The 131753-nt window shown below is 35.1% G+C and overlaps 2 protein-coding genes across 5 annotated transcripts; both read left to right on the top strand.

The window, feature by feature from the left end:
- Window positions 1-15455: 15455 nt before the first annotated feature.
- On the top strand, window positions 15456-115098 carry LOC110095690 (regulation of nuclear pre-mRNA domain-containing protein 1B). Of its 4 annotated transcripts, XM_020821326.2 has the most exons (9): window positions 15456-15742; window positions 22443-22561; window positions 42692-42939; window positions 85465-85629; window positions 85740-85896; window positions 99056-99195; window positions 99274-99309; window positions 113741-114638; window positions 114735-115098. In XM_020821326.2, exons 2-8 carry the CDS (start codon window positions 22486-22488, stop codon window positions 114620-114622), a joined length of 1704 nt encoding a protein of 567 aa, XP_020676985.1. In that variant the 5' UTR covers window positions 15456-15742; window positions 22443-22485; the 3' UTR covers window positions 114623-114638; window positions 114735-115098. The 4 variants fall into 4 exon arrangements, with proteins under 4 accessions (XP_020676985.1, XP_028548085.1, XP_028548084.1 ...); XM_028692251.1 differs by lacking the exon at window positions 15456-15742 and adding an exon at window positions 16090-16248 and having other exon boundaries at window positions 113741-115098; XM_028692252.1 differs by lacking the exon at window positions 22443-22561 and having other exon boundaries at window positions 15457-15742; window positions 113741-115098.
- A 9593-nt stretch (window positions 115099-124691) lies between these two features.
- On the top strand, window positions 124692-129916 carry LOC110095693 (cation/H(+) antiporter 2-like). The gene is made up of 4 exons (XM_028692247.1): window positions 124692-126356; window positions 126416-126564; window positions 126817-127362; window positions 128835-129916. The coding sequence occupies exons 1-4, from the start codon at window positions 125321-125323 to the stop codon at window positions 129549-129551; spliced, it is 2448 nt and encodes an 815-aa protein (XP_028548080.1). The 5' UTR covers window positions 124692-125320; the 3' UTR covers window positions 129552-129916.
- The last annotated feature ends 1837 nt before the right edge of the window (window positions 129917-131753 follow it).

The following is a 131753-nucleotide window of genomic DNA, read 5'->3' as shown; positions in this document are numbered from 1 at the left end:
CAATCGATCAATTTCGGGAAAATCAGAAATCGTACGAAAATCGGGCAGAGAAACGGCAGTCTGTCAAATTTACACAAAATCCTGCAAAAAGGCACAAATTCCAAATTTCTCCAAATTACAGTAGAATATCCACGACATCAATACAAGACTATTATTCTATAGAATTCAAATCAAATCACGTCCTGATATTTTTCTATTCGATTAAAATCACGTAGAATCAATTCCGCCGGTAAAATCGTCGCAGAAAATACTCAAATCGTGTACAATAGTCATGTCTATAACATACTAAAAGTTGTGCGGTGAAAGTTATGTCAAATCAAAATCATGTCCAAAATTCGACTACGAAAACACAAAATAATGCACAACTCAGTCAAAACTCAATATCTCTGAAAACAGAAATAGGATTCGGAGTCCTTACCACGAGATCTACACTTTTCCCAACAACGGTGTCGGACGAAAAGCGCTCCGCGGCCTCCGAAATCAAGCTTTTCCTCTTTTCCCTTTCTCTTTCTCTCTCCTCAAATCAGATATTTTGTTTTAAAATGATTTTCTCTCTCCTCAAAACGAGCTGATTTTCGTATATCATTAGGCTGATCGGCCCGGCCGATCGCAAGATCGTCCCAGGACGATCAGACCAAAATCATCGGCCTGGACGGTTCCCTGAACTATTTTCAGGACGGTATTTTGAACAGTACAGATCGTCCTGGACGATCTCACTATCGTCCCGGACGATCCTGGGAGGAAAATCCAAGTCAGAGAGGAACAGTAAGGGAGGTCTCACAATAGTGAAATAGATGGAGATATTATTAGCGAAAATCAAGTTGGATAGTTGAAGGGGAGGAATGCATCGAGTTTGTTGTATGATAGATAAGTCTCCCTCAAACTTAAGGGAAAATTTTATAAGATGTGGTGGAACTTGCAATGCTTTTATGGTGTTGAATGTTGTTTATTAAAAGTGAAGCATGATATTAAGTTAAGTGTTGCGAGATGAGGATGCTAAGGTGGATGAGTGACTTGACTCTTAGAGACAGAATAGAAAATGAGCATTTTCATGAAATGGTTAAAGTAGCTCCAGTGGAAGAGATAAGATTAGAGAGAGCCACCTTTGATAGTTGGTCACATATATGCTTATTTTTTATGGTTGAAGTGGAGGAATGCAACTTGCTTTTATGTGATAGAAAAGTTTCCCTCAAACTTAAGGGAAAATTCTATAAGAAGTGGTAAGACCTACACTGTTTTATGGGACAGAATGTTGGCCATTCAAAAAGTAGGATAATATTAAGTAAAGGGTTGTAGAGATGAGGATACTCAAGTGGATGTGTGGCTTTACTCTTAGAGGTAAGATACAAAATGAGCATATATATGAAATGGTTAGAGTAGCTCGAGTGGAAGATAAGATTAGAGAGAGTTTCCTTAGATAGTTTGGTCACATGTATGCTTATTTTTTGTGGTTGAAGTGAGGGAATGCATTGGGCTCATTATGTAATAGAAAAGTCTCCCACAAACTTAAGGGAAAATTGTATTGGATGGGGGTGAGGCCTGCAATGCTTTATAGTGCAAAATGTTGGGCATTAAAAGAGAAGCATAATATTATGTTAAGTATTATAGAGATGGGGATATTCATGCATGTGAAGTAACATTATTTATTTTTTAAAAATGAATACAAATCTTATTATTTGGTTGTACAATTCCTATAGTTATGGATATTTGAAACTATAGAAGTTGGATATATAACGGATTCTTACCTGGATGTAAGACGTTAACATATGAATTTTTGAATGGAGTGAATTGTTTTATTCTAGTCGGTTGTCAATTACCTTTCTTTTTATCAGAGGGAAGGGTTCATTGCCCATATTCTAAATATAAAAAATCATGCCTACCGCACACCAGATGATATTACAATTAATTTATATCGTAGAATATTGGTGCCAAAATATTGGTATTAGACTTCACATGGTGAGTATAAGCCTCATTTTGACTCTCATTGCGGTCCATCTGTAAGTTCTAGCATAATTGAGGAAGATAGAGTTAGGATGTTTGAGGGCTTAGTTTATGATGTAATTGGGCCACAATTTTAACAATATACAGAGGTGTCCCTGAATAAAAAGACACAAAACTTCTATGATTTGTTGCACGCTATGCAAAAACTAATTTGGAATGGATGCACTACTCAGTAAGAATTATATGTTAATGTGTAGATGTTAAGCATAAAGATAAAATATAATATACCAAAAAATGCTTTAATTAATTCATTTGCCTACTTTAGGAGACTAACTTGATAGATAATATAATTCTAATAGATTTATATCGAACTAAAAAATTAGTTTCTAAATCTAGTTTGGCAGCTATAAAAATAGATTACTATATTAAAGGGTGCATGTTATACTACGGGGATAATTTGTTAGAAATTGCATGTCATCATTATAATATTTCAAGATTCTGAGAAAAAAGAAGAAGGATATTCTCGTAAGTCGATTATTCTACTTACCCATCATCCATAGATTACAATATTTATATGCATCTATGAGCTCTACTACACATATGAGATGGCATAAGGAATACATCTCATAAGTATGAGTTCTAACACATCCATCAGAAGCAAAGATCAGGAAACACTTTGACCGTACACATCCTACCTTCACCTAGAACCAAGAAATGTAAGATTAGGTTTATGTGTAGATGATTTTACTCCATTTAGCCAATTTACTTCACCTTAGTCAAGCTGGCTCATATTACTAACTCCATATAATCTTCCACCATAGTTGTGTATGACTACATCCTACATGTTTCTGATACTTATCATTTCAGGCCCACATAATCCAAAGGCAAAGATAAATGTGTTTGTGACACCTTTAATCAATGACTTAAAATTATTGTGGTATGAAGGAGTTACTTCATATGATATCTTAACAAAATAAAATTTTATATTGAGGGTGGTGTTACTTTGGATAATTAGAAACTTCTCAATATATGGTATGCTTTCTAGTTGGATCACTACATGCAAGATAGCTTATCCATATTGCATAGAAAATAATAAATATTTTTGTTACAACTCGAGCTTCCAAATTTATGATTTTGGTGATAACAAATATTATTGATTATATCTTCATTTCTCCTAGTATTTATAGTACATATTTGTTTGTGTGTTGACTAAATTTTTTGGTACAACATACATTATACTTTGAAGATTCAAGGCTCAAGATTGGATAGAATAGGTTATATTTAAAGAGTGCAATTTTCACTTATTTATTTTAACTTTTTGAGTCAAATCCTATAAGGGTGTATGCTAGCCTGGTGATTGTACACACACACATGGGGAGGAGAAATAATTTTAAATATTTTAATTTTTTTATTAATTATACTATACGATCAATATTATACTAGATGATCTATTATTACATAAATTAATTAACATATTTTATTCATTTGGAAAAATATTTTTTGAAATATAACTAATTTTGCAGTACAAACAACACATCATACTAGACGATATGTTATAAATAGAAATTTCACCATTCTTTAAATTAGGTAAATTTTGACTTTAAAAAGTTGTTATATTCGTACTGTATGAACCTAATTGTATTATACAATAGTTAAAATATTATCTAATTTAATCCTATGAATAATCAATTGAATCTACTTAATTTTGATATGTTGATCGTACTGTATGAATTGGATCATACTGTATGATCAATATAGATGTTTTTTGTCGACCCATGTTTCATCCCAGATTAAGTGCATTTTGGTTGGACTAGTCATATCGTATGATCGGTCATTCATACTGATGATTGTACAAGACTAAAAGGTCAAATTTTGCACATCATATTAGATGATCCTAGGATCGTACTATAAAATCTTTGATGGCTGAATTGAATTTTTAAGGTTTTTCAAAGCCCTCTATTTAATCTTTCTCATAAGTCTTTATGAGAGTCTTTGGCATGCATTAAGTCTTCATTCTTCTAGTGAAAACTTGAAGAGAGAGCCTTAAAAGAGAGAGAGGAAAGGATAGAGTTTTAGAAAAAGAAGATCCTTTTGGGGTTCAAGGGAGTGTGAAGGGTGTTTCACATGGTTGCTCTAACAAGCTTGCATCTTACTACTATCGTATTCAAGATTTGTCTTGAGAGAAGTTTTGAGAAGAAGATCTCTTTTGTGTCAAAGGGCCCGACTACCACCTCACCAGGGAAGGTGAAAGTGATTCAAAATTCTCTATCTCACTAGGAGAGTGAAAAGGAGTCTAGGCTCTATGCCTCACTAGGAGGGTGAAAAAGAGTCAAGGTTCTTTACCCGTGAAAGGAGTACGGTCTTCTATCGCACCAGGTTGGTGAAAGAGAGTTTATAAAGGCTTCTCTACCTAGCTGTGCGGTAAAAAAGGAGAGACACTATAGTGATAGTGCAATACCTGAAGTGGGTGACTCTGGGGAGTGGACGTAAGTCATGGTTTGACAGAACCGCTATAAAATATGGTGTATTCTTTCTGATTTTATTTCCTGTATTTTATTTTTTCGCATTTTATTTTCTATTATAACTACTTGGTTGAAAATCTATAATTATATTATGTTAAGTTGATTAAATTATTATCAAAATCTTTATAACTTTTGATAAGTGTATTAGCTTTCACATCAAGTGATAGTATTGCTTATGTATTAGTATGCCTTAGGATCAATTTATTAACGTATAATGATCTTCATAAACATTTAAGTGGTATCAGAGGGGAATTCAAAAATAGAATTTTAGAAAACTTTTGATAAAATGATTAATGGCTAACTTTGGAAATTGTAACATTACATAAGGCTTTTCAATCAAGAGACCACCTTTATTTGAAAATATATATTTTTTTATTTTTAAAAAATTCACATGTTTTCTTTCTTATAATCAATTAATTATCGAATATAGCATATGATTCAAACTAGTTATTTTATACCATCACATGTTATTGATGGAGTCAAAACTGATATTTCTTTTTACTAAATGGAGTAGAATATAAGAAATTAATGCTCAATTGAATTTTAAATGCTTGAATTATTTTTTCTATGATTTGAATTCTAAAGATTGCATGAGAATCTCTATATTTACTATTGACAAGAAATTTTGAGATAAAATATGCATTACATATGAAGGTACAAGTGAAGTTCAGCAGTCCAAGTTAAATATTTTATTGCATGACTTTGAACTTTTTAGCATGAAATCTTATGAGACTATCTCATATATGTATGTTAGATTTACTCAGATAATAACATCTTTGCATGCCTTAAGTAAAGAAACTTCAAACTTTAAAAAAGGTTAACAAATTTTTACATTCTCTACTTGATAAATTTGATGTCAAATTCACGGCTATATATGAATCAAAATATTTGAATGCTTATTCTATTTACAATCTAATCGACTCACTCATTTCCTATGAGCAAAGTGTGAATTAAAGAGTTTTGGATGCAGGTTATGAGAAGACTATAGTGCTAAAAGTCAAATACATAGATGAATATGACTTAGTATATGATGAAAGTAAGGAGATAGTATTGATAACTAACAAATTCAAAAGTCTATTGAAGCAAAAGCATAAGCATCAACAAAAATAGTGCAAAGGTAAAAATGGTAAAAATGTTAAGGTTTCTTCTGATGTTATTTGCCATAGCAAGGAGCTGAGGGAGGATTTAGCATGTTCATTGTGTAAGAACAGTAGAAGGGAGTAGCATCTCCATTGGGCCTGGAGGTAGAAGAGGGGATATTATGTAAAGGTCATTCTCCACCTGGTAAGGGAGAAGGGTTTCTCTACTTGGGTAAGTGTCAAAGGAACATGAGTTAAGTGTAATATCTAAAGTGGACCATTAGGGAGTAGACGTATAACAATTTTATCAAACCATTATAATTTTGTTTTTGTATTCTTGCTTTCATGCACTTAGTCTCTTGCATTTACTTTCCTTCACTTTGAATTATTTAGTTAATCATTGGGAAAGTTGTGATTGAGAAAATTTTAATTGAATTCTTGGTTGAAAGATAAAAATAAAAGAAGGTTGATTATGTTTTAGGAGATTGAAAAAATTAAAATATATATTTCTTGTTTTTATTTTAAAAAATTTTCTTAAAGCTTTCACACATTTTTCTGCTTTGAATTTTAGTAAGAAAAGTTTTTAAAGTATCAACCCCCCCCCCCCCCCTCCACTTGGGTTTGTGATTCCCCACATGCAAAGAGTTGGTTGTAATCTTCAACTTCTATGAGTCATCCCCATGTGGGTGCTATCAAACTACATATCCTCCATGGTTTCATTTGTCTCAACTACATGAATAATTTCAAAACTTTTGTGGTAAGAATTTCTTCTTCTTCTTCTTTTTACTAAATTATCATTTCTCCATAATGTACTTGCCTCTATGTATGTAGAGGGTATCAAGGCCTATGAGTACCCCAAAAACATTATAGTCCGTAAAAGCATGATAGAATCCTTTGAGAGGATAAGCAAAAAGATGAAGTTGGGGCTTATTGAGGAGTTCACCAAGCCCACTAACAAGGAGAAGGGGCCACCTCCAAAGAAGGTGCACATTAGGAAGGGGGGGTCTACTCGGCTCATGAAGGCATCAGTCTCAAAGAGAGAGTTGAGGACCAAAAAGTTGTGACTACTACTCAAGAAGTAAAAATGAGGTGGCACTATGCCTCACAGCTAGGGATGTAATGATTAAAAAAGCAATGGAAAGGTCACGCTAGAGTCTAACCACTTGGCCCTCACCATAGTGATGCATAGCAATGAGAAGGAACCATAAGAGGAGAGGAGCAGCAATGATTCTACATTGGCTAGATGCAAATCTCAAGAGAACTTGGAGGACTTTGAGGAGGAGGTGGTGGAGGTTTATTGTGTCTCATGGTGCTATTTTGACTAGGGTTTCAATATCTTCAAACAGGCCATCAAAAACCACCTAGAGAGTTTTCCCATCAATGATTATGGGTTCTAAGTGATGAATGGAATGGGGTGAGCTTGGTAGTATTCATTTTTCTTAGCTTATCCCCATCCTCAGGCCTTTACAAAGGTTTATAGCTTGGAGAAACTTACTTAGAGTTCCAAATATTCCTAGAAGAAGAACACTCTATGAAGAACTTACAGCTAGATAAGATGAAGCAGATGGAGGACAAACTCGCTTGGACAAGGGAGGCTCTTTAGAGCAAGCTGGATAAGAAGAGGACTCTAAAGAACTCGACTATAGAGACAAAGAAAAAGGCTAAGGTGAAGACCACTGAGGCACTTATTGAGGTTAAATTTGTTGAGGATAAATGGACCTTCTTCATGATTGATGGGTAGTATGATGAAATCTTTATCAATCAATATAGAGCTAGAATCAAGTATTGTCTGAAGAAACTCACTTTGATGGGTGCACTCACCCCAATGTATCAAAATCTAGCTAAATTCTTTGAGCACTTCTCTATAGAAGAAGAAAGTAATAATACAGGTGCCACAAGTGATTGAGCCACACACGCCTATCTTTTTTAATAAAAAATAACCAAAGTGTGATTGTACATGTAATTCTTCAAAATTAAATTAAATTAAAATTTAATCTTAATATTCTCTTTATAATATACATGCATTGTTCAACATTTCTAAGTATAGGACTCGCTTATAAGCAATATGTGAATGCAATTACCATAATAATTACAGATTACTAAGGCATTCACTATTATATAATTATAGCCAAACAGTCAGGATGTATAAGGGTATTGGCCCGTGTAAGAAAATGACTTTCTAACAAATGCTCATAGGCCTTGAACTTGCCAATTTATATTTGTAATAACCAATTTAGGAAGTAAATTAAAAGATCTTTTGTAAAATAATAATAACTTATCAAACAAAGGCTCAATATTCATAAAATTCTAATAAAACTCATAAGTATTAAACCCGCCTTTTAGAGCATGCACACCTAGTGAGATTTCCTCATGCTTGAACTAAACATAAAAATAAAATCTAAATTTATAATAAGATAATGATTATGCCTGGGCTTGCCATAAGGGTAGCTATGTTAGGACTCAACGTGAGTTCCTATAGGACTTGAACTTGGCAATGTAGAAAAAGAATACCCTAAAGTGTTTGTTAGTGGGAATAAAATCATTTTTCTCAGCAAAGTGTGACCAATATTGTATGATTCCATTTTTTTGTTAATGAGTTTGCAAGATGACTATGACTCTTTATACAGCAACCTCATCGTTGGTATGTTGTATGTTATGTCTCCTTCAATGGGTCACGCCTTATGCTAGGATGTTAGCCTTTGTAAGGGTAACAACCTAAAGTCACCAGTTGTAGGGAATTCATAAGATACTCATTACAAATCTTATTATATAGAGGAGTTAGCTCATAGGGTTGATTGCTTAAATACTCACTATCTCCTTTAGTATGTAATCACTGAGACTCACCATCTATAGGGGACTTGCATGCTATTCATTGTGGAACTTATCACAAATGGGGGATTCATCCTATAGTAGATTTGCTATTTGTTGTAGAAACACGACAATTATATTTCAATTTTTTTGTGTACATGTTATGTATATTTGTGAGTTAGCTATTTTTTTTAGTTTTGATGTATGTTGGTTATTTTGTTTAAGTTATATAAATTTTTATGCCATCTTTCATTTTTTTTTCCTTTCTCTTTTTTTTTTTCTTACTGAGTTATCTTAAAAAAATAAGTGAGTAGGAATTTAAATATTAATAAGGAATGAATCTTGCATGAATGACAACTTTGCTTCCCATACGGGCTATGGCTCGCCTGCAAGTCCTTAAGCTCAGGAACCTCGACTCTCCTATAAGAAGTAATCAAATTTGTTTTTTAGCTTGAGTTTAGATGAGAACTTGGTTTGTTCCCATGTCAATCAGTCTCACTTGTTTATTACAAAGTCTAACATCTAATACTTGTGAGTTTTAATTCCCAGCTTATTGAGAGCTTGCCCATAGTTTGAATAGGTTGTCAAAGCACCTCAAGCAATTCTTGATTAATTAATTTACCATAGCAAGTTCCATGAGTGTTGAGCGACAATCCTATATGATAGAGTCCTTATTTTTTACCTGAGGGAAATGTGAGGTCTTATAGCATTTTTTTCATATTATGGCGAGTTTTCCATTTTTTTCTTTTTGGAAAACATGGAATTTAAGTTATTTACTTACATATATGCAATGGACTCACTCATAAACAATGTAAAAAGAAATATAAATGTATGAAATTTTACTCATTGTAAAATAAAAAAGTACAAATGAGACTTTCCTTATTTATAAAAGGTCTTCAAAACTATATGTCCTTGGAACCTTTTTTTCTAAAGCGATTTGTAATTGATAAGCATCTTAGATGGCTTGTACTTTGAAGATGTATGTTCCTTCCCATGAGGTCACCAACTTGCTTAAGATGGAGTAGTGAGTTTTAGCTTCATCTTCCTTCTTCAAGACTAGGTCATAAGGCTATAAGGTTTTCCCTTTGACATGCTAGTTATAATACTTTTTCATTCTTCTTTTAACCTCTTCTAATTTGCGGGCAACTTGTACTCATAGTTCCTTGTGGGCTTCTACTACAATTTTCAACTCTTCCAAATTAGCCACCTCACACTCATTGAATTTGCATTCTTTAAATGTTTCTTTGGCAATTACTCGGTGGCTATACTAGTTGAGTTCAACAGAAAGTAGCGTTTTAGCACCATGAGAAAGTAGGAATGGTGTTTGTTAGGTTGTTGAGGAAGGATTCATCCTTAGTGCCCACAATAATGAAGAAAGTGTCACCATCCATTTTCCCTTTACCCATTCTACCTTCTTCTTCAAAAGGTTAAGGATATACTTTTTAATAGCTTTAACTTTTCCATTGGTCTATGAGTGTTGTACTCAATCAAACTTCAGGTGAATGGCATAAAAGTGATAGATATCCTTTAATGTCTTATTTCACAAACTTTGACCCGTTATTTATGATAATGGTGAGAGGCACACCATATCTACAAATGATGTAAATCTATATGAAATTTCTCATAGTAATGGAGGTCATCCTAGAAAGTATTTTGGCTTTGATCCATTTGGTAAAATAGTCGACCATGACTAAAATAAAATTCCTCTACCTTATGAACTATGGGAATGGTCCTAATAAATCTATTCTCTATAGTATGAATAACTAAGGATTGTTGTTGGATGGAAACGTGTGAGAAGGCTACAACTATATGGGTTGACATGGGAACAAACCAAGTTCTCATCTAAACTCAAGCTAAAAAACAAATTTGATTACTTCTCATAGGAGAGTCGAGGTTCTTGAGCTTAAGGACTTGCGGGCGAGCCATAGCCTGTAAGGGAAGCAAAGTAGTCATTCATGCGAGGTTCATTCCTTATTAATACTTTTTCATTTAAATTCCTACTCACTTATTTTTTTAAGATAACTCATCAAGAAAAAAAAAAGAGAAAGGAAAAAAAAAATGGAAGATGACATACAAAATTATATAACTTAAATAAAATAACCAACATACATCAAAAAAAAAAAAAAGCTAACTCACAAATATACATAGCATGTACACCAAAAAATTAAAATATAATTGTCAAGTTTCTACAACAAATAACAAATCTACTATAGGATGAATCCCCCATTTGTGATAAGTTTCACAATGAGTAGCATGCAAGTCCCCTATAGATGGTGAGTCTTAGTGATTACATACTAAAGGAGATAGTGAGTATTTAAGCAATCAACCCTATGAGCTAAATCCTCTATACAATAAGATTTATAATGAGTAGCTAATGAATTCCCTACAACTGGTGACTTTAGGTTGTTACCCTTATAAAGGCTAACATCCTAGTATAAGGCGTGACCCATTGAAGGAGACATCGCATACAACATACCAACTATGAGGTTGCTGTATAAAGAGTCGTAGTCATCTTGCACACTCATTAACAAAAAAATGGAATCATAGAATATTGGTCACACTTTGCTGAGACAAATGATTTTATTCCCACTAACAAACACTTTAGGGTATCCTTTTTCTACATTGCCAAGTTCAAGTCCTATAGGAACTCACGTTGAGTCCTAACATTGCTACCCTTATGGAAAGCCCAGGCATAATCATTATCTTATTATAAATTTAGATTTTATTTTTATGTTTAGTTCAAGCATGAGGAAATCTCATTAGGTGTGCATGCTCTAAAAGGCGAGCTTAATACTTATGAGTTTTATTAGAATTTTACAAATATTGAGCCTATGTTTGATAAGTTATTATTATTTTACAAAAGATCTTTTAATTTACTTCCTGAATTGGTTATTAAAAATATAAATTGGCAAGTTCAAGGCCTATGAGCATTTGTTAGAAAGTCATTTTCTTACATGGACCAATACCCTTATACATCCTTACTGTTTGGCTATAATTATATACTAGTGAATGCCTTAGTAATTTATAATTATTATGGTAAGTGCATTCACATATTGCTTATAAGCGAGTCCTATACTTAGAAATTTTGAACGATGCTTGTATATTATAAAGAGAATATTAAGATTAAATTTTATTTTAATTTAATTTCATTTTGAAGAATTACATGTACAATCATACTTTGTGTTATTTTTTTATTAAAAAAGATAGGCATGTGTGGCTCAATCACTTCTGGCATCTGTATCATTACTCTCTTCTTCTATAAAGAAGTGCTCAAAGAATTTAGCTATATTTTGATACATTGGGGTGAGTGCACCCATCAAAGTGAGTTTCTTCAGACAATACTTGATTCTAGCTCTATATTTATTGGTAAAGATTTCATCATACTATCCATCAATCATGAAGAAGGTCCATATATTCTCAACAAATTTAACCTCAATAAGTGCCTCAGTGGCCTTCACCTCAGCCTTTTTCTTTGTCTCTACAGTCAAGTTCTTTAGAGTCCTCTTCTTATCCAACTTGCTCTAAGAGACTCCCTTGTCTGAGCGAGTTTGTCCTCCAGCTGCTTCATCCTATCTAACAGTAAGTCTTCTTAGAGTGTTCTTCTTCCAGGAATATTTGGAACTCTAAGTAAGTTACTCAAAGCTATGAACCTTTGTAAAGGCCCGATGATAGGGATAAGCTAGGAAAAATGAATCCTACCAAGCTCACCCCATTACATTGATCACTTAGAACCCATAATCATTGATGGGAAAACTCTCTAGGTGCTCTTTGATGTCTTGTTTAAAGCTATTTAAACCCTAATCAAAATAGCACCATGTGACACAATAAACCTCCACCACCTCCTCCTCAGAGTCCTCCAAGTTCTCTTAAGATTTGCATCTAGCCAATGTAGACTCATTGATGCTCCTCTCCTCTTATGGTTCCTTCCCATTGCTAGGCATCACTATGGTAAGGGCCAAGTGGTTAGGCTCTAGCGTGACCTTTCCCTTGATTTATTAATCATTACATCCCTAGTTGTGAGGAACAGTGCCACCTCATTTTTGCTTCTTGAGCAGTAGTCACAACTTTTTGGTCCTCAACTCTCTCTTTGAGACTGATGCCTTCATGAGCCGAGTAGACTCCCCCTTCCTAATGTGCACCTTCTTTGGAGGTGGCCCCTTCTTTTTATTGGTGGGCTTGGCGAACTCCTTAACAAGCCCCAACTTCATCTTCTCGCCTATCCTCAAAGGATTCTATAATGCTTTTGGAGTACTCATAGGCCTTGATGCCCTCTACATACATAGAGGAAACTATATCAAGGAGAATTGATAATTTAGTAAAAATAATAATAAGAAGAAATTCTTACCACAAAAGTTTTGAAATTATTCATGTAGTTGAGACAAATGAAACCATGGAGGATATGGAGTTTGAAAGCACCCACATGGGAATGACTCATAGAAGTTGAAGATTACAACCAACTCTTTGCATGTGGGGAATCACAAACCCAAGTGGAAGTGGTCGATGGGGATGCATAACTCAGCATCATATAATGTATTTAGGAGGTTGTCCTCATAACACTTGCATGTTGAAGTCACTGTGCATGAAGCAATAGCTGGAGTATGAGAGGTCAGTGTGCTCAATATTCACACATGACTCTGTGAAGTTGACGACTTGGGTGAATGTGGAACACAATTGTGTAGAGCAACCATGTGAGAAATAAGTGCACTCATAGGAGCAAAAACAAATATTAGGGAGAAAGATCATGAGATGAGGGATATGCCTTGGGTATTTATATACCTTTTACTATACATATATATTGAAGCACCCATATACATATTAAATTCACCAAATTTCATTTCCTCTCTTCATAAAATTTTAAGAGATTTGATGGTTATTTCTCACATGCTCAACAACTATCGCTAATTAAGTGTCTCACACACACTCGCCCATCATGTATTAAAATCTTATCTTCACAGCAACCATGGTGAATCATTCCTGTGTACATCAACTAACTCCTCATATGGCCTTACCCCCTTGCTCAACGTGATAAAATTCAAAGTCCAAAGTTGGTGCAGTTAATGTTCCAAATGTTACTTAACGATTGATCCTACTTTTCTTTGTAGGAGGGGTGGAAATAAGTATCTGAGCCACCTCTGTTAGCCAGACAATGCTATGCAAATCTCTAACCAATGAGATCCCAATCACCATGAACTCAACTCACCCTTGTTGAAATGCAACTTTCTTTGAGGCCTTCAAGCGAGGGCAAGGGATGTCTGCATGATTCATCTTCTTAGAACTCACAACTCACAAGATTTCAGGTCACACAAATAAAAGGGTAAATCTTCCTCAATATAAAATCTCAAATTATAGAAAATTGTGTGGAGTGTGTCAAATCATCATCATCAATGCGGCTCCACACAGTCATCAAGGCTAAAGTGAAAGCCTGGTAGTAAATTCTACATGTACTTTTTTATTTTATATATGGTAGTCACATTTAACACTTCATTCACTCATCCTTTTAACTGCTTGCCTTTCAAAGGGCTAAATGAATTGGGGAACTAAATGTATACTTGAATATGAATTTATAGGTATTTAATATGTAACTAGTAGGTTATGGAAAGAAACTTTCCCTTAAGAGGGCTTAGCATATGGAACTCATCAAACAAGATGCACTACTTGACTAAAATTCATAGAGGACTCACCTAGAGTAATCACTAGGCACAACTCACTTAGGCTTTCCAAAGGAGCTTGCCCTTTGTGAGGTGAACTGGGAATTTCTTATCAGGCTAATAACTTGCCACATACTTAGACCATTGCTTCAATTACTCACTTCTTTTTTGAGCGATCTCAAACAATAGCTTTCTTCTAGAGCAACCATCTTCTTCTTTCTCAACTATAGGAAATTGTCTACTCATAGAACCCTCAACCTACCTCTCCATGACCATCAAATTTACCATATCTGAAATTTCACTCACCCCTCTCTCGGGCAACCTGAGATCCCTCATATGATTTATTAGCAAGTCAACAAGTATGACAGTTACTGGTCCTCCTTTCATCAATACTTTCCATAGAACTCCCCCCTCTCTAGGGCAACTTGAGATCCCTCGTATGATTTATTAGCAAAGTCAACAAGTATGACAGTTACTAGTCCCCCTTTCATCAATACTTTCCATAGAACTCCCCCCATTCTCACTTGGCAATATTAAACTCACCCTTACACACTCAACATAACTAAGCTCACTAGAGATGAATCATAAATGCTTTATAACCCATGATCTCATTCAACTAATCAAGAGGAGACACATATTTAGGATAACATGTATTTTCTTACTTTTTTATACATTGTCTTTCCTATAGTCCTCATAACTTTATAAATATGGAGTGATGAGAATTTTTTGACTAATCTAGTGAACATTCTGCCAGGTTGAGACCTACAGCTTTTTGAGCATTCTGTAGCATTCTTCTCTACTCTTCACTCTTCATCCTCGCACGTCTCGGCTCACCAAATTGCCTTGCTATTAGAGTTGGATGTCATCCATGAATAAATTTGGATCCAACATTAAATCTTTATATGCTCATTAATCTTACTTTTTTGGAATGCCTCTGTTTTCCTAGTAATTGTGATGATTGGCTTTACTAAATATATAGTGTTTTAAGCCTTAACAAAAAAATAGTTACATCCGCTTAAGCCAAATAATTATGAACAAAAGGATTCCACCTTTATACTAATTCAATCGTAAGGGTTTATCTGGGTGTTAAAGTTGGGGAACAATTGGTCTCCTTATCACACTTGTAGTCCCAATTTTATATATTCTATTTGAAACAACTTATTTAAAATCTATTGTCTCAATCATAATTCGAGTTATGCACAAGAGTAAGAATTTTTAGGGCACAATTTTGAAATAATAATTTCAAAAACTAATTCTTATTAATTGTTTCGACTATCACAAAAATATTCATTAAACAACTTCAAAGAAAGTCTTATATTTTTTTATTTTATTATTAAAAGCTTTTTTTAAATTATATTTTTAAAAAATAATTAAGAAAAAAAGCCATTCAAACATACAAATGTTCTATTACCAAATAATAAAGAAGCTATAGCAAAGCAAGCCAGTATTACTTGGTGTCGGATCGACGAATTGTTCAAGTATTATTGGTTTGCCTTCTTTGAACGAACCGGTCCCTGGGACGATTGCAATTCGCAACCCTACTACCTCCAAGAGCTCGAGTAGAGGAGCAGACAGCGGGCGCTCTCCTCTCCGTATCTCTCCACCCTTGTGCCCAACTGCAGCGAGTTTCGGGGCATTTTCAACCCTCTTCTTCGCTTTGGAGAAGTTTTTAAACCTCCCCTCTGATCTGGATGCAAAGGAGTGAAACCCGGCGTTTTCACAGCAGGAGAAGCTTCGAAATCTGGTGCTGCTTTATCCCCCCTCCTAAAATATCTCTGCCGGTTTTCCTCTTCCCCACTCTTTATTTTTCATGCCATTGAAGGTAGGAGTTGTTCACCTCATATGGGGGAAAAAACTGTAGTGTATTCTCTTTCGTGCTTCTCGACCATGGGTTTCTCGCATGATATGTTCAGTTAGGTGAATGATAAGTGAGTCGGAAGGTGATGCTTTTCTTTGGTTTTCCTCTTTCTATGGTTCGAAGGGATCGATAGTTGCTGCAATGCTTGAGTTTCACGCTCCGAATTAAAGTTCTTGTAAAGGAATTACCTTACACTTCTTTTTTCAGATTTTAAATTAATGTGGTTAAAAGGCGTAATTCTGCTAGTGGGGTGCGAATCAGTTGTATCAATAGAACAATGCTGCGACATTACTCCACACTGAGTTTACTGCCTTCGTTTTGTTGGGCTGTTGCTGTTGGTAAAGCAGGTCATGAAGCTGCTTCTGGTAAAGTAGGTCATGAAGCTGTTTCGGGTAAAGTTCATTAGACGGTTACTGTGGGTGACCCACCTTGTGCTGGTTGATAAAATATGTGGTGTAGATGTACTCATGTTCTTTATAAAATATAAGAACATGTTTTTTTATGCTTGTGTTATTGCATGATAAATAGGGGTGTAATTGAGCCAATGGTTTCCTGAGACAGCTTGATCTCAGCTTGATTGGTGACTCATGAGCTGAGCTTGACAAGCCAAGGTAATGTTGAGATAGTCATGACTTGAATTGTCAGCTCATGAGTGAGCTCATTTTAAAATATTAGCCTAGAATTTACTTAAAAATATCCAATTCATGGGTAATTACAAAGTAATATAAAATCAAAAATTCTAGTTCTCTTTTGCTCTCCTAATATCTAATTAATTTCCGACCATTTCCTCTTTAGAGTCACATTCATCTTTGCTTGTTCATTAGAAGATGAGAAGAGTGGAACTCACATTGAGCTTGGTTGATTAGTGAAACCTCATGCTCAATTTTGGGGGCTTTCGAGCCCGACTTGATTGGCTAAACTTTTCAGGTTTAATGGCCCCAATGCCATTATTTTTCTAATATTTATATCCTTGTTAAGTTTAAATTATTCCTAAATTGTACCATCCATTTTTTAGTTAGCCTAATTAGCCTTTTGAAGCTTTTATTAAGCACTAAAATGATAACCTAATCATTGCTTAGTGATATTTTAATATTTTCTATTCTTTTAATTAGCTTTGTAGAAATTTGATAATATTTAATTAGTCCTATCTAAGCACTAATCAGCATATTAAACCCATTTAATCCTTAATTAAATCTCAGGTTTATATCCTAAGATTAATTACTATTTCATTTAATTGATCTTTGATTGGTTAATTATTTTAACTATAGTAATTTAACTATAATTTAATTCCATTTAGAAATTTGGCCTAACAAAAATGAAAGTTAAGTTTCTTGTCATTAATTGGTGACTTCCTACATGCTACATTTGATTGACTGAAACAAATTTAACTGGACTAACTGAAGTTTAATTTATATGAAATTAGTTACATCTACATGCTAATTAACCTAAAGACATCCTATTTAGCCTTAATTAGAAAGTAAGCTATTCCCTAATTTTAAATAACACCATTGTAACCTTGCACTTTCTTGATGCCTACATGAAGGGTGAACTTACTTGCGGAGCAGCTTTTCTATCTTCATGAGATTGCTAATGACTTTTATTTTGCACCAAATAGCATAGCACAACCAGATAACATCAGCAAACATGTTTCATGTGATTGTAGATCGGCTATTCTCAAATTGGAAACTACTGATGAAGGATGCATAATAATAAGGCTGCCATGCTCTTGGCCATGACACTTAAAATCAAATTATGATGTCTGAAACGCCTTTTCTTTAATTGCTGTTTGGAGCACAATTTGGCCATCTGTATCAATTATGTACCTTCCTTTTCACAAATCTTACATGTAGTAATCTTCTAATTCTGAGTCTTTACTTGCCTAGCTATGGCCTGGTAAATGTTAAGGATAGATTGGAATTTAGATCCTAAACTAAGAATTATGGGTTTTCTTTGAACTTCAACTTGAGTGCATGGTTTTTACATCATAACTTGCTTGAACTTGAATTACAATAGTGTGAAGCATTGTTGCCAGTTCTATCCTATATACCCATCAGCGAATATATGTTCTCATGGTCTTGGCCACATGTTAGTGTTTCACCCTCTTTTTGACATCAGCTAAAATTACAATTCTCGACTTCTTTCTCTTATAAGAAGCATGACGAGCTTGCTACTCAGATGTTCATCTAAACATGCATTAGCCTATAGACGGTCAGCTATATTATGTCATGGATTCAATGTGTTTCTATGCCCTTTTGTCATGCACTTGTCATTACAGTGGTTAGTAGAAAGATGCCATAGTGTGAATCGATACTTCTGTTTTTTGGTTTTCCTATGCCACCGAATTTGCTATCATGGTTGGTGGTGGCATCTTATGCATTAAAGGCTCTTACAATGCCACAAATATGATAAGATACACTCCTTGATTGATACCAGAATAGACTATGTGATAACGATGCTCTGCCATGGCTAGGTTAATTCTAGTTGGCTGCTCCAATTTTGGAAGTGATCATCAAGTTGTACACTTACAGCTAATGAAAATTTAGATGATCTTTGCTGGATATATTGACATTCTTACTGCCAGCAGGTTGTAATTATCACATTTCTTTTTTGTTGAACTTCATAATTAGATTGAAGAATGTTGCAGCAGACTGACATTACTTGGATGGAATTAGAACTGAAGTTGAGATCTAACACATTTATTTAATAGTTAGTTTTAAATTTGTGGTTGGCATATATCTGGTAAAAGCTTTGAATTGCGTAGGCATTAGCTAATTTTTACATTTTCGATGGTATGCCTGCCTCAAACAAGTTCTTGAGTGAAATTGACCTTGATTCCTTATTGTTAAGCAGTCGAGAAGTCCATTATCATCATGACATGGTCAAGTTAGACCCACTATAGTTTATGATAGTATGCTCATTGACTTCAGTATTCTTTTTTTGGAAACAATTGCCAATGTTGCCGTGTTCAAGCAAGCTATTTTTTTTGGCATCTATCATTGTTAAATGCATCTTACTTGGGTGACATCTTTCAATTGAATATTAAGAAGAATAGACTCATTGTATGATGAGGTTCAATCATGGTTTTATCCTTGAGCATGAGTATGCACATTTCATTCAACTTTCACCCAATGGTCTGCCATTGCAAGGTGTGGAAGTAAGAATATAATTGGGCTTTCATCAACCAAATCTTGAATGTTTAAATAGTTTTCTCAGTCATACTGATAATCAACCATCCATTTTATATTGAAAATTGATGAGGAGGTTGCATTAAAGGGGTTTCATGATTGGGTGCTGGATACATTGAGGATACTTTTTTTTTCATGCGAGAATCATTTTACTAATAAGACTTAAAATGGTGAATTGGCTTATCATTTGAAAATTTGTGTCTGACAATGCTAATTATTAGGCCTGAAGCTTGAAACTTATTTGATAATCATTTGATTTTAATTGACCCAAAATCAATTTGCTTCAAGTTGAGGATGACTCACTTGAAATAAATTCATGGCAACTCAAAATGACTAGATCTTTGTATATATATATATATATATATATATATTTGTGTCCCCATAGGCACATAGGTAAGTTTTAATGTAGCCAAAAAAAAATGTATAAAGAAAGAGGGGTTTAATTTCCTTTAAAGACAAGAAAAATATATGAGTAATGTGGAGATTCACTCACCCTAAATTATGGGGACCCGACTACCCATAATAAGAGGAGATTTACTCACACAAAGGGTACTCACTTGCCTATTAGGTTAGAGAATCGCTCACTCAAATATGATGAATCTCTCACTTTAAAATCCTTAGGTATTTTCTTGAAATCTTTCCATATGTATGCCTTTTATAACCTAAAAGTGAACTCTTGGCTAATTAATGCACTTTTGGAAGGGTGATGATTGGTTGCTAGGAAGTAAAATTTGAATGAGGTGAATGTGTGGTAAGTAGTGGTTGTGAAATACTATAACCATCCAATATATACTTCATTAATCTTCCTTTTATTGAAGAAAACTCAGCTTGAACTCACGAAGTATCTGTATCATCATGGTTCATCAAGCTTATGAAATTGCTTGAGTTGAAATATAGATAAATTTATTTTGATATCAATTTGATGTAGCCTATAAAAAAGGAAACTTCAATTGAATATAGAAAGAAAGAGGGATTTCATTTATTCCGAAAGAAAAATTACTTGAAGTTTTCACTCGCACAATATGTGGGATTTACTCATCATCGCTATCAATGATTTACTCTACAAATGGGAACTCACTTATCTATTAAATTGGGACCTTAAACCTTAAAAGTCTTAATTGTACTCATTTGTGCATTACATTGAGAAATTAATTACCCTGGAATCTCTCACTCTTTCCCCCTTATGTTCTCTCCCCAAACTCATCCATATCCATGCCTTTAAAGCATAGAAAAGGAACTGTTGGCCAATTTTATGTGGTTATTGGAAGGTGGATGGTTGTTGGAAAGTAAAATTGAATATGTGGATGATGGGTGGTAAGTAATGGTTGCAAATAAAAATTGAATGATGTGTATAATGGGTGGTAAGTAGCAGTTGGGAAGTATAATAACCATCAAATGTACAATTCATTAGAAAAAAAAAAATTAGTAAAGTTGAACATAGATTGGAAAAGGATTTTATCATCTTACCGGTAAAAAAAATTACATGAGATAAAGTGGGTAGTCATCCACCCATAATATTCAGGGAACCACTCATTATATTGAATAGTCGCTTACCCCAAAATGAGTAATCTTTTTCTCTCTCTTTTTCTTTCATTCTTATGCTCTCTCCCAAAATATTTCTATTTCTATGCCTTTCATATCCTAAAAAATAACTAGTCTAATAAAATGAGTTTGTTAGAAGGGGGATGATCTGTGGTTGGAAAGTAAATTTGAATTAGCTGAATGGTTGGTGGTTAGTGGTAGTTAATAAATACAATAACTAGTAAATGCAGACTTTATCAAATATTAGTATTTGTAAGTTTTATGTTGTTGATGTAGGCAAAGGGGGGTCAACTTAAACCCAAAATAAGTTGGTTTTGACTTCCCTTGAGCTTACTAGCTCAATAAATTTTGAGCTGGAATTTAGCTCATTTATGAGCTGATTTTTAGTTCATTTATTGAACTAAATGTTAGCTCATTATTAGTTAAGTTTTAGTTCATTAGTTATCTTAATTATGTAATTTTTATTTATAGTTTTTATGTCTTAAATTTAAGTTTGTCTCTTGGAATTCCAAAATGGCTTTTGGAATCCCAAGGTTGTTTGTTTTCCCGTGCCTTGGCTCCTTGGTTCCCAAGGTGGGCTACTGGTTTTCTGAGCTGGGGGCCTTTCCGTGCCTTTTGGCTCCTCGGTTCTGTGCGGGCCTCTTTGGTTCCGTGGCTGCTCCTTCGGTTCCCTGGCCGGGCTATTTTCCGGTGAAAAGCTGGGGGCTTTTCCGTGGTTGTGGTGCTTGGTTTCCTGTGGGAATTCAATTAAGTGTCTGTTTGTATTCCCCCTTTCATACCTATAAATATGAGGGGTTTTGTAATGTTTTAAAAAAGTGATATATGAATTTTTGAAAAGAAATCCTTGGGATTTTCTTGGAGGAGCTTGCGATCTTTGTCCACCTTCTTCTTCCACCTCTTTGAGGAGACTTGCGAGTTCTTCTCCACCTTTCTTCTCGGGCTTCTAATCTCTTTCGTCTCTCCGCAAGTTTACACCCCACCTGTATCCTTCTTCTCAAGTAAAGCAAGTTTAGGGTGCCTTTAATTTTTTATAGAGTCAAGTTTGTAAGAGTTCAAGTCCTATTTTGTAAGTCTTTTAATTTCTAAGTCTTTATTTTATTTGAAATGTAAGAGTTTGTTCGTTTTATTATGTAGGAGTCTTTTTCTTTTATCTAGTAAAGGTCTTACCCTACTCTTTGTGGGCAGAGATCCTCGGGTCCCCCATCCCCCGGATTTTTGCCCGCATCAGTTGTTATATATAGAATGCTTTTCTACACAATTACTTGGCTATTTATGCTTCAGATTTTCTTAAAAAGTCATTTATATTATCTATTTATTCTTCAGATTTTCTTAATAGTTTTTTATTTAATATTTGCATGCTTGCATGGCATGTGTATGTGGAAGGTTTTGATTATATTGTTATTTGTGGGTGAGGGGGATAAGTTAAGATGTATTCAGCCTTTTGGGTACTGGTGTGTTCTTAATTTTTTTTTTCTATGGAAGAGCTTCATAATATGATATTTGATTTTTGTCTGACTGATCATTCTCTTTGTGGTTATCAATTTACTTGGTTTAATAGTTTGATAGTTTGATGTTTGAAGGGTTGGATCTATCTTTTTTGCCTTTTGATTGGTCGACTTACTTTGATTGTTCTAGATTGGAACACCTTAGTTGGACTCTTGTGATCATGTTCCTCTATTACTAAGTGCCTATAAACTTTGTATATTTTGGTTATCTTCCATTCAGGTTGTTGAACATGCGGGCTAAACATCATGATTTTCTGTCTTTTGTGAATGTTTACAAATTTGCTTTTTTCATATAAAAATACCTTAACTTTTCTTAAATATAGAGCGCTGAAATTGTTTTAACTGTTGGAGCAGGGATCACCTATGTTCATGAAGATTTACTGTTAGCAGAGGAGGAATGGATGCCGCTTTTAGCACACAGATATTAACTGAGAAGCTATCTAAACTCAATAATTCTCAACAAAGCATTGAATGTATTCCTTATTGAGCTTGTTTCATGTTTGTATTGCTGTTGTTGATTTATTACGTAACAGCTTTCTGTTTTTCTAGGTTTGATAAGATTTAATTTGGCTATGTTTTCAACTAAACCTTGTGTGGATATATTTACTATTTGATGCTGTTAAATCCAATTAAATCTATCCATGTTAATAAAAATATTGTGATTATTTCGTGCAGTAATTTGAAAATTAAATTTTGGAAATAGCTCTTAGTAGATATTGGCTCTATTGTTTCATGTATGGTGAAAATCCTATTTTTACCACTACTATTTATTTTTAGGTATAGTTGCATCCACAATCTCATTCAGGAAAATTCTTTAGTCATCCTTGTTTTAACATTATGTATCCTTGGAATAAAGGCAGAGTATGTCAATGAAGTGGAATGATTTTAGTTCTAAATGTATTTCTTGCATCATCATAGGCTGATCAATGGAGTAGCTTTCTATGATCTTTGAGAACTTTAAGCATCTTATGTCATCTGCCATTAAATGCATTGCTTGTGTTGTCAGCAACTAATAATGTCCTTTGCTATTATTGTTTATATTGTTGTAGTAGCATATTTATTCACCTCTTTATTTTCTTCCCTGTTGTCCTCTTCCCACACCCTTCTTGTCAATCATGCCTTATGAAGTATGCTGTCGATGTCAAACATGTTTGGATACAAACATGACTCCGATACACCTCAACATGTGTGACACTTCAGAAATTATTTGAAAGTTTTTAACTGTGAACTTGGACTTGACACTTATCAGACACAGCAGGGCACACATAACCTGAAATAATGGAAATTAAAATCGAAACTTGCAAAGGAAATTATACTTGTAGTATTGTGTATGTTAGCTGCCCCAGCACTCCGCGATACGATCACATCTATGGATTTTCTTGCATTTCCACCTCTTCGGTTGAACGAAACCATCTTGCATCTCCCCTTTTTGACGAATGTTTTGCGTATCTACTTTTTTGGTGGTTGTTTGGCATCTCCACCTCTTCTTCTTTGAAGCCATACCATGCCCTTTAAAGTCATTCCATCAAAGCTGAAGCCAGGTCGTTCTCTTCAAAGTCCGTAATCCCATTCAGTTGAAGCTGTTTTGTGTTGTGACCTTTAAAACCATCTTCAACCCTAAACCCGTGCCCTCATGCTAGCTATCTCAGCCACCATTGAAATCTAGTTCATGCCATTCCATTTTTTCCATAACATTATAATGATGGAGTCAATGTTACTAAAACAAATAAATCTTCGCAAACAACACAGTTTCAACTTTGACACGGTATTAGGCATTATCTTGCTTTTTAAATATAATTTGAATGAGACCACGATGTTACGAAGATTTTTTTTGACTCAATTTATTTTTCATGCAATTTTGATTGTATTATAAATATATTAAGAAAGTATTATTATATATTAAGTAGTTTTAAGGACAACTTGAATATATAGGCTATATATTCATGGGCTTAGTTATTAGGTAGTTGGCAATTTTAATCATAAAAGTAGAATTAACTTGTAGATTTTTAAGTTTCTTTTATTATTTAATAGGATATGGACTTTTGAGATGAGTACTAATATGGTTGATAATAATCTCATAAAGGATGGGATAATCATTATGGGCATATGTTATCAAATTAAACAAATTAGGAGCAATTGGATCAGGAGGCCATATAGAATTTTAATGTAATTTCTGCTAAAAAAAAGGTTCAAAGGGACATTTTAGAGATAGATTTCACTTGGCCCAAAAAACTTGGGGAAGACATTTGATGATGCTTCAAAATAACGTCCACAGATTCAGGAAGTGCAAAATTAGATGCTGAAGTGAGCAAGACAAGAAGAACGCTGCATTTCAGAAGTTCCCCCTTCCTTCATTTGGGGCAAAATAAATTCATCCAATATTTGTAGCTCACAATTAAGTGAACATCTATTTAGCGTCCATATCTATGTCCCAAAAAATAGGAAAGCTTCGGGATCTATTGCTATTGAAAGAGTATTTAATTGCAAGTTAGAGATTATTTGCATGAAGAATCTCTTGTCTGTTCTTTTCATTTTATTTAGCAATAAATATTTATTACTTTAGTGCTTTCTCATGTGCAGCCAACAAAACACTTATTGGATATTTTCTTCTTGGTTATAATCTATTGAGGATAATATTGTTTCAAAAAGAATGAACAATTATTGAAAGAATGCTTGAACCAATCAAAGATGCCAATGTTTGATACTACGCAATCGAGTATTGAGATGTTTTCTTTTATTAAGGAAAGGTGCAAGCCTCAAGGCATTTCGAGGTGTAAGTGATGTAGAACGGAAACGCCGGCTTTGCTACGGAGAGAATCTTTTCTCCAAAATCTGAGGTTGTTCCTTGCAAAAACTGAAATAAATCTGGGTTTATCCCAGCTCACAAAATCTGAAATTTTCTTCAGGTTTTTATTCAAAACCTGAGAAAATTCTCGGGTAGGAGGATTGAATCATTCTAACAGCCAATCGTGGTCTTCCAAAGCGCTGGACAGCAAGACATCTTTGCTGGCATAAGTGGACAGCAGGCTGTATGGCTCAGGAACTCCAAACAGCAGCTATAAGAGGGCGTTGGACAGCAGCAGGAGGGTTCTGGCAGCAAGCTATATTGACTTTCCTTTGCTGGAATTCTCTGGCTGCAACCTTAGAAGGCAGAAAATTCCACGATAGGTGGAATTTGGAGAGTGATTTGTAAGGGGGGAATTAATGTGCAGGAATTGGAGAGTTTTGCCAGCAACGGAAAGGAAGAGTGACGGGAATTGAAATCAAGGAAAACACTTTTTTTTTTTGGCCAGGTGGGAGTTACGGGATTGACGAGTTGAATTAGAGAATTAACTCCTAAATTCACTCTCAGTTTTGGAAAGTTATGAATGGCCTTAGGCTTTGGAAATGGATTTCAAAATCAATTTAATAAAGGAGAGGAGGCCGGCTGTATCTGGAGCTGAAGGTGGAAATTCTTTCTTAATTCCCATGGCAGTTTTTTTTAGGAAAGAACTAACGTTTGGCCCGTTGAAAATTTCAGCTGCTATTATTTTGGGTTTCCAAAGGTGGATGATAGGGAACAATTAAGACTTCTTAATTTGGGTTTAAAAGGATTAGGAAAGAAAATAATTCACTCCATTTGAATTTTGAAATTTCAAAAATCTGAAATTTAATTTCAGTTTTGATTGAAATTGGGGGGAAATTCTGAGATTTTATTTTAGAATTGATGACATAATGAAATGCCTAATTATTAAGAATGAATTAAGCAATAAATAAATTTGAATTTTGAATTCAAATTCATCGTTAACTTAATCCCTCCAATTTAGGAACGACAATTAATAATTGGGGCAAAGGGAAGGGAGGTGGTCGGCGGGTTGTGAAGAGGTGGCCGGCGGGTTGTGAAAAGGTGGCCGGCGGGATGGTGAAGAGGTGGCCGATGGCTTGGGTGGAGGATGGGGATGTCGACAAGGAGAAAATGAAAAGATAACGAAAAGAATAAAACCACGAACCCGGCCGTCTCCAAGGTTGGTGGGTGATCCGATTGCCCTTCTCCAAGGGACTTCAAATCACGAGCCCGAACCCATCCTGCGGCTGGTGACAACTTCGATTCCACCCATAGGAATCTCACAAACGCTCTCTCACAAGAAGAGCACAAGTGTGAAAAAAAAACAAAAATTTCATATTCATTAACCATCCCATTACAATAGATTAAGGCCTTATATATAGGCCATAACATGAGAAAATCAAAATTACAAAAATGCCCTTGGGCCAAGACACTCACATAAACTATCCTAGGGGTAAAATAGGAAAATACATAAAACAAGAGCTAAAATTCAGAAAATAATACATAAATGAAAATTTAAATAATGGCCGTCGATTTACGACGCCGCCTGTGATAGATGCGCCAAATCTTCGTATTGATGTCCGCATCAGTAAGCTTCAAAATTAAGCCATTAACTTAATTAAAATATAAAATAATAAATACTGTACTAATATTAAAGTAAGATGCTAAAATAAGAGAATGAAAAGTAAAAGTAAGCCACTAAAAGCAATATAAGGCAAAAAACAATGCTAACAAAAATTCTTATAGTTTAACATAAAAAAGTAATTTAATGTCATAATATATGAATTCAAAAGGCTCCCTTTTTCTTACCACGTAGAGGTCTTCATTACAATAATCATTATAATTAATTGCTTTCTCTTCTCCTTAATAATAAGAAAATAGGTGTTGGAGGAGAAGCAACAACGATATTGTAGTGACAACGATGACATGGCGTATCGTGTAGCTGTGAGTTTTTAGATTATTTGGTTCTTCTCAAATTCGAATCGGTTTAGGTATATTAAATATATTTAATTATGTATGCACTTACATATATGTGTATATGCGCGTGCGCACACATTAAAATTTAAAATGACCTAAACACTAATTTTTTAGGCTTATGCCTCTTCAAAATTAAACTATAATTGAGTTGTAGTGTATCTTGAGGTGTGCCTCACCCCATTGAGGTGGAGGCATACATCTTATTATCTTATTTTTCTTCTTTTTTTTAATTGTGTTAATGCAAGCCTTGAGGCGGGCTTCTGATTGCGCAATGTAAACCATGAAAGAGGCTTGAGAAGGGAGTTACTATTATTTGTGATGGTTGAATAGATGCACAAAGAAGACCCTTAATTAATTTCATGGCAATTATGGAATTTGGGCCTATGTTTATGAAGGCCATTAACTTCTGAAGAAGTGTATGAAGATAAGAAATTATTATAGGGTATGTTCCTATGAAGTGGTTCTAAGTAATCACACTGATATTGCAGTAGTTTGCGGAGCTGTAGGAATTCTGATTAAGACTCAGTAACCTCATTTTTTTGTACTCGTTGTGGTGTTCATACATTGAATCTTGCATTGAAGAGTATTTGTTTTCCAAAGAATATAGAATGTGACAAGAATGGAATTGGATTACAAACATAACATGCGATGCAAACTTCATTAATACATTCATCATTAATCATTCAATAAGATTGTAGTTTTTTGATGAATTTGTTATGTTAACATTTTGGTTATAGTTGAGATTCGTTTTGCTTCAACGATCATTTGCTTAGATGACCAAAACAATAAAACATGGATTGTAGACCATGAAAGTGACAAGTTGAGCATATATAGAGAGATGATGTAGATAAGGCTAAATTTGCAAAGCAGAAAATGTTGAATGATTTGTGGTGGGACAAAAACCACTTATTGCTTTTGTAGAGCCAATATATGATATATTAAGAGTGGCTAATACTGATGAGCCTTGTCTATACCTTATGTATTACATGTTCGATTCTATAATAAAAAAGGTGAAAGTCATTATATATCGACATGATGGAAAGGGTGATATTAAAGCTCCATCTTTATTGGATGGTGTATGGCATTCTTGTACAACGATGAAATAAAATCAATACTCTTCTTCATTCTTAGCTCACTCTCTCAATTCAAGTTGACTTGTAAAATTTTCATGAATATTTTCCTACCCCATTTTATAACCATGAATCCTACCTATTAGATGAAATCTTTTGTTGGGTATTATAACCATGTTTGAGAAAGTGAAGCTCCAAAGCGTGTTGCCCAACATAAATATATGAAGATATATTAAACAAGAATAAATGCTTAAAGATATATATTTTTTCAAATATTGAATAAAGATAAATGTTAATTTGTAGTTTGCGAACTTCTATGTATTTAGTGATGCTTTTGTTGATCACGACTCTATAGCTTTTAGAGGCACTATGAATGAAAATATTTGGTGGATGATTTATGGTGCTAGTTCCCCACGATTGTAAAATTTTTCTTTTAATTAGCTCAACCACATTCCCTTCCTATTTTAAAAGAATTTGTCATTCATACAATTTTATTAACTCACTTAAGAGGAACAAGATTATTCTTTTAGAGGGTAAATATTTAATATTTTTGCATACAAATCTTTGGCTTTTATTTGGGAGAAACCCAAAATATACTCAAGAGACACTAAATTGTGGGATATTGATGGGGATACATTAATTACAATGAATGACATTGGATACTTGAAGTTATTAATCTCTCTCTTGATGGCCATATTTGGAAACTATTTTTTTCTAAATTAAGATGAATGTGTCATTGAAGAGAGCACAAACTCCAATGCTAATGATGACCATAGGGTGGAGTATTTTAACTCCAATTAATTTCAATAGGGCATTGATATTATAATTTTTTATTTGTCACGAGCCGGCTCGGTTAGCTCGCAAGTGCGAGGCAGGAACTAATGTCGGACATGAGGAATTAATAAAAACTTTCACATTTCTCTATTAACATGTCTGCAAACATACACAAAATCATTCTCAACATGATGAAAGAGCCTCTAAAGAACTTCAAGTAAAATATTTTTCATTTCATTCATAAACTAAAGTTAACATATACATGAAGATTCAATACAAAAGGAAGTGTTCGAAACAGAACTAACTATCAAGGTTAACCTATACAACCATCTATACCAAAACATCAAAAACTCAAAAAGGAACCTGCCGCCCGTCGTCTCACTACGACGGTACGTGAGGGGAGGTCTATCCGCCATCTATCCTTTACCCGATCCTCCTGAAAAGTGTCCCACAACATGGGTGAGTCACAACTTAATAGGTAAATGCTTTTCAATTAAATTTCAGAAGACAAGGTAGAGAGGTAACATGTATGTAAATGCTTCTAGTATAGGAACAATAAATAAGTCATAACATTTAACTAGCATGCCTCTAAGTCATCAATTAAGCCTCTTTCCTTGGATAAACTTGCAACCAATATCATTGTACATTACATGGCTTGCTTTCATGATTCATGTGATGCTTCTTATGCATATCATATATTACATAATTTATAATCACCCATCTCGAAAGTATCATTTGTACTGATCAGGTACATTTTGTTTGGCCAATCATTTACAATTTGGTTCAAAAGAACCTCCTTTACCATTTGGCTCAAAAGAACATCCTTTACCATTGCTCAAAAGAGCTCATTTACCATTAATACTTCCGCGTCAACATACACATGCACATAATTCTTATATATTCATAAAAGAACTTTAGTATATCCTTCATGCATATGGTCTATTGTTCCATAAGATGCTACATGATTACATGGTTTCATGAGAAAGAGACATGAGCTAAGTACTTTCTTTAAGCATTACATGAGAAGGATATCATTGTATTACAACTATCATATGAGAAAAGCACTTGCATTGTAAACTAACACATAAAGAAAACATGTGCATTGTAGTAGGCATATGGTCATGTGTCTTTAAATCTTTCTTCATGAGCACATATATTTAAGCTAATCATAAGAGCATGTTGCATGACATTTAGGAGCGTGTTAGGATGTAGAAGAAAGACACAATTGCAATAATGTTAAGAATCTCATAACAATACAAGGACATGTGATGCTATCAAATATTTTGTACTTTTATTTTATATTGAACATTAGTATGTTTTTTTCGTTTTTTTAGCTATCCAATGATGGGAAAGCATCCAATGATCATGGTAGGTAGTGCTTGGGGCTTGGTAGACCTTTGGTTTGCTGGCTCGATTGGTCCTTGACTGCTGCTAGTTCACGGGTTGGCTTATGGTCCAAGGTTTTGGGGCCTATGGTGATGTGTGGAGGAGGTTAGTTCGTTGGAGTTGAGCTCATTTTCTTAGTTGCTAGCTCATTAATGATGAGCTAAAGTTTAGTAGCTCATTAATGTTCTAAAGGTAAGCTCATAAGTTGGATTCATTATTGGAGTGGTCTTTTCCCTTCTCCTCCCATTTTCTTCTTTAATATTTATCTTTGTCCCATGGGATTCCGTGGCTGTTTTTGGGCTTCCTGTGCTGGTTGTTTCCCGTGCCATGGCTCCCTGGTTTTCCGGTTGGCTGCTGGATTCCCGAGCTGGGTGGCCTTTTCGTGTCTTTTGGCTCCTCGGTTCTATGCGGGCCTCTTTGGTTCCCGTGGCTGCTTCTTCGGTTCCCTGGCTGGGCTGTTTTTTGAAAAATGCTTGAGGGAATTCCGTGACTTATGATGCTTGGGTTCTTGTGAAAATTCATTAAAGTGGCTATTTGTATTCCCCTTTCTTACCTATAAATATGAGATGTTTTGAGGGGTAGTAGTTGAATATTGAGAGCATTTTTGCTATTGACCTGCGGGTTATTGGAAAAGCTTGCGAGCTTGTTTCATTCTTCTTCCCTTCTCTCGAGGAAAGACTTGCGAGTGCTTTTCACCATTCGTCTTGGATTCTAATCTCTTTCGTCTCTCCGCAAATTCCACTCCATCTGTATCCTTCTTCTTGAGTTTTGGTGGTGTTTGTTGGCTAATTTGGGAGCATTTGCTGGAGGAGTTTGGATTGATCAGTTGGACTATCATGCAGTGGTGGACCATCGGTTTGCTAGCCCTAAAACACTTATTTTACTTAACCTACATTTCGATGTATGTGAGGAACCCGCTCTGACGGTTGTCTAAGGATAGCGTTGTTTTTATTTTCTTTGTTTCTTTGAATTCTCTTCTAGCTTTCTTCGTCGAATTTTTGATGTTATAGATGATTGCTACCATTTGAATCAAGTTTGGTTTTAGTTCTACTCTTTGTTCTGTTGTTCTTGGCTTTTCTAACTAGTGTGCTTACATCAACATGCTATCGTGGAAAGAAAAGAATTCTGAATTTAAAAGATTCACATTTTTCCTACCTTAACTTGCGCACCACTTCCAATTGTCCGATCAAATCCTTTCCTCCACACGTTCAATATCTAAAAGAGACATACACAACGTGTTATATTGTGTAAATATAACTAGTCTCCATAAAAACTTCTTAAATCCTTAATCTATGCTAAAAAAGAGTTCAACCTTATGTCATGTCTAAGTTTTCAAATTAAACCCCTCCCACCATTCATGATATCTCTCATTCCTATTCTCTCTCAATTAGGATTTAGTCAAAATATTAGTTTTGATGCATGCAACATCTCTCCCTACACTCAAAAACACTCAAAATATAATTAAAATACAATTAATTTTCGGATTAAATTAAAATCAAAATTATGAAAAACTTATATTTCATGTAAAAGCCCTACATTAGTCTCTAAAACCCTTCTAAAAACCTTTTGGTACCATAAGGCTAAAAAATTCTACGATTAGGGAAAAACCCTAAATTTTAAAACTCAAAACTTTCATCAATCTTGCATTATTTTTCAATTAGAGGGTCCCTTATGTCATTAAGAACTATTATTGTGAAGGCATCTCCAAAGAAAATCCACTTTGAGTGAAACCCTAATTTTCAAAATTCACATTTTTCATAAAAAACAAATCACATTTGGGTTTAAAAACATCCCTTAACCCTTCCCTAAACTTATCTCAAAGAAATCTCTCATTTCCTCAAAAACCCTAATTTCATTCCTTAGAGAAAACTCAAGGAAAAGGAGAGAAAGCTCTTGCAAAACACTTATCTTAGCCTTCCCTTAGATTTTCCTACAATTTTCTCCACGAACGGCCACCGGAAACCGCCGCCCGAAGCTTCCCGGCCGCCTTACCCGTCCGCCTCTCCCTCTTTCTCCGCTCGGTTTAGGCCACTAAAACGAATGGAGGACCGAAACATTTCGGTCCCCTATTTAGAATGGAATGCCTTCATATTAATTGCCTAATTACCTAAAAGATCTCACTTAAACTCTTCTCTATTCAAATGACATCAAGGGCAAAGTTGTCATTAAGAGTTTTCCGAAAATTTTAACTCTCAAAATACTTAAAATTCGATATGGGTTCTATACATCATTTCGCTCAGAATTTTGCGCTCTATTTTATAAAATTTATTGCGTCGAATTCCGACGACTTTCAAATTTTCTCTTAAAACTCGTCGCGACACATCGAAAAGCGTGCGAGGTCTAAAACGGCATTTTTTTGCGGGTTTTACATTATTTTAGGAGGTTTTTAACATTTTGTAATTGATAATGATATTGAAAAAACTGTGGGAACTAAAAAAATTAATGAATGGTAATGTAATAAAACATTTCTTTTATTATTAAAATGCCTTTTTCTTTTATCGTTATTGTATACCTATAATCTTCTTCCTAGGTATTTTTAACAAGTAGTGATCGAGTCGTGACGAGGGTAATTGCTGGGCGAATCCCTTAAAGGATTCGTCGGGGACTAGTAGAGGAACTTGCTCAAGGAGAATAACGAGTGTCACTCGCTCACATTCGCTAAGGAGCTTGTCCTACGCTGGGCGACCAAAAACTTCCTCACCGAGCAAACAGATCGCTACTCATCTCAGTCAAATCTTCCTCTCGGCTCACTAGACTTAGGTACATGAAAGTGCCTACCCCAAGGACTTCACACTCCATTTGGCTACTGCTACTAGGCTCAGGGATTGTTTACCTCTACAAACACCTCTATTCGCTTTTCATGACAAGGTGTCCTTGAGCCCCTACACTAGTTACCAACCTGATAAGAGAATTTGCTAGCTACATGTCCATTTCCTCTCAGTACTTGCCCATAGATTTTCCCTACACCTACTTGCCTCTCTTAAGTCGCTCGACGATATACAACTCTCCCGACCATTAACTTTGCCTTATTGCAGCCAATCTAGAGGTGACACATATCCTAAATTATTGTGTAGCGTTGTACATGTCAATATTTAAAATTGCGTAATCGGGTATTGAGGTGTTTTGTGAAGAATAGATATATAATACATCCATCCATCCATTTATGCATCCATAAATACATACAAGTAAATAAAAATATGAGTTCATGTTTGATTTTTGGGACAATTACACGTAGTTGTTTTAATGAAAATATAGGAGTCATGTTTAAATTATTGTAAGTTTCCTGTAAATGTCTTTATGTTTTGGTTATGCACAATGTTCTATGTTGATTTTAACTCTACATAGAAGTAGGTTTCTATATCACCTTGTTTCTATAAAAAGATTCTATATCACCACATCAAAGTAGGTTTCTATGATTGTATTCATTGGATAATCGATAAGATTCAAGCCAAGACTTAATAATTTCGGCCATTTTGGCAGCCAGGGTGTTAAAACCGTGAATGATGTTTGTAGGCAGATATTTTGTTCCTGGTACTTACTAGCTAAATCCCTTAACCAATGAAGCTATTTGTTGTTTCTTTAAAACGGAGTTCTCATCTATTATTGTTTAGTACGTGTTATATAACCTTTTGAGAATTTTAAAATTGCTGGGAAAATGACTACTGAAATAGAAAAGTTTTGTTCTCTTATTTTATCCTAACAACTTCATACGACTCATCAATTTCTTGCAAAGTCTGCACCATCAAGGAGTTCTCCTCATCCTACGATTAATGCCCCATTACGTGGTATAAATTTTAGTATTTCTGATCAACTGCAGTATTAACAAATCTTAGCATATGCTTATGACTATGTAATTTGATTTTGAAAGTACTTTATTTCTGTAATTTTGTCTTAGGAAATACTTTGGTTGGTATAAACTTCAACCAGATTCTGAAAATTTGTACAACAGCAACAATAACAACATCAAGCTTTTGTCCCACTACGTGGGGTCGGCTACATGAATCCTTTTTGGCCATTGTGTCCTATTAAAAGTCAAATTCTTATTTATTATTTCTAATATTTTCTAACCAAGTCTTTTTAGGTCTACCTCTACCTTTCTTAACATAAGTCAAATATAATACCTCAACTTTCCTAACCGGGTCATCGGAAGGCTTCCTTTTGATGTGACCAAACCATCTAAGGTTCTGAAAATTTGTAAAATGGACAAAAGAGTTCTCCACTAGTTTTATGAAATTCAAATATGAGGGCTGTATCTGATACAGTTTAATTAGCATGATTATTTGTTTTCTTTATTTTAGTTATCATGATTATTTGTTTCCTTTATTTTAATTAGCATTATTATTTGTTCCCTTTATTTTTATTATGTTTCTTGTTTTAAAGAATGTTATTGAGAGCTGATTTGTTGTAATAGGAAAATAATAAAGAATGTATTTTAGGGTTGATTTGATATAATAAAAAATGAATGACTTCCTCTCTATTTATTTTTTTCTCTTAACTATTTAAAAGTACTGAAGGAAAAATACGGTTCTCATTCACAGTTTTTTATGGCATTAGAACATGAATTTTGATCCTCGCACCCCTTTGCTCTTCTACATGCTTGATTGCGTCGTGTGAAACATCACATTGGCTCCTTTGCATTAAGCTGTGGTGGCCTTATGTTTCCAACTTCATTCATCCTTCATGGGTGCGACACCATTATGTTAGACCGGGGCTCACATTATGAGCCTCATCTCCATATCAGATCATCTCTCAACTTAAATTGTCACACGACGATTGCCCTCTTTTGACTTACTTTGGTATTTTATAGTGATTGCATCATCGACATCACTTATCTTCATAGCTTATGTCTCTTATTGTTGCAACTCTGCTTCAATGATTCACTATCGCAACTCGCTCCTTTGACTCCTTATCATGACTTACTTATTTGTCTCAGCTCCCTTATCCCCATCGAACTCCAATCTTAACAGGGGCCACAAGATTTTGGCTTCTACTTGAAGTCACCTCTTGAGTTGCTGACCTCTTCTTGCTAGATCCCTCAATCAGACTTTTCAAGCTTGATTCATCAATCTCCTATGGTCGTCAACCTGCAATGGTAGTCATATTTGCTTTCTTACCAACCGGTGTTTATGCTCCATGGATCTTCCTACTTTGTTCATTGATCTCTTGTAGTCTTAGATCCATCGATTAGACTTTTCTATTTTGAATCATCTATATCTTGTGACCATCTACTGTTGTCAATATCTTGTGACCATCTACTATCATCGATCTCTAGTATTGATTGACAATCTGTCCTGTTGTTCCTCAGCTTGAGTGCCTCTTTATACTATATTTTTTTCAGTATGACTAAATATAAGATAGCAATTGAATGGCAGAACTCCATTCCTAAAGGGCTGGAACTATTCAACCAAGAACAAATGAACTTTAGAGAAAGTTCGATTAATCACACAGAATAAACTCTGTTTTTGGCTACTCATAAAAAACTTGATATACTTATTTATTATAGAAGGGAAAAATATTAGGAAGGAGCAGAGCTCCCTTCATGTCTTGAGTAAGGTTAATAATTCAAGTTGAGTCCTGACACCAGCAAACATTCCCTAGATAATGCCTCCTATGAACATGTAAATATTGAATTGATTAGTAATAATCGTGACGTACTAATTGCTTTGAGAAAAAGTGCAAGATATTGTATAAATCACCACATTTGTTACTTAGTATTATTTGTTACCAATATCAACCAAGTACAAACCCCAATGTGAATTGCTAAATCAATTAAAATTCTTGAATGAAAAGTTGCCATCTTCGAAGAGATTGAAGCAGTTGGAAAGGTCAAAACATAGGAGATTAATGGTTTGCCACAGTGAAAGCACTACTAGGCTGCAAATGAATTTTTACTAGCAAATATGAGGATAATCGAAATATACAGAAGTTCATGGCCTGACTTATGGAAAAAGTGCTTACATAATTCTATGGGATCAACTATTAAGAGACTTTTACTCCCTTAGAAAATTAAATACAATATGAGTTCTCTTATCTGTTAGGAATAATTTGGATTGTCCTCCTTTTTAGTTGGATATCAAAATTTTTTTCCTTAATGGTGATTTTGAAGAAAAACTCTACTTGGAAATTCCTTATGGTCGAACAATGCCTGCAAACTTAAAATATTCTTATATGGCTTGAAGTAATCCCCACTAGATTCTACATATTCACAAAAGTGGTCAAATTTTATGGGTCTAAACAATGTTAAGCTAATCATACTTCTTTTGTCAAAAGATTACCTGAAGACAATTTTGTTGTTTTGATTACATATTTTGATGACATCATTTTATATGAGACTTTGTAGATGAAGTAAGCAAACTCAAGAGATTTCTTTGTCAAATAATTCAAGATTAAAAACTTAAGAAATCTAAAATATTTTTTTGGGAATGGATGTGGCTCTACCTCGTTAGGGTATCTCGGTCTCACAATTTAAGTATTTATTAGAACTCTTAAAAGAAACATGAATATTGGGGTGTAAAGCTAAAAATACTCCCATGAATTTGAATGCCAAACACCGAAGATGATTGTGTGCTAATTGATAAGGATTGATATTAAAGAATTGTTGACTTACTCATTTATCTCTCTCACACTAGGCCTAATATTGGATTCTTAGTAAGTGTGGCCCGCCAAATTATGAATTTCCCTACTACAAGTCATTTTGAAGTTGTTTTTAGAATTCTAAGATATTTGAAAAGGACTTCAGTAAAAGGAATGTTATTCGAACATAACTCATGTTGGAAGATTTATGCTTCATTAATGCTGATTTTAAAGGCTTAATTATGGATTACAAGTCTACCTCTTAAGGTATTTTACATTTGTATGGGGAAAATGTTGTCACGTGACTGAACAGTGGTTGCCTGAAGCAACACTGAGGCTGAGCTTATAGAATTGGCATGGAATATGTGGAATAATATGGTTAAATAATCAATGAAGCTATTGTGCGCTAATCTAGCTGCAATAAATATTGTTAGAAATCTTGTACATTATGATTGAACAAAACATGTCAAGATAGACACTGTTAAGGATGAGTAGATAATGAGATTATATTACTTTAGCATACTCCAACTCACCATCAAATTATAGACCTTTCCACAAAGGCCCTTCCTGGGGTAATTTTTGAAGAATATGTGTTTTAAGCTGAGAATGGTAAATATTTTTTTATCCAATTTGAGAGAGAGTTTTGAATTATATATATGAGGATTATATTAGGCTTATATAGTAAATAATATGATTATTTGTTTCCTTTTTTTCTATTATGTTCTTATTTTAGATAATGCAATTGAGCGTTGATTTGCAGTAGCAGTTAAAAGAAAAAATGCATTTAAGCGTTGATTTGATGTAATAAGGAAAAAAAAAAACACCCTCTGCTGTATTGGTTGTTCTGAGTGTAGAATGAAGATTACAATTCTCCAATCCAATTTCTTTAAGTTCGAAAAAATTACATGAGTCAATTGCTTATCAGATGAAGTGTTCACATTCACTAGCACTCTATCTCTCGCTCTACTATGCGTTTGTACTGTCTTACACTTGACTCTCGCTTTGCCCCATTTTCGATTGTACCTCATAATCGCTATTTTGTGTTCGTGCTCATTCGGTTCCTTAGCTACTTGGTCCTTTTGCCAATTTGTATTATTTGCTTCTTCTACCTCTGTGTTGATGACTCTCTATTATGCCCTTGCTTATGATTTGGATGCTTGCTTCTCTGATGTGGGGCATTTTCCTCTTAGTTTAGGAGCATATGCCGTCACCGGTCTCAACCCCTAAAAGTGTCCTTTTTTTGCTTTGGTCTGTCTCGCAACTGCTGAAAATTTTGCCCTTGCCCTCCTCTTCATGTTAGACATTGTTCCTCATTGCTTGCCCTGCCTCTAGATCATTTCTCAGAACACCATTCCATAAATTTCACTTGCTCCTCCCCAGGTACTTTCTCATTTTTATGCTTCCGTCTTAGGGCTTATCCTACATGGAGTCTCTTTTTTCCTTACACTCCATGGTTATTTACTATAGGGCTATTAGGGAGAAAAGAGTCCTTGTCCTCTACGTATTCAATTTCCCTAAATATTTATAGCGAACGTCTATAACAACTCATCACAAGCAGCCCTCCTCATTTCAAGATAAACTAGCTTGTATTTTGTTCGATGAGGAAATCTCTGTGTTGCTATATCTTTTTTCTTTCTCCCTTTTTGAAAATTTTTCATGAGATCATCCTATTATGAAGGATGTTTGTAGATTCATGGTCAATCTGCACTTAGTTAGGGGTTGTGCTGTTCGATTTACTGATTTTTGTCATTGTTCTTATTAAGTTAGTGCAATAATATGATTATTCAAAACTTTTGTCTTGAAGGTCATACCATGTGGATAGGTTCCTAATATATAAATATATATATATATATATATATATATACATACATACTATAGTGGTCATGTCATTTTGAATATGTTTTCAAATATCCAATTACTCTAGTTTGTGTTATTTTTTCACGTCTATGTAGTCACCACTTAATCAATCCATTTTGTATTATGTTGGCTCAATTTTTGTTAAACCGCTTTAAATGGATATTGCTATTGTTAGGCTATCTAGGCTGTCAATTGCTATGTTATTGATCAAAAGGTATACTGTGCCTTCAGAGAAAGAAAATTGGATTGATTTCATAGCTAGTGGCCGCTGGAAAAGTTAAAGTCAAAGACATTCCTCTTTATTATTTTTCTTGAAAATTGTTTGGTCATAAGTTCCCAGGATGTTTCAAGGCACACCCAGAGTTGAGGAAATCTTATAACTGTGGTGGCGGGTATCATTATTTTGGCCAAATTTTTTTCTTCTAATGCTATGTTGGAAGTTTCTACTACTTTTGATTTGGTTTATACACAAAACTTTGAATCCTTCTTGGAATTAGCATCTTCTCGGCCTACCAGCCCAGCAAATTGGATTTGCCTCGTGCCTAGTCACATGAGTTTCTTAATCTGGAGCCACATAGGGGTTTTGCTCTTGATGATTATGGTGTTGTTGGGGATATCGGCGTTCTAAATTTTTTTTTTGGCTTTGATATTTGCATTTCTAGCATAGAAGAACTATCTAACAAGAAATGTCAAATTCCATATAACAGGATTGGGGAAAAAGAAAGAAAATACATCAGGCTTTAAGTTAGATGTTCTTAATGAGGGACCTTGGAAATTTTTACTTTTGGGAGTTGGTTTATTTGCTGCATGTTGGCATTTTAGTGTATTTTATTTGTAGTTCTTTTCATCTAGCAATGTTATGCAATTACTTCATGTTATACTCGTCTCAATGACTGATGATAATATTTGTTTGCCTTTAATAAAAAGAGTGCATCGATAATTATTTTGAAAAATTAGAAGACCTCGTGATATGACAGATGGTGTACAATCATAAAGTTCAGGCACCCATGTTTTAATCATTCAATGCGCTTGACCTTTTTGTAAACTTAAGGATGGTTTATGTGTTGAAATTCTCTCGTAGATTGATAAGCTTAACGTTATATTGAAACCTTTTAGCAATATTCCCTAGTTTGTGCTAGGTTTGGCAGAACCTCGGAAGATAAATTGTTTATTTTCTAGGCATCAAATACTATATAGCTTGGGAGGATTTCTAATTGGTTTTGATGACTTTGGTGGCTTAAGAGTTGATCAAGGAATTATTGGAGTTCTACTTTATAAAACATGTTATGGGGTATAACACTTACTTCTATGGTGTGGAACCTTTTTGTGAACAAGTGGGTGCTTTGGCCTCACATTGCAATATCTGGCCATCATTCTTATCTACTGAACAATTAAATTGACTAGCATGTATTCTTGCTCTATAGTTTTCTAGTGGATTTTGTTATTTGTGATTTATTTAATTATTTATCATATTTAGGTCACTCATGTATGCCATTATTTAATGATAGGTCTTATGGTTTAAAACGACCACACTTGGTCCTCATATTTACTTTGATTTATTCATAGGTTCTTCTATCTAGATTATATTAAGGATAATTAAAATATCGTTTTTATCTTTTTAATCCAATCAATTTTCTCTCTTCTTTAAAATTATGCATCCAGATTTGCCTTATTCTCTCTTGCCCATTCTCATTTCCGTTCATCCTCTTTCTCTTGCGCTCATTCTATTTTTTCATCTCTTTATTCCTAAAATAAGGTCAGAAAGGTTTCTTGGGCAATTTCATTTAGAAAAAAAATTCTTTGACTAAACTGCGTTGCTAGTAAAATCCAAATAGAAGTAAACTTCTTGTTGATTATGATAAATATTAATGACCTCATCATCATCATCATTACATCATAAGGCTTATCCAGATTATTTGCGATTGACTTTATGAATCCTCATATTTCATTTATTCTTACCAAGTATTGTATGGGTGTTAAACTTTATTTTCATAAAATTTGGACAGCTTTTATTCATTTTGTTCTTATATCTATTCCTTTTCTTTTCCAGTCCTTCAAAATCAATAAAAAACTTCTTAAATTTTGTACTGTTGCTTTGTATACTTTTCTTTAAGCGTCTTTTTCAAATCTCACCTCTACAACAGATGTTGCATAATAATAAATTGGTTCTCCATTGTTGATATAATTTTTCTAAGCTTATGTTCTATTGCCCTTTGACTCGTAAGATTGCTTAGTTCTTATAAACTGGCACGAAAATGCTTTTTCTTCAATCATTGACATCTTATTTGAAAGATTTTATACTATTCCGATATCAACCAATCTTTAAATTTCACTTGATATATCATCTTAACTTAAAGTCCTATTTTATGCAATTTCTTTTGAGTTAATTCCTATTAACTCTTAGGATTTTGATAATAATGAATTGATTCTCCATTATGGACATAATTTTTCTAAGCTTATGTTCCATTAGCCTTTGACTTATAAGTTTTGCTTTGTTCTTAAAAACTGGGGACAGAGTGCTTGTTCTTCAATCATTGATATCTTATTTGTCCATAGAATTTCATTATAAGATGTTGTATTATTCCAATATCAACCACTTTAAATATCAATTGATATATCATCTTAAACTACAATTTTATTTATGCAACTTTCTCTGAGCTAACTCCTATGAACTGTTAGAATTCTGATCCTTTTGCCCATTTATAATATTTTATTTATTTGAAGTCTCTCATTTAATAATATACAAATCCCATTTTCTTTGAAGTCTTTATCTTTATCGAATAATTTATCTTCACTCTTTGTAAATTTCACGTGATTAAGCTCTCCAAGCCACTTTTCTATTATCTTTGCTACGTAGTATCTCTTTTCTCATTCATAGCATCCAACGCATCACGTAAATTATGGGAGGATGTAGCGGTGGTTTTTTAAATTGTTATGCGATTTTTAGGTAACAAACATCTCAGTGGCGCAGCTAAATATGAGTGCCTCTGTATATGGGATTGAAGAAAACATATGAATGGAGGACACAAAAATGAGATTAGTAGATGCTATCAAACCTTAAACTTTCTAATCATATAACTCTTTCGACCAAGTACCGTTCTCATGTTTTTGCTAGATTCTTGCGGAGAAAAAAATGAACTAAATACCCTTGCCTATCCCATGGTTTAAAATTGCGTAATATGAGGCTCGCCTTGAGGCCCGCCTTTGCGCAATTCCAGTAAAAAACGCCTTGATGCTTACGCCTTGAGTTTTTTTTATGAGGCTTGCGCCTCAAATTGGTTGAGGCCCGCATTGAGGCCTGCCTCGCCTCACTGGCATGAGGCCTACACCTCTCGCTATATATATTAAAACTTACTTAAATCTTGAAGTAAATGCCCGACATTGGACTCTATAGGAGAGGAGGAAGGGGAGAGAGCAGTTCATCATAATGATGATTCAAATGAAGAACCCCTTAGTGATGACAGTGTTGATGACTTATGAGTTCTTATGTGATATATCATTGCTATTTATTTTTGGAAATCGGAATTATATGTTAATGAAAAGAATACTGGGATTTCGGAAAGGTAGAATTTTGAGTTGAACTATATTTCATGTTGTCTTATTATTGAGATATTTTGATTTCACTTCATATCTTATGCTTTGTTTATGTTTTATATTATTCACTCATTAGTATATAACAAATTTATCATTTTATGTTTACGCATTCTTTTGATTTTGAGGCTTACGCCTCAAAACGCCTTGAGGCTTACTCCTTGCCTCACGAATGAAAAACGCCTCAATACCCGAATACGCAATTTCAAACAGTGGCCTATCCAGCCTTGGACTAGAAATGTTCAGTTTGTTGGTAGACCATAACAGGAGGAATTATGGAAACATGAAATTTATAAGATGAATGGATTGAATAAGGCTTGATTTGATTTGCTTCTACTCAATTTGAATACTACTACTTCGACATTATTGCAAAGGATTAAGCTATGTTATTCTATGCATAACAAGCTTAGATTCCATCTCGCCTTTTCGTCAAAATATTTTTTTTATTCTTTTTGTGCATTCTCTTGATGTACAATATAAGCTTGCTATCTGCTTTTCACTGTCATCTTGTTGAGAGCTTTCCTCTTTTTTGTATTTCTGACTTTTAACAGCTTTGTCACATTGGTGCATCAATAATCGGAAAAAAGCTCGACAGATTGTTGAGATCTGGGAGAAATTGTTCAATAGCTCTTCGAAAGAACAAAAGGTTCCTTTTTTGTATCTTGCAAATGATATACTTCAGAATAGTAGGCGCAAGGGAAGTGAGTTTGTAAATGAGTTCTGGAAAGTGCTTCCTGGTTCCTTAAAAGGTGCCCATGAAAATGGCGAAGAGAATATAAAGAACTCCGTGATGAGATTAGTGAGTCATTTCTTCATTTTCTTTAATTTTATTACACCAAATAATGCTTAGTTACCAATGGCATCTATTAAGTGGATGACACCTAATTTGATATGTCCCCTTCCGATGTTTTTAGCATGTAATCTAATCATTCTATTTGATTAATTGTGTTAAATATATTTGCATACCTATTTCTACTTCTACACATATGCCTATGCATGATAAACATGTCTGCATATATGCATTAGTTTCCCTTTTCAATGTAACTGTTTATTTTTCTATTTAAAAGGTTTTATTTATTTACATACTTATCTTTCATTGTTATCAGGTACGAAGAAGTTTTTCTTGTCAGCTAAATCCCTCTATTTGATTTCTAATATTAAATATGCTTAGGTACATATTTGTTTTGTGATTACACTCATTTGGTGATGCAATCAAAAAAATCTATAGGGCATCTAGATTGCATATAAACTTTCGTCTTACTTTTAAAAAATAATTTTAACAAATACAAACTCAATTAAAATGAAATAAAACGACACCTTACAACTTTCATATATTTTAGAACATAAAAAAACCTAAAATAGCTTTTCATAGTTTGAGAAGAAAGATACAAATGGGGTGGACACTTGCGGCGAGAAGAAGTAGATAAGAACCCCGAGACGAATTCATAGAGAGGGGAAGAGAAAGGGACTAGCTCACAAGCTTATCCAAGAAGAAACCCACAGGTTTTTAGCTCCAAAAATTCATCTCCACAAAACTCTCTAAAAAGTCACAAATCAGCAACCATATATAAGAGAGGAGAGGGAGCCAAACTGCCCAAACAGCCGCCCTATGCATCCAATCGGCAAAGGGGAGGCAGAATGCCAACAGGCAGCCGACTGGAGCAGCACACAAAGGGGTAGCAGGACACAGCCAACGAACGTGCAATGCCAGAAACCGGGCAAGCACGGAAACAAAGGGCCAAACAGGGAAAATGAACCGAACAGCCAAGTGGGTAGAAATAAAAAAGCCATGGAACAGGAACAACCACCAGGAATCAGCCGATCAAGTCCCAACACCAAACTATGGGAAATAATTGGCCAAGCCCATATATAGAAATATAAGCCCACCAATAAATACCCAAATATGCATGCCTTGCATCAATTTCAGCCACTCCCCCCCTGCCTACATCAGATTCTCCTCCGGTTGAAAGAGCTCATCACATGATGAGATGAATTTAGAATTTTCTTGACGAGTTGAAGGCGCAACTTCTAATTCTTGAATTAAGGTTGCATATTTTCTCTGAATCACTTCTCTTTCTTTCTTAAACTGGTCTTGCAGAAGTTTCTTTTTATTATCGTATTTTTCCGTACACAAGTGCATTTTCATCTGAAGTTTGTATAACTCATTTTGAATCGGATTAGTAGAACTATCTTGGGAAGGAACCTAGCTGTTGTTTGGAATTTGGACTTCAAGATTACTTGGCTGATTTTCACCCATGGTTTCATGTTTTTCCATTTTTGTAAACACTTAATAAAAGGAGACACAAAAAACCTAGTCTCTGATACCAAATTGATGCAATCAAAAAAATCAATAGGGTATCTAGATTGCATATAAACTTTCATCTTCCTTTCAAAAAACAATTTTAACAAACACAAACTCAACTAAAATGAAACAAAACGACACTTTACAACTTTTATATATTTTAGAACGTAAAAACACCTAAAACATCTTTTCGTAGTTTGAGAAGAAAGATACAAATGGGCTAGACACTTGCAGCGAGAAGTAGTAAGAAGCCCGAGACAAATTCATAGAGAGGGGAAGAGAAAGGGGACTAGCTCGCAAGCTATCCAAGAAGAAACCCGCAGGTTTTTAGCTCCAAAAATTCATCTCCACAAAACTCTCTAAAATGTCACAAATCAGCCACCATATATAGGAGAGGAGAGGGAGGCAAACAACCTAAACAGCCGCCCAATGCAACCAATCAGCAAAGGGGAGGCGGCCAACAGGTAGCCGATTGGAGCAGCACACAAAGGGGTAGCAGAACACAGCCAATGAACGGACAACGCTAGGAATCAGCCAAGCAGGGAAAGGAAGGGCCAAACATGGAAAATGAACGGAACAGCCAAGCGGGTAGGAACCAAAAAACCACGGAACAGGAACATCCACCAGGAATCAGCTGAACACGTCCCAACACCAAAAAACATGAAATAATGGGCCCAGCCCATATATAGAAATATAAGCCCACCAATAAATCCCCAAATATGCATGTCTTGCATCAATTTCAGCCAACCCCCTTTGCCTACATCATTTGGGTATCACTGTTAATCACTTAAAATTTTTTTCTGAAGGAAGAATTATTATGGTTGATTATCAAACGGTGATCTCCGAGAATATAGCACAATTGAGATTACATTTTTCTTTGGGAGTAGGATGATCAAACTATCAGTATGTTCCTTTTGAACATTTGGGAAGTATTTTGCTAGAATAACCTTATTCTATTATGGCCCCACTAAAAGTTTTGAAAGTGGTTAAACCTAGATCAACTTGGATATTTGTACTTCATATGATCATCACTTAATGATATTCTCAATAACTCAGGAAAAAAATCTCATTATAAATCCATTGGTCTTGAAATAACTTCCATACTTTTTTTATATTGTCATTTTTACCTATTTTGGTGTTTAATTTTGAACTTCTTTTTTATGTTTAAATATAGTTTCAAGTTTCATATAAACAACTTTCATATAAATATAGTTTCTTGCATCTATTAGCATTGTCTTTTTTTTATTGTATGTGAATGTCTCAACAAGATTTACATATCATATTTGAATTGGTCCTCCAAAACTTTTGATTGTTAAATTAAATATGTGCATCTTTTAAATTTAATTTACTAATCTATTTTCTAGCCCTATTAATTTGTAGAGGGGCATGTTTTTTACTTATGCTAGAATGGTAAGCTCCAAGTGATGCGAGTCACTATTTTTTCATGAAATAATATTTAATGTTGTAACTATTCATATTTTGGATCATTTATAGTACCAACAAATCCTCCATCAACTTAGCAAGTGATTTGGTTTGTTAGCAAATATAATAATTTAAAATTTTCTTCTTATTTAAGGACCTAACCTCCTTATCTAGTGTCAAGTCATTCACTATCACTATCAATTGTCGCTATTTTGTGGTTATGTGTGCATATGGTGTGTGTGGTGTGAGGATTGACTTTGATTGCATCGATACTTACACTACGCCATGTTTACATTGTCGCATTTTACACCAATCAAAGTTTACAATTGCGCAATTGGGAATTGAGGCATTTTTTTTTTGAGACGAGGCGTAAACCTCAATGCATTTTGAGATGTAAGCTTTAAGATAAAAAAATTATATAAAGTGAAAATAAATGTTAAAAGTGATCTTTTAATAAATATTCAAATAATTGTTAAAGGATGCATATTAACTTTTTATTAAACTATGAAGTAACAAATTGACATATATACAATAACAATAATAACACAACAACATAATCAAGTCTTTATCCAACTACTTGGGGTTGGCTACATGAATTCTTTTTCTCCATTGTGTTTGGTAAGATTCAAATTTTCATTTAAATCTAATAAAGAAATATCATTTCTAATATTTTATAACTAAGTCTTTTTATGTCTACCTCTACCTTTCTTAACAAAAGCCAAATCTAATACATCTACTGTAAAACACGAAAAATAACGATCTTCAGTGTTGCATGTATTTCGATGTGCCATGACGAGATTAAGTAAAATTTTGAAGTCGTCAGAATTCGACATAATAAATTTTATAAAATAGTATGCAAAATTTTGAGCGAATCGGTATAAAGAATCCATATTGAATTTCGTGTATTTTGGAAGTAAAAATTTATCGAAGTCTCAATACGACAAGATTGCCCTTGATGTCATTTAAGTAAAAATAATTTTAAGTAAGGGCATTTAAGATCTTTTGTTTTAAGACCCAATGCCCCACTCTTATTAGGGATATTTCGGTCCCCATTTCTTTCTTACGACTCGAACCGAGCGGAAGAATCACGGGAAAGAGGCGACCGGAGCGGCGACGGTGGTTTTTGTTTATAAGAGTTTTCTCATTCTTTTATGGAGTTCTCTCTAAAGGGGGAAATTTAGGGTTTTGTGAAAACTCAATTTTTTTTAAGATAAGGATAGGGAAGGTTTAGAGGATGTTTCTAAACACAAAAATGAGATTATTCCTTGAAAAATATGGATCCTAAAATTTAGGGTTTTCTCTTATTTTCGTATTCTTTTAAAATAGCTTTGTAGGAAAGTTTCCTAATGACGTTATGGAGCTTATTTATGAAGCTAGTTAATTTTTTAGAAGAAATTTTTATGCTCCAAAATTTAGGGTTTTCCAAAACCATGAATAAACCTTTAAGTGTGTTGGTTCCTAATGAACTTAGGGAGGTTTAAAAGTAAAGATTATACCTTTAGCACAAATTAATATGAAAATTTATTGTATGTTAAGTTTAAGTGAAAGAGAGGGTTTGTATGCATTAGGTGAGTGAAGGAAATGAAGGAGATTTCCAGAGAGCTAGATTTATTATTATGCCCCAATTTAAAGGAAATAAAAATTGTATTTATCTTAAATTGGAAAAAAGGGTTTGAGTAGAAAGTTTAAGCAAGGTGTATGGATAAGTTCTTTGTTCATAGATTAGGATTTTTAGAAGTTTAAGATAGAACAAATTAATGTTTACACTTTATGTATATCTCTTGTAGATATTGATCACGTAAAGGGGAGGGTTCGTAAGGTATTTGACGAATTACACTGTGGTGAGGTACGTAAAATGAAATTCTTTTAAATTTAGAAAGTTCTTTAATTGCGAACATGTAGAAATGGTATTTTTGTTTATGCTATTTGTAATATCATTTATGGCTAGCATATTTTTATATAGAAGCTCATGATCACATGATACAAAAGCAAAGTTCTTATGCATTGTTAAAACCAAATGGTAGAGCTCATGCTTCTTTCTTTAAAAGTATTACATATGCCTTCTCCTACATACAACATATATTTGAGCATATCTCTTTTCTCATGTAAATAGCAAATTTGTAATTCCATATGAGAACATACATATGAATGGTATACATAAGCATCTTTTATGAATAAATAAGGAATATTTGCATGTGCATGTTTGATGCGGAAGTATCAATGATAAATGGACTCTTTTAAGCTAATGGTAAAGGGGCTCTTTTGAGCCAAATGGTAAAGAGGTTCGTTAGAACCAAATGGTAAAGGTGGCCAATTAAATGTGTACCTGATCAATACAAATGATACTTCCGAGACGGGTGATAACTTTTATATTATTATGATATTATATCTTTATGTTTTATGCATATGAGGTATTTAATGAGGCATGAATGCTTAAGGAGAAATAATTGCAAGTTTATGCAAAGAAAAAGAACTTAAAGGTTGATTTAAAGGCATGTTCACTTTAGACAAAATGTTATGACATGTTGAACGTTCATTTATTGAGAAGTGGAAGCATGTTATATTCTTTTCTTGTCTCTAAATTTAATTGAATGTCATTTTATCTACTGAGTTGTGACTCGCCCTACTTATGGGACATTTTTTAGGAGAACCTGATAAAAGAAAATGGCGGATATACCACCCTTTACATACTGTCGTAGGGAGATGACGGACGACATGTTCTTTCTTTTTGGTTTTTGATATTTTGAGTTAGAAGGATTCAAGATGAATTGTAAGGAAATATTTTTGGATATCTTTTATGTTGTGGAAACTTTTTGTTTGAATTGCTATATTGATATGTTGAATGATGAATAGAAAGAAGGAAAAATTTTACTTGGAATTTATAGTGGCTCTTTCTTTATGTTTGGAGATGTTTTGTATATTGTAATGTGAAGATTTTTAATTTCTATTGTCCGACCCCTATTCCCGCATCACCTATGCAAGCTTACCGGGCTGAGTTGTGACAATAAGTGGTATCAGAGCAAAGGTTTAAGAATATGTATTAATATGAAAGAGCCAAATGGAAGATTTTATATGTTAGAGAAGGTATATGGTATGTGTATTATAAAATGCTAATTTTATTTCATTGGTTATATCTTAGAGCCATGGATCCTGAAAACGATGCCACTGTTGACACTACGGGAGATTAGGAGGGAGATATTAGTTATAACAGAACTTTCGAGTAGTAGCATCAATGCTACTATGAAATCTTTTACAGAAATGATGGCGACAGACCCAAATGAATAAGAATACTCAGACCTAGGTTGGAGGTACTGGAAGCTCTCTAATGGATAAAAATTTAAAGTTGTTCCAAGATATGAAGCCTCTGATGTTTTCAAGTGGTGGACCAATAGAGGCAGAAGATTGTGTGATGAGGATAGAGAAGATTCTAGAGGGTATGTCCTGCCTAGAAGATGGAAGGGCCACCTTAGCCGCCTATGCTTTCAATGATGAAGCAGAGAGGTGGTGGGGAAGCCAGTTGTAAGAGACCTTTGGAGGAAGACCACGCAGCCAAGTTACTTGGGGGGAGTTTGTGAAAGTATTTAGAGACTAGTATGTACCGATATCAGCTAGAAGATTGATGCAAGATAAATTCATGCGACTGGTACAGGGTGATAAAACCATTACACAGTATAAGGCTGAGTTCACAATGCTTTCTAGGTATGCCTCTCATTTAATCCCCAATGCAGAAGAAAAATGCCATCAATTTCTATGTGGCTTAAAGGATATCATTAGACAACCATTGATTCATTTTGGCATTGAGGATTATTCCACCTTGGTTGAGAAAGCACGAAGAATTGAGATGGACTTGCAAAGTACTCAGAGGAGAAGAGATTTTCAGAAGAGGAAGAATGAAGATAGGTCAAAGTCTACCCAATCTTTTTAGTCCGGAAGACCCAATTGGAAGAAGTCCAAACCCAACACTTCAGAGAGCAGCACTCCTCCTGTTATATGTAATAAGTGTTGGAGGGCACATAAGGGAGAGTGCCTTTCTAGCACTAATATTTGTTACTGGTGCCATCAACCGGGGCACATGACAAAGTCTTGTCCTATTGTGGGACAAAAGTCTACCCCAGAGGCCAGGACAGGTAGTGCTCCTTAGAGGATGGCTGGAAGGCCAAGGATGGTGGAGTCTACTGCATCAACTCCATCTCAGGGTCAAATTCATCAACCTGCTAAGCCAAGGGTTTATGGTCTATCCCAACAAGAAGCCAAGGACTCTCCTGATGTTATTATAGGTATGAACTTTATTTAATGTCAATAATTTCCTTTATGTTATATGAGTAAATAAGCTTTATGTTATGCTACATGCATGATATTTAGGAACAATCTTTGTGTGTAACAAGCCTGTTAAGGTGTTGTTTGAAACGGGAGCATCACACTCTTTCATTTCAGAGGAGTTTATTAAGTCTGTTGACTTGTCCCCTTTAATTATGCTCAAATCCTTATCAGTTTTAATACCTAATGGGAGTCAATTGGAAACCAACAGAAAGTGTCATGTGGAATTGGTTGTAGGTGATAAAAACTTGGGAGCAGATCTTATATTATTGCTATTATTAGAATTTGATACAATCATAGGTATGGATTAGTTGTCTTGCCACTTTGTGACAATAGATTGTAACACAATAAAGAGTTTAAATTTTGTATGCCAGGAGAGAAAATTTAAACTTCTAGGGGAAAGAAGCATAACTTCCATGTTAGTCTCATCTTTGGTGGCATACAAACTGTTGAGGAAAGGAAATGAAGATTTTTTAGCCTATGTTAAGAGGAGAAGAAAGAAGAGAAGGGATTAGAGGATATACCAGTTGTGCATGAGTATCCAAATGTGTTTACGGATGATTTACCTGGCTTGCCTCTAAACAGGGAAATTGATTTTACTATTGAGCTGGTTAGTGGGAGCGGATCCTGTTGCTAAAGCCCCTTATAGGATGACAATAAAAGAGTTGAAGGAATTGAAAGATCAATTACAAGAATTGCTTAATAAAGGATTCATCAGGCCTAACACTTCTCCATGGGGTGCTTCTGTGCTTTTTGTGAAGAAGGATGGAAGTTTAAGGCTCTTTATAAATTATAAATAATTAAACAAGCTGACTATAAAAAATAAATATCCTCTTCTGAGAATTGATGATTTGTTTGATCAGTTGGAAGGTGCTTCTGTGTTTTCCAAGATTGACTTGAGATCAATATACTATCAGCTGAAGTTAGAGAAGAGGACACAACAAATACAACAGTCAATACTAGATATGGGCACTATGTTGCACCGATACAGATACGGCGATACGGATACGACACGATACGGATACGGGACACATCAATTCTTAAAAATACAGGATACGGTTACGGCGCATATACGACATTATAATATATAAATAATACATAAAAATTAAGAAAGTAATCAAAGTGTAATATTTGAAATGACAAAAAAATTGAAATAAAAGTAAGCATTAAATATTTAAATGTCTAGTATATCAACAAAAACAAGAAGATAAATTGTCCAGCACATGAAATTTCAACTATTCAATAGAAGGAATGATAGGATTAGCTTCTTCAGTGGTTTGTCTTTGAGTTTCTATATCATCTTCAATAAATATCATAACTTCTAATTCAGGCTCATCAAGTGAACGAGTAACAATTTCTAATATTCTCATATCCTCAAGAGATTCAAATCCATCTCCAGCAACATCCCACATCTTGTTGTCTCCTTCCATATAAGTTGGAGTTTTCCTTGAGAGAAGCCGAAGGTTTGTATGCATGTAAACTAAATCTTCAGCCCGTTGTGGAGTAATTTTATTTCTCTTCATTGATTGGATGAATGAGTATGTGCTCCAATTTCTTTCACAACAGGATGAGGATGAAACTTGGCCAAGCAATTTTATGGCGATTGTTTGAAGTAGAGGTGCTGAAGCTCCATGTATAATCCACCACATTTTCGGATCAATTCTCCACCTATCACGCAATGACTCTTGGTCACCAAAGTCCTCTAAATAACCAAAAAATTTAGCAAGCTCAATATTGTCACTTCTTCTCTCATTCTCATTTGAAAAATAACGCTTTAAACATGTCTTCCTCATAATTGAAATTTCTAAATCTTTCTGTGGAGAAACTCTTTGAGGATCCTCTTGAAGCCATTCTTTAGTTGAATATATGCAAATAACATTAAAATAAAATAATAAAAAGGGTTGAAATTACAAAACAACAAATTGTGAATTGATAATGAAAAAATGTTGAAATTTACCTTGGATTTAGTGAGTGAGCTAAGCAATGTAAATGTGTATTACTTTTGCACCACCTATCTTCTAAAATAGCATAAATAACATCCCAAAAACTTGAGTCTTCATGAAGTGCCTTCCTCTCATGTCTATATATAATTTTTTTTACTTTGGCTAGCATTGAATCCTACATATCATAAATGAGATGTAAACAAGACTTATCCGTATCAGCTACTCTCAACATCTCATAAATTGGATATGTGAAATTTATGATGTATTCAATCTCATCTCACCATAAACCATCTAAAAGCTCCTCTTTTACATACCTAGCCTTTTCAACATCGTCTTCCCTAACATGACCATTTGTCACTGATCACTATAGCTTGAAGAGCATTTTTTATTTTTTTGAATCTTCTCAACATCACTATAATTGAGGCAAACCGAGTTTCAGCAATTGCAAGCATCTTTAAATTAGAGAAATCATTAAACATAGATAGTCTCATGGAGTGATTCATAATAAAATTCCTAATTACAATTGCATCTCCAGTAATTACTGTGATCCAACATTCATTATAGGTGATTTCATTTGCCTCTGTATTTTTAGCTGCACAAATGTTCTTCAAAGCAAGATTAAGCGTATGCACAACACATGGTGTCCAGAAAATATGAGGATATGTTTGCTCGACAAGTAGACCTGTAGCTCTACAAACAGGTGCATTATCAGTTATGACCTGAGTGATGTTTGAAGGCCCCACCATCATGATAACTTGTTTGATTAAATTAGAAATGAAGAACTTATCCTTGTACTGTCCTTCACAGTTTACAGCTTTGATAAACATAGGATAGCTCTCTGTTACAGCCATGAAGTTGATAAGTGGTCTTCTTTGTGGATCTGTCCACCCATCACAAACCAAAGTAACTCCTTTTTCCTTCCAAACTCCTCTAGTAGGCTCGAGCAACTTCTCAATATTGTCCAAACTTTGATTCCATGACCACTAATCTTCAACAAATGAGCTTTCACTCTATAATATGATCCTTTGTATGTTGTATTACAAAAATTGCATTTGAATGCAATATCGCCTCCCCCTTCTGATGTTTTACCTATTTTTGTAACATAACTCAATAGAGGTTTGTTATCTTCAATATTGATTTTTGATGGACCATCATCAAAACCAATTCTTACTCCACTAGAGCTCATTATCCTATAAAGGATTTATACAAATTAAAACATATGAATTTGAAACTTGAAAAAATTTAAGTGAATGTGTAGATATGTTGCGACTCTGCCGGGGTTCAAAGGTGGCGCTGCCCCTTGGCGGGGGTTTTAGGGGGCAGCGCCCCCGAAACAAATTTTTTTTTGTAAGAGTAATTTTGAAGTGCTGTTTATTTTTAAAGTTGTTTTTATGAAAAGATACTGAGCGGTACCGAGCATGTTTTAACTTCTCGGTGCCGCTTGGTACCATTCGATACCCCTCTATACCGAGCAATACCGAGCGGTACTGAGCAATACCGAGCAATACCGAGCTGTACCGAGCAATACCGAGTTACAATACCGAGCGATACTGAGTTCCAATACCGAGCGGTACCGAGTACCAATACCGAGCAGTACCGAGTTCCAATACCGACCAGTACTGAGTTCCAATACCGCTCGGTACCGAGTAGTACCGAGCAATACCGAGTTCCAATATCGAGCGGTACCGAGTTCCAATACCGAGCAGTACTGAGTTCCAATATCGAGCGGTACCGAGTTCCAGTACCGCTCGGTATCGAGCAGTACCGAGCAATATTGAGTTCCAGTACCGTTCGATACCAAGCGGTATCGAGTTTTGATACCGAGGCTATGATTAAGAAAACGAAGAACGACAAAGAAAACGAACCTTCACTGCTCACGTCGCCTTCACTGTTCGTGTTGTCGAGCCGCTCCGTCGACGAAGGATGATCCTATCGACTTTAATGCTCGCGTCGTCAAGCCTCTTTGTCGACAAAGGATGATTCTGTTTGCTTCTATGTTCGCGTCATCGAGCCGCTCCTTAAACTGTAACGAAGAAGATGAACACTTGTGTGGAAACGAAAAACCTAGCTCTTTGAAATGTTTCAGCCGCATAAATGAATATGGATATTGAGCGGAAACGGTGGAAAGTCGAAAAGAATAAGGTAAATTGCGGCTCAGTGTTTTTTTTTAATAGGACACGCGTATCCGATACGCGTGTCCAGTCAAATTTAAATAATATTTTAATTGGACACGGCAAAGCCGTATCCGACACGAATCCGTGCCGTATCGGAGGCGTATCCATATCCGACGTGTTCGATACAACACGCCTCGTAAATAGGAGTATCCGTGCAACATAGTATGGGCATTACGAATTTGTAATGATGCCATTCGGACTTATAAATGCCTCTGCTGTGTTTATGGACCTCATGAATATGATCTTTAAGCCATTTTTAGATTTATTTGTGATAGTGTTCATTGATGACATTTTAGTATACTCCCATAATGAAGCACTTCATGCAAATCACTTAAAGGGCTGTGTTGTAAGCTTTAAGAGGGAATGAGTTGTACGTTAAGTTATCTAAATGCGAATTCTGGTTTAAGAGTGAATTTTCTGGGGCATGTGATCAATAATGGAGAGATTTCTGTGGATCAGCACAAGGTACAAACAAGCTATAACAGATTGGCCACAACCTACTACAGTGATGGAGATAAGGAGCTTTTTGGGTTTAGTTGGTTACTACAGAATATTTATTGAGGGGTTTTCTCGAATAGATATGCCATTATCTAGATTGACCCAAAAGGCAGTGAAGTTTGAATGGACAGTTCAACGTGAAGAGACTTTTCAAAGACTGAAACAATGTTTGATGATTGCTCCAGTACTTATTGTTCCTCCGGGGACGGATGAATTTCAGCTTTATAGTGATGCCTCAGACAAAGGGTTTGGTTGTGTACTGATGCAGAATGGATGAGTCATTACCTATGTTTATAGGCAACTGAAAAATAATGAACGGAACTATCCAACCCATGATCTGGAGTTAGCTGCAGTGATTTTTGCCATGAAGATATGGAGACATTACTTGTATGGGTTTAAGTGTGAAGTGTTTACTGATCACCAAAATTTAAAATATATCTTCACACAAAAAGATTTAAATTTGAGGCAGAGGAGATGATTGGAGCTTATTAAGGATTATGATTTTGATATCCAATATCATCCTGGTAAAGCAAATGTGGTTGCTAAAGCCTTACGCAGGAAAACTTCTAGTAGTATCAATTTGATGATTACACAACAACATGAATTGATAAGAGATTTGGAGAAACTAGGAATTTCAATAGTCTAGCCCAATGATGTAGAGTTTGTGACTTTAAATCAAATAATCATTCAGACAACATTAAAGGACCAGATAAGGGAAACTGATGTAGAACTAAATGCTTTTAAATGAATGAAATAAGAATTTGCACGAGTTCTTGAATTAAGTATATAAGATTACCACTATTAGCAATCAAAACGATGATAGAAAACAAAAGAGGGGCTGCCTACGCTTAGGCTAAGCCATACGCCAAACACTTGGAGATTCAAAACAAGTAGAAATTCAATAACATGCAAAGTAAATAATTTTCAACAAAAAATCCTAATCTAACAATAAGATTAGGAGCAAACAAAGGGCACTCTAACCTACGTTTACTAAGCTTTGGCAACGGCAAAACAAAATCCTACATTTATTAAGCTTAGGCAAAGGTGAAGCTCGGCTCCTTGTGAATCTTCATCACCTACAAGATTATGGGGATTAGAGTAGTAAATAAAATTGGGGAAGAAGTTCACCCTTATCAAAACCCGGTAGCAAGTAGTGAGATGTTGAAGAAGTTTGTCGTAGCTCCCTTGAAGGTTCAACTTTGTCGAAGCTCGACAATTAGTAATCAAGATGTTGCAGACGATCGTCTTTGCTCCCCTTGAAGACTACTCTTGAGAGGAACGAGACTATCTTGAGAAGTCAATATGGGGAGAGGGATGGAGGTGGTTGGCTAAGGATGAAAGGTCGGGAGGGAAATTTGGTTCAGATTTTGCAAGAGAAGGTGGACAGGAGTCAAGTATTTGCTTCCCCAATTGATCCTTTTACTTTGAGAAAGGATTAGAGTTTAATTAGTGAAGGGTGGGGGTGGCTAAGGAGGAGGGAGAGGAGGTTTGAATTATTTCCAAGAGGGGGAGGGGGCTTATGGAAATAATTCTAGGAGAGCCCATGATGGGGCCGATGACTTCAATGGGATGGGAAAGTTAATTTGTTTCCAAAGAAGAGGGAGGATCTTTGGAAAAAAATTAATTAAGAGAGGTTAGGGGAAATTTAGCTAAAGAGGAACTGGGAATTAGCAATGGTTTCCAAGAGGGGAGTTAGTGGATTTAGAAACAAATCCCAAGGAGTTAATAGGGGGGCCGGCAGCTTTCAAGGTTATGAGTGAATTGTGGAGGAGTTATTTGGGTTACCCTTTTGGTGATTTAGCGATTAGGCAAGTTTTAATTAAATCCCAATTAATTTGAAATTCAAATATGATTTAATTTAGGAACTTTCCTAAAATAGATTTCTTAAATTAGGAAAGAATTTTAAATTCAAACAATTTTGAATTTAAACCTTCCTAAATTAAGAATGATTGCAATTGGAAAGTATTTAAGAAGTGGATTTGTGGAGGGAAGATGGGGAGTTGGGAGGAGGAAGATGAGGCCGACGGCTTGGTGGGCTTGGGAGGGGGAAATTCGATGGTGGTGATGATGGTGGGCTTGGGAGGGGGAAATTTGATGGTGGTGATGATGATGTGAGGTTGTTCGGAAAAGGGTGGAGGAGTTAAGGTTACCTGGTGGTGAGTGAAAATATTATGGTAGCCGGCGTCTTAAGGGGATGGGATAAACTTCAAAGCCGACGGATAAAAGAGGGAGAAAGGAAGAAAAATGATAGGGAAGGTAGAACCACGAACCCGACCATCTCCAAGGTTGGTGGGTGATCCGTTTTCCTTCTCCTAGGGATTCATCTCTCAAACACTCTCAAGATCTCACAAAGAAATCTAGCAAGGGAAAATTTTACCAATCATTCATTAATTTTCAAAAAGAACATAGGGCTATAAATAGCCTCGTACATAAAACTCAAAAAAATAAAAGACAGCAATGCCCTCAGTGCTTGCATACGACCTCCCTTTAAAAGTGATAAAAATGGAAAAAACAATTACAACATATATAATAAAAGATAAATAACATAATAAAAGATGAATACATGAAATGATTCAAAGCTATATCCGATCGATTGTGGCCGTAGATCGACGGCCACACTTCTGCTGTACTCTCCATACTCTGATGTCCCCATCATTCTCCCGGGGTGTGAGAAAGCTCGACTCCGTTGAGTAAACGTCTCTGATGCTCTTGTAGATCTCCAATGCACCGTGGTCAAAGTGCTGCAGCTCCTTGCGATTCGACCATGTATCCTCTAACTTGGGCTTTCCTTTCCACCTGATCAAATAACTCCATCATCCACCTCTCGTGGAGATGATGTCATCACTTAGAATCGAGTCCACCTTTTCTGCCATGGGTGATTTGGGAATATCTGGGGGTGGGGGTAGATTTAGGTTCTCACATGGTGGGGTCACACAAGGCTGCTGTATGAGTGGATCTGGCATGTTGAAGTCAGGACCTTCATATGCAACTAGATCTTCTATATTAAATGAGGGATTAGAGTTGAATTATGTGTGCAGAACTCTTACATAAGTGTTATCATGAAATTTCTTAGTTATTTTAAATATTCCAACACTCTTAGCATGCAGCTCCTTAACTGTTCCCAGCGGAAATTGTTCCGGACGAATTCGCACCATCACGGAGTTACCAACCTCAGAAGTTTTAAATTTTCGTTTCAGAACGGCATATAATTTGTAATCGTTTTTGCTCTTTTCAATTTGTCGTGCAATTTCTTTATGAGACCCATACATATGAGATGAAAATGATAATGCAGACTCAAAATTTCTATACCTAGAACATATTGGTATAAGGTCTAGTGGCGGTCTATGTTTGAACCTGTAAACAATTTTAGAAGGACATAAATTAAGAGTACGAGTTACTGAATCATGGTAGTCGAGTCCAAACGGGATGCGATCGGATAGGGTGGCTCCAAGGGCTAGATCTAGAACATACAAAATGCCTCTAATCGGGGGTAATGGATTGGGAAGATCATCAGGATGGATCTCAACAAGTCTACTAGGTATGAGCTGACTCTCATGTGGGACTGATTCGTCAGACTCAGTGGAAGTCTCAAGATCAACTAAGCTGTGTAAAGGCACTCTCTGGGCTATGGGGGCTATTAGGTTTAGTCCCTTCTTGGCTTTGGCAGGGTTGGATTCAAGATCATCCGTAACCCGAGGCTGTGATGGTAAAAGCTTGATCTTTTTGCCCCTATGTTCAAACACAGATGTTTAAATGACCAAAGATGTGGACATCGTTGTCAAATAGTCAGGGACGACCTAGAAGGATTTGTCCAACACTCATAATCAACACATCACACTAAACATTCTCCTTATAGCCAGCGAAAGAGATGGGTATGAAGCTTCGTTCCTTTATCTCCAAGGCAGTGAAGTTGACCCAAACTATCTTAATAGGGATTGAGGTGAGGAACGGCAGACAGGCCAAGCTTAGACACCATGCTGGAGGAGACATCATTGATGCAGCTGCCACTATCCACGACGACCTTATTGTTTTTATCCTTGATGTTGGTGTAGGTGTGAAAGATCGTAGTCATACGCCAGTCGTTGGTGGTAACGGGTTGTGACAGTGCACATCTCACCACGCCGGTGGGAGAAGTGTCAATTTTCTGAATGTACTAGATGACAGCAGCGTCGTCATCCTCTTCAAAGAATTCACCATCGTTGTCCACTTGGTGAATCTGATCGACCTCGGGCTCGAATTTCGCTTCAGTGATCTCTTCGATAATCGTAACCTTACAGGGATTAGAGCACTGAGAGGCGTTATGCCCATACCCCTGACATCTAAAGCATTTGGTCCCGGGGTTAGATCGAGGGGTATCCGGAGTGGGAGGCTTGCTTCTAACATAACGATGGGGAGTGGGGGGACCAGAGGAGGGTCAGGTAGTGCTCCCTGGGGTCGGCTGGGTAGTGGGGTGTGAGGGGTGGAACTACCAGAAGGTCTGTAGGAAGGCCTAGAGTCATGTGAACGGCTCGAGTGCTGTAAACGGGTCTCCTTTAAATCAAACACTAGGCTGTAGGCATTTTCCAGTGTAGTGAGGTTCTAGGCAAACATCTCATTGCGAAGATCCTCTTGCAACCCGGTTCGAAACATTGACAATATCTGCGCAGGGGTTGTAGAGGTCTTCCTCTTGCATCGAATCAGGTAGTCATCGAAGGAGGCAATGACTCCTTAACTAGTTATTGCCTTGAGTCAGCCTATTCCACCTGTCTAATAGTCGGGGGAAGTACGAGGAAGGCAAATACTTTTGCTTGAGTTCCCGCTTCATGGACGACAAATCAGTAATGGGGTAGTCGTTCCTAGCTTCCCTAAGGCTCTTTAAATTGGCCCAAAATTTACTTTCCCTACCTGTGCGCTTCATCTTTGCAAAGCTGACCTTCCTAGCCTCAGAGATGTCATACCATTTAAGAAACTGTCCATACCTTTAACCTAGTCCAAGAAGAGCCGAGGATCGAGTGTGCCATCAAAGGTTGGAGCGTTAACTTTAATATTTATCATGAGTGGTATATCAGGATCATGACGTGGGTTATGTCCGTGGTAAGGTGCTTGATGATTGATACGATGCTGCCTCTCATCCAAGTCTAGATCATGATGTGGGTCATGTCCGTGGTAAGGAGCTCTATAATTGGCACGATGTTGCCTTTCATCTGGGTAGGTCTCATCCCCATACAAAGAAGGTGGTCTAGATGGGGTGTAGGGAGTTGGGTGCTCTCTAGCTTGCTCAAGTGGGTCAAATCGCTTAGTGGTGTTCCTTCGGAGCTCAGCTAGGTCGACTTGGTTCTCTTTGAGTTGCTGGCTAATATTGTTCATTTGGCTTACCAACAAGTCTAAAGTCCTTCCTAGCTGTTCCGGGTCCATGGTTAGTGTCATGACCTGGCGAGAACGGAGATCAGCAGTAGGAATTAAAAACTTTCACATTTTAATGTACAAAACATCTTCAAATCATAAGAAAGAGCCACTAAAATAAAACCAAGAGGAAATTTTTCTTTTTCTATTCATTCAACAATACATCAACATAATAATTCAAATATAAAGTTTCAAAAATAGAAAAGGTGTCCAAAATCCTTTTCTTACATTTCATCTCTAATCCTTCTATCTCAAAACATCAAAAAAAAAAAAAAAGACAAAACCTGTTGTCCGTCGTCTCCCTACGACGGTACATTTGGGGAGGTCTATCCACCATTATCCTTTACCAGATTCTCCTGAAAAGTGTCCCACAACATGGGTGATCCATAACTCAGTAGATAAATGCTTTTCAATTAAATTTCAGAAAACAAGGTAAAGAGGTAACATGTCTGCCAATGCTTTTAGTATAGGAACAATAAACATGTCATAACATTTAACTAGCATGCCTCTAAGTCATCAATTAAGCCTCTTTTCTTGGATAAGCTTGTAACCAATTTCCTTATACATTGCATGACTTGTTTTCATGATTCATGTGATGCTTCTTATACTTATCATATAATACATAATTTATAATCACCCGTATCGAAAGTATTATTATTACTGATCAGGTACATTTTATTTGATCATTCCTTTATCATTTGATTCAAAAGAACCTCCTTTACCATTTGGCTCAAAAGAGCCTCATTACCATTGCTCAAAAGAGCTCATTTATCATTGATACTTTCGCGTCAACATGCATATGCACATAATTCTTATATATTCATAAAAAGAACTTTAGGATATCCTTCATGCATATGGTTTATTATTCCATAAGGTGATACATGATTATATGGTTTCATGAGAAAAAATACATGGGCTATGACTTTCTTTAAGCATTACATGAGAAGGATACCATTATATTACAAACTACCACATGAGAAAGGCACTTGCATTGTAAACTATCACATAAGTAAAACATGTGCATTGTAGTAGGCATAAGGTCAAGTGTCTCTAAATCTTTCTACATGGACACATATTATTAAGCTAATCATAAGAGTATGTTGCATTACATGTAGGAGCATGTTAGGATGTAGAAGAAAAATACAATTGCAATAATACTAATAATCCCATAACAATACAAGGATATGATATCATGGAAAGAAAAGAATTCTGAATTTAGAAGAGCTACATTTTTCCTACCTCAACTTGTGCACCACTTCTGATTGTCCGATCAAATCCTTCCCTCCACGCGTTCAATATCTAAAAGAGACATACATATCGTGTAAATATCACTAGTCCCCATAAAAACTTCCTAAATCCTTAATTTATGACCATAGAGAACTCATTCCTATGCTATGTCCACACGTTGAAATTAAACCCCTCTTACCATTTCATGACATATCTCATTCCTATTTTCTTTAAATTAAGATTTAGTCATAAATCTTAAATTTTATGCATGCAAACATCTTCCCTACACTCAAATAGTAATTAAAATATAAATAATTTTCGGAATATTTTAAATAAAAAATAGAAAAACTAGTATTTTATGCAAAAGCCTTAAATTTTCCTCTAAAAACCTTCCCAAAACCGTTTAGAACCATAAGGCTAAAAAATTCTATGATTAGGGAAAATCCTAAATTCTAAAGCTTAAAATTTTCCCCAATCTTGCATTATTTATCAGATAGAGGCTTTCTTATGCCATTAGGAGTTACTTTTGTGAATGCATTTCCAAAGAAAATCAACATTGAGTGAAACCCTAATTTTCAAAATTCTCATTTTTCATGAAAACAACTCATTCTTGAGTTTAGAAATATCCCCTTACTCTTCCCTAAACTTATCTCAAAGAAAACTTAAGTTTTCCAAAAACTCTAATTTTCTTCCCTTAGTGAAAACTCAATGAAAAGAAGAGGAAACTCTTGCAAACAACTTACCTTAGCCATCCTTACAAGTTTCCTTCAATTTCCCTCCCAAATCATCGCCCTAAACCGCCCCTAGGCTCTCCCGTCGCTGCTCCTACCCGACGCGTCCTCCCCTTCTCCGCTCGGTTCGGGTCACATGGATGAAATGGGGACCGGAATATTCGGCCCCCTATTTAGAGTGGGATCATATCATTAATTGCCTATTTACCTAAAAGCCCATACTGAAAATCATCTCTATTCAAAAGTCATCAAGGGAAAAACCGTCGTAATGCCATTTTAACTCCCAAAATACTTCAAATTCGATATGAGTTCTTTATATCAACTCGCTCAGAATTTTGCGCACTATTTTATAGAATTTAGTACGTCGAATTCCGACGACTTTGAAATTTTCACTTAAAACTCATCGCGACGCATCGAAAAGCGTGCGAAGTCTAAAATGGCATTTTGCAGGTTTAACAGCTAGACACTAGGGGACACTTGGGGGTGAATCTAGGTAGAGGACAACACCTACATGCAATGATAAACTCTCTAGAATGACACTAAACGATGCAGAAATGTTTGGACAACAAACTTCAACAAGGCGTGTTAAGTATCCTAGGTAACTAGGGAAGTTGTTATATTGAGGGCAGCACCTAGATACTTAAGAGACAACCTTAAAACTAACGAAATAAGTGCAGAAATTTTCTGAACAACAAACACAACTAAGATTTAAAATAATTTAAGAGATGGTATGCATGCCAAATTAAATGCGAGCTTAAGCAATAGCCTAGGATGAATTCTAGCACATGTAACACATGCTAGCCATGCTCTGATACCAGATGATGTAGAACTAATTGCTTTTAAATGAATGAAATAAGAATTTGCACGAGTTCTTGAATTAAGCACGTAAGATTACCACTATTAGCAATCAAAACGAAGATAGAAAACAAAAGAAGGGTGCCTACGCTTAGGCTAAGCCACTTGCCAAACACTTGGAGATTCAAAACAAGTAGATATTCAATAACATGCAAAGTAAATAGTTTTCAACAAAAATTCCTAATCTAATAATAAGATTAGGAGCAAACAAAGTGCACTCAAACATACGTTTACTAAGCTTTGGCAACGGTGAACCAAAATCTTTTGTTTACTAAGCATAGGAAAAGGTGAAGCTCGACTCTTTGTGAATCTCCATCTCCTATAAGATTAGGGGGATTAGAGAAGTAAATAAAAAAGGCGAAGAAGTTCACCCTTATCAAAACCCAGTAGCAAGTAGTGAGATTTTGAAGAAGTTTGTTGTAGCTCCCTTGAAGGTTCAACTTTGTCGAAGCCCGGCAATTAGTAATCAAGATGTTGCAGACGATTGTTTTTGCTCCCCTTGAAGACTACTCTTGAGAGTGAGTAGACTATCTTGAGAAGTTAAGATGGGGTGAGGGATGGAGGTGGTCGGCTAAGGATGAAAGCTCGAGAGAGAAATTTGGTTCAGATTTTGGAAGAGAAGGTGGAGAGGAATCAAGTATTTGCTTCCCCAATTGAACCTTTTACTTTGAGAAAAGATTAGAGCTTAATTTGGGAAGGGTGGGGGAGGCTAAGGAGGAGGGGGAGGAGGTTTGAATTATTTTGAAGGGAGGGAGGGGGCTTATGAAAATAATTTCAGGAGAGCCCATGATGGGACCGACGACTTCAATGGGATGGGAAAGTTAATTTGTTTCCAAAGAAGAAGGAGGATCTTTGGAAAGAAATTAATTAAGAGGGGTTAGGGGAAATTCGGCCAAAGAGGGAAGTGGGAATTAGGAATTGTTTCCAAGAGGGGAGTTAGTGGATTTGGAAACAAATCCCATGGAGTTAATAGGGGGGCCGGTGGCCTCCAAGGTTAGGAGGGAATTGTGGAGGAGTTATTTGGGTTACCCTTTTGGGGATTTAGCGATTAGGCAAGTTTTAATTGAATCCCAATTAATTTGAAATTCAAATAGGATTTAATTTAGAAACTTTCCTAAAATAGAATTCTTAAATTTGGAAAGAATTTCAAATTCAAACAATTTTGATTTTTAAATTTAAACCTTCCTAAATTAAGAATGATTGCAATTGGAAAGTATTCAAGGAGTGGATTTGTGGAGGGAAGATGGGGAGTTGGGAGGAGGAAGATGAGGCCGGCGGTTTGGTGGGCTTGGGAGGGGGAAATTCGATGGTGGTGATGATGATGTTGGGTTGGTCAGAAAAGGGTGGAGAAGGAGTTAAGGTTACCCGTTGGTGAGTGAAAATTGTATGGTGGCCGGCGGCTTAAGGGGGTGGGATGGACTTGAAAGCCGGCGGCTAAAAGAGGGAGAAAGGAGGTAAAATGATAGGGAAGATAGAACCACGAACCCAGTCGTCTCCAAGGTTTGGTGGGTGATCCGTTTTCCCTCTCCTAGGGATTCATCTCTCAAACACTCTTAAGATCTCACAAAGAAATCTAGCAAGGGAAAATTTTATCAATCACCCACCAAACCTTGGAGACGGAAAGAACTTTTAAGACCTTAGAGGATTTACTCAGATTATGTGTACTTTATTTTGGGGGCAAATGGGAGACACATACCACTGATTGAATTTGCTTACAACAACAATTTTCAATCAAGTATAGGTATGCCTCCTCATGAAGCTTTGTATTGAAGTAAGTGTCGAACTCTCTTATGTTAGGCTGAAACAGGAGAAAGAAAGATCATTGAAGCTGATTTAGTAAATGATGCTACTAAAAAGATAAGATTGATCCGTGACAGATTGAAGGCTATGTAAGATAGATAGAAAAAGTTCGATGATGCCAAATATAGATCAGTTGAGTTTGATGTTAGAGAGCTTGTATTCCTCAAAGTTAGTCTTATAAAAGGTGTGAAGAGATTTGACAAAATGGGAAATCTGAGTTCAAGATATATAGGTCCTTTTGAAATTGCAGAAAAAATCGAAAGTGTGGCCTATAGATTGATTTTGTCAACTAATATGAGTGAAGTACATAATGTATTCCATATCTCTTTTTTGAGGAAATACATTTCAGATGAAGCTCAGAAGATTAGTATTGAATCAATGGATATCCAACAAGATCTGACATTTGTAGAAGAACATGAGAAAATCATAGATTATGATATTAAGCAGCTTCGAAGCAGAGAAAATCCTTATGTAAAAGTCCTTTGGAAGCATGGATCTGAAAAAGATACCACTTGGGAGAAAGAATCAAAGATGAGAGAAAGCTACCATCACCTATTTGACTAAGGTATGATTTCTTAAGCTTGTTTTAAATTTTGAGGACGAAATTTTTATAAGGGAAGGAGAATTGTAAAACTTGAAAAGTAACGATCTTCAGCGTCGCACGCATTTCAATGCGCCGCGATGAGATTAAGTAAAATTTTGAAGTCGACGAAATTTGATGCAATAAATTTTATAAAATAATACGCAAAATTCTGAGTGAATCGGTATAAGAACCTATATTGAATTTCATGTATTTTGGAAGTAAAAATTTATCGAAGTCTCAATATGATAAGATTGCCCTTGATGTCATTTTTTAAGGGCATTTAAGACCATTTGTTTTAAAACCCAATGCTCCACTCTTATTAGGGGACCGAAATATTTCGGTCCCAATTTATTTCTTGTGGCCCGAACCCAGCGTAAGAATCACGGGAAGGAGGCGACATGAGCGGCGACAAAGCTATTTTTAAGGGCGGTTTGCGAGGAGAATTGAAAGAAAATCGTAAGGAAGGTTAAGATATGTTGTTTATAAGAGTTTTCTCTAAGGGGGGAAATCTAGGGTTTTGTGAAAACTCAAAAATTTTTTAAGAGGATAGAGAAGCTTTAGAGGATGTTTTTAAACACTAAAATGAGATGATTCCTTGAAAAATATAGATTCTAAAATTTAGAGTTTTCTCCGATTTTCGTATTCTTTCAAAATAGCTTTGTAGGAAAGTTTTTTAATGACATTATGGAGCTTATTTATGAAGCTAGTTAATTCATTTAGAAGAAATTTTCATGCTCCAAGATTTAGGGTTTTCCAAAACCATGAGAAAAACCTTTAATTGTGTTGGTTCCTAATGAACTTAATCAAGTTTAAAAGCAAAGATTATACCTTTAGCACAAATTATTATTTTTCTAAATTTTAAATTAGGTGAATACGAAAATTTATTATATGTTAACTTAAGTTTAAGTGAAAGAGATGGTTTGTAAGCATGAGGTGAGTGAAGGAAATGAAGGAAATTTCCAAAAAGCTAGATTTATAATTAAGCCCCAATTTAGAGGAAATAAAAATGGTATTTATCTTAAATTAAAAAAAATGTGTTGAGTAGAAAGTTTAAGCAAGATGTATGGATGAGTTCTTTTTTCATAGATTAGGATTTTTAGAAGTTTAAGAGAGAACAAATTAATGTTTACACTTTATGTACATCTCTTGTAGATATTGATCGCGTAAAGGAAAGAGTTCGTAAGGATATTTGACGGATTACACTATGGTGAGGTAGGTAAAATGATTTTTTTTTTAAATTCAGAAAGTTCTTTAATTGCAAATATGTAGGAATGATATTTCTCTTTATGTTATTTGTAATATCATTTATGGTTAGCATGTTTTTATATAGAAGCTCATGATCACATGATACAAAATCAAAGTTCTTATACATTGTTAGGACCAAATGGTAAAGTTCATGTTTCTTTCCTTACGAGTATTACATATGCCTTCTTCTACATGTAATATACATTTGATCATATCTCTTTTCTCATGTAAGTTGCAAATATGTAATTTCATATAAGAACATACACATTAAAGGTATACATAAGCCTCTTTTATGAATAAATAAGGAATATTTGCATGTGCATGTTTGATGCGGAAGTATCAATAGTAAATGTACTCTTTTGAGCTAATGGTAAATGTGTTCTTTTGAGTCAAATGGTAAAGGGGTTCATTAGAAGTTAGAACCAAATGGTAAAAGTGGCCAATTAAATGTGTATCTGATCAATACAAATGATACTTCTGAGACGGGTGATAAATATTATATTATTATGATATTATATCTTTATGTTATATGCATATGAGGCATGAATGCTTAAGAAGAAAGAATTGTAAGTTTATGCAAAGAAAGAGAACTTGAAGATTGATTTAATGGCATGTTCTATTTTGACAAAATATTAGAACATGTTGAACGTTCATTTATTGATAAGTAGAAGCATGTTATAGTTCTTTACTTGTCTTTAAATTTAATTGAATGTCATTTTATCTACTGAGTTGTGACTCACCCTACTTATGGGACACTTTTCAGGAGAATCCGATAAAAGATAATGACGGATAGACCACCCTTTACGTATCGTCGTAGGGAGACGACGGGCGACATGTTATTTTTTTTTTGTTTTTGATGTTTTGAGTTAGAAAGATTCAAGATGAATTGTAAGGAAAGATTTTTGGATATCTTTTATGTTTTGGAAACTTTATGTTTGAATTGCTATGTTGATATGTTGAATAATGGATAGAAATAAAAAAATAAATTTTACTTGAAATTTATAGTGGCTCTTTCTTTATGTTTGTAGATGTTTTGTATATTATAATGTGAAGATTTTTAATTTCTACTGTCTGTCCATTATTCCCGCCTCGCCTATGCGAGCTTATCAGGCCAGGTCGTGACATCTACTTTCTTAATGTCACGACCCGACCCGGTTAGCTCGCAAGAGGGCGAGACGGGAACGAAGATCGGACAAGAGGAAAATAATAAAAACCTTCACATTACCTTATTAACATGTCTCCAAACATATATAAAACATCATCAATATAATGAAAGAGCCGCTAAATAACTCAAAGTAAAATTTTTCATTTCATTCATAAACCAAAATCAACATATACATGAAGATTCATTACAAAAAGGAGGTGCTCAAAACAGAACTAACCATCAAGGTTATCCTATACATCCATCTATATCAAAACAACAAAAACTTGAAAGGAAGAAACTGTCGCCCGTCGTCTCCCTACGACGGTACTTGAGGGGAGGTCTATCCGTCTTTATCCTTTACCAGATCCTCCTGAAAAGTGTCTCACAACATTAGTGAGTCACAACTCAATAGGTGTAAATGACATTCAAATAAATTTAAGTACAAGGGAAGAAACTACAACATTCTTTTATATCTCAATAAAAGAATGATCAATATATTACAACATTTGTTTAAGGTGATACATGTCTTTACTTCAACTAATAAGTTATCATTCATTTCATAATCTTTCTATTTTTCCTCTTAAAACATTCATGCCTCAAATAATAGTTTTATATGCATATAACATAAAGATGCAATGTTCTTAATATATATATATATATATATATATATAATATATAACACTCGTCTCGGAAGTATTATTTGTACTGATCAGATACAAAAATATTTAGCCAATACTTTACTATTTGGTTCAAAAGAGCCCCATTACCATTGCTCAAAAGGGCTTCTTTACCATTTGATACTTCTGCGTCAACATGCACATGCACATAATTCTTATATATTTATAAGAGAGGCTTATGTAAACTATTCAAATGTATGTTTTCATATGAAAATACATGTTTGCTATCCTCATATTTATAATTGCATGTAAAGAGAAGACATGTGAAGTAGATGTAAAGAAATGAGCATGAGATTCATCATTGAGTTTTAATATTACATGAAAACGACTTTACTTTTACATCAAATGATCATAGGCTTATATAAGAAAACATGCTAGTCATAATGATGTCATAAAGAGCATAAAAAGGAAAATGTTATTTCTATGTATTTGCATGTAAAAAGATTTTCTAAATTTAAAAGAAGTCCATTTCACCTATCTCAACTTGTGCACCACTTCCGATTGTCCAATCAAATCATTCCCTCAACACGTTCAATATTTAAAAGAGATATACACAACGTGTAAGTATAACTAGTCCCCACATAACTTCCTAAATCCTTAATCTATGATAATAAAGAGCTCAACCCTATGCCATGTATAAGTTTTCAATTTAAACCCCTCCTATCATTTCATGACATCTCTCATTCCCATTTTCTTCCAAATAGGATTTAGTCATAAATCTTAGGTTTTATGCATGCAAACATCTCTCCCTACACTCAAATAATAATTAAAATATAATTAATTTTTGGATTATATTAAATCAAAATTTAGAAAATCTTGTATTTCAAGTAAAAGCCCTAAATTTGTCTCTAAAATTCTTCCCAAAACCATTTAGAACCATAAGGATAAAAAATTTCATGATTAGAGAAAAACCCTAAATTCTAAAACTTAAAATTTTTCACAATCTTATATTAATTTTCAATTAGAGACTTTCTTATGCCTTTAGGAACTACTTTTGTGAAGGCATCTCCAAAGAAAAATAACATTCAGTGAAATCCTAATTTTCAAAATTTACATTATTCGTGAAAACACTCACATTTGGGTTTAAAAACATTCCCTTACCCTTCCCTAAACTTATCTCAAAGAAAACTTAAGTTTTTCTCAAAACCCTAATGTCTTTCATTAGAGAAAACTCAATGTAAAGGAAAGAAAACTCTTGCAATCCACTTACCTTAGCCTTCCTCACAAGTTCCCTTCAAGTTCCTCCACGAACGGCCGCTGAAAACTATCGCCCGAAGCTTCCCGCCGCCTTGCCCGTCCGCCTCTCCCTCTTTCTCCGCTCGGTTCGGGCCGTAAGAAACGAATGGGGGACCGAAACATTCGACCCCCTATATAGAGTGGAACTCTCTCATAAAAAATCTAATTACCTAAAAGCCCTTAAACTCTTCTCTATTCAAATGTCATCAAGGGCTAAGTTGTCATAAAGAGCTTTCCAGAAATTTTAACTCTCAAAATACTTAAAATTCGATATGGGTTCTATACATTGTTTTGTTCAGAATTTTGCGCTCTATTTTATAAAATTTATTGCGTTGAATTCCGACGACTTTGAAAAATTCACTTAAAACTAGTCGGTACGGATCGAAAAGCATGCCAGGTCTAAAATGGCATTGCTTACGGGTTTTACACTTAATCGGGTCATCAGAAGGCTGCCATTTTATGTGACCAAATGATGCAAACTACTAGATAGAAAAACCAATAGGGAGAACATAAGGGCTAGTAGAACTTTTCTCGATTCAAATTTTAGAAAGCCAACACCAAAGAAACCTCCAAACAAACGAAAGTTAGACAAAAAACAAAAACTAATTAAAAATAAAACAAGCTACTCTCAGAACAACCGACTAGCGGTCACTTCACATGCAACGAAATAGTAGGTAATATAAAAGAAGTGCTTAAGGACATGCAAACCAAGGGTGCACCACAGCTACTTTTGGCCAACTTCCACCACAAAACTCCTCCAGCAAATGCTACCAAACCGGCCAACCAACACCTCCAATAGCCTGAGAAGAAAGGTACAAGTGGAGTGGAAACTTGTGGAGAGAAGTAGGTAAGAAGCCCAAGACGAAATCGAAGAGAGAATAGAAGTGGAACAAGCTCGCAAGCTTTCCCAAGAACAAACCCTTAGGTTTTTAGAGAACTTTGCTCAACAAACAACAACCTCTAAAGGCTACAAAACATCTCATATATATAGGTGAAAAGAGGAAGCCAAACAGCCTCAACCACCTCTAGCCGAACCAACCAGAAGAGGGGTGCCAAAAGACCAACAAGCGGCTCTAAGAGCAGCACCCTAAGGGACCACGCGGGGGACAGGAACATGAAGCCGCAGGAACAGGAATAGCCGACCATGGGACAGGAGCCAGGCGGAGAAACTGAAAGGCCAACAAAGAGGGGAAGAATCAGGATTATCCCAATAATGAGTTGAAAAGGCATTCCACTTTGGCATAATGAGCTGAATTTAGAAAAAGAACACAACAACACACCAAAAGGGGCAGGTAAACTCTCGACAACCAAGCCCAAACCAAAAAAACCCAAATCAGCCCAAGAGCCAAGGCACCAAAGAATCTAGCACACCAAAGGTAAAACATGTTCAAAGCACCACCTACTAATGATCATATGTTGCCTTCCATCATAGGGTAGCATAAATTAAACAAAAAATAAATATAGCATTCATATTATAATAAAACTAAAAAAATTGAAATTCGCATGCATCACCAAACCATTTAAGTTGACTCTCTCTAATCTTATCTTTCACTGGAGCCTACTCCAACCTTTTCATTTATATGCTAATTTCGTATCCTGTCTCTCTGAGCTTCCTCATCTTTGCAACACTAAACTTAATATTATGCTTTTCTTTTAATGGCCAACATTCTGCACTATAAAGCCTTACATGTCTCACCACCATCTTATAGAATTTGCCCTAAAGTTTGAGGGATACTTTTCTATCTCACAAGTCAGATGCATTCCTCGACTTCAATCCATAGTAGACCTACCCGGCATGAATTCAAATTGATTTTGAGAAACATTAATATCACGGAGTAGCATATACTCCATAACTCTTTCCCATCGTTTTAAAGTACAACACGTATGAAACAAAGAATTTTACAAGACGTAAAGCTATATGTGATAAATTATGTGAAATATAATTGAAATCAAGATATTACAAGAGAAAAATATTATTAAATATAAGAATTGCATGAAAGCATCATATAACATCAAGTTCAACTCCAATTTTTTTTTCTAAGTTCCTTGTTTATCTACATTTAATTCCTAACACAAGCTGAAATAGTTGGCAACAACTTAGAAAGCATCTGCACAACCATGCTGAGGGGATATTTATTTGAGTCATCATCATAACAAATTGATTTCTCCCTTTTCTCATCATGTAGAGTACAATGCCTCCCAATATACTTTTTCATTTATTTTAGTCTTCTTTCTCTTTTGTAAAATTTTTTTATCAATATAAATATATGATTGATATTCCAAAATTTTTAGAGTAGGAGGTGGTGGTGGTGTGAGACTTTCAAGTGATCCCCAGTGATGGCTATGACAATGGTGGCTGCAGTGAACGCAGTGGGTTGGAGGTCAAGGTAGTCAAGAGTAAGTTGCTATAGCTCTGGGTGCATGAATGCATAATTTTTTGGGGGCTTTAATTTAGGATTTAGGTAAGTTTTAATACAAAATATAAAAAATAAGGTGAGGCGTATGCCTAACGCTAGCAAGGCGAGGTGCACCTTAAGGCAAACCTTAACCAAGTTGAGGTGCAAGCCTCATAAAAAATCTCGAGGCATTAGCCTTGAGGCATTTTTCACTGGAATTGTGCTGAGGTGGTCCTCAAGGAAAGCCTCATATTATGCAATTTTAAACAATGACACCACCATTAAACTCCTTTCTACATTGCCCCATTCTTACATTACCTTATGCTTACACCACCTATTGCTTGCCCCACAAACCACCATCATACTACTTTTTACTCTCCTCTTGTCCATTATCCATTCAATCCTCTCCCTCTCAAATTTCTGTCTCTTGTTTATGAGAGTACCACATAATGGCTTACTATGATTGCCTATTGTTGCTTGCGTCAATTACAACATTGCCTTACAATCCTATAACTGTTTGACTACCTTCTATTGTTTTTCCCCGTCATTAATCAACCAAAGTTTCTCTCCCTATTTTCCCTATATAAATTTTTTATTTTCATCTATGAAACTCTTTATATATATTTATTTCATTTTCTTCTTCCACACATGAAGCCAGTGTTGCCATTGAGCCCATTTTTTTCTCCATTTTACACCAATATCCTTATTCGCTTTTACCATCTTAACTTTAAACTTGCTCTCTCCAACTAACTCTCATCCGTAATGATAATTTTTTTCCTCACCATGAGTGATCATATCATTATTGCTTTCTCTAACTATCATTTTTAGAGTTGCCATATCTCTTACTCATAACTGTTTTTAGTATTGAACTTTGAGAGATGGAGGGTAGTAGGATGGGAGAGGGTGAGGAGAGAGATTATCTATCTTTGATCATCAATCTTTGAAGTGAGTTAAATCTCGAGCCCCTATATGCTTATAATTGTTGGAATCTCTTCGCCATCATTCTTCGTGAGAAGCTTTGTTAGATTATTTATAGTTTGCGTGGTAACATGGAGATCAGTGGAACCATGTAATTTAAACTTTTGAGCCATTAGCCTAAAATAATTTCTTAGGCTAATATTATCTATGTATACCATCATGGAGACAATTTTAGTCCTTTGACAAGTTAGAAGCTAATCCCCTTATTTTGCTACTAACAAAATAAATGACTTTCCTATCAAGCTAAACTAAGTATTCCTGTATTAGATATGCATCACATTACCAATTACATCCCTCGCTGCAGGCAGATAATACTTTCGATTAAGGATATTAGTTGTGCTCTTAGTTGGAAGTTATTAGCATTGAACTGGTAGGGTAATATGTGGCCAATCTAATCAATTTCCTATTGTTTCATTATTCAGGTTTACTCGAGGGCCCATTCTATCAAATTTAGAGGGCTTTATGCCTTAAATTTTTGGAAACCTGATTAACAAACATGGGCTGCTTTATCTCTGGCATCTCATGCAAACTAAGTTGGCAATATGTCAAAGGACATCCTTTCTTGATGATGCCTAAAATTGAATTTGGATTGAAAAATCCTAGAGATGTTATGCATGACTGATCGTGGTTCAGAGATACTAGTCATGATTGATGATGGCTTGGTGGTTGGTGTGGCCAATTCATACTGAAGTGGATAACAGGTGGATAAGAGGTACGAAGGATGGTTTTTTGTTGTTAAAGGTTCCGGATATAACTTTTAAGGCATGTCACTACAATTTAACTATCAAAGAATGGATTCACTCATCTAGAGTGGGGGAGTGCCTAAAATTTACATGGTTTGGGTGAATTATGTGTTGTGGGCTAATCTTCATTATGCAAACATTTTACTCAATAACAATCCCTTGAGGAGTAACCCTTGCACCTGAACTTTGATGATTGAAGTTTGTGGTTGAGGACTTTGTGTTGTAATTATATGTTAGCTTGAGAAGGGAGTGTTTAAGTTTAGCTTTCATTTTGATTTGGAGTTAGGCTTTTACCTCAAAGAGGTGCCTTAAGCATTGGATGGATTCTTGTTAAGTCTACTAAGTATTTAAGTTCAGCTTTCATTTTGATTTGGAGTTAGGCTTACCTCAAAGAGGTGCCTTAAGCATTGGATGGATTCTTGTTAAGTCTACTAAGTATCAAATTCACCCTAGCAGATTGATTGAAGGCTTGGCTGATCAACACCCACTCATGTGATTTAATCTTGTTTGGTTGATATTTCTCCATTATTTTATTGAGTTTGTCACTTGTTTGAAGCTTAGCCCAATTTGGAGACTTTATGGCTATAAGTTGATCCATTAGACTTGATTTTGAAAAGGAGCTTACAGTCCAGAAGAAGTGATAGTTGAATGACACACCTTCACAAATAATGCTAATGGAAGCCAATTTTTACGAAAATAAAAATATATATGAAAGATATACATATTTCATTAATTAAACCAATAAATCAAATACTTAACTAAGTGTATAAGTATATAAATCAATAAATATACAAATGCATATAAACTAATAAAAGTGTGTACAATTAATTAGTCACACTGTAATTTGTTACACTTTAAATTTGTTAGATTACATATAGTTTTGTGCAATACTATAAGTGACATGACACAAGTTTAATTAAGTTGTAGATAAATAACAAATATAAGTGAGTGAGTTGCTTACTATTAAACTTAATGTGAATTAATTAACTAAACTACATTGTCTATACAATTCATTCATTATAACTAAATTATTGTAGTATCCAACTAACTACAACATATACTAATAATGATAAAATAAATATTCAATGCCAAATGTAAGAGTATAGAAATTTAAGAGCTGAAGTAAAATAATTTTCTTTACACACTAGCATAAGAGAGAATATTGCATTCACCACTTCCAAATTCTAGCACAATGAATTTGTTCCAATCATTTACTAAAGAAGGAGAAAGATATATGTATAAGTTAGCCAAACAAAGAGATAGGGGTAGTAAGGATTTAGTTCAAGTGAAGTGTATTAAAGATGAAGATCAAAAAATACTTTTCTTTCCAATCAATTAATTTAATGCTTTAGTAGAGTAAATGCAAGCAAAGTAAACCAAATTATGTAGCTTGAGACTTCACAATATTTACGTGGTTCATCTAACATCAAGGCCTACATTCATGCAGATAGCCAACACCTGGACTATTATTCCTACCATCTCGAGTTTGTCTTGCAAATCCTCTCCATAATGGTAAAGAAGCTTATACCTCACACTTCTTTATAAGGGAGTACTGTCCAATATGCTCTCTTATACTGGGAAACTACAACCTCTATTCTTTAATACAAGAGAAAACATCAAGCCAAAGTTTTCTTAAATTTTGTTGGAGACCTAATGGCTATCTCCTGACAATTAAAGAATGGGACGAACACTAATTATAATATTGAAATATAAACAATAATTAAAAAAACGTACAAAACTTATGTATTAAAGCAAAGAATGTTACCAAACTGAAAGCCTCAAAGGAATCAAATGGAATTGATGAACAACTTAAGTTCTTGAAAAACTTCTATATGATGTAACAAAAAAGTTTTTCGTTGATTTCTAATTCACCGTCTCATACATGTAACCCCTTAAAGCATACCTAACGGATACTAAAAATCTTCCCAAAATGGCTAGAAAATGCTTTGTCCAAATCCTCCTGACAATTCTCCAATAATTATCATGTTTTAGTGAAAACGACTAATATTTTAAAAAGTTATAATAAATTCATTTTAATCAAAAGTATGCCATATAATATAGAAATCATATCTAAAAAATTCAATGCATCCACTGTTATATGAATGTTGCACAAATTCATTTTTTATAATATGATTTGCTTATTAATACTAATTATTACAAAATTTATTTTTTAATATATTAAATAAGCTTTATAAAAGCCAAAATATTTTGTCTAGAAACATATATTTTATAGTAACTTACCATAATTTTTTTTTTGTAAAAAGTTGATCCTTTTAAAAAATGTAAGATATAGCTTATTATTTTTAAGAGAAAATGATCAAAATGATTCTTTAACTCATTATGAATAACTAAAATAGGCCCCAACTAACATAATTATCATGCTAAAGCATGCTAAAAAATTCAAACTATATAATGAAACATATAGAATCAATTCAGTTTGGTACCACATAAATTATCATCATTATAATGATTAGCAAATGAATCATCCGATTATAAAATAAAATAATATTAAATGTAATTTATAATTATATTTAAATAAGTAAATATTGAAAAAAAGTAGAAAAAAATCCTATTAATGTTGAACATTGAATAACCAAACTAGTTGCACCTCACATTGATTCACTCCCCAAACGGCGCATGAATCGATCATTCCGCTTGTTTTCACAAAACAGTGTGCAGAAACCCTCCATTAGGTACATTCGCATGCAGAGACGCAACTCTCTCTCTCTCTCTCTCTTGTTCGCTCTTGTATGAACGCAAGAACCACCCGCTTGCCCCTCTCGCTCATCTCCCTCAAACGCAGGAAAGACGACGTGCACGATCCCTCTCATCTCCCTTAGTCGCACGTGAGAAGCCTGACCCAGCTATCTCCCTGCGATCTAGACCCGCCGCTCGTGTCCACCCCTTGCGCGCAGTGCGCTTGCCGCTCTTCCACTTAAGCCATAGTTACTTATTGCATAAACCATTTAACCATTTATTTAATGCATCGTTGTAGCAAATCCACTTAAACCAAAACAATTATTATGTCCTCTAACCGGACGTAGAGCTACGTTCGGCCGCCAATAACATGTCGCCACGTGCTCTTTACTCTTTATCGCGCGGCCCGACGACTTGACCCGGAGCGGAACCCGGGAATGCTATGTTAACGATAATCTCGGTATTGCTCGGTATTTGCTCGGTATTTGCTAGGTATTGCTTTGGAAAATTGAGAAATACCTAGCATGCAAAAGTTCCTTAAACCAACATGCAAAGGCTAGATGCAATCATACCACTAATAGTGAACTTGGAAGTTTGAGTGGAAAGTGCACTATCCCAGTTATATATAAAATTAGATTAGCTAAGTAATTAGCGTTTCTTTCCCATTTCCATTTTTCCCTATCCGTTTCTCTGTATTTCGTATGGCTGGCCGTGAGCAGGAGCTGGGATCTGTCAGGCTTGTTGGGGCTGCTACTATAGGTCTAAGTAAGGAAATCATTGATTAAATAAATAATTTGCTGAAATTTGTCGTTGCTAAAAGGATATAAATGAGTTAGAAATTCTTAAATTTGTTGAAATTATTGGGTACAGAAATCTGAAAGTGTGAAAATCAGTAGGGAGAAAATATAATGCTGCTGTTATGTTAGCTGAAATCAATGTTTTTGGAACTATGAAGAATTACTGAAAATTTATGTTGCTGAAATCAGTTGACTATAGTCGAGTTCATTGTGGTAGATAGTGGGAAACAGGAAAGAAAAAATAGGACATTTTGATTGCTTAAGGAGACATTTCTTTGAAGTAAACTTGTAATGTTTTCTTCTTGTGTTTTATTTGAATGCCTATTGAAAGAAAAAAAAATGGTGCTTTAGGTTGTGTATAAGAGAAAAGGGGGTCGAGGTATTGGAGGAGAACATATTTGTAACTAGGTGACATACCCAACTTGTAGTATGAAATGAGAGTATTTTTATATACTTAATGCAATTGTGGTTGATTTCAAGCATGTAGTTCATTTCTAGTGTAACTGAGATAATTAATTGTCATGCGAATTATTTAATAACCACTACATGTTGAAATGTGATGTTATAAAATGATACTATAGATGTAGGTGAGGAGTTGCTTGGGTGTCTTTTTGGCTTCTTTTTCTCTATTTATAGGAGCTGTTTGTGGCAGTTTTAGGAGAGGAAATATAGTGATTTTTGGAAAACAAAACCTAAGGTTAGCTTGCGAGCTAATCTTGTACCTCTCTTCTTCTTCTAATTCATCTTGGTCTTCTAATCTATTTCTTCTATCCATGGTTTACACCCCATTGTATCTTTCTTCTCAAACTATAAAAATTTGTAAGGTGTCATTGTTTGTTTTTTAAGTTTGTTTTGTCATGTTTTTTATTATTATTGTGTTTGTTTAAGTTATTTGGAAAGGAAGCGATTATTTGCATACTTAGTAGGCTTTAGGTTTTTTTTTGGTTGCATCTATTTGGTATTAGAGTTCTAGGTTGTCATTCTAGTCTTCCTCTCTTAAAAAAAAACAAGAAAAATCATGATCAACCAAGTAATCTTGAAGTCCAAATTCCAACAAACAAATGGGTCCCATCCCAAGGAAACTCTATCGATCCCATCCAGAAGTGAATGACAAGAGTTATGAATTCCAAAAGAATATGGATTTCGAATTTAAGATCCTTAGGGAAGATGATCTTATGAATCCCACTACCAATTCTGAATCAGATAATCAAGGTTTTGAACATTTGAGTCCCGTGGAAATAATATCCAAATTCACATCTAGGAAACAAATTGATTTGATTCTCAAGAATCTTATAAGTAGAGCGTCTAAGTCTGCATCAACTCATACATCTGCATATTCATTTGCATCGCATCTGCATGAACTGCAGAAAGAGATTTATGTTAGGATAAATCAAAGCAATGCAACTTATAAACTCCAAGTAGACATTAAAAAAAGACTAAGAACTTTTGAGGTGGGTGACTGTGTAATGGTTCGGATTCGTCCGGAACGGTTCCTGAAAGGGGCAGTGAAGAAACTACATGCTAGGAGTGCAGGACCGTTTAAGGTAGTAAAGAAAATTAATGACAATGCTTGGTGGATCTTCCATTAAATTTTGGCATGAGTCCCTTATTTAATATCGAGGATCAGGTAGCTTATGAGGGATCTGACTTCAACCCACCAAATCCATTGATTGAACCTTGTGAGAACATACTTGGTGAAAACCCAAACCTACCTCCACTTCCCAAATTAACAAATTCAACCCAGGCAGATGAAATTGCTACTATCTTGGATGATGAAATTATTTCTACCAAGGATGGAGGTAGAAGATGATACTTGGTTAGATGGAAAAATAAGCCGAAGACAGAAGACACTTGGTTGGAGCGCGAGGAGTTGGAGGTGGTGGATCCAGACCAGTTGGAGATATACGAGAGCTCTCATATCACTGACTCGACAGGTTCGAGTTTTCTCCCGCCCCCTGGAGAATGATTGGGGCATCTGGTCATGGAAAGTTTATCGTCGCCGAGGCTAGAGATTAGTGGCCGTGATTGAGTCGTTGTATATGTAGTTTGTTTTATTTGATCTTTTGGATTTGTGTTGTTTTATTTCCTATTTTACCCTCCTGTGAGGTGATGTTATGTTTGGTGATCAAGGGTATTTTGGTCTTGTTGTTTTTTCTTCTTTTTGAGCTTATATATAGGAGCCCTCATCCTTTGTAATTTGGTTAATGAATGCAGAAAACATTTTTACCTTTGGTGCTTAGTTTTCTTCTTTCTAAGTTGCTTGGTAAAGATTAATTTAGTGGTGTGAGTGTGAAGTACCCAACAACAATTGTCTCTTGGTTTTATCCTTGTCCTCAAGTCACTCCATCTCCTTCCTAACTCCCAACCGAACTCTTCCCCTACTCCTAACCGGAATTCCCAAACTCCTGCAGCAAATTTCTGCTTGGAAACCTGCTGTCCAAAGCCTTCTAACCCCACCAACAACTCTTCGTTTACCCTCCCTCCTAGTGCTAGTATCCAACCACCCAACATCCACTTTGGTGACCCTTCCTCTTCCAAAAAAACACTGAAATTTCACCGCCCAATAGCTAATAAAATATTGTTTTTACAACTTCCTCATTGGAAGTTGGAAAGTCACCTTGTGCCTCTTTGTATTCTCCAAAACCTTTTCCCAAAAGTTAAAGTGCTGTCTTTTAACTTTTCCAAAGCCCCTCTTAATTTCCCTATTAAATACAAGCCTCTTCGTATTCTCGAAAACATTTTCCCAAAAGTTAAAGTGTTCTCTTTTAACTTTTCCAAAGCCCCTCTTCATTTCCCTATTAAATACAAGCCTCTTCGTATTCTCCAAAATCTTTTCCCAAAAGTTAAAGTGCTGCCTTTTAACTTTCCCAAAGCCCCTCTTCATTTACCTATTAAATAAAAGCCATATAACCTTCCAACTCCCCCAAACCTGCTGCCTACTTTTCCCAACAGTCACTAAACCACGTTTGTCCACTATATCCCATTCCCAAAATAGCCAAAACTAATCCTCACTCATTTTCCAGTCATTAGAACACTCCACACTCCTCCATTAGACCCTCCACTAACACTCCAAACAGCATTCTCCCTTCCCAAAACAATCAAATCAGTAAACGTTGTCCTCCAAAGTCACCTAACTTGGGTCCCTTCAGAGATTCAACAAAAGTCATTGTCTACCATGGGAGTTATTGTCCTCTTCGTCAACACTTTGTTCAACGTCCAAACAAGATAAGTGTTTTACATCTTCTCTTATTTACTGTTTAGCCTACATATCTTATTCTCCCCTCCGAAGAAGCTTCAAACAAGCCTAACAACTAATCTGCTTAGTCTACTTTCTTAATTAAGAGCTTCGGACTTCATTTGCAACTAATCCTAAATTAAAAGTGGGGCTCTAGCTATCCATGTTCTCAGAGTTTTAATTACTTTACTCCCTTTAAATTGTGAATGTTGCTACTAGTCAAGTTTCTTGTTTCGGTGTAGTTGCGTTGCCTAAATTTCTTGTCTTGATAAGTTTCCTTGGAGTTTAAATTTGCTGTTTTTATTTATTCCCTAACATAAATCTCTACATGCATGATCAATTTACTTTGTCCTGCATCATGGAAGGCGATCGATGAACATGTGTGATTTTTGTGCTCTTGGACATGTTTTTTTTCCTTTAGTGTGCTAGCTTCTTTGGGTCTTTGTGCTTGGGCTGTTTGGGTTTGTTAGTGGGAAGCTGAGCTTCTACTTAGCCATTTGGCTGTTCGGTTCTTGCTCCCTGCTTTCCTTGGTTCCCTTGATGTGGTTGTTCGGGTGAGGGTCCAACCGTGTCTTTATTGCTTCTTTTTTTCCTCCTTTTGGTTGGCTGTGGTGGGCGACTGAACATGGCTATTGGTCTACCTTTTCTATCCTATTTATAGGGGAGTTTTGGGCTGTTTTAAGAAGTTTTGGCAATGTAAAACCTTAGGGTTTCTTCTCTAGCTTGAGAGCTACTTCTTCACTTCTTGTTGCTTCTTCCAAGTCTCCTAATCCCTTCTCTCCACAAGTTTTCACCCAATTGTATCCTCGTTCTAAAAACTTGAGAGTGGTGTTGGTTGGCAAGCTTTGTTGGGATTTGTCGGAGGTGTTGTGGCAGACATTGGATTGGATCAATGTAGCTGTGGTGGACCACTGGTTTGCATGTCCTTGAGCATTCAATTTACCTATTTTATCAATATATATGAGGTGACCACTAGTTGGTTGTTCTGAGGGTAGTTTGTTTTGATTTTCTATCTTCTTATAAAACAATTTCAGTTTGTTTAATGTTATATGGTGATTTTGCTTACTAAGGTTTGAGTTGAGTTGTGTTCACTTTCTTTAGTGTTCTCCTTTGGGCTTTTAATCTTGCTAGTCCCACCATTTTGGTATCAGAGCCTTGGTTTTGTGTGTGTGAGTCTTCCCTCTTAAAATAAAATGAATAATCCAAACAATCAAGGGGATTGACAACAAACGATGCAACAGTTGGCTAACTTTCAACAATAATTGAACGAAATGGCTAACACTTTGGCTAACTTAAATGTGAATAATGCTCCAAATTCTGAAAGTGAAGATAAAATTCCTAGAATCCAAAATAGGAAAAACAAACAATGAGATTATGGAATTAAAATTGATGTAAAAGAATTTGAAGGTAAGGTGCATCCGAAACAATTTCTTGAATGGATAGAAAAAATAGATGAATTTTTTTAATGGAAAGAAATTCCAGAAAATAGAAAAGTTAGGTTTTCTAGCTTAAAACTGACAGGTCATGCCTTAACGTTGTGGAAAAATCTTCAAAACAATAGGGTAAGAAGAGGAAAAGAAAAGATTCAGACCATTCCTGAACTCTGTTTCAAGAATTTAGTAATCTTCGCTAAGGAACTCAATCCATAGAAGAATACACTGAAAATTTCTACAAACTTCAATCAAGAAATGATTTGGATGAATCTGAAGAACGAAGCATAACTTGATACATTAATGGACTAAAACGGGCTATTCAAGATCAATTAAACTTACATCATGTTATTAAACTCGTTGAAGCTTATTGAATGACGCTTAAAATTGAAAAACAACATCAAAGAGGCTTTAATAAGACATTTGAAACAACTAGTCAACCTAGTGGGATCAAAATAAAGTCTTCACAAACCTCTTTTGGTGCATCTTCAATTCCTAATTTGTGAACAAAACCTAATGAAACTCAAACCATTGATAAGGGAAAGGGCGTGATAGGACCAAAGACAATAGGACCTTGTTACAAGTGTGGTTTATATGGGCACCTTTCGGCAGCTTGTAGGAAGAATAACCCTCGTAGGACCAATTATATAGAGAAAGATGATGACATAGAAAATGAGGAGGAAGTTGGATCTGAACCAGAAAATGAGATTGAGTTAGAGCGAATTGATGTTGAAGGAGATCAAGGGAACCAATTTTTGGTTATTCAAAGTGTCTTAACTACTAAATTTGACATTGGGGACAAATGACTTGGGCGAAACATCTTCCGAACCACTTGCGCCGTTGATGGTAAACTCTGTACCCTTATGACTGATAGCAGTAGCTCAGAAAACATTGTATCTCAACTGATGTTAGACAAGCTTAAGTTAAAACCCAAGCCACTTGCTAAGCCCTACAAGATAGCCTGGTTTAAAGGAGGAGAGGTCCCTGTTACAAAACAATGAAAAATTTGTTAATCTTTTAAGGGAACAACTCAAAACATTAGCTTATATACTCATATTCCAATTCCAAATAAACCTTGGGATGATATTTCCATGGATTTCATTTTAGGACTACCTGTAATGGCTCGAAAATCTGACTATGTGTTTGTTGTGGTCGATCTATTTAACAAAATGGCAGATTTCATTCCTTGTAAGAAAACTTCTGATGCTTCACATGTTGCTGATATGTTTTTTAAAGAAATTGTGAGACTCCATAACTTTCCTAGAACTTTCACTTATGATCGAGATACTAGATTTTTAAGCCATTTTTTGAAAACACTTTGGTCAAAGTTAGGAACTACTCTTCAATTCAGTAGTGCATATCACCCTCAAACTGATGAGCAAACTGAAGTTGTTAATAGAAGTTTAGGAAACTAGCTTAGATGTCTTGCTGGTGAGAAACCTTCTCAATGTGATTTGATTTTACCCAATGCCGAATTTGCTTACAATAATTCTATTAACCGATCTACTTGAAAAACTCCTTTTGAAGTCATTTATGGTCAGCCCATTCATCATATTTTAGACCGAACTTGTTTACCCATGCCCAATAAAATCAGTGCTGAAGCTACAGAAATTATTGATCAAATTAAATCGATCCAACATCAAGTCCTTGAAAAACTTCGAATGACAAATGCTAAATACAAAACTGATGCTGACAAACACCTGAGAGAGTGTTATTTTCAAGAAGGTGATCTATATAGTTATGGCTTATTTTCATCGATAACGCTTTCTTGTTGGGACTTTGGGCAAGTTAAGCCGGAGAAAATTTGGGCCTTCTAAAATTCTTCGAAAATTGGCATCAAATGCTTAATCTTCTGGATCTTCCACTTTCTGTTGGGACTTCACTTGTGTTTAATGTTGCTGTCCTTACTTTATATGATGGAAATCCTGTTGATTTTGTGGTTTTATAAACCTTACCAGTTACTAGTCCAGTTCAAGCCAAAGATGATCACATTGAAGATGTTCTGGACATCAAGACTACTCAGACCAGGCATGGAGTGCATAAGCGGATCTTGGTAAAGTTGTGTGGAATCCGTTGACTGATTGTACTTGGATTGAAGCTGTGGAACTTCAATCTCATCGTCTTGACATCTATCAACACATTAGTGAAGCATTCTCATCAGGAGATGAGATTCTCCCACCTGGGGGGAATTGATGCATTCAAATGTTTATGTTTTTTTTTTTTTTATGCTATTGTAATTTTTAAGTTTTATTTTATTTTTACCCGATGATGGAAGGAAACCGATGAACATGTGTGGTTTTGGTGCTCTTGGACATGTTTTTTTCCTTTGGTGTGCTAGCTTCTTTGGGTCTTTGTGCCTAGGATGCTTGGGTTTGTTAGTGGGCAGCTGAGCTGCTACTTAGCCATTTAGCTGTTCGGTTCTTGCTCCCTGCTTTCCCGGGTTCCCTTGATGTGGCTGTTCGGGTGAGGGTCCAACTGTGCCTTTATTGCTTCTTTTTTTCCTCCTTTTGGTTGGCTGTGGTGTGTGGCTGAACATGGTTGTTGGCCTCCGTTTTCTATCCTATTTATATGGGAGTTTTGGGATGTTTTAAGAATTTTTGGCAATGTAAAAGCTAAGTAAAACCTGAGGGTTTCTTCTCTAGCTTGAGAGCTACTTCTTCACTTCTTGTTGCTTCTTCCAAGTTTCTTAATCCCTTTCTTCTCTCCACAAGTTTCCACCCCATTGTATCCTTCTTCTAAAAACTTGATAGTGGTGTTGGTTGGCAAGCTTTGTTGGGATTTGCTGGAGGAGTTGTGACAGACTTTGGATTGGTTCAAAGTAGTTGTGGTGGACCATTGTTTGCATGTCCTTGAGCATTCAATTTACCTATTTTATTCATACATGTGAGGTGACCACTAATTTGTTGTTCTGAGGATAGTTTGTTTTGGTTTTCTATCTTCTTATAAAACAATTTCAGTTAGTTTAATGTTATATGATGATTTTGCTTACTAAGATTTGAATTGAGTTGTGTTCACTTTCTTTAGTGTTCTCCGATGGGTTTTTAATCTTGCTAGTCTCACCAGCTTTCATCTTCAAAGAAATTCAATTATCCAATATTCTTCTATAAATTTTTATTTGACAATTCTCTAAATGTTTTCTTATAACAATTTCATAAATCTCATTTTCTCGCTAATCATTAAAAGCATTAGTCTTAATTTTGCATGATAACCTGTTTGCAGTTCTTCTATAAGTGTGAATTGTCAAAGGACAGTTGATGCTAGGTGTAGTCAAGCGGATTGTAGTGGAGGCAGGCTACGATCTAACTACCTATATCCTCCATTGATTAGTCCATTACACTTATTCCTAACGTACTTTTTATTTATTATTATTGGTTATCCTATAGATGAAATGCCATGCTTTGGTTCTAGTTATCCTCAACTTTAGGCAAATATTACTTTTGGATATTATTTAGTGGAGTAACAATGCTATATGCTTCAATTTTTTATCATTTTCCATTGTTTTTAATCTTCAGGTGGACATTTGGGATGAGCGGAAAGTTTTTGGATCTCGCGCTCGAGGACTGAAAGATGATATCCTTGGTAATAAACCACCTGCTCCACCTCTTTTGTCAGAAAGCAATGGAAAGAATCCGAATCCCATTAAATTAGTAAGGAAAGATGCTCATTCTGTGAGAATTGTGAGTGACTACTTTCTAACTCGAACTTCTGAATTAAATTTTTTGGTTTCTTCTTGTCAAAAGGCCTAGTTTTCTGTATATCTGTCTTATAGATGTTACTCAAATTTTAGAAACTAGCTGTTGGAGGCATGCCTGAAAGAATTGTAACTGCATATCAAGCTGTTCTAGATGAGCATTTTGATGAAGACACGGCATTGAACAAATGCAAGTCTGCGGTTTGTGCTCTAGAGAATATGGAGAAAGAAGTTAATGATGTGTATGTCCAGGGTATGAAAGAAAACTGCTTTCAGATCATTTTTTCTTCCTTGGTAAAGTTATTTTGGAATAATTACCGGCATGGTTTTATACTGTTGCTGAATTTTATTGTATCCACATGCTTGTGTATGTTGGTGTCTTGTATCAAGGTCATTGGCTTGAATATGCTATTGCATTATCAATAAGTTTTAATATGTGCTTTTGGCTTTGTCTGCTTCACTATCCTATTTATAGTCAGTATAACATATCTAAGTTCTTTATATAAGATCATGATGATTCTATTAAGCTCGTGTGGTGAAATTGTGAATAGATCTTGACACAGCTCTGTCAAATGACAGTGATTTATTTGAAAATTTTGTATAGTGATCTAGCCATTTGTTCTTTGTTTCCACTTCTGGTGGGACTGTGCTGCGTGATTTTTAAAATTGATCGCAATTCCTTAACATTTAAGAAAATTGGATGTTCGTTCTAACGTAGTCAAGCCCCCCATTTTTTACTGATGCTTATTTATTTCATTAATGTCCTTAGGCTGTGTTTATAACCTTGGAGCTGGTAGATAAAGATGAAATGAACAAACCATAGAGTTAGATAAGATGCTTCATGCTATTATCTTAATCAGTTTCTGAAATGGGCCCACCCTCCTGTTGGTTCTCTATCAGCCTCGCTTTCTACATAATGAAAGGGTGATTTTCCTACATAACACAGATTTTTATGGGGTTACACCTCTAAAATGTAAATATTTGTATTTTTACTTGGTAAATCTAATCTTAAAATTACATTAAAAATATTACTAATTTTAACTTATCTAAATTGAAATATATATTTCATGCATATGTTTTGATGTGATATAGACATAAATGTGTTATCTTAGTAAATATAAATATTTGCATGTTAGCTATGCAAATGCATAAGAATTTAGTGGTATATATTTAAAGCCCTTAAAAAAATGCCAAAATGAAATGTTGACAAGCTATTTTCTAGGCTATATTACCATCATCCTGTGAAGCAAGTTATGAAATGACCTATTAAAATTCTCGGAGAAGGTCATGATGGACAAATGTATCGTGAATTCATCTCCTATGTAAGGAGTATGCATATGTTTTCTATGCTAAATAAAATTAAGTTTACTAATCTTAACCTTACCCTGTCCCTTTCGTGATTGGAGCTTCCTGAACTGTATTGTATAAGACATTTTCCATGATAGAATATCTAATATTCTTAGAGAATGGGGTTCAGGTGGTTTCCATTTAGTATCACAGATGTAGAATTCTGATGTGTCTTTCTTCTTTATTATCTTCTTCATTCCTCTATCCAATCTCTATATCCTATAGTTGGAGGTCATGGTTCTCTCTTTTTTTAACATCAACTACATGTAGATGTTGTCCACTTTGTTAAGTACATATTTATCATTTGAATCTTAGTGGAATTAGTAGAATGTTATGTGCCCAAGGTTTCATTGGATGACATCAAATTTTGTAAATTTGTGTCTTCTGCTTCTTGTCTTATCTTTGCCTTATTTTATTTGAAGTTTTATTATTATCTTAATATTGCGTACTTCTATCATGCTTTCATAACGAAGTATTTGAGCATCTTAGCCATCTTTTTAATATTAGCATAGATGTTGAATTTTCATCTTTTTATAATTTTTGTTGATTTTCTTAGAGGGGTTACCTTTTTCATGACTTATAAATGATATTGTCCTCATTGGTGACAAAGTTAATTAATTCAGCTCATAGAAATGGTTATATAGTTTAAGCTTGAGAATACACGAGGCTAAGGGTCGGTATGAAAATGTCATATTTGTGGTTTGCGATTTGGATGATAACATGAAGTGAGGTGGCCAATAATGATGAAAACCAAGTATTTACTTAAATGATTGGAGTTTAGAATCATCAATTTACTTGATGCAAGATTGCATAAATATATGAATCTATACCTAATTTGTTATGAAAGAGAGATTAAAGATGGAGTAGAGCCACCCTAGTACGTGAAAAGTATCATTGAAGCATAGTTAAAGTACTTTCGAAAATTAAAGGCGTGGATGCTGTGATTTGTTACACATGGCATGATACTTATCCTCGAGTCACTATATAAACTCTATATTTTAAGCCTAAGTGAAACACTTCTATAAAGTCACCAAATGGAAGGCCAAAAGACAGCAAAACATAAGCAGGAATTCTGAATAGAAAAAACAGGGAAACAGTCCACGGAAAACCCACCAGCAGGCCACGGGAAAACAGCCAGCAAGGGACCCGAAGAGCTAGCACAGGAGACAAGACAGTAGGCACGGGAAACCAATCAGCAAGGGAAAATCGAGAGGGAGAACCAGGGGAACATCAACATACAACAGAAACCAAAAAGACAAGTAGCCCAAGGCATTGAATTATATGGAAAAAGCCAAAGAGACACAAGAATAGGAAGAGACAAGCTTGGGGAAACCAAAGAGACACAAGAAGAAACCAAAGAGACAAAGGAAAAGGGGGAATGAATCTAATAATTCTTCAATTTATGAGCTTAAGACGCTCTACTAGATATTAATGAGCTGACATCTAGTAGAGGATATTAAAGCTTACCAAAAATAAAATCCAACTTGATTTGATCCCCCCCCCCCCAATGCCTACATCAAGATGACTTGTAGATCTGATCTCCTGAAGAATGCGAAAAGGGAGCCTACATCAGAACAATGAAGTATCTCGTGACTATTATGGATGCAATGATATAATTTACCTGTAAGCAAAAGCATGGAAGCAGAAGTAAAATCATGGGCCGTTGAAGTGTAATGCCACATTACCGGATCCGCAACATTCATACAAGTGGATAGAAGGTGTTTAGAGATTCTCAAATTGAATTCAACGTGTTTATTAATAGTGATTGTTTGCATAATTAATAATTGATAATCATAAAAGCACCTCGTTGCCATGCATGCAAATATTTTAAACCCCTCATACATGCATTGCAACTTGCTTTATAATTCATTTAAGCATGTTAACCAGCGTCTATGGGAAACCATGACTTAAATCATAAAGTCCTTGCAAAATGAGGGCGAAATCTTTAAGTAGTGACTTATCTATAAACCTAGCCTTCTGAAAATTTATCCTGGAACCCCATTCATTAGAACTCCCCCGAAGGTGAGGGGAGGCCGAGGCGCAAATTTTTGGAGCCCACAAATGACATATCATGACGCAAAGTTCCTCTTAGAGTCATGACATACAATGCGCGCCATTTTAGACATGATGCATAATATTTTTACGAAAATATGGATTAATATAAAGTAATATTATTGCAGATAAGCTATCATGATAATAAAAAAATAATCAAAGTGATGCATAAGTTCTAGTAATCAATACCTCAATCTCTTATAATTCAAAATATTACAATAATTTTCTTAAGCTTAGTGATTTTGTAAGAATTTAATCTAGTTTTTATTTTAATTATAAAATGTCGGCCTTCTGATAATCTTATTAAGTAGATGTATTAGTTTCAACCTATATTAAAAAAGGAATAGGTAGACCTAAAAAGACTTGGTTATAAATTATTTAAATGACCCTTTTTTTTGGGTTTAAATGAGAATTCTCTTAATGCAGCACAATGGAGAAAATGATTCATGTAGTCGAGCCCACAGTGAGATAAAGGCTTGTTGTTGTTACTTCTTGTGGAATCATTATCGTCTACAAAAGTTAAAAAAAATAACTTCATTCCCTTCATCAGCACTGTCTCTTATTTCAGAATTTTCATAATATCCCTAATCATCTTCATTGTCAATAGCAACAATGTGATGCCTAAATGAAGATTTATTTTCTTTGCCTTTAGATTGCTCTCGAATGTTGTAGCTTTTGTCATAAACACTAGTGATTTTTTTTTGAAACAGTACTTGTTAAATCTTCTTTGGATTCATTCTAGGTAGGTTTATTGTAGATGCTATATATTTGCTGAGAGGTTTGATGGAGAAATTTAGAGAGAATAAGGAGAATCTATATATGATATTTATTGATTTTGAGAAAGCATGCAATAAAGTTATAAGAGAAGTGCCCAGAAGAGTTAAAGAAAAATAAGAGTTAGTAATGCTTTTATTCAAGTCATTAAGATTATGTATGCATTAGGTGTTATTAGTGTTCAAACACAATGTGGTTTGACCACTTATTTTTCTATTTCAATTGGATTAAATTAAGGATCAGCTTTAAGCTCATATCTTTTTGCGTTTATCATGGGTGTTTTTATTAGTCATTTGTAATAGGATGTCCCTTAATGTATGTTTTTTTTAATGATATTCTTCTTGTTGATAAGACTAAAGAGGGAGTTGATGAAAAACTTGAATTATGGAGGTCAACCTTAGAGTCTATAGACTTTCATTTGAGGAAATCTAAAATCTAATACATGGAGTATAATTTTAGTAGTAAAAGATCTATTGGCAGGATTGTGATATTGGGTGATCAAGTCAATTAAAAGAGTGCACGTTTTGGATATCTCAAGTATATTGTTCAAAGCTATGGTGAAATAGATGGGAATATTATTAATGGAATTCAAGTTTGATGGTTGAAGTGGAGGAAAGCATTGGACCTATTGTGTAATAGAAAACTGCACCTCAAACTTAAAGGAAAATTTTATAAGATGATGATGGGACCTGCAATGCTTTATGGTGCAGAATGTTGGCCATCCAAGGAGAAGCATAAAATTAAGTTAATTGTTAGTGAGATGAGGATGCTCAATTGGATGAGTGGCTTTACACCTAGAGATAGAATGTTAGAGACCAAATGCTAAATAAGTATATACGTGAAAAGGTTGAAGTAGCTCTAGTGGCATATACGAATGGCTTGGTCACATAAATCGTCGGCATTCCAATGGCCTAATTTGGAGAGTAGATGTAGTAGATTTGGCCTATGTTTTAGAAAGGTAAGGTACACCTAAAAAGTTTGTTAGGAAATAATCAAAATGACTTTTTTTTTAATTTAAAGGAGAATTTGACTCTTAATAAAGCACATTGGGTCACATATTTTTAGAGCGTACACTACGGTGTTCCAGAATAATTGTTGTCTGATGGTATTTTGAGATATTGTTTTTTTTGCAGAAGAATCCAAAATAAATTTCTTGCAAGTAAACATTTTCTTCATATTCAATTATTGTTGATGATTTCAAAAATTGCAATTGTCTTTAAAATTGTAATTTCTAGTTTTATCACTATTGTTGAAACTTGCAACAATTGTTTCTTTTGTTCTATATGTTGCTTCATATATGTAAGTCATTGGTGGGTTTCTTTCTCCATCAACTAATTTAAGGACCTTGAATAAAGGGTCACCTATTTTTTGGGCCTATACTATAGTTTCCAGAAGAACTGCTTCAAGATGGTATGTTGAGATTTTAATAAATTTCTCACAAGCATTCTCTTCAGATTCAATTATTGTTGATGAAAACGTTGTAAAGTTAAAGAAGATTATCGTGAAACAAGTCTTATCGGTTTTGACATATGATATTTGATATGTACATCTTCTCGTAAGTCAAGTAGGCAAGGCCTTTAATATATGAAACAATGTATCACTACTGCTTTCTCAAGGCATCATTGTAGTATTTTGATTTTAAAAATATCCTCATCATTAAAATTTAAATAGTGAGCGGCATAGGGAGTCCAATATATGTATATATGGATATATTTGTAGTAATGTTTTAAAAAAAATGTAAGAACAAAATTTATTTTTATACATAAATAACATAGGTTGTGCCAAACCTGTAAGGACGTTTTTAGACGCATTTTCAGTAAGAACTTGAATCACATTGTGTGACCTAATATTCTCATTATACTTGCAAAACAATTCAAACATTTTCACTGCATCTTTTGAGAAAACATTGTAGCCATCCACTCTATGAATGTAGTTCCTCTTGTATAGTTCACAAGAAAAATTAAGGGGCTGTTTGGTATGCAACATTAGAAGAGTAAAGTAAATTAATTGCAGGCATTTATTAAATTAGCACGTTTGGTTGATTTTAAACGAAACATACGAAAGTCCTCCGCAGCATGAGCGGTGTATTAGAGACTGCCCTTTGCGTGACATCGAAACCCGCTCAAATTGAGCGGGTTAGAAATACTCTGCGGTGAAATTATGCCAGCTAGCCTGTGCAAGGGATGGATTCGCGAAATCTGAGTTTATGATTGTTCCCTTCTTCTCCGTTCTTCCCGTATTTTTTTCCCTACCTCGGCTTCTCTTCCCGACCGCCACCGGAAATCACCGCTCTCAAGTCCAAGGTATCGAGAAAATATTACGATTTTGCAATTTGATGTACTGAGCCCTTCTGTTGTAATCGATCATCTATGCCCCGACGTTTGTTTTTTGTTTCTTCCTCCGCTTATGGTGAAGGATCTAGGAAAAAAAGACTTATGTTTTGGGTTTTACCATATTAGATGATTCTCCATGACGATCTCCTCCGACTGAGGGTGAGATCAGCCGGAGTTGGTGACTTCGATCGCTCTTGAGATCGAATCGTTTAGCCCTACACGGTTGTTTTGATTCGAGACCCGACTCCTGAGAGGTGATAGAGAGAGGGCAATGGGCGGAAGGGAAAGAGAGAGAAGTGTCCTGAAAGTCTACGCTGGTTGTCGCCGGTGGCCTGGCCCTCACATGATAAATTTGTTTCAGCTTTCATTGTTTTTTCAATTACAGAATATGTTAAATCCATTATTTACCGGGTTTATCAATTTGTCGTTGTTGGGCGATTATCGCATAGTTGAGGATTGAAACCCTTTTTCTGCATTCCTTTTTATATATAAGAAAAAAGGACTGCGCCTTGGTTTTCTTGTATGATTTGAAAATTACTTGCTCTTAATTTTCCCTGCTTATTGAGTTTTAAAACTACTACCTTAGCATTGCAGCTGACTCAATTGCTCCAGTTTATTTCTTTGTATCGTTTTGAAACCCTTGTAGCCATTTAGTTTGCTTGTTAAGTTTGTTTTCTTTAATGGAGCTGGAAAGTTACTAGTTTGTACGAGAATTGAATGCTGGAAGATTACTAGTTGTGCCTAGGAGGGAGATCTTGTAAACGGCCAAAAAGGAGGGATGCTTTTTGGAGGATGACAAGAAAGCAATGCATGAAAGGAAGATATCTTCATTGTGGAGGAAGAGATCTGCCTGAAGAGAGATCATGAACTACTATGTCACTTGTTGTAATGGATTTCATATTCGATGAATTTGGTTAATAAAAACAAATTATAGTGTATTAATAGTTACCAATTTCTGAAAAATGTATGAAGGACTTTGTTGTGTATTTTAATTGATTGCTAAAAGAAAACAATTTATTTTTTGGCTAAATTAAAGAAAGAATCGGATTGAAAATTTAATTTTTTGCAAATATTTTTGTAAAAGCTTTACTTGAAACATAAAAAATTTTAGATTAAAATTTATCTCTAACACAAATAAATTTTCATCTATTGCAACACACTGTTAAATTAATATACAACATAATTTTATATCTTATAATTTAAAAAAATTATAATAAGATCGTGCAATAAATAAATACACTAATTTATATTTCATAATGCCAAATAATTCTAATTATTATAAATACACTAATTTTATAAATACATTAGTTTTAATGCTAGAATAAATTATTATAAAAAAATAGCTTTTACCTTACTCTGAATCTACCAAATCAAACAAGGGAAACAATTCTCCTGCGTTTATTTTGCAGACAACCAAACAGGTGTAAAATATTCAGAATACATTACATTTACTTTACACTGCATTTATTTTACACTGCATTTCTTTTTCAGGCAACCAAACAGCCCCTAACTAAACTTCTCATTTTTTTTTATGTCCATCCAACTGCTATAACAGAGCAGTCGTAATGTGCAGTCTTCTTGGTGCCATCGTGGTAGTTCTTATGTTTGTCCAACCTCTTTCTTCAAGCAATTAACTTGTACATATGATAGCTTGGAGGTCTTATCCTAGGGCCAAATTGTCGAAATTCCTCAACTACAGCAGGAAAGTTGTAATATTTAACCTCATCGAATGGAATTTCAGAATCATACTTTCAATTGCAAGATATTTGAATTGACCTTCCCCTCATTTCCTTCTTAGTAGCACCATCTCTTTGCAAAATTACTTTTTTTCTCTTCTTCACCACATCATTTGGATTTCTTGTGAGATATCTAATGGTCCCTCAGCTCTTGATGCTTTAATTATTGATGTTGATGTTGAATTTTAACTAGAAGCATTAGATATGGTTGTTTGATATTTTTTGGTTGGTTTGATGCTTTCAATATCATCATCTGCCATTACGTCAAAATCATTGCTTTCGTTAATCATGACATGGGAAATTTCATTGATCTGTTCTCTTAACTTTTTTTTCCTTAGTAAGAAGTCCTATATTTCATCTTGTGCATGTTTAGAGCAATTAGAATAAGCTTTAACATTTTTGAAATCCCAACCAAGTGTTAATTGTGGCATGTAATTCCTGCTTTTGTTATTTTGTCGCTAAAATATGTGTCATAATTGTATTTAGCTTTATTAGCCAATATTGAATAGTTCTATGCAGGATCTTTTTTTGTAGATTGAACTAAAACCAACATTCTCTCGATCATCTTTGAGGAAGCATGTATTCAATTTAATTTATTTAATCAACAAAACTTGTTGCAAGAAGAAAAAAATAAACCTTGAAAGAAAAAACAACTAAGAAGAGAAATGGTGATTGAGAAAACCAATCTCCAAGAGGAAGAAGAGTTTTTCTTGCTTCTAGCTTGCAAGTCAGGCTACCTTTTCTTGCAACTTTGGAATAGTCACAAGAAGAAAGAAGAAGCCCCAACTCTCTGTTTTGGAATGTATGAAACCGAAAACCTACAATTCCTACCTCACCTTTGGAGATCCTAAGTCCAGCAGCTCCTTGTTCTCTTTATTTGGTAGAAGCAAAATAGCATCACAGACTGCAGCTAACTTCATTTTCCCTAGTCGCATGCAAGCAAAATGCCTTTAGCCTTTGGATTCAATTTATGAACCACGCATGCACTCCTTCTAGCCTCCGCTTATTGTAGTGGCACACAACATAGTGGTCTTTCCATCTGATTTCTCTCTGAAAAAAAAGCTGAATAGCAGCTCATCTACTAAATTTTGGAAGGGGAAGCAAGGATCATCCATTAATGGAGAGATAAGCCCATAGTCGATTGACCTTTGTCGCACTAGGTTGGTTCTCTAGCTCTCTTGTTCGATTTTGCCCAGCTTGTTGGTATACAAAAATTAGGCACACCAATTTGGGTTTGATTTGAGTCGAGTAGATTCAACCCGATTGGGTTTGATTGGACTCAATTGAATCCGATTGGACTTGATTCAATTAGTCTGATGCAATCCAACTCAATTTTGCTCTATTTATCTTAACTTAAATTGAATTGAATCTATTCAATTTGACCCAATTAAGTTCATTTAATGTAATTTGGCATGATTTGATTCAAATTAATGAAATTAATATTGAATCACATTAAATTAATTTTTTAAATTGAATCTATTTATTCAATTTAATCGATTGGAGTTATGTCAAGCTAAAAAAATAAACCAGCTTTGAGTTAGTTGGCTTAATTTAACTAAATTAAATTGCCTTGGTTCAAAGTTGAGTTGAAATTATTATTATTTTTACATAATCGAATGCTTTTGATTTAAAATTATACATTGCACTATGTATTATTGTTCATATATGGTGCAAATAATTTGTGCTATTTTGAATAACTGTATCATGTCAAACAAATAGCGCTGTATGTGTGCCGCATTGTCCTCCATGGCGCTCGCTATTTCTTGCCATTGTCATGTATGGGTGGAGCATAGTCCGTAATATCAATTCTTCTAACGAGGAATCAGGATATTAATAGATTATAAATATTTTTGATTTGAAGTAATGACATTGATTGGTTATGCAATGATGTAAAGTTTGTCATTTTGATGGTATGTTTGTTGTGTTGAACTCCAAAAGATCAAAATTATTGATTAGTTATACCCAATAACAAGGTTCGAATCATGTTTGGCCAAGGTTTAGGCATTGTTCAAACGAGGTTTGGGCTTTGTTAAAAAAAATAAATCAGGTTTGGGCTTTGTTAGAATCAGTTTGGATTTAGTTAAAACAGCATTCAAACCAAGTTTGAACTTGGTTCGAGCTATGAGTTTGAACTAGGATCGAACCACAAGTTTTAAGTAGGCTCGGACGTAGTTCGAACTAAGGGTTGATTACGAACCAGTTCGAACAAATTTGTTTTCTTTAGACGTCAAGGATGTTGTTCCAGGTTAAAAAGTGGTGGCATTTTAGTATGAAATGAATTTTTCATGTTTATTTTTTCATGAAAATAAATTGCGAGTATATTCAATTGATTTTGGTTATTAGAAGCCCTATAAAGCCAAATTTTCCTTCTAAAAAAGAATTTTTTTTTTAATTAATGCAATAAAATACTAATTGTCTGTTATCAAAGAACCAAAATCACTAAATACAAATAGGATATAGGTTCTTTTGTGAGAAGGCTTGATGTCAAAGATTATTATTATTATTATTATTGTATTATTGTTGTTATTTTAGTTACTATTTTGTTTTTTTAAATATGCAGTTTTTCACATGAATGTATAAAGGAAATTATGTTGGTAAATTATATGGAGGACTAGTTACTATAAACTGATTGGGGAGGTTTGGATACCTGCACTGGAGAGTAGAGAAAGACTTCTGAGGTGGGTGTTAGAATTTTGAGAAAGACTTCTGAGGAGGGTGTTAGTTTTTTTGTTTAAGGGCTATGAATGAAAAGGAAAGGTCAAACCTATATGGTAAAAGTTTGTTGAACTTATTTTGCTGAACTATTACTATCAGTAAATGCAACATCAATTGGATACTGACATACATGATGGGATCATAAACTGACCACAAAAATCAGGGATATGGCTTTTGATGATGACCATTGAATTAGTGGGTTGGCAGCTCATTGTTTTCAATAATTGTGCAATATAAATGGATTATCATTTTCGGCATCATCTGTTTGAAAGCTGCATTAAGGACTTCTTAATACTGCATTAATACTGGAGTTTCTGCTGTTTGCTTCTCTCCGTTTCTGCACTTGCACTGAATTGCAGATTGTCACACTTTTGTATACCTTCCAAAGTTGGAAACTACCTTTTTTTTGCTGGCATTGCTATTCTTTACCTTTTGAGTCATTTTAAGCCAAGTCTCAATTTGGTAAATCCGTTTTTTGCTTATGCTGGTGATGCGGACATCGGCACGAAGATCTGGCGCATCTATCACAGGAGGCGTCGTAAATCAACGGCTCTAATTTATGTTGTCATTTATGAATTATTTTCTGCATTTTAGTTTCTATTTTATGTTATTTTCTATTTTACTGCTAGGTTAATTTATTTGAGTGTTGTGGCCCAAGGGGCATTTTTGTAATTTTCTATTTTCTCATGTTATGGCCTATAAATAAGGGCCTTAAGCTATTGTAAAGGATGGTTGATTAATATGAAAAATTGTTTCCCACACTTGTGCTCTTCTTGTGAAAGAGCGTTAGTGAGATTCTTATGAGAGGAAGTGAAGTTGTCACCAGCCGCAGGATGGGTCCGAGCTCGTGATTTGAGTCCCTTGGAGAAGGGCAACGCATCACCCGTCAGCCTTCGGATGAGTCCAAGGCTCGCTGCTTTATTTTCTCTTTTTCATTTTTATCTTCGATCGATCTTCTTTCTTTCGTTTTTATCTTTTCTTTAATTGTTTTTCCATCGTCTTCATCCTCCACACTTGCCGCCGGATCTAACCCCATCCGACCCCATCCGCCCACTTTAAGCTCCCGGCCAATTCCCTCACCCGCCGGCCACCTTCCCATCCACCCGTGAATCTCCCCTTCCCCTTTACCCTCCCCCTTTCCTAATTTGAGTCGGCAAAATCGAGAGGGAAAATCCATGACAATTTGGATTTCAAATTTCAAATTTGAAATCTTTCCTAATTGGTGTTCCTCCCATCAATTCCCCAATTAAGGCATTAATGACCTCTTAATTTGAAATCAATTTTCAAATTAATTTCCCCTCATTTTCATTCAAATCCTGAAATTAATTTCAGGATTTGAATTAATCTCTCTCCCCTCTCTCCCATGAGATTTTAATTTGAATTAATTCCCAAATCTTCCATCAAAGCTTTAGGAAATAATTCAAATTCCTAATCTCCTCAAATTCTACTTCAGCCGAAATTTGTCTCTCCCGTAATTCCTTCAATCAATTTACTTAATCTCCTCCTGTGGAATAAATTCAGAATTCCTACCTCATAGTAGCCGAAAATCGTCAAGCCCAAGTCTCCAATTGATTTCCAAAATCTGAGCTCAGGGATTAGGAAATAATTCCCTAATTTCCTCCTAGCTTACCGCCACCTTTTATTGGGTTTTCCCACAATTCTGTCCACGGGACGGTGCTCCTCTTTGGGAAAAATTGGAGAGCCAACCTGCTGTTGGCCGAACCTTGAAGGGCCCATCTTGGGTTGCTTCTCTAACCCACCGTCCCTCTTCACCATCGACTCCTCACTTAAGTTCTAAAACTCACCTCTTCTTTCTCAAGCCCAATTCTTTCAAGAGTGAAACCATAAATCTCTCTCAGGTTTTGGGGAGCAAAAATCTGACATTGTTCTCATATTTCGGAGCTATAAATTTTGGAGATTCACCTCAGATCTTTGTAAGAAATGTGAAACGGTTTTCATATTTTTAGAGCAAGAGGCTTGGAGCTTGTTTCCCTTCCCCTCTCAAGCAAAAATCTGAGATCCTTCTCAGGTTTTGGGCAAAGAAATCAATATTTCCTTCAGATTTTGGAGAGGAGTTTCCTCTCCCTAGCAAAGTTGCCTTTGTTCTACATCAGCTGGTTTTAGCACTTCATATTTGTATTATCTCTTATAAAAGGGTACAATTTAGTTGCACGTCAGCCAAAGTCTGGGGGCCTTTTCACCAAGTTGACCTCCTTTGAAGCCTAATATCATTAGTGATCAATTTCAAAAGTCAAATATATTAAGTTTTGTTGCTGCTAGTCGCAATGGACCTTTGTCAACTTTTTCTGTTCTGCTTTAACATTATTGATTTCCTTTCTTAGGTCTTTTGAAACTTTTTTGTCAGCATCTTGATGTTCTGATTGCTTAAATATTAGTTTATCTTTTGTCGAACTTAGCAGATATATCTTTGTTTTTTATTTTTATTTTTGAGTAGGTAGTCAACATGGAATGTCCTTGATGGTTGAGCTCAAAGAGCAGGAGCACGTTTTAAAACATTGTATTCAGCAACTGGGGCAAGTTGAAGCAACAAGGGCTACCCTGTTTGCTCAGCTGAAGGAAGCCCTGCAAGAGCAGGTATTTATTTTGATTTGATAAGTTTGTCCCCCTTGATTTTATGATCCTTTTAGATGATTAATCTTTTTCATACTGTAGGAATCAAAGTTGGACCTTATACGCTCTCAGTTACAAGTAAGAATAATCTCTCTCTAAACCTCCCTATACTTCCCTAGTTCTTTTCTTCTCCCTCCCCTCAAATTACCTTATTTAGACAGGCTGGCTTCCATGTAAATTAGTCATAATTATTATTTCTATAGTATCATTATTTTTTTTAAAATTTGGCACAAAGTTAATTACACCAATAGATATCTTTAATATTGTTGATGAAATTTCGATTTCTCATTAAATTTGAATGCTGGTCTACAGATTGTATTATGCCTGGGTTTGATAGCAGGAAAAACATCATTTTTTTTAAATGCAGCTTGATAACTGTTTCAATGCTTTTTCAGTCAAAATTTTCATGCACATTGCCATGCATAATGGATGTCTACTCTTTCGATCAAATATCACATATTTTGACATATATGATCATCAAATTAGTCATATTCGTAATTGTGAGGAACACGAATCTTCTATGGTAATAAGCAATATGGCAGTGCTCCTATGAATTAATTTTCTTTGGTGATTGTAATGGGCACAAGATACGAAATGAGCATATACGTGAAAATGTTGGAGTAGCTCCAGTGGAAGATAAGATTAGAGAGAGTCGCCTTAGATGATTTGGCCACATAAAATGGCGGCTTTCCAATGACCTGGTTTGGAAATTAGATGTATTATATTTGACTTATGTCAAGAAAGGTAGAGATAGACATAAAAAGTCTTAGTTAGAAAATGTTAGAAATGATATTTCTTTATTAGATTTAAATGAGAATTTAACTCTTAATAGGACACAATGGAAAAAAAAGATTCATGTAACCGACCCCACATAGTGGGATAAAGACTTGATGTTGTTGTTGGTGGAGCTTGTAATGGGCACATGAGAAATAGAAGCGTCCAAAACTGATTGTTTGTTGTACATTTGACCTAGAGCTCTTTGATCTAAGACTTGTGAATAATTCAGAGATATTTGTTTATTTGATCTGCATTTTATTTTATCTTTTGTGATGGAGCACAATTTAGCTAATTTAGTTTAGAAAAGACTAATTCTTATAAGCTAACTAAGAAGGATTGAATTGTGTTACAAAGGTTCTAAGTTGGGCTACTTTTCAAGCTTTTTTCGATTCATAATTAGTTATTGACTAATTTTTTTTATTTGATTTATTTTGGTAGGCTCAATTATTCTCCTTGGATAGTATTAGGTATGAAAATTAATGCTTTCATAGGATTAGTTTTAATTCAAATAGGATTTGATTAGTTTTCAAAAAAATTGGCCTTACCTTCGTAACCCTTTTTCTATAAATAAGTTCAAAATATTTGAACTTTTATTCGAATAATTAAATATTAATAGCTAATGATTGAAAGTAATTGAGGCTAATTGAATATTCGTTCTTTTGATTCATGTTATGTATATGGATCAGTTCATGTTATATAGGTGACTACTTCCTCTTTCCAAGTTGTGCATTTAGAGTTATTTTTCCTCTATAAATTTGGTTTCAGAGATATATCAGGTAATTTTTTTGGATTTTCCTTGATTAATTGATATCTGCTCTACATCTTAGCCTCTTTCATCCCAATACCAATCAGACCCCTATGATTATTCTCAGAATACTTATTGTGAAGGTAGCTCATAGACCCAAATCCCTCAACTACTGTGTGATCCCAAGACAAAATGTCCTACGTCACTTGTTCATGCAAACCGATACTTGCCAAATTGCTTCAATCTTCGCTCAGCTAATCATTTTTTATCCTGATACCTCTCTATACCTCTTGCCTTGTTCGATTGCTAGCCTAGCCTGCTTGCTTCACTGTATTTCCCCCAAATCCACACCGTGATCATGCACAACACTTGTTTTTCCGGTTGTGCTCTTTGTTGTTATTTGTTTGCATTGCAATATAGAAATCCACCTCCACTGCCTTCACACAGACAAATTGAAACCAGGCTTCCAATTAGCCTCTAAAAAGTAACCCCACTTGGACCTCGTCACAATTAACATTAACCTCTTGGTCAAAATTCCTTTATATGCCAGATAGCAGCCAAAGATTTTGCTATTGAGCTCTTATCACCACTTGCACCATGGCCTTCAATAGGAGCACCACATTTGTTGATTTTTAGTACGTCTTCTCACCTTTATCTTCTCTCCGCCTCTTAATTTATTTAATTTTGGCCAAGGTCCTCAAATATCACTTAGTTCTGTTTCTTCATTTCACCTTCAATTCAAAAGCTATTTGGGAACATCATTATAGCTAATCATCCCTCTTTTAAAATCCCACAATGTCTATTTACTTTCTTTTTAATTTAAACATGAAATTTTTTTTTTTCTGAGATTTGTGTAATTGTCAAACATCATTGTGTTGTTTTTTCCTAAAATTGACTCTAGGTCCTCCAGTCTTTCTAATTCTTCACTATGATATTTGAGGACCTTTCATAATCACCAATATTTCTTTAGATACATGAATTATCACCTTCATTGATGATCACATTTGGATGACATGGATTTCTTTCAACAAGCAAACTTTTGATGTTAACATTATTCTCCTCATTTTCATCACTACAATACAAAATTAATTTCATGCTAACATCATAGTATTTCGGATTGATAATACTTGTTATTACTTTAATCATGCATTACATCTTTAATCACGCATTACATCTTTATTTCAGAAAGTTAGTATCATCTACCATTTCTTTTGTATGACACTTTCTAATAAAATCAAGCTAAAGAAAGAAAAAAATCATCTTCTTTTCAAAGTCAGTAGGACTCTTCTCTTCTAAAATCAAGTGCGGACTTAATAATGAGAAGCAATATTACCTAATTAATAGAATACCTTCAATAGTAATCATCTTCAAAGTCTTATAAACTATGAGTTCTTTCCCTCCAACAACTTCTCTCAAAATTTTATCCCAAAATCTTTAGGCTTATGTCCACATCCACAAATAATACAGGCGTAGAGTTGTTCCTAGAGCTCGCAAATCTGTCTTTTTTGGTATTTCTCCACTAAAAAGGTGTATAACTTTATCATTCTATCCAAGGTTTAAAATTGCATAAATAAGCCTCGAGACGTTTTTCGTCCGTGAGGCGAGGCATAAGCCTCAAGGCGATGTGAGGCGTAAGCCTCACGGACGCAGAATTGCATAAATAAGAATTTAAGGGTTTTAGCAGGTAAATAATAGCAAGATTCTATCATACAATAAAAAACATCTAAATGACATGTGAAATTAGTGAAAAGTAAGAAAATAGATGCAATAAAATTATGTCCCAAAGTACAAAACCATAAAAACAACACCTTGTCCTAAACCCGGCGAGCGGCGGAGACGTGCTGGAGATCGACTTCGGGAGCTCGCGGGATCGGGATGGGGAGCTTGCGGGTTTGGGAGCTTGCGGGTTCGGGAGCTTGCGGTTTGGCTTGGACTAGTACAAGGGAGAGCCTAATTTCATTTTTATTTACAGTGAGTGGGACCATTTCTATGAGGTGCACGCCTCAAGCAAAATTGCGCAATTAAGGCGCGCCTCACTCTGCTTGAGGCGTACGCCTCATCAAACGCCAAAATTGCTTAGACAATAAGGCGTCCTTGGTCCAAATTGCGTAGAGGCGCACCTCTTATTGCGCAATTTTAAACTAGGATTCTATCACCAAAAAATCATTTACTTCAAAAGATGTCACCATTAATGTGATTCAATATTTTTTTTCAATTAAACTCATCTTTAGGGGGATAACTTTTAACCAAACGATTAATTTGATGAAATATTTATCATCCATCTAGGCATTCCTATAACACAAACTTTAAAAAATCAAGACATTATCTCTTAAAATATATACAAGGAATAAACTAAACCAAAATCTAAAGCAAGATCAAAACTTGAAACCTTTATCAGTTAACAATGATTAAACCATCATTATACATTATTTTTTACATCTCATCTCGTAGTACTTATCTTTTCAAAATTTATCTTCTACCCTTAAAGCCTATGATGCACGGATACGGACATGACGACACGGACACAGGACAGTTTTTTTTTTTATGTAGGACATGGGTGTGGCGCAGATTCAGTATAATAATTTTTTTTAATATAGTATATATAAATTGAGGTAATATCATCTTAGAAATGACAAATAATAACAAATCAATATCATGATAACTTGTTTAGCTTATAATATAAAATGTTTAGAACAATCTGTTTAGTACAACCATAAAAATATAAGTAAAAAATCATTTAGTACAATATCATGTTTCAACTACTAAGTAGAGGGAATGATAGGAGTAGCTTCAGAGATTTGTCTTTGGCCTTTAATATCATCATCATTGAATATCATTGTTTCCAACTCTGGTTCATCAAGAGAAGGATTTGCAATCTCCAATATTCTCATATCATAAAGGGACTCGAACCCATTCCCAACAGTATCCCACATCTTGTTATCACTTGCCATATACTATGTTGCACCTATTTATGAAGGTGTGCTATATATGATACACCGATACATGGATATGCCTCCGATACGGCACCGATACATGTCGAATACGGCTTTGCCGTATCCAATTAAAATATTATTTAATTTAAAAAGGATACTCCTGTCTGTTGAAAATTTAAAAAAAAAAATTGAAAAATAAGACTTGTATTTACTTCCGCAGTTGCGAGCAAGGTTCTCTCATTTTCGAGATGGATTTGAGTCTCTTGATGATATGAGAATATTAGAAAATGCTAATCTTTCACTTGATGAGCCTAAATTAGAAGCTATTGTATTTATTGAAGATGATATAAAAGTTCAAAGACAAACCACTAAAGAAGCTAATCATATCATTCCTTCTATTAAATAGTTGAAAGTTCATATGCTAGATAATTTATGTTTATGCTTTTGTTGTTGTATTAGACATTTAATGCTTACTTTTATTTTGATATTATAAGATACAAGGCTATAAATGATATTACATTCATTTTTTTTGTGATTTCAAAAATTATGCTTTGATTATTTTCTTAATTTTTATGTATGATTTATAAATTATAATGTCGTGTCCGCGTCTTACCAGTATCCTGTATTTTTAAGAATTGACGTGTCCCGTATTCGTATCGTGTTGCCGTGTTCGTATCGGTTCAACATAAGCCATATAAAGTGGGGTCTTCTTTGATAGAAGAAGACAAAAAATTATATACACATATATTAAATGTTCAGCCTATTGTGGAATAATTTTGTTCCTCTTTATCGATTGAATAAATGAGTATGTGCTCCAATTTCTCGCATAACAAGAGAAGGATAAAATTTGATCAAGAAATTTTATTGCTACTGTTTGAAGAAGCAGTGTTGCAGCTCCATGAATCAACCACCACATCTTTAGATCAATCCTCCATCTATTAACCAAAGTTTTTTTATCACCAAAATTCTCAAAATATCCAAAGAACTTTACAAGTTTTATATTAATCTTTCTCTCTCCTCATTTGGGAAATATCATTTCAGACATATCTTTCTCATTTTTGAAACTTCTAAATTTTTTTGTGGCGAGACACATTGAGGGTTTTCTTGAAGCCATTCTTTACTTGAACAAATAATGTAAAATTATTAATTCATTAGCTGACAAATTAAAAACTAATTTATAAGATATATTCAAATTTACCTTGGATTTAATGAATGAGTCAAACAATGAAGAGGTGTGTTACTTTTGCTCCACCAATCCTCAAGAATAGTATGGACATGCTCCAAAAACTTAAGTCTTCATCATGTGTCTTTCTTCCATGTCTGCATATTATTTCTTTCACTTTTGTTAACATAGAGTCTCACATCTCATTAATCAAATATAGGCATAATTTATTTATGTTAGACTCTCTTAACATATCATAAATTGAATTGGTTAAAGTCAAAATATAATCTATATTATCCCACCAACATCTTCTCGATAGCAAGATCACTTATCACTAATCACTATAGTTTGAAGAGTATTTTTTATTTGTTTAAACATTCTCAACATGATTATTATAGAGGCAAAATGTGTTTCTGCAACATCCAACATTCTCAAATGTGAGAAATCGTTAAAGATTGAAAGTCTTAATGAGTGGTTCATAATAAATTTTTTTATCAGAACAACATCACCTGCAACTACTGTTATCCAATGACATTCAGTATAAATGATTTCATTAGCCTCTGTAGTTTTTGCTGCACAAATATTTTTTAAATCAAGTGTGGGCTCCGAAAATTCGGCCCCGGCCTCCGCTCGCTTTTCTTATTCAGCGAGGGAGTTTTAACTGACTAAGTTCCGAGGTAAATTTTGGAAGGCAGATGGGTTTGTAGATAAGACACTACCCAGAGATTTCGCCCTCATTTTGCGAGGACTTTATGATCTGAGTTCCGGTTTCCTATAGGCGCAAGCCCCTATAGTTAATTACCCCTCCCGATCACGAGAGAGAACTTTCGATTAAGGCTAGTCATCGATCAGATACGTACTGCACAGCAAGTGGGTCAACATCAAGATTTAAAGTATACACAACACATGGAGTCTAGAATATATAAGGATATGTTTGCTCAACCAACAATGATGCAGCTCTACATACAACATTTGATGGCCCAATCATTACTATCACCTCTTAATCAAATTGAAAATGAATATTTTTTCTTATATTATCTTTCATAATTCACAGCTTTGATGAATATTGGGTAATTCTCTATAACAGCCATGAAATTGATGAGTGATCTTTTTTGAGGATCAGTCCAACATCACACATCAAACTAACATATTTTTCTTTCCACGCTCCTTTCGTTGGTTCAAGCAATGTCTCAATATTATCTATCCCTATACAATAATTTTAATCTTGTTGTATTGTATCCAGGTGGAATATAACCTGTAAGATTGTTATTACATGCAAAAAAGTGAACGCATGCTTATAATAAGAATTCCTTGTAAGGTTGAAAGGATATCCCACTTGAAAAATATTATTGCAGTTTCACCATCAAGTTGCTCTCGCATCTACATCTTAAAAGCCTTCTCTAAAGAATTATTGGCAACTACTTTTTTTTTTCTTTGATTCATATCCTTTACTCCTAAATGAACTAGCATAATCAACTCTAATATAGGAGGAAGAAGTGTGAGATTAATCATGAGTAGATGACAAATGTATCTCTTTAGGAAGTATCATTTTAATCTTAGGACGTGTTTTAATTTCATGGCCACCAATCGTAAGTAGATATGCTTTCATCCTAGAATAGGATTATTTGTAGGTGACACCATAATAATTGCATTTGAATGATACATTTCCTCATCCTTCAAAAGTTTTTCGTAACTTTGTAACATGATTCCATAAGGGCTTATCAGTTTCTATATAAGGCTCTTTTGAACTTTCGTCTAATCCAATCTCACCAACACTAGAGCTCATTTTGCTTTTAAAAACATTGGTGAAATAGAAGTAATAAAGTCTTAATAAATTGGGTGACACATTGTAAGATATTTAAAATACGTCAAATAAAAAGTCAAAAACTTCCCTAATTTGAAACTATTGCTTCCTACTTTTATGTGGTATAATGCTTAACTCTTAAGTCTAGGGTTTCAAATAAAACTAAAAAAATGTTATGAATGTACAACATATTGTAAATCTAGGTTTCATATTGTAAGACATATTGTAAGTCTACTGTTTTAGTTGTTATTTTGCCTTTGTCATTCTAAACTTGATGCGAATCTTTCTCATTGCAATGACATTTTATTTTTAGATAAATAAAATGTTAAATTCATATGCTACACATTAGAATCACAGTTAAACCTAGTGAATATTTAAAAAATATTGGTTAAAAATAGAGATCTTGAAAATATAGAGCTCTTCCAAAACATTAAGAGAATTTGAATAGAGAACATTGGCTCAGCTCACTCCTCTGTCTTCGAGGAGCATGCATCAATATTGGAAGTCGGAACACTTCAATGAAGAGAAGATGAACGACCGAACAAGTCAGATCTCCGCACATAAATGAAGAATAGAGGAGCAAACTGCTTCAATCAAACTTACAGGGCTTGAAATTGTGCCCGGTTGGCTCGCCTCGTTGCAACAAAGATGAATGGACATTGGCTGAATACAAAGGAACAAGGAAGACGAAGAAGACGTGCTCGGTTTGGCCAAGCCTACGCGCAGAAATGACGAAGACGATGGGTAGAGACCTCGCCTCACTCGCCTGGTCGCGCATTAAAGGGATACAAGGCATTAAAATGAAAACCTAGGACTCTATCCGCAACTTGAATACCAGATATATATTAAAAGAATATCAAAATATAAATATTTTGTAATTTACATAAATTTAATTATTAAATATCAGGACACTCATGTCCGTTTTAACTTAATTTATTTTTTAATTTGATATGCTAACTCATGTTCGACACGTGTCCCCGCTGTGTCGGGCACATTTCCGTATCCGACACTACATTCTCTCTTTAAATGGAGTGTCAGTGCATCATAGCTTAAAGCCTTTATTATATATATATATATATATCAATTGTAATTTTATCATAAAATCACAAACTTAGTTCGAGGTATTTGAAAACAAGAATTAGAAGGATGTTATGGGCGAAGAAATAAATGCTATGAAGAACAATCACACTTGAGAGATCATTGAGTTACCAAAATAGAAGAAATCTATAGGATGCAAAGAATTATTTAGTAAAATGTAAAAGTGGACATTATCTCTCTTAAAATCTATACAATGAATAAACTAAACCAAAATCTATACAAGGAATAAACTAAATCAAAATCTATAGCAGGATCAAGACTTGAAACCTTTATCAATTAACAATGATCAGCCCATCATTACACATTTTTCTTTATATCTCATCTCGTTGTACATATCTTTTCAAAATTTATCTCCTACCTTTAAAGCCTTTCTTATATACATCAATTGTAATTTTATCTCAAAATCACAATCTTTGTTCAAAGTATTTTGAAAACAAGAATTAGAAAGATGCTATATGAGAAGAAAGAAATGCTCTAAAGAAAAATCACACTGACAATTATTGAATTACTAAAATAGAAGAATCAGTGGGATGCAACTGAATTATTTAGTAAAATGTAAAGTAGATGTAAGCTTAAAACATAATAAAGAAGATTGGTTGTTAAATGAATATTCAATCATATAGAATTGGCTATCAAGAAATTTGACGCTTATGCTTTGTACGACTTCAAATAATTTCCAAGAGCTTGGTTTGATTGATTTACTAAATCTATGAATGAAGATGAGTAGAAATAAAGCCTAGGAGATCATATGCTCTTCATAAACATTACACTGATGGTATAATCTCAATTTTTATCATATGTGTTATTGATATAATTGTCACAGCTGATGATAAAAGAGAAAATGAGTCTCTTTGAAAAAAATATGTTAAGGAATTCAAGATCAAAGAGTTTGGAAAATTATAATATTACTTGGGAATAGAAGTTGCTCAAGCAGATTAAACAGTATTCATCTCTCAACAAAAATATATTATAGCTTTATCGAAAAAAATAAAAATGATTGATTGTATATCTTGTGAAACCCTAACTAAACTATGTCAAAAATTGGATGCAGATAAAGAATGAAAAGAGTAGATATGTGATAGTATAAAAAATTAATTGATTTGGGAATCATAGTCAACCAATCTTTGTAGGGAACTTTGATACGGATCAAGAGTTCTAAGTTCTAACCATTAGATTGGTCCTCTTATGATCTTTAGATCGCACTCCGTGTGTCTACTCTTTCACTTCTAGTTGTGGCCTCATCTTGGGTGCTTTGTTTTCCTTTTTTGTAAACAACTTTGATTTATTTTTGAATTAGTGTTTATATACTTCACACTTTGTATTGATTCAAGCAATAAAATTTAAAATAATTTTTCATATTGTGATAGTTTTCTACAAAACCCAATTAATTAGGTGGCATTTCTTCTCAATTTGATGCATGAGATTAATGTTTTGTATGTTCAATTAAGCTCATTCTTAAATTTACTGGGTTCTTCACCTATTTAAATGAAACCAAGTTCAATGCTTGGCCTCAAATTAATCCAAATTATGGCTTAACTAACTAATTAAACTTAATTAGCTCAAATTTTAAGGTAAAAACGATCCATGAAAGAATTAGTAAAGACAATACATACGTCAGAAAATAGGAATAGTTGGATTAAACTAAATAACAATGATTAAGAAAACTTAATCACAACCTTTGTGCTTGAACTAGGACATTACACCCTAGAAGGGCTTTTTATCTCATACTTGATCAAGAACTTCACATCCATGGAAAAGGGAAACTTTCATTTATAATACAGTAGATCAATGTAATTTCTTCTTAATAATCCCATTTATGTTATAGGATCGTTAAGAGCCAACTAACAGCCTTAAGGATAGGCTAAAATAAGCCTGAAAAGAATTAAAATAACTTTGTGGTCTAATGAATCTATAATGATTCAAGTAACATTAAAAAAAAATCAGGCTTGTTTGCCAGCATCAGGAGCACACTTAAGCTACCACGTAGCAATGCAGATTGATTGAGGAATGTCCAGCGTTGGTAGCCTTTCCCTCCATTAGCTATTTTCCGTGTGTCCTTCAATTTGTTTTCCTAACCTACTACTAGTTTGCAAATATAATGGCATTTTTTCTTCTTTGTAGTCTCTTAACCCTGCCCTTTCTTCTTTTGCTTATCTTCTTCTTCTTGCTTCTTTGTTTCTATGTGTTCAGTTGTCTTGTATTTCTGCACATAGGTATAAGCTAATGCAGAGGAACTTCTACTCCAGCAAATAGGTCTCAACGTGAATAAAGTTCCGACATCTTCTAGTGGTGGTGATGGCAGCTTCAAGGATAGGAGTGTACACTGACATGGGTGATTGAGCTTTTTGCTTCTAGAATTGGTGTGTTTATTTGGTGTTGGGGGCGGGGGAGAAAATGTGAGTCGACAATAATTGGGGGAAATGAGAGATTAGAGTTTTGATATAAGGTTTTATAGGATCATCATAACATGTTCATATGGCTTTGGAATAAGATATGATCTATAACTTATCCATTTATATGATACATATAGACCAATTGAGTCGTGATTGAATCAAGTGGAGTAGCCCTTAATGATGTTGAGATCCAAAAGCCAAAGTGGCCTAGTGAGCTTGATTTGATTAAGTGCATTTACAGCAACCATTAAAAAAGCGGACGAGGCGTCCGCATTGAGTCGCGCCTCAAGTCGAGACAGAAGTCATGCGTATCTGGGCTTACGCCTCGAACCATCCAGCGAAGCCTACGATTTTTTCGCACGAGGTGTACGCATTAGAGCGTAACGCCTCGAGGCAGTATGAGGCACCGCCTTGAAATTTTTTCTTCGGTTTATATGTAAATACGACGCAGCCGATTCGTGTTCGTGTATTCGCATATAGGATTAGGTCTTCCTGTGAGAATTGAAAGACGAACTAGAGGCGAAGCCGTGAGGGAAGGAGATGAAGCCGTGAGCGTAGGAGACGAAGTCGGAAGGAGACGACGCAGGGAAAGAAACGAAGCCGAAGTTGTGAGTGCAGGAAACGTTTAGGCATCAGTTAGGTCGGAAGAGCAGGTACGCGGTGTTGTGGCCTTGACTTTGACGTGCAGTAATGAAAGCTTGAATAACTCCTGATTCGACTTTCTTTCATTCGTCTGCTCAGTACATGCTCGGTACCGAGCATGTGCAAGCTCGGTACCGAGCATGTGCAAGCTCGGTACCGAGCATGTGCAAGCTCGGTACCGAGCATGTACAAGCTCGGTACTGCTACCACTTAGTACATGCTCAGTACTGCTCAGTAGATGCTCGGTACTGAGCCAGTACCGCTCGGTACCGAGCCAGTACCGCTCGGTACCGAGCAAGTACATGCTCGGTACCGAGCAAGTATACGCTCGGTACCGAGCGGCACATGCTCGGTGCGCTCGGTATTGAGCATATACAACAAGCAGAATTTCAAAATTACTGTAATTTCAGAATTATAGGTTGAACCCCGCCAGGGGGTAGCGCCCCCTTGGACCCCCGACAGACTGGTATAATTCACGTTGTTTTATTATTGGTAGTACAAATAATTGTTAAAATATGTCCTATTGTTAGCATGACTAGTGGCACAAGAAGGAAAGATCTTGTATGGAAATATGGCACTCAAGTTGAAGTGTCAGGCGAAGGTGCAAAGAAGGGATATGTTTACTTGGATGCTGAATGAGGAGGTTAAGACAACTTAAAAATGGTGGATGATGTTAAGAAGACTTGGATTGAGACATGAGTGATAATAATGTCAGATGGTTGGTCAGATATTCGACATAGAAGCATTATTAATTTCTTGGTCAACAATCTATATGGAACAGTTTTTCTCAAATTAGTAGATGCTTCAAGCTTTGTAAATGATGCTCAATTATTGTTTGAAATGTTGGATGAAGTTGTGGAGGAAGTGGAGATGCCTTAGTAGTACATGTTGTTATTGATAATGCAAGTGCATACAAAGCTGCAGGAAGAATGTTAATGGAGAAGAGGACTCACATTTACTGGACTCCTTGTGCTGCACATTGTATTGACTTGATACTTGAGAGGTTGGGACAGTTGCCTCAACATAAATCAGCCATATAGAAGGCCAAATTTGTTAGTAAGTTTACCTACAATCATTCTTGGGTACTCAGCTTGATGAGAAAATTCACTGACAAAGAAATTATTAAACCTGTTGTTATAAGATTTGCTACTGCATATTTAACATTGCAGAGATTCAAGGAGTTAAGATAACCTCTGGAAGTAATGTTTGCTTCTGAAGAGTGGAATAAATGTTAATGGGCCAAAAAACAAGAAGGAAAACAAGTTAAAAAGATTGTTATGAAAGGCGATTCATTTTGGCGCAGCACAAATTACGTTTTGAAGACAACAGGACCATTAATAAAGGTGCTTAGAATGGTTGATGGTGAGAGGGCCCCGGCTATGAGATTTATTTATGAAGCAATGAATATGGCTAAATAAGATATTGCAAAAGAATTGGGAGGTCAAGAAAGTGCCTATAAAGAAATATGGGATATTATAGATAAAAAGTGGGATCAATAATTACACCAACACTTACATGCTGCTACGTACTATTTAAATCCCTAATTTCATTATGATAAGGATTTTTATGTTGACAAAGAGGTGAAATTGGTTTGTATGCATGTATGGACAGACTCGTTTCTGAAGAAGACTACCTCAAAGTGAATGTTCAACTTGAGGATTTTCATTTGAAGAAAAGAATGTTTGGATTTAGAGCAGCACAAGCATGCTACAAAACACGATCTCCTGGTATGTTTATAGTTTGAGTATTTATAATTTTAATGTTAATATTTATATTCAAGTCTTCTTCTTCAATCAATATTCATAAAATACTATGTTTATCTTCATGTAGAACGTTGGTGGGCTCAGTTTGGAGATGATGTTCCTGAATTGAAAGCTTTTGCAGTTAAAGTTCTTAGCCTAACGTATTCGGCTTCTGCTTGCGAGCGTAATTGAAGTATCTTCAATCAAATTCATACAAAGAGAAGAAATCGATTAGCGGCAGATCGAATGAACAAACTAGTTTATGTTATGTTTAACAAAAAATTGAAAGATAGACATCTCAAATTGCAAAATCGAGGAAATATTGAGAATGAAAGTGACCCTTTGCTTGTTGATGAGTTACAATCTGATGATGAATGAGTTACTCCTAAGAATGCTGATGTATCTGAAGTTGAAGTAGAAGGAGAAAGTCATGTCAATGAAGAAGACAATGAAGCAACTACCCAAGCATATAAAAGAAAGAAACAAAGTGAGATTGGAGCTTAAAAAAAAATTAAATGTATTCTTAAATATAATGAATTATTTTGTATGTTACTATTGTTTCATTTTAGAGCTAATGAAATATTAACTGATATAGGAGATAAAGGAAAAAAATATTATAGATGAAGAAGAGTTGGAGGATGACTTTGACATTAATTATGAAGATTCTTCTGAAGACAATCAAAGTGATGATGAGCCTGCTTTGGGTCTTGATCCTAAGAGGATATTTTATTTTTAACTGAGTTTATTTTAAATCTTGTATTCCAGTAATATTATCTTAAAACAAATCTTCAAATTCATAGTTGACATAATATTTTGTTATTTTGTGTCATTATTTATAATTTTAAATTAATTTATTTTAATCGTTTTGAGGCTTACGCCTCGATCCGCCTCGAGGCTTACACCTCGCCTCGCCTCGCTTAGAAAAAACGCCTCGATTCCTGATTTCACCTTTTAAAACCTTGATTTACAATTCTGATATGTTTGTATGTGTGTATATATATATATATATATATGGGAGTTCAATCTATTATTTTATGTGTTTACAAATTTCTGTTGAATTCTCTTGATGCTTATGTTTGAAAATCCCGCTTCATGTCTGACTTAGCTAATATCCTGCTTCAAGTTTTGTCTTTTTAATAATATAATATATTTCAGACATTATTTCAACTGCTTTACACTCTAATCAAGCCTGATGATCAAACAACAAATGCAGGTTGCTCAAAAAGAAGCAGAGCATGCCATCAACATGAGGCAGATGCTTGCATCAATACCTACCACTATTGTCCCTTCTGCATCTGTTAACTTGGCATCCGTGCCGATGGCCCCGCAAGTGGAGACCTCACTAGTAACACCACCCATGCTACCATCACACAACCAACAGCCAATAACATCTTCCATGAATGCCACAACCAGTGTTGAGGATGAGCACAAAAAGGCAGCTGCTGCAGTTGCTGCAAAGCTTGCAGCGTCCACTTCTTCTGCACAAGTGCTCACATCTATCCTCTCATCCTTAGTCGCCGAAGAAGCTGCTTCGATGAATGGAAGCCAAAGCTCAGGATTCATCACCTCTAGTAACCCCATGCTTCCTCCAGACAAAAGACCAAAGCTAGAGAAGCCAATGTCCATTACAGATATGAACAGTAAATTCTTCGGGCATATCACACAACAACAGCAACACCAACATCAACTTCCTTCTCTTCCTCTTGTACTACCGCAATCATCTGCCACAAGCATTCAGCCAATACCACACAGTACTCAACCATTACAGCCGTTCGCAACACAACCACCACCTCTGCCATCCGCCCCTCCCCCACAATCAATGCAACCTCAAACTTATATGCAAAGCAGTGGAGTACTGATGAATTCTGTACCATTTGGGTATAATGGTAGTCCTCTGCCACCTCCATCTTTTCCTTCACATGTATCAGTAGGAATGACAAGACCAAATGCTCCAACACAACCACCACCTCCGGCCACACCGCCCCAACCAAAACAACAACATCCTCAGCAGCAACCACCCACCGGCGGCTTTTTTCCTTCTGGGATCGGATTCTACGGGCAGCTTCCAGCCGCACCGCCAGTCCCGCGCCAATGATTTGCCCTTAGAAACGGTCTCTAAATGGCCCAAATCTGTCTTAGTCTGTATATTTGTAGAGTTATATTTTTCTTCATTTAATATTTGCATTTCTTTCATATATTGGGAGCAGGTACAAAGTGCTAAGTTTCCATTAGCTGTTGAGGCAGCTTCTGGTTGTTAATCTACCAAAAAGTAAAGGTTTGCGTTGCCCTTTGATCGATATCACTGGATTTCTAGATGTCTTGTTGTGTAGTTTTACAGTAGGCTTAATCTTATCTCACCTATAATATTGAGTGTTTTGATGTATCTACGATTTGTTATATCAGATTATTACTTCCATGGAGCTGCTGGTTCTTCTTGCGATGATGCAGGTTTTATGCTAAAGAGAATTGATATTCGGTGTCGGAATTGTAAATTGTATGATATATTGATAATTGTATGAAATTATATCCATGCAATCATTATGATTATGAGGGTTTGAACAGTTTAGGAAATTATACAGAGCTTAGCTTATCATCTCGTTTCTCCCTTTGTCATAGTTAGGATTTGAACTGGTAAGATCATCTCCAACTGAACACCTAACACTTATTAGATGTCTGTCATTTGCTCCATCCATTCGCTTAAACACACCGTTCATGTCAGGGTGAACAGTAGGATCTCAATATTGGCGTCCTATTGTTCTTGGATGATTTTTTTTAAAATAAAAAATATTATAAAATGATTGAAAATTAAATTATGTGTTTAAAATGTAAATTTTGGTGTATTTTAAATTTTCTTTTCAAATATATTATGTTATTAATTATATAATTTTAATATATTTTTGGTTAAAAGAGATTTATTTTTGTTAAAAAAATTATATGAAGGTTTAATTTAAAAAATTGATGAATATAAAGATATGATTAAAAGGAAATATAAAAATAAATTGAAAAAGAATATAAATAGAATATTTTTCTTGTTAAGAAATGGAGTTTGGTTAATGTTGAGTTAATATATTTTAGAGTATTATTATATTTTGAACTGAAAAATGAGTATTTTGGTTGGAGATGGTCTAAGAGGGGAACTTGTGTAGTAGTTTTCTTTGTAGTTTTAGGATTCGAGGCTAATAGTTTTTCATTTGCTACATCATAAGTCCTCACGAACTATGCATTTTTTCAATCTTGTATTGATGAAATGTAAGCCCAAAATTTTTAATAAAATAAATAACTTAAATAATAAATTCAAAACCTTAGAACTTTAAAACTCAATGAATGATAGTTTGGAATAATTTAAATCTTTTTAGAATTAAGTGCACCTACTTGACTTCCATTGATTCTCAAGAATGCTATTCTAAATTTGAGCTAAACCTAATTGAAATTTTAGAAGAACATCCTTCTCTAAAATTTAAAATTATAAAAATGTTTGCCACTATTTTAATTAAGAGTTCCCCAAGAGATCATTTATATTGGGATATAATTAATCATAAATGCTTGCTTTTATTAAGAATCTATTATTAGATTAAAATAAACATTATCTTACACACATTAGGTAGGAAGAAAATCTTTGGGAACATAGACATTTTTTTAAAATCCTATTTTAATTTCTAATACATTGTAAAATAAATTTCTGTCTTTTAAAATGATATGTTATTCTCCATGTAGTATTTTATGACAAAAAATAGAATTTTTAAATCTGCATTTTACTTTTTTTTTTTAATTTTATAAAAACTTCAGTGGGGATGAGTTCTTCTCTCCATCTTTAATAGTGTCTAATATTTTTATATATCAATAGTATACTTACATTCTTCATAAGAAAAATTATCCTTCTTCCATTTGCTAAGTTCTTCATTTCTTTTTTGAACAACTGTTGTCAACATCTACATTTTAGAAACCCCAATCAATCTTTAATTTGGCAGGTATATATGCTTCTAAAATCCTCAAAGTTTATAAATTTGAATAATTTTTAAATTCTAAAACCACTTTTTTAGTGCAAATTTGATACGTATGGTTTAAAATTTTGTTTGAAATAATGAAATCTTGAATATCTAACCTTCTATCAAACCTAAATCACCACAGAAAAATAACGTATTACCAGCAGTTTTTTTGGTGGATTTGAAAAGTTTTTGTCAAAAAATTTTTTGCCGGAAAAACATACGTCAAATAAAATTTTCCTTCGAAAATAAACCGCCGGAAAACTTTTTAGAATATATCAGTTGTCTAGTGCTCGGAATTTTTCGACCTGCCCGCACATGCTGTCAGGACGACTTCTTGCGCGCAATTTTTCACCTGCCCTTGCATGCTGTCAGGCCGACTTCTCTCGCTGGGCAAATTATTGGGTCAGGTGACCGAAGCCATCTCTCCGTTCGGTCGCCAATAAAAACGCGACATCTGTTAGGCTTTTTTTTAATTTAATATTAACGATTTATGTCTTGTCAGAGTTAGCGACCCGACCTGATAAACTTTTGAGCAATTGCCGCCCTATTTTTTCATTTTGAAAGCCGCGAAAGACGCAAATAAAGACTGCTGTAGAAGAAAAAATGAGCCAGAAAATTGCAGAGAAGAAATGGACTGCTCAGCGAAGAGGGAGGTCGAAGAGGGAATGGAAGAGGGAGTGCATGAATCGGAAAGGATGCATGAATCGGAAAGGATGCACGAATCGGAATCGGAAGCTAACGTAGCCGGAAATTCCTCTGGTTTCAACATTTCGGTAAGTTAGAAAGTTGTAAACAGTCAGTTTTAATATTATCGCCGCAGAAAGAAGACGTAGGTTTCAGCTCATTAGTCTTAGGATGTTATATTTTGCGATTTTTAATAAATTTCTTTTGTCGAAAAAGTAAAAAAAAAAAAGAAAATATAATGTTGTTGTTTCTTAGCTTTCATTATTGATTTTAGGTTGAAGATGACAAATAAAAAAACTGAACTTGTCGCTATAGTTGCGCTATAGTTGCGCTATAGTTGCGCTATAGTTGCGCTATAGTTGCGCTATAGTTGCGCTATAGTTGCGCTATAGTTGCGCTATAGTTGCGCTATAGTTGCGCTATAGTTGCGCTATAGTTGCGCTATAGTTGCGCTATAGTTGCGCTATAGTTGCGCTATAGTTGCGCTATAGTTGCGCTATAGTTGCGCTATAGTTGCGCTATAGTTGCGCTATAGTTGCGCTATAGTTGCGCTATAGTTGCGCTATAGTTGCGCTATAGTTGCGCTATAGTTGCGCTATAGTTGCGCTATAGTTGCGCTATAGTTGCGCTATAGTTGCGCTATAGTTGCGCTATACTTGCGCTATACTTGCCCTTTACTTGCGCTATACTTGCCCTTTACTTGCGCTATACTTGCCCTTTACTTGCGCTATACTTGCCCTTTACTTGCGCTATACTTGCCCTTTACTTGCGCTATACTTGCCCTTTACTTGCGCTATACTTGCCCTTTCAGGCTGTATACAAAGATGAGACAGAAGCATATGAATGTTTTTGCACTTATGCTCACGATAATGGCTTTAGTGTCCGAAAGGATCATCACAGTTTTTGGCCAAATTCTAGGAAGATAAAATCGAAGGACGTAATCCATTGGAACAGTTATGGGTGATTTTCCTATAGTGAATTTTGGTAGGAAAATTTTTGAATTCTTAAAATTTCAGTTAAAATAATTTTTTTTTTAATCTTGAATTTCTAAAATTCAAAATTGCCTGAATAATCATAATTTTGCCAAAATCCTTTGGATTTTGAACATCTTTTCAAGACTAGATTTGATAAGTATAGTTTCTAAATCTTTAAAACTAAAAACAAAATACAATAACCAGTTACATCTTTTTAAAACATATTGCAGCTACATATTTTTCATCTCAATATGGTATGATCGGATTCATAATTCAACAAGTCAAATGAATTTTCAAAATTATAATTAAAATTTTTGATTTTTTATAACTGATCTTGAGGCACTTCATGCTACAATCTATAGGCCATCAGTGTATTCTACGGTTTGATATCCTAATAGTAATGAAGTAATAAGAAAATAAAGAAACCTGTTTGTTAGGATTCTAAATAAGTGTAGGGATTTAAAAATTTTGACATTTGATTTTTCTGAAAAATAAATAAAAAGTAAAGAAAATGTAGTGTAAATCATTTTATTTTTTAAGGGTAATTCAAACTCGCTTAGTTTTGAATGAGAACGGTTTAAACCGCAAACAACCTAGTTTGACCACCGCCAGCCGCCACCACCAACCACCGCCGTTACCCACCATTGGCCTTTGCCGGACACCACTGCCACCCACCACCAGCCGCCACCACTTGCTGCCAGCACCCATCGGTCACCACCAACTTTAGTCTTTATATTATATTTATTTTACTATAAAAAAAAAATATTCACCTAAATTTAGTTTACACTTATTCAAACAATTTGAAAGTATTTCTTTTACACTGACTAAAATATATGAAAAAAAAAAAATTCCTTGAAACGACGCTGCGACACCTAGGTTAATAGTGATGTAAGCTCTTTATCTTTTTTACCAAAACAATTCAATATTGCAGCGTTGTAACCTCTAGTGGAGAGCAATGCAATGTTATGGGGTTGAGCGTCGTGTTGCCAAATCATCTTTTTATAAAAATATCAAATTTCACTTCATTTTTATTTTGCCAACCTCACCCCCATTTTTTAGGCAACTTAGATTTTTTCATTTAAATTATAAATTTGCATAAAAATGAGAATAACTTTACACTCATAAAATTTTAGCCATGTAACTTTATATATGTTATATGACAACTCTACACATTTAGATACTTTTCTAGAGAATTTCTATTGGATCAATTCAAAAATATGCTATTTTATCTAATTAGAAAATAATTTTGATCCTAGAAAATAATATGATAGTATAATTAAATCTTCAAAATAGTGTTATGAACAACCCCTGATAAATTGATGAAATTTGAAAGTTTGAAATTCTAATCAATTGTTAAATATGTTGCCTACTCGTAAAGCATTATATGAATATCTAAAATTAGTTTATTAATATTTTTTAGTGCAATTCAATTATATATATTTATATCTAATTATTGAAATATGTGATTATATGGAGCTTTGATATTGGAGATTCTCTCTAACACATACTTTATAATTTTCAGTTTTTCTTCTTTCACTCCATGACTTGGAATGAAATCTTAGCTCATTCACTATATAAATTGGCCGGGTATTTAATTTTTGTATTAAGCTCCATGCTAGTGCTTGCAAACTTTTATTAAAATACTTATTATCAGAGTTATGTATCTAAGAAAATTTTAAAATATTAGGATTTTTAGTATTAAATAAGTTGTAATTCAAATAAAAATTTTAAAATTTAATAGCTCACATAAGATCTAAACCAAGCTAGAAATTCATTTGCAAAAAGTTGCTCAACATCCGTAGTATCTGTTAGAGGCAAATTGTTTATGAAATACTTGGTGACAAATCTTTCAAATAAGACTTTAGTATTTCAAATAAACATTACTCCTTTTGCACATTATGAAAGAACTTACTCTAAGATTGATTGGACTTTTTTAGTTCAGTACCACATAGAAAGTCATTATTTTGATTTCTAAATTATTGAGGAATCTTTCAACACATTTGTCACTGGGCTTTTTATGACTTATAAAGACTGATAGTGCAGTCTAATTTGGAAAGAATTTCAGTCAATTCATTAAAACCATTTACCAGAGCTATCTATAATCTTCAATCAATAACAGTCTAACAAAAATCTATAATTTAAAACATCAATGTACAGTTCTATTCATATCTCAAAAGATCATATACAATACTCAGAAGCTACACTATAAACACATGAACTGAAATCTATCCTGTCCTGAGTACAAAAGAATCACTAAAACCAAAAGAACAAAAACCTGGAGATTCCTGATCAACCACAATCTCCTGCTCCCTTGCCCTGACCTGAAAATATTAACTACATATAATGAGCTTCAAAAAGCCCAGCAAGTCACCTAATACCTACAATTGAAATCAAAGCACGGTACTAGAAACAATATGCATGTCAATCAAGCGAATCCATAACAATCAATTACACATGATCAATGAATCTATACAGATACGAAAATCAGTAGTCAATACACAATCGATAAAATCCATAGTCAGCGATAGGAGAATCAATAAACAGTAGAAAAATCTATGCATAAGAGTCTCAAGTCGCTCAGTCGAAGCAATTGTATCAAATCGAATCAAGCAAAGCAATACTCTCTGGTCAATGAAATCGATCGGTATGAAATCATGAAATCAATCATATAAAACCAATACAGGGCAAGAACGGTTGAAATCGAATCAATACAATGAAACCTAATCCTTGCAACAGTTCAATACGGTGTATCAATGAAGCGATAGTATCAATCAACATCAATGAATCCATAGTATCAATATTATATCAATATCAATATCCATAACAGTATCAGTATCAATGCTTAGTGCCATAATGCGAATATTAATGAAATCGTACAGTAACAGCAAACCCGTAAATCCGTCCGTAAAGCCATACAAAATCAATAAATCAATAAATCCATCACGAGATCAACATGTCAATACCGTACACATGCACTTCAATACAATAGTCTAACTGAACAAGTACAATCACTGGCTGTTAAGGCGTTTTTCAATCCATGGTGTTGTTGTACAAATCCATAAATATATCTATCTGTTGGTTCAATAAGAGTCGTCACTCTGTGCCTGTCGGCATAAGAATCTCCTTATGCCTCCCAATCGTTATATCAATGATCAATAGAGGATATCGTCAAACCCTTTTTAAAGGAAAGCCCGTCGGCCCACCATCCTGTACAGGTCAAGTCAATCTCCAACCAACGGTTCAATCAGTCTTTACTTGTCTTTCAGTAACCGTAATTCAATAAATCAATCATATATTCACATTTGTATGCATATCAATTCAAATCATCAATTTTAGAAAATCGAAAATCGTACGAAAATCTAGCGGCATAACGGCAGTATACAAAATTTACACAAAAATTACAGAATTCACAAATTACCAAATTAGTATAGAACGTTCACAACAACATTATAAGATTTTTATTCTACTACCCAAACAATTTCAGACATCACCAGAATTTACAGTCAAAATAAAACACCGTCAAATCAAAACTATCCAGTCAAAATTCTCCAGAAAATAATTAAAACGTGTAGAAATACCATATCAGAAACATACCAAAAGTTGTGCGGTAAAACTTTCGTCAATACAAAATGATGAGCATTTTTCGGTAACGAAAATACAAATCTGAGCACAGAAATACCAAAACTCGACATCTTCGAAAACAGAAATAGGGTTCGGAGTCCTTACTGCGAGATAAACACTTCTCCCAACAGCGGCGATGGACGAAAAGCGCTCCGCGGCCTTCGAAATCCAGCTTTTCCTTTGCTTTCCTTCTCCTTCTCTCTCCTCAGATATTTTGATATAAAAAATGATTTTTCTCTCTCTTCAAAACGAGCTGATTTCCTTTTAATACAAACCTGATCGGCCCAGCCGATCGCCACATCGTCCAGGACGATATGAACAAAATCCAATCGTCCAGGACGATATCTGAGGACGATAATTAATTTTCTCGAACGATAAAAACCCTTACTCACTGCCTTTTGCCATGCACTGATTGTCCCAGGACGATCCCAAATCGGCCCAGACGATCCACCTCAAACATCAGCTGTTTCACTGATCGTCCTGGACGATCTCAACATCGTCCCGGACGATCCTGGAAAGAAATCAAAGAAACGAGCTCTCACACTCGCCATATGAGGTCCAAATCTAATAGTCTGGAATAAATCCCCTACGATATAAATCGACCTTCACATCATCAGACTTGAGGAATGCTTGATTTTTGTGCTTCGAATATGAACATCTAAAAATTCTATCGAACTTAAAGGAATGTAGTTGAATGTAACATAAATAAAAGTCTCAACTCCCTATATAAATTAATTTGTCAATCCTCTTCGACTTAGTAATAATCTGTTATACATCTAATATCTCTCTTCTTGTATAGTCATTTGGATGTTAAAGCAAACTTTCCCTACATAATTGTAAAATCAATTATTAGAATATATGTAGCTTGAACAAGTATGATTTACTTGAATTGGAATGCATTCACCAACTATCCAACAATAGTTTAGGATATGATACCTATGTTTGAATAAGATATTTAAGCATTACAGTTCTAACCACCCTCTTATAGAAATTTCCCTTACATTTGAGGGGGGCATTTTTATCACATAACAAGTCCAAAACATTCCTTCACTTTAACCATCCAACTTGAATTCTACTAATAAAAATCCTATCTATTTCACCATCACTCAAAATAATAGACCGAATATATTTAAAATATATACTCTTATTAATGACTTGATCACTCATGGTCGCAATCTCTCCACAATAACTATTATTTAAAATATATATTTAAACGAAAAAAAATATCTTCAAAAATAAACATACACTAAGGTACAATCTCTTGCAAATTTCTAGTGAGAACATCTATGACTAAAGCAAAAAGATATGGACTTAAGGCCGATCCTTGATGTAATCCAACAAGTAATAACTCTTATATCCTTAATGACATGAATATAAGCATTATTAACCCCTTTCTTTTCTATAATCCAACAAGTTATTACTCTTGCATACATATCCTTAATGACATGAATATAAACATTATTAACCAATTTCTTTTATATAATCTAACAAGTAATAAATCTTGCATACATATCCTTAATGACATGAATATAAACATTATTAACCCATTTCTTTAATATAATCCAACAAGTAATAAATCTTGCATACATATTCTTAATGATATGAATATAAGCATTATTAACACGTTTCTTTTCTATAACATAATAAAAAAAATACATAGCTTCCATAGTTGAGCTACCTAGCATGAATCCAAATTGATTTTGCTAAACATTAGCATCACGCAGCAATCTATGCTCCATAAATCTTTCCAACAGTTTTGAAAATGCAAACCTTCGATTCGGTGCGTTGTCGATCGACGGCTTTTGGCGGTAGAATGCGGGCGTGATCGGCGGCCGGAGTGAGGGCAAGATCGTCAGCCAGAGAGAGGGTGTCGGCGGCCGGATTTCTGCTGAGGCAGTTAGAGGCGCGATCACGAGCGAATGTCTTTTAGTCTGATACACAAAGAAATGAAGAGGAAAACTTAGTTTGGCCAATATTATGACAATTTCTGGTAGTTTTCCAACGGTTTAGACCCGGCGGCATGGCCATCGATAATAGAGCCTAGAAATCAAAATATCGATGGCCAAGCCAGGGGTTATTATACCGCCACTAATTTCGGTGGTGTATTATTAAAAACTGTCAGATACACCACCGGGAAATACCGGCGATCAAACAGCCGATTTAATCGCCGGTAATTCTGGCAGTTATAGGACCATCGGTAAAGGCCGCTGGTAATCCCTGATTTTCCTGTAGTGAAAAATCCTCTGTCAGACTGAATCGCGAGTAGAAGAACAATCGAACATCAACAAGGCTGACGAAAAGAAAACAACCGTTGTAACAAATAAATGGAGCAGACAAAAATCGAACATCAAGATCGAATGGGGAAGACAAAAACCAAACCAGCCGATCTCAAGCGATGACAAGATAGAGAAAACAAAAAACCAAAACTTTATGACCTAAGGCAAGTTTCAAGCGGCATAGTAGCAAATTCCGAGCAAAGAAGACGTGAGGCGACCGCGGAGAAGAATGTTTTGGGGGTGTGGCTTTAAAGGGATGTAGCATAATGGTGATATATATGAGGAGAAGGGTTTGTAGGTAGTATATAAGTAAATACTAATATTTAGATGTTAAATATGTTTATACTATAGTTTAAGGTTTTATGTATGTAAAAATCCCTTTTTAAAATTATCATAATTTTAATGTATTCACATATTTAATATTTAAAATTGCATATTTTTATATAATATTAAAATTTTTAAATCATATAAAAATCATTAGCATATATATATATATAAGTACGAAGATTTATATATTAAATATATAAATGCATAAAAATTTTACGTAAATCCGCCTATTTTAATTCATTTTATTTTGCTTTTCGGCGTTCGTCTTTATAAAACCGGTTACTAATCTGCTCCTAAGCTGCTCCTGGAGCAGGTAAAATGAAGATCAATGAACAAACCAAACTGCTAATTATAAACCTTTCACACAACAGTTATCAGAGATTGAAATTCGCTCATCCCACCATACCAAAACCGAATAAACAAACACCATTCTCTTCCCCAACAAATAAAAAAACCTCCACCTCAGAAACTAGAAATGAAGAAGGAAAGATAATCACCGAACTGCAGCAGAGACACCAATCATGGTGGTAACGACTAAAACAATGGCGATATGAATTAGAAGATAGGAAAAAAAATCCCTTACCTCTTCATCTTCGGTCTTCAACTATTTAAGCATTAAATCATCTGCAACAATGGCGACGACGATACCAGTAACTCCGGCGGACGCGCACAATCCTCTGGCCAAGTTTACTGGTCTTTGCAGCAACTCGTTTGAGGCCGGCATGATGAGAATCCTCGTCGAGTGCGCAGCTCTCATCATCTTGTCCCACCTTCTTCACCGAGCAATCTTCCATCGCATTGGCCAACCTGCTGTCATCTCCCAAATATTCGTATGTTGTCTTTTTTTCATTCTTCAATTCTCAAAAAATCATAGCTTTACTACTGATATTCTGATCAACATGGATTTTATTTTAAACAGACAGGAATGATGATGGGACCAACAATGACATCAAAGATAAAAATATTGCGCGAGTTATTCGCATTTGGCAGCAGCAACACCAAACTCATGGGATCAATAGCCATAACAGGTCGCATGTTCTTCATGCTCTTAGTAGGATTAGAAATGGACATCCCCTTCCTCCTCCGCTCCGTCCGCCGCTCCATCATCATCACAACCGGCTCCGCTGTCTCCTGCTTCATAGCCGCCATCTCCTCCTCCACCATCATCTACCGGGCCACCGGCCCCAACGGCAACCCACTCCTCTTTCTCCTTATCCTCGCTCTCCTCTACACCAACACCTCCTCCACTATCGTCATCCGCATGTGCACCGAACTAAAGCTCGCCACCTCAGACCTCGGCCGCCTCGCCGTATCATCGTCCCTTCTCAACGACATGGCTTGCCTTCTCGTCCTTGCCGTCGCCACCACGACCAGTCCCGGCCCATACAACCAAAGAACCCAAACGCAGAAGCTTATAGGTGGGTTAACAGCGCTTCTAATGCTGACCATTTCAGCCTGGGTTTTAAAGCCACTGGTTCGATGGATGAACAAACGTAATGAAGGAAGAAGACACATCAGACATTTGGAGATGGTGGGATTATTACTCTTTGTGTTCATAGTGGCTGTGATGATGGAGATGATGGGGTATAACAGTACTATGGCGTGCTTCATGTTGGGATTAGTAATGCCGAGGGAAGGCTGTACAGTGAGGACGTTGGTGGATAAGCTTAGTTATCCGATTAATAAGTTTGTTCTTCCGATATTTTTTGGATTTGCGGGGATTAGTACTGATATGAGCAGTATTAGTGGGGGGATGATGGGAGCGGTGGTTGTGATGGTGGTGCTGAATATTGCTGCGAAGGTGGTGGGAACGCTTGCGGCTACAAGGTACCTTGGAATGGCAGTGTATGAGGGGATTGTGCTTGGCTTTCTTCTCAATATCAAAGGGCATGTGGATCTTGTTCTTGTTTCTTTAGCAAGAGGGGCAGAGGTAAGACTACTCGCTATTTACTTGTTATTTATTTAGAAGACTAAAGTATGTTCCTAGTCCTAGTGCTAAAATTAGAGTTCATTTACCGAGGTTTCCGTGGGAAACTGTCCGCCGAAACCATCCGGCCAGCGGATTATCCGCCGGCGCTAATGGCAGAAAGTTTCCGCCGGAAATTCGGGCAGATAAAACACCGGAATTCTTTTCAGGAAAACGATGTCTTGGTTACGATTTTTCTGCCGGTAAGTCCACTAGATTTTTTCGACGGAATAAAATTTCCGACGTGCGAATTATTGTCGGACAATTTTTCGCTGCAAACTAGATTTTACCTGCAGATTTTGTATAGCGATCGATTTTCCTGCAGTTAGAGCTACTCCAACAATTTTACCTATGTACCCGTTTTACATTCTGTCTCTAAAAATTAGATCTGGCGATCATAAATCATAAATGTAATTTCTCTAACGTGGCAATCTCTATTGTGAAACTCCACGTAGATATGGGGAGAAGAAGCCCAAAAAGTCCTCCTAGTTACCGTGCTCATGGCCACCCTCGCCGCTGGCCCCGCCGCCGCCTTCGTCATCCGCTTAGAACGCAGCTCCCTCCGCTACCGCGGTGCGTACCTGCACCACCATCCCATAGGTGCGGAGCTCCGCATACTCACCTGCATCCACGGCCCCCGCGACGTGCCCACAATGCTCAACCTCGTTGAGATATGCGGCGGCGGCGCACCGGAATCCCCCCTGGCAGCCTACCTAATGCACCTCGTGGAGCTCACCGCCGGCGCCGCCTCCTACGTATTGTACCACCAGCACGACGTTGAGGATGACGGCGGGTGGGAGCACGGTGGCGATGATGCGCGGATTATCACTGCTGCTGCCGACGTGTTCAGTATTGAGACTGGCATAGGGCTCCGGCAGGTGACGGTGGTGTCGGCAATGGAGACGATGCAGGAGGACGTGTATAATGCGACGGTGGATGTCAGGGCTTCGTTGGTGCTCATGCCATTTCATAAGCACCAGAGGGTAGATGGAAGGATGCAGGTAAATCATAGTTCTCTAGCTACCACATTCTTTTCTTACTATAGCAAAAAAAAAAAGCTATTTTTAATCAATTTTTTAAAAAGCTGAAAGTGCTTTTAGTCATTTTTAATCCTAAAGTTTATCTTAAAATATATTTTTAGTACAAAAATTTTAATTTAAAAAAAATTAAATTAAAAATCTATTTTAAAAAGTAATAAAAAAATCATCCCAAACTAAACCTAAGTATGATAAAATTTTATCTCATGACAGCTATATATGTGATTTAGCTGTCTAAATCAAATGAACTTCAAATTAATTTATGTGAATTTTATTTTGGCGGTAAAGATTTAGGTTTTTGATTGATTTAACCCTCGCATTATTGCCGCTTTAAAAAAATTATGCTAGGAAACTATTTTCTATAACAATTTAAAAAAAAAATTACTTTATGCAATAACTTTATAAAATAGTAAGAAAGTTATCTCAAATAAAATCTTAAACTTTCTTTCTTACTGCTTCTTAAAACAACTTTTTAGTACAAAATTTATAGTTTAAAAAATTTTTAAATTAAAAAATAGCTTTAGAAAGTTGTAAGTAATATATCTCAAATGAAACCTTATGCTTTATTTAGGATGGTTTTCTTCCTGCTTCTTAAAAACAGCTTTTTTTAATTTTTGTATTAGAAAGTTGTTTTTAAGAAGCAGTAAAAAAACCCTCTAAAACAAAACCTTAGTTTATACTAAGGCTTTGGTTGGGATTGCTTTTGACCTCTTTCAATTGGGATAACTTTTGTCATTATTTTTTTACTACTTTAAAAAAAAACTAATCGTAGAAAACATAGTAAAAAAAAATCTCAAAAGAAACCTAAATGAATTTGGTGTAATTGATGAGCTGAACATAATTTCTACAGTTTAAGGATTAAATTTTCACTTTTGCAGATAACTATTAATAAGAATATTCATCTTCACCTTATCCTTAATTATATTCTAATAAATAGGGATGATATTATGCATATATTATATATTGCTCATCGCTCTTTAAAGAGTTTTCCTACTCATATTTTTTAGTTAAATTAATGCTTTTTCATACATTATTTTATATTAATCATAAATTATTATCAACTATATAAAATATTTATCAATATAAGAGAATATAAAGCCATGGATATTATAGAAGATATTTCTTTTCTAGTTCTATGCCATTTAATCATAAATATTATATAAGATTATTATATCTTATAATAATCTAATGATATAAAGGCTCCGTTTGAGACTGCTTTGTTACTGATTCTTAAAACACTTTTTAGTATAAAAATATTCATTTTTATACTAAAAAGTTAATTTAAATAGTAAAAAAGTCATCCCAAACGAAAGTCTAAATCTCACTTATTATGCTTTTACATGGATGTTTAACATTATTTCTCTATAAAAAGATATGAACCTCTCCTATCATATTGCTCTTATATATAACTTGTGAAAGTATTTTAATACATGCAGGTAGGGAAGATTGCAGTGCAACAGTTGAATGAACGAGTGATGAAACGAATACCTTGCACAGTGGGAGTGCTGGTCGACCGAGGCCTCGACGGCAGCGTTGGTGGCCACACCCCAACGAATGGGCCTAACCCCCACCACCCCATGCACCAGGTGGCCGTCCTCTTCTTCGGCGGCGCCGACGATCGCGAGGCCCTCGCCGTCGGAATGCGACTCGCCCTCCACCCTTCCGTTCTCCTCACAGTCATCCGCTTCCTCCCAGAATCAAGGGCCGAACACGATGCAGGCTTAGAGATGGCTGCAGCAAATGACGATAAGGAAGTTCTCGTTGCCATCTCTAACCATGAAAGAGAAATGGAGGCCGATGAAGCCTTCATGGCAACTTTCATGAGCAGGTCCATGTCGACTGGGCGGGCAATGTACGTGGAGAAATATGTAAGAAATGCTGCAGAGACTGTGGCAGTGATATGCGCCATGGATAACATGTACTCTTTGTTTATTGTGGGGAGAGGAAGAGATAGACTGTCGCCATTAACTAGAGGGATGAATCAGTGGGTGGAATGTCCAGAGTTGGGGTCAGTAGGAGATCTATTGGCTTCCTGTGATTTTATGGGGGTTGGTTCAGTTTTAGTAGTTCGACAGTATAGTAATCACTTGTCTTGTAAGAATGATGATGGTGAAGATGATGAAGATATAGACGAGGAGTTTAAGGTGTTCTAGTTCCTTTAGAGGAGTTGGTGGTTCATTCTCTTTAGTTTCCGAAATAGAATAGTTGGTTGGTTTATATTTCTGATTCTTAACGTAAAATGTACAGTGAAATAGAAGAATGGCATTTCATGTTGGAAAAGAAAGATTTTTATGTCGTTTTGACTGAATTTGTGGGTCGAAAATGGACAAACAATGTAATGAATAGGTTAATGTGCACATTATTTAATGTGATTTCGCTATATTTAATCACAAGTCTCATGTTAGTAGTTTGTAAATGAATAGGTTAATGTGCATATCATCAAAGTAAAGTCAAGTAAAAAAAATATGAGTTACTCTCTTTTGAAAAGACTGGACTCCCTCAGATTAATTACACTTGAGAACACATCCAAGGGCAACTCTTGATAAGTAAATATTTATCTTAATTTGTTTAAGTCAATTATCAAAAGAAAGAATATGATTAAAAAATTATTGATCTAATAGTGCAGTATATACTAAAAATAGATCAATCTATAAGATAAAGAGCGAATCACCGTAACCAAACAAAAATATCATCTTTTCACATTGAAATTTATATTACCAAAGTAATTAAGTCATTAAATAGTCAACAAACGAGTACAATGGGCACAAAAGGACAATAAGTGATGAGTAAGAAGTTAAACCAGAGATAAAAATAGCATTGGTCAACATTTCATAGGTTTAATAGAGCCAGGTTATCAAGGCTCAAATAACTTATTATAATAGTTAATTAGTCCGACCCAACCGTGAGACGCATTGTTAACAACCTTGAATAACATCCTTCATGATTGACATTATGATCTCAATTTGAGAAAGAACAACTCAAAATTCATAGACAGAGAATTCTAAGAGGTAAATCTAAAAGATTTACATGATTTACAATCTCTAGTGATATAGAAGAGTATAAAAAGAAGTGAATACAATAGCTTAGTTAAATGCAACAATAACTATTGAACCAGACTTATAATGGGTCAGGACTGCCGCTACCTAGCATATTAGGATGAACTCTAGATGTATTAAAAACTCATGGCTAGAAAAAGAGTTTTATCATAAGGATCAGAGTATACAATGCAAAATTATGTTTCCTTAAGAAAGGTATTATTATCATCCTTGTTTGATTGATTATATTATGAATACGTACTAGCAGTTGGGGGTTTTGATCGCTAGCTAATTGGAAGAATAATATGAATGCAACCAAGGAACTATATCTGAGATTCATTCCATTCTGATTATACTATAGCAAAAACCAAGATGATTAGACCATTAGTTACTTCCATGCCAATTGCAGTTAGTAAGGTACCCTATATTTATCAAGAAGAAATGTTATGTCAAGGCTCTGCGCTGGACAACAAAATCTCCAACCAAAAGTAGAGGGATCGAAAGCCCAAAAAATTCTCTTAAATATGTGTGTTGTTGGATTGTATCAGTACATTGTTTCTGTGACGCCGGAGCTGAGTCGTTGATCATGTTGAACTTCAGAGCCATTTAATTTCATATGATATTTGTATTGCTATATAGGTGTAATGCTTTCTTTTGTTTGTGTAGCCTAGTATGTTGCTTCTTTTGGCTATAAATACATAGCCAACACTTGTAATAGAGAGATGGTTTAGATAAATAAGAATTGAGTAGTTTTACTCTTGTTTTAAGTTTCTGTATCCTGAAGGATTTCAGGTGGTGATCTCACTTCCAAGGAATTCTTGGGTCTTGTGTGAGTTGCGAGTTCTTGCAGCTCGCATGTTCTTGTTTGTCACCGTGTTGCCTCCGTCACCGGCGTCATTTGGTATCAGAGCCAATCCCCCAAGTGTATGGATTGGCGTCATCAGGTTCTTCCCGTTTCCTGCAGCCATGCTATCCATCCCGGAAGAGTGTTGTGCGTTATTTTCGTCCATTCGTGAGTCTCATCCGTGAAACAGGTTTCCATCTCTTCCTCTCTTGCATTTTGGCGGTTTCTTTCTCCTACAAGCAATCAAGAAATGCGGTCCAGAAGAAGGGTGATGTCATCTTCTGCCGCTAGATTCCTGCTGTTATCTTCTCCAAATGATTTCCTCCAAACATCCATAACAAGTCAAGAAATGAAAAAATACAGCAAGCTTCTTTCACTGCTTAGCTATTCAAGTCTTGGATAGCAACTAACATAGCTGTTAGTTCTTAAAGGAAGTACCTACTTCACCCGCTATAGCATAACAAGACTTACCACCA

This window comes from Dendrobium catenatum, unplaced genomic scaffold, assembly GCF_001605985.2.
Source record: "Dendrobium catenatum unplaced genomic scaffold, ASM160598v2 original_scaffold_153559, whole genome shotgun sequence".
In the NCBI taxonomy this organism is placed as follows: domain Eukaryota; kingdom Viridiplantae; phylum Streptophyta; class Magnoliopsida; order Asparagales; family Orchidaceae; genus Dendrobium; species Dendrobium catenatum.
Note: the sequence above shows the minus strand (reverse complement) of the source record. Positions and strands in the feature narration are given on the sequence as shown.

Bases quoted from the DNA above. Each gene is read 5' to 3' on its own strand.
- LOC110095690 (XM_020821326.2), top strand. From the start codon at position 22,486: ATGGATGCCGCTTTTAGCACACAGATATTAACTGAGAAGCTATCTAAA. The intron at 22,562-42,691 runs GTATTCCTTATT...GACTTTTAACAG, and splicing joins TTCTCAACAAAGCATTGAAT to CTTTGTCACATTGGTGCATC. The intron at 85,630-85,739 runs GTGAGTGACTAC...CTCAAATTTTAG, and splicing joins ATGCTCATTCTGTGAGAATT to AAACTAGCTGTTGGAGGCAT.
- LOC110095693 (XM_028692247.1), top strand. From the start codon at position 125,321: ATGATGATGGGACCAACAATGACATCAAAGATAAAAATATTGCGCGAG. The intron at 126,357-126,415 runs TTTAGAAGACTA...TCATTTACCGAG, and splicing joins CGCTATTTACTTGTTATTTA to GTTTCCGTGGGAAACTGTCC. The intron at 127,363-128,834 runs GTAAATCATAGT...TAATACATGCAG, and splicing joins GGGTAGATGGAAGGATGCAG to GTAGGGAAGATTGCAGTGCA.